The 128,233-nt window shown below is 51.4% G+C and overlaps 2 protein-coding genes and 1 non-coding gene across 6 annotated transcripts; 2 read left to right on the forward strand and 1 right to left on the reverse strand.

The window, feature by feature from the left end:
- The first annotated feature begins 42,646 nt into the window (after window positions 1-42,646).
- LOC112633046 (NADH-cytochrome b5 reductase 3) lies at window positions 42,647-74,441 on the forward strand. Of its 2 annotated transcripts, none has more exons than XM_025399407.1 (9): window positions 42,647-42,902; window positions 56,144-56,275; window positions 61,475-61,547; window positions 61,937-62,043; window positions 65,045-65,174; window positions 65,625-65,708; window positions 65,923-66,008; window positions 70,118-70,217; window positions 73,312-74,441. In XM_025399407.1, the coding sequence occupies exons 1-9, from the start codon at window positions 42,882-42,884 to the stop codon at window positions 73,482-73,484; spliced, it is 906 nt and encodes a 301-aa protein (XP_025255192.1). In that variant the 5' UTR covers window positions 42,647-42,881; the 3' UTR covers window positions 73,485-74,441. The 2 variants fall into 2 exon arrangements, with proteins under 2 accessions (XP_025255192.1, XP_025255193.1); XM_025399408.1 differs by lacking the exon at window positions 42,647-42,902 and adding an exon at window positions 45,226-45,556 and having other exon boundaries at window positions 73,312-74,408.
- Window positions 74,442-79,231: 4,790 nt separating this feature from the next.
- LOC112633925 lies at window positions 79,232-79,381 on the reverse strand. Its single transcript, XR_003121680.1, has one exon. It is a non-coding gene; the product is annotated as a U12 minor spliceosomal RNA (small nuclear RNA).
- A 290-nt stretch (window positions 79,382-79,671) lies between these two features.
- On the forward strand, window positions 79,672-109,958 carry POLDIP3 (DNA polymerase delta interacting protein 3). Of its 3 annotated transcripts, XM_025399404.1 has the most exons (9): window positions 79,672-79,837; window positions 91,449-91,839; window positions 92,542-92,628; window positions 95,120-95,215; window positions 98,188-98,367; window positions 98,935-99,012; window positions 102,832-102,961; window positions 107,224-107,290; window positions 107,705-109,958. In XM_025399404.1, the coding sequence occupies exons 1-9, from the start codon at window positions 79,779-79,781 to the stop codon at window positions 107,880-107,882; spliced, it is 1,266 nt and encodes a 421-aa protein (XP_025255189.1). In that variant the 5' UTR covers window positions 79,672-79,778; the 3' UTR covers window positions 107,883-109,958. The 3 variants fall into 3 exon arrangements, with proteins under 3 accessions (XP_025255189.1, XP_025255191.1, XP_025255190.1); XM_025399406.1 differs by lacking the exon at window positions 107,224-107,290; XM_025399405.1 differs by lacking the exon at window positions 92,542-92,628.
- Window positions 109,959-128,233: the final 18,275 nt, after the last annotated feature.

Consider the following 128,233-nt stretch of genomic DNA (forward strand, 5'->3'; position numbering starts at 1 on the left):
GTGTCGCCCAGGCTGGAGTGCAGTGGTGCGATCTCGGCTCACTGCAAGCTCCGCCTCCCGGGTTCACGCCATTCTCCCGCCTCAGCCTCCGAGTAGCTGGGACTACAGGCGCCCGCCACCACGCCCGGCTAGTTTTTTGTATTTTTAGTAGAGACGGGGTTTCACCATGTTAGCCAGGATGGTCTCGATCTCCTGACCTCGTGATCCACCCGCCTCGGCCTCCCAAAGTGCTGGGATTACAGGCTTGAGCCACCGCACCCGGCCAGAAACCCCAATTTTCTTGGACCCTCAGGTAACTCAGGCCTGTAGAGGACGTGGGCCCTCTCTAGGCCTGGGAGTGAATCTCCTTTGGTCTAAGCCAGTCCTAGTCATTCCAGTCCCTTCCTAGTAATTGGAGTGGAAATGGGCATGTAATGCTATTCTGGCCAATGAGAGGGCAAGTCAGCTGGAAAAGGGGGCTCTGAGACAATTTCCATAGGCAAGAAAGCAACATTTCTTTTCTGCGTTTGGCATAAGGGTGTAATGCTCCAAGCAATGGCAGCCATTTTGGGGCCATGAGGGGACAAGTCTGAGATCAAAAGTCACCACACTGCATCCTTGAAGACGTGAAGACCTCAAGGAGCTGCTGAGTTAACCAGCCTTGGAGGCGCCCTATCCTAACTCCTTGTCTCGTGTGTTAGATGCTATCTACTGTCCTCGAGAGTCTTTTCTTCCTGTGGTCCTTAGTAATAGAACACACTGAGTTCAAGGCAGACATATCACCTCCCCTTGGCAGCTGGCTGTGGCCACGTGACTAAGTCCAGGCCAATGGGATGTGAGCAGGAGTGATGCCTGCAACTCATGTATGATCTTAAAGACATCTGCTTTGGGCACTCTTCCCTGCTTCCCACTGGCTGGCGCGTGGCAGCAACTGGAGCAAAGGTTTTGCAGGGCACATTTTGGGGGTGGCAGAGTGGCCCCAGTGGCCTTGGAGCCCTCACCTTGGGATTGTAATGCGAGACAGAAACAATCTCTTTTTTTTTTTTTTTGAGGTGGAGTTTGACTCTTGTCGCCCAGGCTGGAGTGCAATGGCGTGATCTCGGCTCACCGAAACCTCTGCCTCCCGGGTTCAAGCGATTCTTCTGCCCCAGCCTCCCGAGTAGCTGGGATTACAGGTGTGTGTCACTACACCCAGCTAATTTTGTATTTTTAGTAGAGACAGGGTTTCTCCATGTTGGTCAGTCAGGCTGATCTCAAACTCCCGACCTCAGGTGATCTGCCCGCCTTGGCCTCCCATAGTTCTGGGATTATAGGCATGAGCCACTGCGCCTGATCTAATTTTTATATTTTTGTAGAGATGGGATTTCACCGTGTTGGCCAGGCTGGTCTTGAACTCCTGACCTCAGGTGATCTGCCTACCTTGGCCTCCCAAAGTGCTGGCATTATAGGCATGAGCCACTGCACCCCGCCTGGTCTCGCTTCTCTCCTTGGAAGTTGGTGGGGCCGGGGCCGGGTTCTGATTTTTGGCGGTGACTACAGCTGGGAGGAGTGTCTCCCTCCAAGCTCACGTCTCACCTCCCCCTGGTTTCCTGCTGCTGCTGCTGCTGCACCCACCCTGGAAGGGGATGCTTCTCCCCCCGACCCCACACCCCCCCACCGCAGCACAGATCACACCTGAGTCCAGGGCCTGTGGTCAGGGCCTGAAGCCTGGTCCCACCCTGACCCCCAAACTCACAGCGGGATTCCGAGCACGCCTTGCACTGGGCTGATCCAAGTCAGAACAAGCAGAGAATTAGGAACAAGTGAACCATGAAACCAGACTTCCAGGAACACAGGGCTCACTCATCCCCGATCTCTGTTAGGCGCTCAGATGGAGGACATTACAATTTAATATTTAAACAAGAAGTTGAATATTGATACGCCAGCCAGGCGGAATTATTTTCCTTCCCTAGAGCTGCTGGGGAAACGACTCCCTGCTTGCCTGTGCCTGGCCTGCTGGAAAGATTCGTAAATAACCGACAGGATGCCAGCCCCAGGCCATGCAGTGCCCCCCGCCCCCAGTAAAGGATGGGTCCACATCTTTCTCAGTCCTGGCCAAAAACGTCTGTGAACACACCCACTAGAAACAAACCAGGAACAAACCGCTGCTCTGAGGATCTGATTACATTTCCCCAGGGCAGGTTTCCGCCAGAGCGAGCGCCCCTCCCTCCTTTCCCAGAACTCAGTTGCCCAACAACTGTTCTGGCTCCTGCTCCTGAGGCGGGGGCAGCCTGAGGAACCAGGGCCTCAGGCGACAGCCAGCTCTGTTAGGCAGGGGCAGAGCGAAGTGCAAGGTCTCTCTGGAATCCCCCAAGGCAGAGGGCAGGAGCCAGACTCCTCTGGTAGCTGTAGGGGCTCGGAAGGGGACATTAGACTCTGGTCTGTGGCTGTTGGCACAGGGAGGTGAAGAATGGCAGCTGCCACTGGAGGCAGGCACTGGACCCTTTCCCGGCTCCCCAGCCAGCCTCCTTCCTACCGTGCGCACAGAACACGGGTCTGGGTTCAAATCCCAGCACCACCACCTACTTGCTGAGCCTCTGTTTCTGCGCGTGGAAAGTGGAGGTGTGATAATAACACCACTCTGTGTCGTAGAGAACGTGCTCTGTGCCAGGGGCTGGGCTGGGCTGGCTCATTTGATCATTACAACCATGCTGGGAGGGGGCACCACCCATCTCTTTGCAAAAGAGGAGACATACAACTCTGGCCAGGGGTCGGAGGCCAGGAGGGAGGGTCAGAGGATCTTCGGGACTTAGGCCTGTTGCTCCCAGCCCAGAGGTGCAAGAGCACAGCACCATGATGGGCAGAGGCTGGGGTCCTCACCTGGCTGGGTGGTGTGGTGGTAGTGGGCACCTTCTGGCCTTTCTCCTGTTACCTCTGCCCTGCCTGTGCCCGTCCTCACTGCCTCTGTGTTCTCTAGGATGCTACTCTTATTTCTGGCCAGCTGGATCCTGGCTCATTTACAGCAGTTGCATTAACAGGCTGGGCTGAAGCCAGGCGCGGTGGCTCACGCCTGTAATCCCAGCACTTTGGGAGGCCAAGGAGGGCAGATCACTTAAGGTCAGGAATTCAAGACCAACCTGGCAAACATGGTGAAACTCCATCTCTACTAAAAATACAAAAAGCAGCTGGGCGTGGTGGCGCGTGTCTGTAATTCCAGCTACTGGGGAGGCTGAGGCACAAGAATTGCTTGAACCCAGGAAGTGGAGGTAGCAGCAAGCCGAGATGGTGCCACTGCACCACCACCCAGGCTGGGGTGTGGTGGTGCAATCATGGCTCTCTGCAGCCTCAAATTCCTGGGCTCAAGAGATCCTCCCACCTCCGCCTCTCAAGTAGCTGGGACTACAGTCATGGACCACCACACCCGCCCAGCTAATTTTTAACTTTATTTGTAGAGTCGGGATTTCGCCATGTTGCCTGGGCTGGTCTCAAATTCCTGGCCTCAAGGGATCCACCTGCCTTGGCCTCCCGAAGTGCTAAGATTACAGGCATGCGCTACTACGCCTGGGCTGGTTATTGTTTCTTGATCTGGTGCTGGTTAAGTGGTGTGTAATTTGCTGAAAATTCACCGATTTTAGACTTAGGGTTTGTGGACTTCAAGAACATTTACATGAACAACAAGACAGAGGCCGTGAGGGTGAAGGAGGGGGCGGTTGGAGAGGTACTTGGGCCAGGGAACAGGGCTGGATGTTGGGGATCTAGGGTGCAGCCTGGCTTCTGGCCAAGTGGCTGGAGAGATGGGAGGATGAGCAGATGAGACACTCAGCTGAGTCTGAATGCGAGGGGCCCCCCCCCGAGATGTGGCTCCCGGGGACCCAGATTGAGGAGCTGACCTTAAGGCAATGGGAAGTGCTGCCATAGGAAGGAGGGCTTGTTCTGGGTGAGGGAGCTGAATAAGGGGCATGAGCCCCCCATTCTAGGGGCTGCCTCCCCCCCAGAGAGTGGGTCCTGGAGGAGGGCTAGGGGAGATGGGGAGAGGACGAGAGCCAGCAGTGTCCAAGGAGTGAGCAGGGTAGCAGGGAGAAGTTCTGGAGCTGCTGCTGACATGGGGCCTCAGGAAGGAGAACCAAAAGCTGGGGCCCTCAGAGCCCCCTATGTCAGCAGCGCCAGGCACCCTGGCCTGGGACAAAGGAAGCAAGTGGCCACACCCACCTGTTTATAGAAGGGTCTGGCAGGGATCAGGGAGGCCTTACAGGGGCCCTGGGGGAGCGGATGACGAAGGCTCTGCCGGGTCTCTGCCAGCCCCGTCCATACCCTCAGAGCAGAGACCAGGCCAGAGTTGAAGGAGATCTGGGACAGATGCGGGCCAACTGCACCGTGCAGGCACAGCCGGGCCTAGGAGCAGGGGCTTGGGTCTATCTGTGCTCTGTGGGCTGACGGAGCTTTTTCTTCTCTGGCCTTGCTGTCCTTTCCTGTGGTATAGGAGACCCCATTTGTCTCTGCCATGAGACCACGTACTCCTCCTGGAGCCCAGGGTGGGGTTCCCTCTTGGCCCCAACCCAGTCCAGGGTTGGATAGGACACGCCTGCTTACTGAGGGGTGAATAAATGAGAAACTCACGTCCCCAGAGGCTGAGGGACCTGCACAAACCCCAGGCCTTCTCCTGGCCACTCACACCCCTCTGATGTTGCCCTAAAGACCTCAGGGACTCCAGGTGCAGTGGCTCACACCTGTAGCCCCAGCACTTTGGGAGGCCAAGGCGGGTGGATTACTTGAGGCCAGGAGTTCAAGACCAGCCTGGCCAACATGGTGAAACTCTATCTCTCCTAGAAATACAAAAATTAGCCGGGCTTGGTGGTAGGTGCCTGTAATCCCAGCTACTCAGGAGGCCAAGGCAGGAGAATTGCTTGAACCCAGGAGGCAGAAGTTGCAGTAACTGAGATCACGCCACTGCACACACCAGCCTGGGCAACAGTGCGAGACTCCATCTCAAAAAAAAAAAAAAAGTCTCAGTGCCCCCAACAGCAGGGGCTGCCCAGCCTGGCCAACATGGTCAAACCCTGTCTCTACCAAAAATACAAAAATTAGCAGGGTGTGGTGGCGAGGCCTGTAATCCCAGCTACTCGGGAGGCTGAGGCAGAGACTTGCTTGAACCCAGGAGCGGAGGTTGCAGTGAGCTGAGACCACACCACTGCACTCCAGCCTGGGTGACAGAGCAAGATTCCACCTCAAAAAAAAAAAAAAAAAAAATTAGCTGGGCATGTTGGCAGGTGGCTGTAATCCCAGCTACTTGGGAGGCTGAGGCAGGAGAATCGCCTAAACCCAGGAGGCGGAGGTTGCAGTGATCCAATATCGTGACATTGCACTCCAGCCTGGGCAACAAGAGTGAAACTCCATCTCAGGAAAAAAAAGAAAGAAAAGAAAAGAAACTCAAGAGAGTTAATTGGCCTGGCGTGGTGGCTCACGCCTGTAATCCTCGCACTTTGGGAGGCCGAGGTGGGCGGATCACGAGGTCAGGAGATCGAGACTATCCTGGCTAACACGGTGAAACTCCGTCTCTACTAAAAAAAAATACAAAAAATTAGCTGGGCATGGTGGCAGGCGCCTTTAGTCCCAGCTACTCAGGAGGCTGAGGCAGGAGAATGGCATGAACCCGGGAGGCGGAGCTTGCAGTAAGCCGAGATCGCGCCACTGCACTCCAGTCTGGGAGACACAGTGAGACTCCATCTCAAAAAAAAAAAAAAAAAAAAAAAAGTTAATTGAGGATGTGCTAACCACACTTGAGATCCCTTGGAGGGCTGCCCTGCAGTGTCATGGACAGAATGTTTTTCTAGCAGCTGATAGAACAGGCCACAAACTCCCTGAGCAAGTTATATCTGAGCAAATTACATCTTCTTGGAGCCTCAGTTTCTTCATCTGCAAAGCTGGGCAGGGAACCAGGGAGCCTTTACCCAGTTTCTGGCCCTAAAATTCCTGTTTGGATAGAGATCTTCAGGGGTCTCGGGGTAAGAGCTGGAATGTGGCCATAGGCCCTTTGTGAGGCATGGGTGGGATCTGGGATCGGGGGTTTGGATGCCTGTGTCAGGGCTTGGGAGGAATGATCCAGATGCAGCCCACAGAGCCACGAGAGGGCATCTATGCCAGGAGGCCACATCCCAAAGTCCAGAGGCAGTGGAGGCCCATGTGATGTCCCTGGGCGGCAGCATGGTCCAGGGGAAAGTGCCTACCATGTGCTCCCTCACCCAGCCCTCTGACGTGGGTATCATGATTGTCATTTTGCCAAAGAGGAAATGGGTGCCCAGAGAGGGCAAGTGTATTTGCAGAGTCACACAGCTGCGTCTAGGGCATCTTCAGCTTCTGCCATCTGTAACAGCGGCAGCAGCTCAATCTTGAGCCAGAACATCTCCCACCTCCAGCCTGGCCCCATGGTCCTCTTGTGCCATCTGTCTATCCTGGACCCTCTGCATAGAGCGCCTCTGTCTCCCGGCAGGCTGTGAGCATCGCAAGGACAGGACCGGGTTGTAGGATAACCCCTTTCACCGGCTACAGGATTTTACCTTTCACAGAGCACTCTCCCTCCCTCTTCTGCACAGAACCCTGAAGGGCAGATATGAGCCCCGTGTGACCCAGGAGAACCCCGAGGCCCTGAGAAGTTGGAGGCCTTGCCCGAAGTTCACAGCTCCTAGGAGGCAGGGCCACAGTCCAGGTCTGTCTGACCCAAGCCTGGGCTTATGTTGTGCTCCACCCTCCCTCAGATAAACCCAAGAAGGGCCAACTTGCTAATGGGGAAATGCGGGGCCACAAGACCACCCCTCTTTCCACACAGTCACATGCAAGCCGCAGTCAGGTCCATTCCGTCAGGGAAAGTCCAGACTGTCAGAAGCCAAGAGACTGACTGTAATGTGGGCATCCAGGCAGAGTGAAGCCCTGGGGAGTAAGTTCCCCTAGCTTGCCCTCCTGCTGGCAACCATGCCCAGGGCCTGGCCCGGTCTCCCTGGCTGCTCTGAGAGGCCTGGCCCTGGCTCTGCAGATGCGGGAGCCAGCAGAGGCATCTGGATCCCATGAGCTGGTTTGAGCGGAATGGCCTCAACAGCCCCCAGAGAGCCCCCCTCGCCCCTGGCTGCGCTGGTGTAACTCCCATCTGTCCCCAGCCCAAGCAGCTCCCAAGGATGGAAAGTGTGAATCCTCAGGGAGGGTTGTCTAGAGGGCCTGGGCTGGACGTGCATCCCATGCTGACGGGTGGACACGGCCCCAAATCCCCCTGCACTGCACTTGCTGCTCTGTTTTGCCTGTAAGCGCCTCCCCCATCAGACGGTGAGCTCCTCCAGGATAAGAACTGTGTCTGATTTATCTGTGAGCTGCCAGCATCGCCCTGCCTGGGACCTGGCACAAAGGAAATGTCAGGCGACTGCTAAGTGAATGAGTGAAGGGATGAATGGATGAAGCATCATCTCCACAGATCGGCCAGAGTCCAGTTAGGAAAACAGGAACCTTGTGAGTTATTTTACCATAAAGTATTTAATGTGTAGGGAGTTAGCTAAAGAGGCATTGACCAAGCCATAAAGAGAACCCTGAAGGCATGAGAGAACGCCACCTCCAAGAAGCAGGTGCCACACCAGAGGGGGCGAGATGAAGAGATGGGAGCTACTAGAGCCTAGAAGCTTGGAGGGGGTGCCCGGGGCTAGAATTCACACTTCTAGGCAGGGCACAGTGGCTCACACCTGTAATTCCAGCATTTTGGGAGGCCAAAGCAGGTGGATCACTTGGGGCCAGGAGTTCAAGACCAGCCTGGCCAACATGGTGAAACCCCGTCTTTACTAAAATAAATACAAAAAATTAGCTGAGCATGGTGGTGGGTGCCTGTAGTCCCAGCTACTCGGGAGACTGAGGCAGGAGAATCGCTTGAACCTGGGAGACAGAGGTTGCAGTGAGCCGCGATAGCACCACTGCATTCCAGTCTGGGTGACAGAGTGAGACTCTGGCTCAAAAAGGAAGTCACACCTGGGAGGAGGAGAGGCTGCCCAGCCTCAGGATCTTGGAGAAGGGACCCCACCCTGAGGCAGCACTCAGGCCTCAAAGGAGGGAGTGCCAGAGTCTCTGAGCAGCTGGTTCTCAGAGCATGGAGAAAACTCTGAAACTGGAACTGTGTGCCGCTGCTGACTGAAGGGCCATCAGCTGGGTGATTTTGGCAGGACGCTGAGCAAATGAGGAATAAGTCCTTCCTCCCTCCCCCAGCCTTCCAGTCTCTCTCTAGTCCCTCCTGTTGGTAGAGCACAACAGGCTGCCAGATGGCAAAGGAGACACGCAGTGTGCAGAGGCTCCCACCCGAGCAGGGGGCCGGGAGCCCAGCCCCACGGCATGGGCGGCCCCACTAACACAGGTGCACCTCCATCAACAGTAACAAGCTTGTCATGCTTCTGCTTCCAGGGACAGACCTTCTCTTCCTAGAAAGATACTTTCACCCTCTTCCCCCAACAAAGACACAAAGTCCCAAGGGTCACTGTATCCATCTCTGGGAAAGGTTAATTACTCTCCAAGTCAACCTCACCTGTGTGTTCTGCAATCTAAAGAATACATTTTAGGCTGGGCACTGTGTGGCTCACACCTGTAATCCCAGCACTTTGGGGAGCCGAGGCAGGAAGATCCCTTGAGCCCAGGAGTTTGAGACCAGCCTGGGCAACATGGCAAAAGCCCATCTCGACAAAAAATACAAAAATTAGCCGGGCATGGCAGCGTATGCCTGTAATTCCAGCTATTCAGGTGGCGGAGGCATGAGAATTGCTTGAACCCAGAAGGCGGAGGTTGCAGTGAGCAGAGGTTGCAGTGAGCCGAGATCACATCACTGCATTCCAGTCTGGTTGACAGTTCCAGCCTGGGTGACAGAGTGAGACTCTGTCTCAAAAATAAAGAAGAAGGACGGGAGGGAGGGAGGGAGAGAAGAAGGAAAGAAAGAAAGGAAGAAAGGAAAGAAGGAAGGAAGGACGAAGGAAAGAAATAAAGGAAGAAAGGAAAGAAGGAAGGAAGAAGGAAAGAAAGAGAAAGAGAAAGAAAGAAAAAGAGAAGGAAGGAGAGAGAGAAGGAAGGAAGGAAGGAAGAAAGGAAGGAAAGAAAGAAAGAAGGAAGGGGCCGGGCACGGTGGCTTATGCCTGTAATCCCAGCAATTTGGGAGGCCGCGGCGGGTGGATCACGAGGTCAGTAGATCAAGACCATCCTGGCTAACACGGTGAAACCCTGTCTCTACTAAAAATTCAAAAAATTAGCTGGGCATGGTGGCAGGCACCTGTAGTCCCAGCTACTTGGGAGGCTGAGGCGGGAGAATGGTGTGAACCCGGGAGGCCGAGCTTGCAGTGAGCGGAGATCACACCACTGCACTCCAGCCTGGGTGACAGAGCGAGACTCTGAAAAAAAAAAAAGAGAGAGGGAGGGAGGAAGGAAGGAAGGAAACAAAGAAGAAAGAAAAGAAGAAGGAAGGAAGGAAGGCAGGAAGGAAGGAAGGAAGGAAGAAAGAAAGGAGAAAAGAAAGAAAGAAAGGAGAAAAGAAAGAAGAAAAGGAAAGAAAAGAAAAAAGGTACAGATGGGCCGGGCGCGGTGGCTCAAGCCTGTAATCCCAGCACTTTGGGAGGCCGAGACGGGCGGATCACGAGTTCAGGAGATCGAGACCATCCTGGCGAACACGGTGAAACCCCGTCTCTACTAAAAAATACAAAAAACTAGCCGGGCGCGGTGGCGGGCGCTTGTAGTCCCAGCTACTCGGGAAGGCTGAGGCAGGAGAATGGCGTAAACCCGGGAGGCGGAGCTTGCAGTGAGCTGAGATCCGGCCACTGCACTCCAGCCTGGGCTACAGAGCGAGACTCCGTCTCAAAAAAAAAAAAAAAAAAAAAAGGTACAGATGTATAGGCTGGGGATGGTGGCTCACACCTATAATCTTAGCACTTTGGGAGGCCAAAGCAGGTAGATTCCTTGAGCTCAGGAATTCGAGACCAGCCCTGGCAACATGGTAAAACCCTGTCTCTAAATAAATAAATACATAAAATAATTAATTAAATATATATAAAAATTATATAATACATTTTAAACTTAATCACCAACATCAATGCTGAAATAAATCAGGGGAAGGAGGAAGAGAGAAGATAATAGGAAGTTAGGAGGGGAGAAGAGTGAGGAGGAGGAAAAGAAGAAATGTATGTATGTATGTGTAAAATACATACATACACGTGTATGTGTGCGCGCATGCATTATTTTCTTTTCTGTGTGTGTGCATGCGTGTTTAGTTCAGTGGATAAGGAGCCTAACATGGCCAGGTGGCAATCTCAGCTTCCGACTAAGTGGAACCATTGTTGTCTGCTGGTAGAAACACCCCTCTGTTGGGGACCAAGACCTTTACCCAACAGAGCTCCAAGCTTCAGGAACCGGAAATGACAATTCTGTGGGTGATGACTCGGTGCAGTCATGATTCCTGGCTGTGTGTTCTGTCATGGAATGTGCGGGTCTCTGAGTCACCACACACTGTATCCTATGAGACAGAACCTCATCTTTTCAGTGTGTTGCCTCCCAACTGGGGTTGTACCTGAGCCTTCAGGAGGTCATGCCACCATCCTGCTGTACCAGCTGTTTCTGGGTAGAGGGGTATCTCAGAGACAATAAGAGCCTACTCTGCCCTGGAAGGTCCTCCACTAGGTCATGGATGAAGCCCACCCAGCAGTCCTCGCCTGTGCTGCTGAACCAGGCTGGGGGCTAAAGGCAAAGGGTGGGTGTTGGGTGGTGGAACATCACCTTTGACCCCAGCTTGGTCTAAAGTCCCCAAATGTGATCCCCTCCTGGCTAAAATATCGGGGGGAGTTCATTCTACTTGAGTCTGGGAGGAAACAACAGGGATTGATCACAGTGAAGGCTTAGTGAGAAACAAGAAATGTACACCTCCACAACCCTCCAGGGTAATATTCAAAATAAAGAGGATGACATCCCACGACAATGTGAATGCACTGAACACTCCTGAACTGTGCACTTACACTTGGCCAGAAGGATCGATTTTTATGTCGTGTGTATTTTATCACAATATTTTTGTGTTTTGAGACAGGGTCTTGCTCTGTCACCCAGGCTGGGGTGCAGTGGCTCAAAATGCCTCCCAGAGTGCTGAAATTACAGGCATGAGTCACTGCACCTGGTCTTATTATTTTTTTAGTAGAGACAGGGTCTTGCTATGTTGCTGAGACTGGTCTCTAACTCCTGGCCTCAACAAATCCTCCTGCATCAGCCTCTCAAAGTGTAGAAATTACAGAAGTGAGCCACTGCACCAGGCTTGTTTTACCATAATTAAATTAAAATAATAATATGAGATGGGAAGTGTGAGGTATTTTCACACTGCTATGAAGAAATACCCTAGACTGGGTAATTTATCAGATGAGATTGGGCATATTCCGGGTGGTACAGTCATCCACGTCACTGGGTAATTTATGAAGAAAAGAGGTTTAATTGACTCACACTTCTGCATGGCTAGGTAGGCCTCAGGAAACTTACAACCATGGCAGAAGGCACCCCTTCACAAGGCGGCAGGAGAGAGAATGAGCACTAGCAAGGGAAATGCCAGACACATAAAACCATCAGATCTCATAAGACACACTCATTATGAGAACAGCATGGGAGAAACTGCCCTCCATGATCCAGTTACTTCTACCTGGTCCTGCCCTTGACATGTGGGGATTATTACAATTCAAGGTGAGATTTGAGTGGGGATACAGAGCCAAACCATATCATTCTGCCTCTAGCTCCTCCCAAATCTCTTCTCCTCACATTTCAAGACACAGTCATGCCCTTCCAACAGTCCCCCAAAGTCTAAACAAAGTCCCCAAAGTCTACACCCAGTATTTTTTTTTTTTTTTTTTTTTTTTTTTTTTTTTTTTTTGAGACGGAGTCTGGCTCTGTCGCCCAGGCTGGAGTGCAGTGGCCGGATCTCAGCTCACTGCAAGCTCCGCCCCCCGGGTTCACGCCATTCTCCTGCCTCAGCCTCCCGAGTAGCTGGGACTACAGGCGCCCGCCGCCTCGCCCGGCTAGTTTTTTGTATTTTTTAGTAGAGACGGGGTTTCACCGTGTTCGCCAGGATGGTCTCGATCTCCTGACCTCGTGATCCGCCCGTCTCGGCCTCCCAAAGTGCTGGGATTACAGGCTTGAGCCACCGCGCCCGGCCTACACCCAGTATTAACCCAAAAGTCCAAGTCCAAAGCCTCATCTGAGACAAGGCAAGTCCCTTCTGCCTATGAGCCTATAAAATCAAAAATGGGTTAGTTATTTCCTTCCTAACACAATGCAGGTACAGGCATTGGGTAAATTCACCCATTCAAATGGGAGAAACTGGCCAAAATAAAGGGGCTATAGACCCCTTGGAAGTCTGAAATTCAATAGGGAAGTCATTGAACCTTTAACTTCCAAAATGATCTTCTTCAACTCCATGTCTTGCGTCCAGGTCATGTTGATGCAAGAGGTGGGCTCCCATGGCCTTGGACCACTCCATCCCTGTGTCTTTGCAGCGTATAGCTCCCCCTTCTGGCTGCTTTCACAGGTTAGTGTTGAGTGTTTGTGACTTTTTCAGGCACACAGTGCAAGCTGTTGGTGTATCTACCATTTTGGGGTCTGGAGGATGGTGGCCCTCTTCTCACAGCTGCTCTATGCAGTGCCCCAGTGGGGACTCTGTGTGGGGGCTCCAATCCTGCCTTTCCCTTCTGCACTGCCCTAGCAGAGGTTCTCCATGAGGGCTCTGACCCTGCAACAAACTTCTGCCTGGACATCCAGGCATTTCTATACATCCTCTGAAATCTAGGCAGAGGTTCTCCAACCTCAGTTCTTGACTTCTGTGTACCTGCAGGCCCAATACTTTGTGTAAGCCACCAAGCCTTAGGGCTTGCACCCTCTGAAGCAATGGCCTGACCTGACCTGACCTTGGCCCCTTTTAGCCATGGCAGGAGCTGAAACAGCTGGGACACAGGGCACTATGTCCCAAGGTGGCATAGAGCCTGGGACCCTGGGCCCAGCCCAGGAAACCATTTTTCTCTCCTAAGCCTCAGGTCATGTGATGAAAGGGGCAGCTGTGAAGGTCTCTGACATGCTCTGGAAACATTTTCCCCATTGTCTTGGTGGTTAATATTCAGCTCTTCATTAGGCAAATTTCTGCAGGCAGCTTGAATTTCTCCCCAGAAAATGGGTTTTTCTTTTCTATCACATTGTCAGGCTGCAAATTTCCCAAACTTTTATGCTCTACTTCCTCTTGAACACTTTGCCACTTAGAAACTTCTTCTGCCAGATGCCCCAAATCATCTTTCTCAAGTTCAGAGTTCCACAGATCTCTAGGCCAGGAACAAAATGCTGCCAATCTCTTTGCTAAAGCATAGCAAGAATGACCTTTACCCCAGTTCCCAACAAATTCTTCATCTCCATCTGAGATCACTTCAGCCTGGACTTCATTGTTCATGTCACAATCAGCATTTTGGGCAAAGGCATTCAAGAAGTCTCTAGGAAGTTCCAAACATTCCCACATCTTCCTGTCTTTTGAGCCCTCCAAGTCTCTAGGAAGTTCCAAACTTTTCCACATTTTCCTGTCTTCTTCTGAGCCCTCCAAACTGTTCCAACCTCTGCCTGTTACCCAGTTTCAAAGTTGCTTCCACATTTTCAGTTATGCTTATAGCAGCACCCAACTCCTGCTACCAATTTACTGTACTGGTCTGTTCTCACGTTGCTATGAAGAAATACCCAAGACACTGGGTTTTGTTTTGTTGTTGTTGTTGTTTTATTTTTAGTTTGTTTGTTTGTTTGCTTTTGAGAGGGAGTCTCGCTCTGTCACCCAGGCTGGAATGCAGTGGTGCCATCTTGCTTCACTGCAACCTCTACCTCTGGGTTTAAACAATTCTTCTGCCTCAGCCTCTCAAATAGCTGGAGTTACAGACACCTGTCACCATACCTGGCTAATTTTTGTATTTTAGTGGAGATGAGGTTTCACCATGTTGGCCAGGCTGGTCTCAAACTCCTGACTCAAGTGATCCACCTGCCCTGACCTCCCAAAGTGGTGGGCTTACAGGCATGAGCCACTGCACCTGGCCATGACTGGGTAGTTTATAAATAAGTTTAGTTGACTCACAGTTTCACACAGCTAGGGAGGCCTCAGGAAAAATTACAATTATAACAGAAGGCACCTATTCACAGGGTGGCAGGAGAGAGTATGAGTGCGAGCAGGGTAAATGTCAGATGCTTATAAAACAATCAGAGTTCGTGAGACTCACTCATTATCATGAAAACAGCATGGGATGCCGGGCGCGGTGGCTCAAGCCTGTAATCCCAGCACTTTGGGAGGCCGAGACGGGCGGATCACGAGGTCAGGAGATCGAGACCATCCTGGCTAACACAGTGAAACCCCGTCTCTACTAAAAAATACAAAAACTAGCCGGGCGAGGTGGCGGGCGCCTGTAGTCCCTGCTGCTCGGGAGGCTGAGGCAGGAGAATGGCGTAAACCCGGGAGGCGGAGCTTGCAGTGAGCTGAGATCCGGCCACTGCACTCCAGCCTGGGCAACAGAGCGAAACTCTGTCTCAAAAAAAAAAAAAAGAAAAAAAAGAAAACAGCATGGGGGAAGCCGGTCCCATAAACCAATTACTGCCACCTGGTTCCACCCTTGACATGTGGAGATTATCACAATTCAAGGTGAGATCTGGATGGGGATGTGGTGCCAAACCATATCAGCTAGGGACCACTATGACAAAATCCATGTCTGAACTTGAAACCCATCCAACAAATATGTGTCGACACTAATTGTGCTTAAAAAAACACAAATGCCAACCCTAAAGTTCCTCAAATTTCAGGAGAATTTCAGCACCTTCCTTCTTTGCCTTTAGCAATTCAATATTTTAATAGCAGTGTGAAACTTCCTCATGACAAAACGTTTCTTGGTCAAGAAAAACCAACTCCAGTGAATAGTTGCCTATAAGCACAGGCCACCATGCCTGGCTAAATTTTTTAATTTTTAGTATAGACGATCTCCCTGTGTTGCCCAGGCTGGTCTCAAACTCCTGGGCTCAAGCAATCTGCCCACTTTGGGCTCTCAAAGTGCCTGGGTTATAGGCGTGAGCCACCACACCCGGCCAACTCTAAAAGATCAAGGACCACCTTCCAAGTCAGGGTGATTCACTTGTGGTCAATGTCATTTTGATGTTGGCCTTTAACCAATTTTATCTTCTTCCAGATTTGGCCAGCCTGACTCTTCTGGGTGCTGTGTACTGGGACCCCCTGGACAGGAGCACCTCATCTGAGAGATGGCCTGGTCTTAGGAACCGTGGCCCTGGAACCAGCTACCTGTCTTCCCAGGATCAGATCTCTATTCTTGGCCAATATTGCTGGGTGCTGGGTCACCTCCTCCATTTCTCTTTTTTTTTTTTTTTTTGAGATGGAGTCTCACTCTGTCGCCCAGGCTGGAATGCAGTGATGGGATCTTGGCTCACTTCAACCCCTCCGCCTCCTGGGTTCAAGCAAGTCTCTGCCTCAGCCTCCCGAGTAGCTGGTATTATAGACACATGCCACCATGCCTGGTTAATTTTTGTATTTTTGGTAGAGATGGGATTTCACCATATTGGCCGGGTTGGTCTTGAACTCCTGACCTCAGGTGATCTGCCTGCCTCGTCCTCCCAAAGTGCTAGGATTACAGGCATGAGCCACTGTGCCCAGCCCATTTCTCTTCTTTTCTTTCTCTCTCTCTCTCTTTTTTTCTTTCTTCTGGGAGATTTGAGCAAGATTTTGAGGTCTTGCTCTGTCACCAGGCTGGAGTGCAGTGGCACAATCATGGCTCATTGCAACCGCGATCTCCCGGGTTCATGCCATCCTCCCACCTCAACCTCCCGAGTGGCTGGGACCAGGAATATGCCATCATGCCCAGTTAATTTTTGTATTTTTTAGTACAGACGGGATTTCACCATGTTGTCTAGACTGGTCTTAATTCCTGGGCTCAAGCAATCTGGCTGTCTCAGCCTCCCAAAGTGTTGTGGTTGCAGGCACGAGCTATCGTGCCTGGCCCCCTCCTCCATTTCTGCCCCTGCCTGGAGCTTCTGCAGAGTTTGGGCTTGAGCCCCACCCACTCCAGCCCCAGAAACCTCTCCCCACTTCAGTTCTACTTTTGTAAGCTCCAGCCTCTGTGCCCCCTCATCCTGTTCCCTGTCCCAGGGAAGTCCCCCACCTGCCTAACAGGCCTCAGAGCCAAATCAACCCAAATATTTCTTTAACAGGAAACAGCATCCCAGCCATGCTGGGAAAACAAGGCTTAAAAAAAATTAGAGGCAATAAAAATCCCCAAATGACTCTGCTGTATTCTGACAGAAGGGGAGGAAAAAACAGGATTTCACAAACTGGATTTTTGGCGTCGCAAAATGGTCATCGACTCTCCCAACTTCCCAGTGAGACTGAAAGGAAAATTCCCAAGGAGCTTCTTACTCTTTTCTGTAAGTGCAGTCCATCTTCTAGTTCAATTACAGAAGGTCAGAACTGCGGTTGAGGGAAAAGAGTTCACATGAAAAAAGGAAGTAGATAAAAGATCAGGCTGGGTGTGATGGTTCATGCCTGTAATCCCAACACTTCAGGAGGCCGAGGCGGGTGGATCAATTGAGTCCAAGAGTTAGAAACCAGCCTGGGCAATACGGCAAAACCCTGTCTCTACAAAAAATACAAAAGAATCAGCCAAGCACCTGTAATCCCAGCTACTCGGGAGGGTGAGGCAGGAAGATCACTTGAGGCCAGGAGTTTGAGACCAGCCTGGGCAACATAGAAAGATCTGTCTGTTCTTAAAAATCTATATATATTAGCTGGCATGGTGGCATGAGCCTGTAGTCCCAGCAACTCAGGAGGCTGAGGCGGGAGGATCACCTCAGCCCGGGAGATCAAGGCTGTGATGAGCAATGATGCCACTGCACTCCAGCATGAGCAATAGAGTAAGACCCTGTCTAAAAGAAAAGAAAAGAAAGGAAAACTCAGAATCCAGTCCAGAGCCTTGAAACTTTGGGGGTCCTCAGCCTAACCAAAACCTGTCCCATCCTATAACCGCAGAATTTCAAGACTGGGAGGGGCCGGGCTTGGTGGCTCACACCTGTAATCCCAGCACTTTGGGAGGCCAAGGTGGGTGGATCACTTGAGGTCAGGAGTTTGAGACCAGCCTGACCAACATGGTGAAACCCTGTCTCTCCTACAGATACAAAAATTAGCCAGACGTGGTGACAGGCACCTGTAATCCGAGCTGCTCGGGAGGCTGAAACAGGAGAATCGTTTGAACCCGGGAGGCAGAGGTTGCTGTGAGCCAAGATGGTGCCATTGCACTCCAGCCTGGGAGACAGAGTGAGACCCCGTCTCAAAAAATCAAAACAAAACAAAAAACTGTGAGGGACCATCGACCATAGAGATCTACTGGTTCAGCTGGCACATCCCTGGAGAAGCACACATTTCCCACCATAAGACAATCTGGGCCAGGTGCAGTGGCTCATGCCTGTAATCCCAGCACTTTGGGAGGCCGAGGCGGGCGGATCATGAGGTGAAGAGATTGAGACCATTCTGGCTAACACAGTGAAACCTCGTCTCTACTAAAAATACAAAAAAAATTAGCTGGGCGTGGTGGCGGCGCCTGTAGTCCCAGCTACTCGGGAAGCTGAGGCAGGAGAATTGCTTGAACCCGGGAGGCGGAGGTTGCAGTGAGCCGAGATCGCGCCGTTACACTCCAGCCTGGGGGAGAGAGCGAGATTCTGTCTCAAAAAAAAAAAAAAAAAGTAAGAAAAAAAAAAAGACAATCTGCAAGTTACTACACAGTACCATACAGAATACCCAGGAGACCCACACAGGGAGGAAAACACTCTCCATTAATAACGGCCTAAAGAAGGTGGAATTGTATTTCCATCTGAGGTAAGAGACCAGAGGTGGGCAGTCAGGGCCCAAAGATTGGCCATCTCCCCGAAGTCATCCAAACACCCCAGACTCCTGCAACCCTGCTCTGTTCCTTAACGCTCAGCTCTCATCTCATGGTCCAAAGCAGCTCCTCCAGTTCCTGCTGTTGCACCCACATTGAGCCAGCCTACTTGACCCAGAGATCATGATGTCACTTCTTTCTTCTCTTATCCCATTGGCCAGCCCTTATTTCCCTTCGTTGCAAGAAGAGCTGGGAAAAACAGTTGCTAGGTAGGGAGCCAGGTGCTGACCTAAAAATCCCATTGTGGTGTATGACAGTAGCGTGGGTGCTGCCGAGAACTAGCCGTGTCTGCTAGAGAGGTTTCCTCTGGGAAAATCCAAGTCTTTGTATGCCGTGATTTCCCAGAATGCACTATGCTGAAGCATGAAGAATGTCACATTTTGTTTTATTTGAACTTGCTAGCATCTTGGGCACAATTCCACTTTGTTGTTAATGCCAAATCCAGGTCCCAAGGCAAAAATGTAACCGTTTTTGGACTTTGCTCCTGGCGTAGAGTCAAACTGCTCAGGTTTGACTCTGCTGAGGAGTCAAACTCCTCCGCTGGGAGGCTGAGGTGGGTGGATCGCTTGAGGTCAGGAGATTGAGACCAGCCTGGCCAACATGGCAAAACCCTGTCTCTACTAAAAATACAAAAATTAGCCAGCCATGACGGGGTGCACCTGTAATCCTAGCTACTAGGGATGCTGAGGCAGGAGAATTGCTCTAACCCAGGAGGCAGAAGTCACAGTGAGCCAAGATCACCCCACTGCACTCCAGCCTGGGCAGCAGAGTGAGTCTCCATCTCAGGAAAACACACACACACACACACACACACACACACACACACACAAAATTGATGCTACCTCATATGATTTCATGTGGGTGGCCGGGTGCAGTGGCTCATGCCTGTAATTCCAGCACTTTGGGAGGCCAAGGCAGGCGGATCATCTGAGGACAGGAGTTCAAGACCTACCTGGCCAACATGGTGAAATCCCGACTCTACTAAAAATTAAAAAAAATTAGCTGGGCAAGGTGACGCACGCCTGTAATCCCAACTACTCGGGAGGCTGAGGCAGGAGAATTGCTTGAACCCGGGAGGTGGAGGTTGCAATGAGCCGAGATCGCACCACTGCACTCCAGCCTGGGTGACAGAGCAAGACTCCGTCTCAAAAGAAAAAAAGAGATTGCATCTAGGAGCACCCAGCACGGCATAAGCACATACAAATGGCTCAATGAACGCTGTCATTTCTATTATTCCTCTGTCCCCTGAGCCACTAGTCCCATCTCTGAATCTCGGCTTCTTCGTTTGTGTAATCAGGGGCGTGGTAGCTAATCTCCAAAGATGATTTCAAACAATTCTTTCCCTGTCTGCACACATATACCAGTCCTGTCAAGATGTATCTGGAGGCCAAAGCCACTCCGTCTTAGATGCTAATCTGCCATGTTGACTTCTGATTACCCTCAGTTCCAGGACTACTTTATCTACTGTTAAAAACACATACCTCCAGCCCTGGCAACCATAGTGAGACCCCATCTCTACAAAAAAAAAATAATAATAATAATTAAAAATTAGCTGGGCGTGGTGCATGTGCCTGTAGTCCCAAACTGTTCAGGAGACTGAGACGGGAGGATTGCCTGAGCCCAGGAGTTTGAGTCTGCAGTGATCTAGTATTCCATCATTGCCCTCCAGAGTGACAGCCTGTCTTTTTTTCTTTGAGATGGAGCTGAGCTCTGTTGCCCAGGCTAGTGTGCAGTGGCGTGATCTCAGCTCACTGCAACCTCCACCTCCTGGGTTCAAGCAATTCTCCTGCCTCAGCCTCCTGAGTAGCTGGGATTACAGGCATGTGCCACCACACCTAGCTATTTTTTTTGTATTTTTAGTAGAGACGGGGTTTCACCATGTTGGTCAGGCTGGTCTTGAACTCCTGACCTCATGATCCACCCACCTTGGCCTTCCAAAGTGCTGGGATAATAGGCATGAGTCACAGTGCCCAGCCCAGGAAATTACTATTGGATGCTGAAGAAAATAAGACCCAGTTATGTAACCCAGTGAGATAAACTGGAACACTTGTTTTAATCACCTCTCTTTACCTCATCGGTACAGGAGGGATTCCTGCCCTAGGATTATGGCGATGGCTGAACACAGGACACCCGAATCTGGACAGAAGGGATCCAGAGCAGTTTATGAGTCACATGTACTCACAGCTCAGGAGAGGAGGACACACTTTGCAGGGCCACACAGGGCTTGTGCCTGGTACCAGTGGATCACAAGAGGCTTTGTAGAATCAAGAGGGTAAGGTTGGCGTGGCACAGTGGCTCATGGCTGTAATACCAGCACTTTGGGAGGCCGAGGTGGGTGGATCATTTGAGATCAGGAGTTTGAGACCAGCCTTGCCAAACATGGTGAAACCCTATCTCTACTAAAATATAAAAATTAGCCGGGCGTGGTGGCGAGTGCCTGTAATCCCAGTTACTTGAGAGGCTGAGGTAGGAGAATCACTTGAAACATGAAAATGGAGGTTGCAGTGAGCCAAGATCGTGCCACTGCACTCCAGCCTAGGTGACACAGCAAGACTCATCTCGAAAAAAAAACCAAAAAAAAAACAAAACCAAAAAAACGGTGAGGTGCTCCCTGGTTTCATGGTGTATGAGATTGACTTGTTTGTATAATTCCATGGGTGGGCTGGGAACTGAAACCAGCTACTCAGGGGGAAGCAGGAATTGTACCCAGTCCACTTGATAAGGAGGATTGCTCGGCGCTTGGCTAGAGTACATTACGTTGAAATGTTGAAAATGCCTTTTTTTTTTTTTGAGACGAAGTCTCGCTCTTGTCCGTCAGACTGGAGTGCGATGGCGCGATCTCGGCTCACTGCAACCTCTGCCTCCCGGGTTCAAGCGATTCTCCTGCCTCAGCCTCCCGAGTAGGTGGGATTACAGGCACCTGAAACCACCGGCAAATTTTTGTATCTTTAGTAGAGACGGGGTTTCACCATGTTGGCCAGGCTGGTCTGGAACTCCTGACCTCAGCCTCCCAAAGTGCTGGGATTACAGGTGTAAGCCACTGCACCCGGCCAACCAGCTATTTTCTTTTAGCTGCTTATTATAAAATTCAAGATTATAATGAGTGAAAAAGGAAGGATTCAGGTCTCGGGTAGAATTAAAAGGGCATATAAAGGAGCCAGGATTTGCTGGTTTCAAACATATAAACTACCATGTAATTTCTTTCTCTGTTTCTTTCTTTCTCTCTCTCTCTTTTTTTTTTTTCTGAGACAGGTTCCAGCTCTGTCACCCAGGCTGGAGTGCAGTGGCACGATCTTGGCTTAGCGCAACCTCTGCCTCCCCAGCTCAAGCCATCCTCCCACCTCAGCCTCCTGAGTAGCTGGGACTACAGGTGCAAACTACCATGCCCGGCCAATTTTTGTATTTTTGGTAGAGACGGGGTTTTGCCCTGTTGTCCAGGCTGGAATCCAGCTCCTGGGTTCAAAGCGATCCTCCTGCCTCAGCCTTCTAAAATGCTAGGATTATAGGCGCGAGCCACTGCACCCAACCTAATTTCAGTTCTTGTTTGTTTTTTTCCTTTCCTTTTTTTTTTTTTGAGAAGAAATTTCCCTCTTGTCACCCAGGCTGGAGTATAATGGCATGATCTTGGCTCACTACAACCTCCGCCTCCTGGGTTCAAGCAATTCTCCTGTCTCAGCCTCCTGAGGAGCTGGGATTACAGGCACCCGTCCCCATGCCTAACTAATTTTTGTATTTTTAGTAGAGATGAGATTTCACCATGTTGGCTAGACTGGCCTCAAACTCCTGACCTCAAGTGATCCACCTGCCTCAGTCTCCCAAAGTGCTGGGATTATAGGCGTGAGCCACCGCACCCGGCCCTAATTTCATTTTTTAAACAATGAGATTAGTTTCTTTTATAATAAACTTAGCCTCGCAGTAAAAGATTTTAAAAAATATCTTGGCAGTCTTTGCACCTAGGACAGAACCTGGCATGGTGCTTATCCACATTGACATCTGAACAAATGCGGTCTGAGACTTGTTCAACCTCTATTTCTCAAGTTCCTGCCTGCAAACGGACAACAGTCTGTTACCTCAAAAAAAGCAAGAGCAGAACAAGTGACTCCAGCAAAAAGTAGGGCATCTGGGGAGCTGAGATGACTGAAAGCCACCAGGAAGGTACTTTCCAGGCAAAGTTAAATTTTTTTTTTCTGGTATCTCCCTCTTCCTCCATCAGCCACAGATTGCTCCCTGCAAGAGGTGACCTGTGATGCCAAGTCAGTGATGCTCAGGGCTGGGTGCTGTGATCTTCCTCCAGGTGTCAAGGAACTTGCAGGAAATGGTCAGACCAATTCGAGCTGCCACGACGAAGCAAGTGAGGCTCAGAAAAGTAGTCACCCAGCCAAGATTTGAACTGTGGTCTCTCTGAGGATAAACTCATGCTCTGTCAACTACATCAGGGGATTTCAAGCTTTCTCCCAAAGCCTTTGCCCTGTGAATACCCAGGAGACCCATAAAAGTCCCAGATCTCAGATGAGGATAAAAATACATGCCATCGTTTGCATGTTACAATGCAAAACCTGTGGTACTCACCTGCTTCAGCAAGCAGGATGGTGTGTGGATGCCCTCAGACTCCACTCTGACCTGGGTACATCAGAGCAGCTGTGCTGGGCCTCCACTCTAAGGGCACTTTTGCGGTGTCATTTATTCAACCATTATTTATTGAGGGCCACCATGCTCCAGGCCCTGGCACACAGTGGACTGTACCCAGGGAGACAGCCTGGGCATAGGGAGGCAGCCTAGGCACAGGGAGGCAGCCTGTGTACAGGGAGGTAGCCTGGGTAGAGGGAGGCAGCCAGTGAGGCCAGAGTGCCTGCATCTGCAGCACATTCAGCTATGTGATGCTGAGTATGTGAATTACTGGTCTGTTTTCTCTTCTGTGGGATGACAGTAATATAGACTTTCTCCTCCCAGGGTGGCCAGGAGAAATGGATGAGTTAAGGCATGTACACAGTACCAGGCATATAGCAAGCAGTCTCATATTTTTCTTTTCTTTTTGAGACAGGGTCTGGCTCTGTCACCTAGACTGGAGTACAGCGGTGCAATCTTGGCTCACTGAAACCTCCGCCTCCCAGGCTCAAGCCATTCTCCCACCTCAGGCTTCCCACGTAGCTGGGACTATAGGCATACACCACCATGCCCAGTTAGTTTTTGTATTTTTTTGTAGTGATGGGGTTTCACCATGTTACCCAGGCTGGTCTCGAGCTCCTGGGCTCAAGGGATCCATCTGCTTCAGCCTCCCAAAGTACTGGGATTACAGGCTTGAGCAACTGCACCCAGCCTCTCATTTCTTTATTACTATTATTTGATAACTGGATGGATGGATTTAATTACAAAATTGTAAGATACACAGGAAAGGCCATGGTTAAACCCATTTTACAGATGAGAAAATTGAGGCTTGGGGCCACTGAAAAAGGTTGCCAGGAATAGAGTAGGTAGAATTATTCCCATTTTATAGACAAGTAGACTGAGGCTCAGGGAGTTAAGTCACCAGCTCAAGGTCAGTATCAGTGTCAGAGCCAGGCCCAGGCCCCTCTGGCCCCCTCTTTGAACTCTGAACTTTGGGGCAGTGTTTCACAGAAGGCACAGATGGCCTCAGTGACAGGAAAGGCCCAGGAGGACAGGTGGCCTGAGATAGCTGATGTCCTGCAGCAGCGTGTACTCCTCCAGCTGAATCGGCCTGGGCCTCACCTCCTTGGTCCTCACCTGCTCAGACTCTGCAGGAAGCCCCCTGGGAAATGGCTCAACCCAGAGTTTGTGCTCTCCCACTGCCACTGGGCTCAGCACCTAACCCTGGCTCCATGGCTGATAGGGATTTATTTATTTATTTATTTAGAGACACAGTCTCACTCTGTCAGCTGGGCTGGAGTGCAGTGGCATGATCTCGGCTCACTGCAACCTCTGCCTCCTGGGCTCAAGCGATTATTCTGCCTCAGCCTCCTCAGTAGCTGGGGTTACAGGTGTGTGCCACCAAGCCCGGCTAATTTTTGTATTTTTAGTAGACTCCTGACCTCATGAAATAGAAATGATACCCCGAGGGAAAACTATCAAAAGTTTGTAATTGGCTGGGTGCGGTGGCTCACGCCTGTAATCCCTGAACTTTGGGAGGCCAAGGTGGGCTGATCGCCTGAGGTCAGGAGACCAAGACCAGCCTGACCAACATGGTGAAACCCTGTCTCTACTAAAAATACAAAAGTTAGCTGGGCATGGTGGCGGGCACCTGTAATCCCAGCTACTTGGGAGGCTGAGGCAGGAGAATCGCTTGAACCCGGGAGGCAGAGGTTGCAGTGATCCCAGATGGTGCCATTGCACTCCAGCCTGAACAACAGAGTGAGACTCTGTCTCAAAAAAAAAAAAAAAAAAAAGTTTGTAATTATAGAAGGGAAGGAGCTCCTGTCTTTATTTTCTCTTCTCCTTTTTTTTTTTTTTTTTTTTTTTTGAGACAGAGTCTCGTTCTGTCACCTGGCTGAAGTGCAGTGGCACAATCTTGGCCTACTGCAACCTCCGCTTCCCAGGTTCAAACGATTCTCCTGTCTCATCCTCCCAAGTAGCTGGGAGTACAGGTGTGTACCACCATGCTCAGTTAATATTTGTAGTTTTAGTAGAGACAGAGTTTCGCCATGTTGGCCAGAATGGTCTCGATCTCTTGACCTTGTGATCTGCCTGCCCCAGCCTCCCAAAGTGCTGGGATTACAGGTGTGAGCCATCCCACCGGCCACTCCTGTCTTTCTTGTTTTTGTTTGTTTGTTTGTTTGTTTTTGAGGTGGAGTCTCACTCTGTCACCCAGGCTGGAGTGCAGTGGTGTAATCTCAGCTCACTGCAACCTTCACCTCCTGGGTTCAAGCGATTCTGGTGACTCAGCCTCCCCAATAGCTGGGATTACAGGCACGTGGCACCACAGTCGGCTAATTTTATATTTTTAGTAGAGAAGGGATTTCACCATGTTGGCCAGGCTGGTCTCGAACTCCTGACCTCAAGTGTTCTGCCTGCCTCGGCCTCCCAAAGTGCTGGGATTACAGGCATGAGCCACAGTACCCAGCCTCTTTCTTGATTTTTAATAAAAGGATGCAGAGTCTGTTTGTTTGTTTGTTTTATTGTTGTTTTCTTTTTGAGACAGAATCTCACTTTGTTGTCAAGGCTGGAGTGCAGTGGTGCCATCTCGGCTCACTGCCCGCCTCAGCCTCCCAAAGTGTTCGGATTACATGCGTGAGCCCCCAAGCCCGGCCAAAAGGATGCAGAATCTGTTTTGAAGGAGGAGGTGGAAATGGATGGAAGAGACTTCCAGAGCATGCCGTCTTCTTTGTGACAGGCCCTGTCCTCGGCAGGGGCCGGCGTGACCTCTCTGAGCTCATGAGCGGGAACTGTTTTTGCCCTGGACGCCCTGTGATGGGCCCTCAAGGCGCTGGGCATCCCCTGCCGCGCTGCCCTCTCGGCTTCCATTCAGGAGCTTCATATCCCCCTCCCCTCACGATACCCCTGGGGCGCTGGAGTACTGGGGGACCAACTGGAAACTCCGCGGGCAGAAACCCCACGAGGGCAGGGGAGGGGAGGGCGCCGCCCAGCACCCCTTGGGGCTTCGGCCACTTGGAGGCAGCCCCGGATCCAGAGGGCGCTTGGACGAGGTAGGGCCCCCATCCCGCCCCTGGCTCTGCGTGCCCTCGCAAGAGTCACCCGTCTCCATCCGTCACCTCCTCTCGCTCCCGGGCCTCCCCGGCAGCCCCCACGACCGTCCACCCCGGCCCGGCCCGGCCGGCCCTGCCCGGGCTCCCGCTCTCTCGGCCGCTCCCCGCAGAGCCCCGCAGAGCCCCGCAGCCCGAGGGGGCAGCACCCACCCCGGGGACCGCTGCCTCTCTTCCCCACCGAGGCGTCTGCAGGAGTCCCCGTCGCGGCGCGGGACTCGGGGGCACTGACGCGAAGGAACCTGAACACCCCCAGAGCGCGGAGGTCGGGGGGGATGAGCCCAAAGAGGCGCACACCCCTCCCAGGCTGCCAGGACCTAAGGTGGGCACGGGCTGGGTCCGAGGAAGGGGTAGAGGAGGCAGGATTTGGGGCTCGGCTGGCGCAGAGCAGCGGCAGAACCCCTAGCGGAAGCCGGTGAGAGTGGAGATTTCGAACGGAGCCCGCTGGACCGGCGCCCCGGCGCCGGGAGCCTTGTCCTGGCTTGGGCGCGCCCCCTGGAGGCCTGAACCTGACATCAGGCGCGCCCAAATTGCTGAGATTGCAGACAGGGCCACCGCACCCAGCCTGTCCTCCTCAACTGCAAACGCCCCCTTTATACTTAGGTCTATTTCTGGACTCTCAAAGATCCATTGAGGCCTATTCTGCATTGGTTGGACAGAACCAATTTTCTTCGTCTACAAATAATAATAGAACTCCTCTTTTTTTTTTTTTTGACAGAGTCTGGCTCTGCCACCCAGGCTGGAATGCAGTGGCGTGATCTCCGCTCACTGCAGCCTCTACCTCCCGGGTTCAAGTGATCTGAGATTATAGGCATGCGCCACCATGCAGGCTAATTTTTGTATTTTTAGTAGAAATGGGGATTTCACCATATTGGCCAGGCTGGTCTCGAACTCCTGACCTCAGGTGATCCTCCCACCTCGGCCTCCCAAAGTGCTGGGATTACAGAGGTGAGCCACCACACCTAGCCAAGTTAATTCAATTTTTAAAAATAAATAATTTTTTTTTTTTTTTGAGACGGAGTATAGCTCTTGTTGCCCAGGCTGGAGTGCAATGGCCCGATCTCAGCTCACTACAACCTCTGCCTCCCGGGTTCAAGCAGTTCACCTGCCTCAGCCTCCTGAGTATCTGGGATTACAGGCATGCACCACCACATCTGGCTAATTTTGTATTTTTAGTAGAGATGGGGTTTCCCTATGTTGGTCAGGCTGATCTCAAACTCCTGACCTCAGGTGATACACCCGCCTCGGCCTCCCAAAGTGCTGGGATTACAGGTGTGTGCCACCGTACCCAGCCAAAAAAATAAATTTAAAAATATGTAAATCGATAATAATATATAATTAAATATAATAAATAAAAATATATAGAAATAAATAGATTGGGCGCAGTGGCTCACGCCTGTAATTCCAGCACTTTGGGAGGCCAAGGCGGGTGGATCACATGAGGTCAAGAGTTCAAGACCAGCCTGGCCAACATGATGAAACCCCCATCTCTACTAAAACTACAAAAATTAGCTGGGCGTGGTGGCGGGCACCTGTAATCCCAGCTACTCGGGAGGCTGAGGCAGGAGAATCGCTTGAACCCAGGAGGCAGAGGTTGCAGTGAGCCAAAATCATGCCATTGCACTCCAACCTGGGTGACAAGAGGAAGACTCCGTCTGAAAAAAAAAAAAAAAAAAAGCAAAGAAAAGAAAAAAAAGAAAGAAATAATGGACGGGGTTGGGAGAGCTTCTGGACAGCTGAACACTTGCTGGTGCCTATAGGGTGGTGTGCCTGGAGAGGGCATGGAGGCGCCACACATTTCCCCTTCCCTTGCCCTATGGATCTCTCCCACCTGGTTGTTCCTCTGTGTCCTTCTGAATATCATTTTATTTTATTTTATTCTATTTTATTTTATTTTTTTTGAGATGGAGTCTCAGTCTGTCGCCCAGGCTGGAGTGCAGTGGCACGATCTTGGCTCACTGCAACCTCCACCTCCCAGGCTCAAGTGGTCCTCCTGTCTCAGCCTCTCAAGTAGCTGGGACTACAGCTGGGACTACACTATGCCCAGCTAATTTTTTGTATTTTTGGTAGAGATGGGGTTTTGCCATGTTGCCCAGGCTGGTCTCAAACTCCTGAGCTCAAGCAATTCACCTGCCTCAGCCTCCCAGAGTGCTGGGATTACAGGTGTGAGCCATCACACCCGGTCCCTAAATATCCTTTATGATAAACCTGTAAATGTTAGTGTTTCTCTGAGTTCTGTGAGCCATGCTGCCAAATTAATCAAACTTAAATGGGGGGTCTTGGGAACTCCAACTTACAGCTGGACAGTCAGAAGTGTTACCAGCACACTGGGTTCTTGTAATCTTCCAGGATAGAAATCAAGAGAGATCACCAGACATAGCAGCAAAAAGAAAGTTTATTTTAGCTCGTGCACAAGGGAGCCAGCACTGAGACAGGAAAAGGAACGGGCTGCTCCCCAGGGGTAGTGTGTGGTTTAGTTTTATAGCAGAGGTCCCCAGGCTTTTTGGCACCAGGGACCAGTTTTATGGAAGACAATGTTTCCATGGATAGGGGGGCGGGTGAGGGGGTGGTTTCAGGATGATTCAAGCACATGACATTTATTTGCACTTTATTTCTATTATTATTACATTGTAATATATAATGAAATAATTATACAACTGGCCATCATGTAGAATCGGTGGGAACCTGAGCTTGTTTTCCTGCAACTAGACGGTCCCATTTGGGGGTGATGGAAAACAGTGACAGATCATCAGGCATTAGATTCTCATAAAGAGTGTGGAACCTAGATCTCTCACATGCACCATTCACAATAGGGTTCACGATAGGATTCTCCTACGAGAATCTAATGCTGCCACTGATCTGACAGGAGGCAAGCTCAGGCGGTACTGCAAGCGATGGGGAGTGGCTGTACATACAGATGAAGCTTTGCTCATTCTCCTGCCACTCACCTCTTGCTGTGTAGTCCAGTTCCTAAAGGCCATAAACCAGTATCAGTCCATGGCCTGGGGTTTGAGGACCCCTGTTTTATAGGGTTGTGAAAGGAGAATAGGGCCAGGCGTGGTGGCTCACGCCTGTAATTCCAGCACTTTGGGAAGCTGAGGCAGGCAGATCACCTGAGGTCAGGAGTTTGAGATCAGGTGGCCAACATGGTGAAACCCTGTCTCTGCTAAAAATACAAAAAATTAGCCAGGCATGGTGACGCACACCTGTAATCCCAGCTACTCAGGAGGCTGAGGCAGGTGAATCACTTGAACCCAGGAGGCAGCAGTTGCAGACAGCAGAGATCGCGCCATTGCACTCCAGCCTGGGTGACAGAACAAGACTCCATCACAAAAAAATAAAATAAAATAAAATAAGAAAGAAAGGATAATAAATCTCAGGACCCTTAAAATCACTAAGTCAAAGGGAAAAGCCAAGCTAGGAACAGCATCAGGCAAACCTGCCCCCATTTTATTCTGCTTGTTTTTGTGGTTTGCTTTTGTTTTATGAGATGGAATCTCTCTCTGTCGCCCAGGCTGGAGTGCAGTGGCGCGATCTAGGCTCACTGCAACCTCCACCTCCCGGTTTCAAGCAATTGTTTTGCCTCAGCCTCCGGAGTAGCTGGGACTACAGGCATGCCCCATCATGCCCGGCTAATTTTTGTATTTTTAGCAGAGACGGGGTTTCACCATATTGGCCAGGCTGGTCTCAAACTCCTGACCTCATGATCCTCCAGCCTCAGCCTCCAAGTGCTGGGATTACAGGCATAAGCCACCATGCCCTGCCCATTTTATTCTTAAATAAGATAACTACAGATATTTAAAAAAAAAAGAAAGAATCTACATACCTCCCTCACGATTTACCCACAAGGAAATTCCTTGCGGTCCCCAAGATCACCTTAAAATAATTCTATTGAATTCCACCCTGGTGATGTAAATTGATAGCTTGTCTTCCCAGGTGTGGGACAAAGGACAGAACTCAGTCACACCTCTGCTCACCTGAGACAAATGCATATCTGATTGACTCCTCTGCTCTATTGTTTATGCTATATTTAATGTAAAATGCAGATTCACTGAGCCAGACTAAGGCGTAAGTGACTACTCCTCTACCCCGCTCCCACATGGAAATTGTGTATTCAGTGAAAGGCTGATCAAAGACTCAAAAGGATGCAACTATTTGTTTCTTATCTACCCACACACTTCTAAAATGTCTTCCTCTTATGACCGGGCACGGTAGCTCATACCTGTAATCCCAGCACTTTGGGAGGCCGAGGCATGTGGATCACCTGAGGTCCGGAGTTCGAGACCAGCCTGACTACCATGGAGAAACCCTGTCTCTACTAAAAAAAAAAAATACAAAATTAGCTGGGCATGGTGGCGCAGGCCTGTAATCCCAGCTACTAGGGAGGCTGAGGCAGGAGAATCGCTTGAACCTGGGAGGCGGAGGTTGTGGTGAGCCGAGATTGCACCATTGCACTCCAGCCTGGGCAACGAGAGTGAAACTCTGTCTCAAAAATAAATAAAATAAAATAAAATAAAATAAAATAAAATAAAATAAAATGTCTTCCTCTTCCCCCAATCCACCCTTTCCCCTTTAAATACTGAAGCTCAGGCACGAGTCCTTAACCTTTGTAAAATAAACTTTCTAAATTGACTGAGACCTGTCTCAGATAGTTCTGGCTTATAGTGTCTTTCTATAGGAAGGATTATGTCAGGGCATGTATGGGAAGGGTTTGTCTAGCTCTTGCATGGTGGTTCAACATACTTCTTCATACATCATGTGTAGCATTAGCATTTTAAAACTCTACCCCTGGAAATGATTTTTAGCATTAAAATGAGGAAAGAGGGCCGGGTGTGGTGGCTCACTGTAATCCCAGCACTTTGGGAGGCCAAGCCAGGCAGATCACCTGAGGTCAGGAGTTCAAGACCAGCCTAGCCAACATGGCGAAACCCCGTCTATACTAAAAATACAAAAATTAGCCAGGTGTGGTGTGGTGGCACATGCCTGTAATTCCAGCTACTTGGAAGACTGAGGCAAGAGAATCGCTTGAGCCTGGGAGGCGGAGGTTGCAGTGAGCAGAGATCATGCCACCGCACTCCAGCCTGGGTGACCCCCGCCCCCAAAAAAAGAATTATGGCAGGGGCCTGACTTTTGCTAAGACATTTTCCTCTCTCTCCGACCTTTTCCTCCCCTTCACATGGTTGCATGCTGGCAGTCATTTCCATAAGCGGAAGTCACTAATAATTCATTGTCTTCCTGTCCTAACCACCTCCCCACAACCCTGGCAGGCTGCCTGCAAGATTAATAAACTTGTTTTTTATTTTAAAGAACAATGGCATGCCGGTAGAAAAAAAGAAAAATAAATAAAAATAAAGAACAATGATCTTTAGATCACACAGACCTCCTTGATGGCTTCTAGGAGTTGGGACTGGCTAAGGGGGCACTCAGGCAGCTTTGACCACGGGGGGTCTCACCTCCTGCGTTCTGCTGTGCTCTAGGCAGAGTTAAACGACAGCCCTGGCCGGGCGCGGTGGTTCACACCTGTAATCCCAGCACTTTGGGAGGCTGAGGGATCACTTGAGCCCTAGAGTTTGAGACCAGAGTGGGTAACGTGATGAGGCCATATGTCTACAAAAAATTTTAAAATTGGCTCAGAGTGGTGGCATGCACCTGTACTCCCCCTGCTCCTGAGGGGAGGCCCGCTTGAGCCTGCGAGGTCAAGGCTGCAGTGAGCCGTGATCACACCACTGCACTCCAGCTTGGACAACAGGGCAAGACCCTGCCTCAAAAAAACTAAAAATAAAAGAGACTGGGCGCCGTGGCTCACGCCTGTAATCCCAGCACTTTGGGAGACCGAGGCGGGTGGATCACGAGGTCAGGAGATCAAGACCATCCTGGCTAATGCAGTGAAACCCCGTCTCTACTAAAAATACAAGAAATTAGCCAGGCATGGTGGCGGGCACCTGTAGTCTCAGCTACTCGGGAGGTTGAGAAAGGAGAATGGCATGAACCTGGGAGACGGAGCTTGCGTGAGCCGAGATCACGCCACTGCACTCCAGCCTAGGCGACAGAGCAAGATTATGTCTAAAAAAAAAAGAAAGAAATATATTTTGGGGTAAACTATTTTTATTTCCTTCAAAGCCACACAGGAAATAGCTGGAGTGTTCACCAAATCGAGTTAAACAAGTGAGGCTCTAACTCTAATAGTAAAATGGGATGGGAGGTGGCTAAAAGAAGGACAGGGCGGTGACACGGTCTAGAGAGCCTGCCCAGTACAGGGACTGCCCAGGTGAGGGAGCGCAAGGGCTGAAGAAAGCAGAAGTAAGGAACGAAAAGCAGACTGGTCGTTTCCATCTGACCTTCCTTACAGGGTAAAACAGAGAGGACTTCCTCACAGGCAAACTGGGCCTGGCATGCTACGGTTCATGGGTGGAACACGCACCCCTGCAGAGGGGAGCAGAGGAGACTCGCTCCTCCCCTCATAATCTTTTTTGTTTCAATCAATTTCCTGAAGTACAAAGAACTTTTTCCCCCCGGGAATCATGTGAACTTAAGTTGCAACATCAACCCCAAACATTTCCTACAAAGATATTCTCCACAAAAGCACAATCAGGAGTTAATATTGACCCATCAATGACCGGTACGTCAAGTTCAATTGGCCATAATTTTTTTTTTTTTTTTTTTGAGATGGAGTCTCGATGTTTGGTTCAGGCTGGAGTGTAGTGGTGTGATCTTGGCTCACCGCAACCTCCGCCTCCTGGGTTCAGGCAATTCCCTTGCCTCAGCCTCCCGATTAGCTGGGACCACAGGCACCCACCACCATGCCCGGCTAATTTTTTGTGTTTTTAGTAGAAACCGGAGTTTCACCATTTTGGTCAGCTGGTCTCGAACTCATGACCTCAGGTTATCCACCTGCCTTAGCTTCCCAAAGTGCTGGGATTACAGGCATGAGCCACTGTGCCCAGCCCAAATTGGCCATTATTTTGGACAGAGCTCTTGCCCTAGGCCCCAACAGACCAGACCAAACTAGAATTGAATCACTCGTGCTAGGTGCCACATGATCAAGCCGAACTTTGAAATGGGCCAGTTGTCCAAAAAACAGAAGATTCACAGCAACCAACCAGAAGGGGCCCAGTTTACCTGAGCTCAGGAGTTCAGGGTTGTAGTGTGCTATGATCGTACCTATGAACAGCCACTGCACACCAGCCTGGGCAACATAGCAAGACCCCATCTCTCGCTCTCTTAAAAAAAAAAAGTCAATTAGCTCTTCAAACTAATTTTGTTGAAATTTTGTCTTTTGACATATTGACCCATTTGTGACTTATAAGTGCAGTTCAGACAGGACACAGCCAAGTTCATTTGTTTACATTTGGTCTATAGCTGTTTGGTTTTGTTTGGCAGAACCGAGTAGTTTCAACAGAAACCATATGGCTTGGCTGGGTGCAGCGGCTCATACCTGTAATCCCAGCACTTTGGGAGGCCAAGGCAAGAGGATTGCTTGAGGCCAGGAGTTCAAGACCAGCCTGGGCAACATAGCGAGACTGTCTCTACAAAAAATAAAAAAAGGCTGGACGAGGTGGCTCACACCTGTAATCCCAGCACTTTGGGAGGCCTAAGTGGGCGGATCACCTGAGGTCAGGAGTTCGAGACCAGCCTGGCCAACATGGTGAAACCCCATCTGTACTGAAAATACAAAAATTAGCTGGGCATGGTGGCACATGCCTGTAATCCCAGTTACTTGGGAGGCTGAGGCAGGAAAATCGCTTGAACCCAGGAGGTGGAGGTTGCAGTGAGCCGAGATTACATCATTTCGCTCCAGCCTGAGCAACAAGAGCAAAACCCCATCTCAAAAAAAAAAAAAAAAAAAAAAAAAGGAAAAGGAAAAAGAAAGAAAGAAAAGAAAATGAAACCCCTTTTGCAAAACCTGTAACAGTGAGAAAATTATAACAGAGAAAGAGATCTGACCTAACCGACTCCCTCTTGCCTCTAACCTCCAAGGTGTCATTGTTCATTCCTGGGTGTAGGCCAAACTAACTTTACAAGGAACTTAATTTATAGTTTAACTTTGTTTTGGGGTTTTGTTTTTTGTCTTTTTTGAAATAGGGTCTTACTGCATCACCCAGGCTGAGAACATTGGTGTAATCATGGCTCACTGCAGCCTCTGCCTTCTGGGCTCAAGGGATCCTCCTGCCTCAGTAGCTGGGACCAAAAGTGTGTGCCACCATGTCTGGCTACTTTTTTATGTTTAGACATGGGGTCTATATTGCCCAGTCTGGTCTCAAACTCCTGGGCTCAAGTGATCCTCCCACCTAGGCCTCCTAAAGCTGAGATTACAGGCGCGAGCCACTGCACCCAGCTTCTGAGATCATATAGGTCACTGTGTGGCTGTGTCATCCTGTCACCAGTTGGCCACGCCAATGAAAAACAAATGGTGTAGGGGATGGGGAGGCACCTACAATCATCTGTGGTCCTTCTAGGATTGAACCCCATTTTATTTTATTATTATTATTTTTCGAAACAGGGTCTTACACTGTTGCCCAGGCTGTGGTGCAGTGGTGAGATCATAGCTCCCTGAAGCCTCCAACTCCTGGGCTCAAGAGATCCTCTTGCCGCAGCCTCACAAGTAGCTGAGTACAGGCATGCGACATCACGCCTGTTTAATTTTTCTTGAATTTTTGTTGAGATGGGGTCTCGCTATGTTGCCCATGCTGGACTCGAACCCCTGAGCTCAAGCGATCCTCACACCTCGGCCTCCCAAATTGCTGCACCTGGCCTAAATCCCGAGGTCCTGGAGCAGGTAAGGGCTGGAGGCCAGGTTCCAGTGAAGTTGCCAGAGGCTGCTTGGCAAGGTGACTTCAGCTCCCCATCCGGGAAGTAGGAACTGCAGCTCTTCTCCTTTTTCAGTGTTTTCAGTCATTCTTAAATTAACCACTTGAGGGCGCTGGTGGCCTCTGGCCGCTCTTGAAGCAAGGCGATCGATCAGGGCTGCCACTGCCTAAGGAGGCTGTGGTCGGAGCTCTGCAGAGCAGCCTGGATGTCTTCTCTTAGGGCCCCACAGCCCCCTCCTGCCTCTCAGAGCCAAGCTCACAGCCTTCTCTACCTACACCTCCTCCACGCCCACCCAGGCCTGGGCAGACCACCACCTGGGTGCCATCTTTGGCTCGTCTCCCCCACCCATGCCGGCTCTAGCCCTGGACGGCCTAGCACCCCAACCTTGCAGGCGTCTCAGCCGGCAGGCCCCAGCCATGCCCTCCTCGCCTCTTCCATCTCCAGAACTCCTCCTTGGATGCCGTCTTCTCTCTGAACCTGGCCCAGTGGCCTCACGGGGTGCTCCCTTCTTGTTGCCCCTACTGCTCATCTATCCTCTCATCACTGCTTCTGGGCCTGAGTCCCAGGATCTTCAGCTCCCTGAGGGCAGGCCCTGAATGGTCTCCAGGGCAGTCTCTGTGCAGGGCGTGGTGAGTGAACAGCGAATGGCTTCTGCGAGGGCAGAGGGAGGGTGTTCAGACATGTCAGGGCTCTGGGGGACAGGGACGCTGTGATTGGGTCCTCTGTGCCAGCATTCTCAGCATTAGGTGGCCACAGGACTGGCTTTCTGCTAACCAGATTCCAAGAAACTGGCCAAGAACCCACAGTGACGAGGTCCTAATCTACCCAGATGGATGTACCTTGGGGGTGACCTGCCTGAGCTGCTGGGGGCCGAGGAGCCCTTAGGCTGCAAGCCCAGCAGCCCCTGCGTCAGGGACTTCCGGGTTCACCAAGCAAGGCTTTCCCATCCCCATGGTGTAGGCATGGCCTGGGGCTGGGCCTGGAAAATTCTTGCCTTTTCAAGTCTCTTTCCAGCCTTTAGACCCAGGGAAGAGAAGACCCAGGCTTAGGCCTCTGGCCAGCAACAGACTGGGATGTGGCTAGAATTGAATTACATTATTTCCATCGTGCTTATCTTTATGGTTCCTTTCTATTTCTGTCAAGTAATATTTGTTTTCCACTGTGAGGATGCCTTAACACAGCCCTGTGCAGTGTCCCCTCCATGGGGGAGGGAGCTGAGATCCAAAGGGATAGGTATCATTATCTCCACACTGCCGATGGGGAAAGAGACTCCAGCCATGTGATGTACTCAAGGCCACATAGTTAGAGGGTAGAAGGGCTGGGATTGGAACCCAGGCCTGTCTGACACCAGAGCCTGTTTCTTTCTTCCTTTCTTTCTTCTTTCTCTCTCTCTCTCTCTCTCTGTTCCTTCCTTCCTTCCTTCCTGCCTTCCTTCCTTCCTTTCTTTCTTTCCTTCTTTCCTTCTTTCTTTTTCTTGACGGAGTCACCCTCTGTCATCCAGGCTGGAGTGCAGTGGCTTGATCTCAGCTCATTACAACCTCCACCTCTGGGGTTCAAGTGATTCTCCTGCCTCAGCCTCCCAAAGTGCTAGGACTACCGGCATGAGCCACTGTACCTGACAATTTTTGTATTTTTAATAGAGAGGGAATTTCACCATGTTAGCCAGGCTGGTCTCGAACTCCTGACCACAGGTTATCTGCCCGCCTTGGCCTCCCAAAGTGCTGGGATTATAGCCACCGTACCCGACTGAGCCTGTGTTCTTTTTTTTTTTTTTTAAGACGGAGTCTTGCTCTTGTCACCCAGGCTGGAATACAATGGCACGATCTTGGCCCACTACAACCTCCGTCTCCAGGGATCAAGCAATTTTCCTGCCTCAGCCTCCCAAGTAGCTGGGATTACAGGCGCCCGCCACCATGCCCGGCTACTTTTTGTATTTTTTGTAAAAGCAAGATTTCACCATATTGGCCAGGCTGGTCTCGAACTCCTGACCTCAGGTGATCCGCCCACCTCGGCCCCTCAAAGTGCTGGGATTATAGGCATGAGCCACTGCACCTGGCCACCGCACCTGGCACCTGTGTTCTTTCATTTGCCCCAACTGCCAGCTGCACTGAGGACCTGCACCCAGAGGCTGATTCCTTGGGGACCTACCCTAGGGCTCTCTCTGCACTCATTTTGCTTGCCATGTTTATTCCCATGACGCTCTTTGTGAGGGCTAAAACTAGAACCATGGAAAAAGCCCGGCAAGTCCATTAACCACTCAGGCCCTTCTCTGAGCCTCACTCATAGCATCTGGGAGATGAGGCCGTTAACCCTGCCCTACATCCCGCTCAGGGCAAATGTGTGGGTTGAAGGAAGTGGTAGACGAGCCCTAGTCCCTACCTCGGCTTCCTCCTGTCCCTGATATTGGTTCTCTCATCCCTCCATCTCCCAGCATAGTACTGGTGCACAGAGGCTGCCATGTAGCGGAGCTCTTTTCTTTTTGTTTGATTTATGGGTTTTTTACTTTATTTTATTTTATTTTTTTGAGACGGAGTTTCACTCTTCTCCCCCAGGCTGGAGTGTAATGGCGCCATCTCGGCTCACTGCAACCTCTGCCTCCCAGGTTCAAGCAATTCTTCTGTCTCAGCCTCCCGAGCAGCTAGGATTACAGGTGCCCACCACCACACCCAGCTAATTTTTTGTATTTTTTAGTACAGACAGGGTTTCACCATGTTGACCAGGCTGATCTCAAACTCCTGACCTTAGGTGATCCACCCGCCTTGGGCCTCCCAAAGTGCTGGGATTACAGGCATGAGCCACTGTGCCCAGTCTGTTGTTTTTTTTTTTTCTTTTTGTGGAGACAGGGTTTTGCTCTGTCGCCCAGGCTCACAGCAGCCTTAACCTCCCAGGCTCAAGACATCATCCCACTTCAGCCTCCTGAGTAGCTGCAACTACAGGCATGTGCCACCGTGTGCAGCTAGCTTTCTTTTCTTTCTTTCTTTTTGAGACGGACTCTCGCTCTGTCACCCAGGCTGGAGTGCAGTGGTGCGATTTCAGCTCACTGCAAGCTCTGCCTCCCGGGTTCATGCTAGCATCTCCAGCAGCTGGGACTACAGGCGTTCACCACCATGCCCAGGTAATTTTTTGTATTTTTAGTAGAAACAGGGTTTCACCGTGTTAGCCAGGATGGTCTTGAACTCCTGACCTCGTGATCTATCTGCCTTGGCCTTCCAAAGTGCTGGAATTACAGGCATGAGCCACTGTGCCCAGCCAATTTTTGTATTTTTAGCAGGTGATCCACCCTCCTAAGCCTCCCAAAGTGCTGGGATTACAGGCGTGGGCCACTGCACCCAGCTTTTTTTTTTTTTTTAAACAGATGAAGTCTTACTATGTTGTCAGGGCTCATCTGGAGCTACTGGGCTCAAGTGATCCCCCTGCCTCAACCTCCCAAAGTGTTGGGATTACAGGCATGAGCTACTCTGCCCAGTCAGAGCTCTTTTGTTCTGCACAACTGACTTGTGGGTGTCATTTATTAGTTACCTGAGAGAACCATAGGTAATGAGTGATGCATGCCTCAAACAGTTTGCTTTCTTTCTTTTTTTTTTTGAGGCGGAGTCTTGCTCTGTAGCTGAGGCTAGAGTGCAGTGGCATGATTTTGGCTCACTGCAACCTCTGCCTCCTGGGTCCCGGTTAAGCAATTCTGCCTCAGCCTCCCAAGTAGCTGGGATTACAGGCATGCACCACCATGCCCATGCCCAGATAATTTTTGTATTTTTAGTAGAGATGGGGTTTCACCATGTTGCCCAGGCTGGTCTTGAACTCCTGACCTCAAAGTTCTTTACAACTTGTGAGGGATGATTAAAAGGAGAAAGCCAACTTAGTCACCTCCACATTTCACAAGGAAGCCAGATGTGGTGGCTCACACCTGTAATCCCAGCACTTTGGGAGGCTGAGGCAGGAGGATCATTCGCTCCCAGGAGTTCGAGACCAGCTTGGGCAACATGGCAAAACCCCATCTCTACAAAAATAAATAAATAAATAAATAAATAAAACAAAACTAGCTGGGCGTGGTGGTGCATGGTGATGCATGCCTGTAGTTCCAGCTACTTGGGAGGCTGAGGTAGGGAATCATCTGAGCCCTGGGAGATGGAGGCTGCAGTGAGCTGTGATGATGCCACTGCACTCCAGCCCGGGCAACAGAGCAAAACTCCATCTCAAAAAAAAAAAAAAAAAAAAAAAAAAAAAAAAAAAAAAAAAAAAAAAAGAAGAGAAAGAAAAAAAAAAAAGAAAAAAGAAAAAAAGGCTACTTGAAGTAAATTATTCTGAGTGGAGTTATCTTTTTTAGTTTTTGAAACAGAGTCTTGCTCTGTCGCCCAGACTGGAGTGCAGTGGTGAGATCTTGGCTCACTGCAACATCTGCCTCCCGGGTTCAAGCGATTCTCCTGTCTTAGCCTCCCCAGTAGCTGGGACTACAGGCGCCCGCCACCACACCTGGCTAATTTTTGTATTTTTAGTAGAGATGGGGTTTCACCATGCTGGCCATGTTGGCCAGGCTGGTCTCAGACTCCTGACCTTGTGATCTGCCCGCCTCAGCCTCCCAAAGTGCTGGGATTACAGGCGTGAGCCACGGCTCCCGGCCTTAAGAGGAGTTGTTAAGATGTCTTCCAGCTTCCTAGAGTCCAGGAGTAGCACTAGTATTGACTTGCCTGTATGTAGCAGGGCTCCCTTAATTGCATCTGATGATTTTAAAATTTTATTTTACTTTTAATCCTGTTAGCTTTGAATATATTGCCTAGAGACTCAGTTACTACCCAGTTTTTATTTTTGTTTTTTTTTTTTTGAGAGACAAATATGCAACTGGACAATTTATTAGCTTTGTTTTTCTTTCTTTTCTGTTTTTTTTTTGTTTTTTTTTGTTTTTTTTTTGTTTTTTTGAGTCTCCAACTCCTGACCTCAGATGATCCATTCACCTCGGCCTCCCAAAGTACTGGGATTACAGGCGTGAGCCACCGCGCCTGGCCTGTGTGTGTGTTTTTCTTTTCCTTTTTTGGTTAGTTTTTCAATTAAAAAAAGACACCTAACCCATGTAGTGTCATCTTTCTACAATCAGTGTTCCCATGGGGGTAAAACTATTCAGATTACTTGCATGCAAAAAATAATTTAACTTTTAACATGAAAATACGTGGCAAAACCCAGAAAGATCCGTCATGAATGCAGGATACTTTCCACAAAGTTATACAAAAAGAAATAAAATAAAATTGAAATAATGCTTGACTGATCCCAGGCCAAGATTCACTCTTGTATTCTACGGTAGTAGGTCCCTCCCTCCACACTGCCCCCAGAGTTCCCTCTTTAAAACCAGTAGGTCAGCTGGGCACGGTGGCTCACGCTTATAATCCTAGCACTTTGGGAAGCAGACGCAGGTGGATCATGAGGTCAAGAAATCGAGACCATCCTGGCCAACATGGTGAAACCCCGTCTCTACTAAAAACACAAAAATTAGTTGGGCGTGCCGGGCGTGGTGCCGAGGTGGGCGGATCACCTGAGGTCAGGAGTTCTAGAACAGCCTGACCAACATGGAGAAACCCTGTTTCTACTAATATACAAAATTAGCTGGGTGTGGTGACACATGCTTGTAATCCCAGCTACTCAGGAGGCTGAGGCAGGAGAATCGCTTGAACCTGGGAGGCGGAGGCTGCGGTGAGCTGAGATCACACCATTGCACTCCAGCCTGGGCAACAAGAGCGAAACTCCGTCTCAAAAAAATATATAATAATAATAAAATAATAATAATAATTAGCTGGGCATGGTGGTGCGCACCTGTAGTCCCAGCTACTTGGGAAGCTGAGGCAGGAAAATTGCTTGAACCCAGGAGGCGGAGGTTGCAGTGAGCCGCGATTGCACCACTGTACTCGAGCCTGGCAACAGAGCAAGACTCCGTCTCAAAAAAAACCACAAAACAAACAAACAGAAAAAAAACCAGTAGGTCAGGTGGGTGGGTAGGCGGGTGGACATGGTGGCTTATGCCTGTAATTCCAGTGCTCTGGGAGGCTGTGGTGGGAGGATGGCTTGAGCTGCAGTGAGCTGTGATTGCATCACTACACTCCAGCCTGGGCAACAGAGCGAGATCTCATCTCTAGGTAAACAAATAAACCCAGTAAGTCACTCCCTCACCTGCCTAGATCCTGCAGGGCTCCCCATTCTCCTTGACATTCCGGTTCTTTCCACCTGGGGCTCCACATTGCCTCCACAACGTCACATCGCACCACTGTGCCGCCGGCTCGGCTGTATCAGCCTCTCTAACCTTGCACATCAGGCCTCTGTTCACCTGTCTCCACCTCCAGGCCCTGCCAGCAAGGCGCTTCTGCCTTTCTCTGCCTGGTCTGTGCCACATTGCCTGAACACACGGCCCACCCCACCCCCTCAGAGCACCAGGAGCTCACATCTGGGTCCAAGACCCTACTAGGAGAGCAAGGCCAGAGAATGACCCCTAGGGCCCAGCATGAGCCTACACGGAAAAGGTGCCCACTGTCCGTTGAATTCACCCATTCAACAAGTATTTAGGCTGCTCATCGTGGCTCACGCCTGTAATCCCAGCACTTTGGGAGGCCAAGGTGGAAGGATGGCTTGAACCCAGGAGTTCCAGACCAGCCTAGGAAACATAGTGAAACCCATCTCTACAAAAAAATACACCATTCTGGCCAACACGGTGAAACCCCATCTCTACTAAAAAATACAAAATAGCCGGGCGTGGTGGCGGCGCCTGTAGTCCCAGCTACTTGGAAGGCTGAGGCCGGAGAAGGGCGTGAACCCGGGAGGCGGAGCTTGCGGTGAGCCAAGATCCGGCCACTGCACTCCAGCCTGGGCGACAGAGCGAGACTCCGTCTCAAAAAAAAAAAAAAAAAAAAAAAAAATACAAAAATGGCCGGGCGCGATGGCTCACGCCTGTAATCCCAGCACTTTGGGAGGCCGAGGTAGGCAGATCACCTGAGGTCGGAAGTTCGAGACTAGCCTGACCAACATTTTGGAACCCCGTCTCTACTAAAAATACAAAATTAGGCCAGGCGCGGTGGCTCACGCCTGTAATCCCAGCACTTTGGAAGGACGAGGAGGACAGATCACGAGGTCAGGAGATCGAGACCATCCTGGCTAACATGGTGAAACCCTGTCTCTACTAAGAATACAAAAAATTAGCCGGGCGTGGTGGTGGGCGCCTGTAGTCCCAGCTACTCGGGAGGCTGAGGCAGGAGGATGGCGTGAACCCAGGAGGCGGAGCTTGCAGTGAGCCGAGATAGTGCCAATGCATTCTAGCCTGGGCAACAGAGCAAGACTCCGTCTCAAAAAAAAAAAAAAAAAAAAAAAAAAAAAAAATTAGCCGGTTAGCCGGGCGTGGTGGCACATGCCTGTAATTTCGGGAGGCTGAGGCAGGAGAATCTGTTGAACCCTGGAGAAGGAGTTTGCGGCAAGCCGAGATCGCGTCATTGCATTCCAGCCTGGGCAACAAGAGCGAAACTCCATTTCAAAAAAAAAAAAAAAAATTAGCTGGACGTGGTGGCACATGCCCAGCTACTCAGGAGGCTGAGGCAGGAGGAACGCTTGAGCCTGGGAGATTGAGGCTAAAGGGAGCTGTAATCAGGCTCCTGCATTCCAGCCTGGGCAAGAGTAAGACCCTGCTTTAAAAAAAAAAAAAAAAAAAGGAAATAAAAGCATTTATTGAGCACCTACTATGTGGTAGGCTCTGTGCTAGGCTCCGGGGATGTAGGGGACTTCAAACCAGACAGGGCCTTGCACTCCGGGAGCCCACAGTCCACTGAGATAGGGTGGGAGTGGGGGAAACACGCAGGAGGCCTTCAGCTACGTGGGACAAAGACCACTCCACAGTGGGACAATGGGGTGGGGAGCGGAGGCGCCGCCGGGGAGGAGGCTCTGGGCGGGCCGTGCTGAGACCGCAGCATTTGACCTGGGACGTGAGCAATCAGAACGGCCCGGCCAGAGGCAGCTGGGAACAGTGCTGCCCAGGGAATTGCAAGTTCAAAGGCCTGGGGAAAGGCCGAGCTGAGCAGCTGCAGGCACAGGCCCAGGCCCAGCCCAGGCCAGGCAGGGCCGGCCCCTGCAGGCTCGGAGGCCCGGCGAAGATTCCGCTTCTTATTCTCGCTCCCGTTCGGGGGGCGCCATCTTGCTTCCTTTATGGCGGCGAACGAGGCCCAGAGAGGCCACCGTCCCGCGTGGGGCCGCACAGCGGCGGGAGAGCTTCCAGCGCAGAGGGGCGCATCCCCACTTCCCCGTCTCCAGTGCGCGGCAGAAGCGGGCGGAGCCACCCGGTACCCGCCCCCGCGCCCGCCCCGCGCGCCCGCCTGGCCCCTCGGCCCCGCCCCCGCTCCGGGGTGACGCGGGCTGGGGCGCGACGGTCTCGGCGGCGGCTGCAGAGGGAGAGCAGCGTAGGGCCACCATGGGGGCCCAGCTGAGCACGGTAGGCGGGGAGGGGGCGCCGGGGCCGCAGGGCGTCGCGAGGGACAGGGACCCATTGGCGAGGGGGCGGGCTGGCCTGCGGGAGGGGGCGCGGGACCCGGGCCGAACCCGGCCCCATCTCAACCGGCCGCACCCACTCCGCCCGCCCAGCCAGCCGCGCCCCACCCCACCGCACCCTAGCCCTGCCCGGGGGAGCAACGTGGTGACCGCGACTCACGCCCTGGTCGTCTGTACCGGGGAACCAGCCCTCCTGCCCGGGGTGCGCGGCAGAGCCCAGCAACGGGGAGCACCCGAGCCCTGCCCTGGCCGCCGTGGGGCCTTGGCTGCCGGAGGGACCCGTGGTTGTGAGTGTGTGTGCGTCTGAGTGTGAGTGTGTGAGCGAGCGTGCGAATGACTGTGGCTTGAGAGTGTGTGAGTGTGACGGTGGGTGTGAAGGGCGGGCATGGAAACGTGTGATGTGTGTGTCGGGAGTATATGAATGGGCGATGTGACTGTGACTGAACGTGTGTGTGCGCGATGTCACTGAGTCAGAGGGTTTTGCACGTTTTAGCAACAAGGAACAGAACCCTGATGACGCTGGGGCGTCCTCCCAGTGCGCAGTGGGCCAGGCTGCCAGCGAGGCCAGGCTCCCACTGACTCTGCAAGCTGTGCTGGGGACCTCACACTTTATGGTATAAGCGCCGTTTGCCCCATTTCACAGATGGGGAAATGCAAGCTAGTCTTGGCCACCGTCCCACAGCGCCGCCGCCCGAGGGAGCCTGCTCCATGGGGTTTCAAAGTCCACTCTGCTGCTGTCACTTCTGGGCTGGCCTAGAACCACCTTCCCTTCCCCCAAGGCCACCTCCTCTCTCCAGTTTCTCAAAAGTTGATCATGGTGGGGCTGGAGGCTTGAGTCTGTGTGGACATGTGAAGGCTGCAGCTGCAGAGGGCAGCTCCCCCGTCAACTGTGACCCGCTGTGTGTGGGGAGGCAGACACAGAAGGAATCAGCCCAGCACCCCTCCACCTCCACACCTGGCATCTGCCACTTGGAGGGCACCTGGGCCCTCCCTCTGGCGCTAGAGGCTCCTCCTTGGGGAACCAGGCAAAAGGCCTCTTGGCTTGGGCGGTTGCTCAGGAAAATGTGGCTTAACCCAGAACTTGGGGGTATTCAGACCCCAGGGTGAACCTGTGGGCATCACCCCAGCCTTCATGCAACACTCTCCCCATTCTTCCCGAGAAAGCACCTGCCTCCTTTATTGTTGAAATGTCCTGCCTGTGTCTCCAAAGCTTCCCCTGGGCTCCACTCAACCCTTCCCTGCTGTTTTTGGTGGTGCTCCTTACCATCCAGCTGGTGGTTGGATTTATGGCCACTTCCCCAGCACCTGGCTGCTCTACACATTTCTCGTTTTCTTTTTTGAGACAGGGTCTCACCCGGACTGTAGTGTAGTGTCGTGATCATAGCTCACTGCAGCCTGACCCTCTTGGGCACAAGTGATCCTTCTACCTCAGCATTCTGAGTACAGGCACGCGCCAACACGCCTGTCTGATTTTTTTTTTTTTTTTTTTTTTTGAGACGGAGTCTCTCTTTGTCACCCAGGTTGGAGTGCAGTGGCATGATCTCAGCTCACTGCAACCTCCATTTCCTGGGCTCGGGCAATTCTCCTGCCTCAGCCTCCCAAGTAGCTGGGATTATAGGCACTCGCCATCACACCTAGCTATTTTTTGTACTTTTAGTAGATACAGGGCTTCGCCATCTTGGCCAAGCTGATCCCGAACTCCTGACCTCAGATGATCCACCTGCCTCAGCCTTCCAAAGTGCTGGGATTACAGGAGTGAGCCCCTGTGCCTGGCCTAATTTTTTGTATTTTTAATGGAGACAACGTCTTGCTATGTTGCCCAGGCTGGTCACAAACTTCTGAGCTCAAGTGATCCTCCCGTCCCAGTTCCTCAAAGTGCTGGGATTACAGGTGTGAGCTGCCGTGCCTGGCCTCATTCCATTTATTTCTGTTGAATGACTGAGTAGTCTCCTGTGAGGGGCAGAGCCCTGCCTGGAAGTCGGGAGACCTTCACCAACCCCCTGAGCCCCATCTCTCCAAGGGTGGGTGGGGATTACCCTTTGTGGGTGCTGCTGGGGTCCCCGCTTGGCCCAGAATGTCTCCAGCATGTTCTGAGCTAGGCCTCCTGGCTTAAGGGCTCCCCACAGTCTGCAGGAGGCTGGCTGGGGGCCTGGTGCACTAGGTGTCTTATCTAGGACGTGCAGGCCCCGTGGGAGGCCTCTCCCAACATTTTGGGGGATCCAGGCCAGGGGTTGGCCCTGGAGTCTGCCAGCCACACTGGGAGAATGTTGGAGCTTGGCCTGCCGTCCTGAACTGTGGTTCCCCTGCTTCCCAGCCCGGCTGTGAGTGCTCAGCGACCCTGACAGGCTGACAGGTAGAGTCTGCCGGGCTTTCCTACTGTCCTTGGCAGCCCTATGCTTAGTCGGTGGCCCAGATCCCAGCTCTGTGTCCACCTGTTCCTCCTCCTGGGTTCCCTTCCCCCACAGTTCCCAGCCAAGCCAGAGCCCCCCACTGCAGAACTTCCTCCGCTCCCTCCCACTTCCTCCCTGTTAGAACAGTACCAGGAGGGAGGTGCCGCTCAGATTCTGGTGGGACTGCTGGCGGGCAGGCGGGCGACAGGTAAGCAAGTAACCCGACTGGCTTGTCCAAGCTCCAGGGCAGGGAACTGGCACCTGGGGATGACCGGGCCTGCCACGTAGGGGGCCCTGGCAGCTCTCTCTGCCCATCCCGAACCTGACCTGGGCAGAGTGGAGGCCAGGGTCCCCGTAGGGAATTCTAGGGGTGGGCAGCTGAGCAGGGCATTCTATGCGTGGGGAGCAGAGCTATGCAACCCCTCAGCTATGGTGTATTAGCTGGGGGCTCCCTGGGACTCTGGCACCCTGTGTCCCTCTTCCCCTCTGTGTTATTAGAGACAAGGAGAGGCGGGTGGTGGGTTCCCTGGTGGGGCAGAGCATGGCCTGTGGGCATTAGGTCAGGAACTGGGAGGCAGCTGTCCCCTGGGTCTGCAGGTGGCTGGGTTGAGGTGGTCTGTGTGTGTGAGTGTGTGTGTAAGTGCGCATGCAGCACAGCTGAGGAGGCACAGGGGTGGGACCTTGGCCTCAGCCATCTGCCTCCTGTTTACTTGGCCCACTGCTGGTGGGGGTGGGGGTGGTGCTGTGGTTGGGGACGGGGCAGACCTGTTCCAAGCCGTGCTGGTGGGAATAGAGTGTACTCCACCGTGTGAGTCTGGTAGGGCCTCTAGCTTTCTGGAGGTAAAACCTTCGCCCCTCCACTGCTCCTGGCTGTAGTGTACCCTCTCTGCCCATGTCTGTCACCCCCTTTGGCTTGAATTCAGGTGGGGCCTCCTGGCCTGTGTCCCCTGCATTGGGCATGGGACCTGCCACCTGAGTGCCCACTGGGGTTTGTGGACTAAATGACTGACAGATGGTGATGGTCTGCCCGTGGCTGCCTCCCCAGATAAGAACTTTTACCAATAAAAAGCCCACCCCTTCTCTTTAGTGGCCGGAAGGTTTCGCCAGGCTCAAGTCTGTCCCCTGAGGCTTGGTTTCCTCACCTGAAGTGGGAGGAGTCATGAACAGGCTTGAGGACTGAATGAGGTGGCGGGAGCAAAGGCTGCCCCCTCAAGCTCTGGGCAGCCCCCGTTGTTGGGAGCGGACACTGGAAGGAAGGCCCCTGACTCTCATCCGCTGCCCACGGCGAGCCCGGCTTTCTGAGCAGTGCCTGACTCCCAGCTCAGCCCTGGGAGCTGTGTGTATCCTCTCTGGGTGTGGAACAGGTGTGGGAACAGCCTGGAGCCGGATCCTAAGCCCACCTCTGATGCCTGTGCTCTTGGAGGACAAGCGGGCTTTTCTGACACATAGGACAGGCTGTGCCCCGCCCTCACCCAGGAGTCTGGGCTCTTGTCCTGGTTCTGGAAACTTCTAGGCAAAATAAGAAGACTGGGAGGGTGGGAGCCTATTGTCCCTTCACTAATTCATTCCACAAATATTTGTTGAGTGCTTTCTGTGTGGAGTATTGGGGATACAGTGGTGACGACAGACGCAGATCCCGGGATCTGCTCCAGGGCCACCTCTGGATACTTGTGGGGAGCCGGTGCCTGGGGTTGGAGGAAGGTCTGTGCAATGGCCGAGGCCAGCATTCAGGGACTTGCCATCGGGGCCACTGACACGTGGGTATCTTTTTCTTGGCCTGGCACCCACCCAGGCCCAGTCCGTGGATTTAGGGTTAGGGCAAGTGAGGGAAGTGGGAAAGCAACAGAAAATCAGAAACCAACACCCAGGCTCCACCCTGGGCCTCCTTGAGCTACATTTCTGCCCTCACTGTCACACATTTGTCCCTCATTGTCTCATGGGGAACATGGTTGTTCCCACCTTGCATCACTGTGGGAGGGCCAGGGAGGAAATGGGGGAAGGTGCCTCGCAGCCCTTGAAGCCAGCTGCCCGCAGAGGGGCCTTAAGCTGGGCTGTGCGCTGACACAGCTGTGCTGGAAAACAACTCTAGGAAGCAGCAAGCACAACTCCAGCTCCTCATGTCATTCAGGTTCATTGCCAGGGTCCCCAACAATGGTGATTTCCTGCGAAGGTAACTTCCGCCAACTTTTTCCCTAGACGCTATTCCCCATGGGTGTGGTTTCTGTAACTGAGGGAGAGGTCGATAGCAGAGGAATCATCGGAATTGTCCTCATCCCAGAGAGTTTCCAGAGGGGACCAGGGGCTGTGAAAAGTCTACCAAGGGCCTGGTTAGCTAGGGAAGGGCTCATCAGGGAAGATTTTGATGTTTGAGCTGGGCTCTGAGGGATGAATAGGAGTTTGCTGGTTGGATGCCTGCAGATGAAGGACATTTAGGGCAGAGAGGAGAGCATATGCAAACGCCTGAAGCAAGAAGGGCTTAATGTTGAGAGAGCAGAGAGCTGGGAGGTGAGTCCAGAGTTGGGGCCATAGAGTGTGTGCCTTCAGGTAGGCAGTGGGGAGCTATGGTGGGTATTTGAGGAGGGGGTGGAGCCGCCTGTTGGTTTGGGCCCCCGGGGCTGGGGGCAGGTGCTCAGGCCTCACTGTGTGAGGCAGGATATCAGATTTGGGCTCTGAGCTCTGTGACTGGGGCAGAGAGAGGGCACCTGTCTTGGGTGGTGACTCAGGAAGAGTGGCACTTTGGGCTGGACGTTGGGAGTCCAGTCCCGGCCCACCCCGCAGGGCTGCATGACCTTGGCAGATCACCTCATCTATCTGAGGGACAGATAACAGTGTCATGTGGTGAGCAGTGCTTGGAGGGCTGGCTTTGGTGTACTCGGGGAAGGTCACTCCCCTTTCCTGGCCTCGGTTTCCTCACGTGCTGGGATGATCACCACGCCCGCAGCCTAGGGTTGAGGTGGGGAATATCCCAGGAAACCCGTGGCCCCTACTCGGAACAGCGCCAGCTCAGGGGCGCTGACCGCTGGGTGCCTCCTTCCTCCCCACCCTCCCCATCCTCCAGGTAGGGCCCGGGGAGGTGAAGCGACTCTCCTGCTGTCCTAAGCTGGGACTCAAATCCTGGTCTCTCTGACCCAAGTCCACAGCTGCCAACTGGGGCCTTGAAGGATGCGTGAAACACCTGGGCCATGCTGATTAAATGGGTGGTGGCCAGAGACCCCAGCTGGGTGGCCCTGGGCATGGGTGAGGGGTGGGCTAGGCATCCACAGCCCTTCCTTTAGACCCGTGGGTCAAATACCAAGGGCCCCACGGAGCGAGGCCTCAGCTGCACCCATCACGGAGGCCCTGCCTGGGAGAAAGGTGTTTTGTTTTAAGTCCAACAAAGGGCCTGTAACTGTAGCCGGGCAGCTTGGAGCTGCTGGGCTGGTTTGGGGGTGGGGGCCAGGCTTGGTATGAGGTTGTAGCACCCTGCCCTTCCTTCACTTGGCTATTCCACTTCTCAGTTGGTAGTGGCCCCATGAGGGTGGCAGGAAAAGCTCCTGTATGTGAGCTGGCACTTCCCAAGTTATAGACCCCTACGTGACCTGGGCCCCCGCTCATCTCATCTCACATCTCTTCAAGGAGACAGGCCAGGCAGTGGCCCTTGCCTTCTAGGGACAGGACACGCGGCTCCGCCAGAGCACCCTCCTCAAATCGTTGCAGAGTAAGGACTCCTGGTGGGGTTTCCAGAAGGGGAGGGGCGATGGGGCTAGGCCTTGAGAGGTTAGCAGCGTCTTACCTGACCCTGCGTAGAGCGGAGGCACTTGTCTGTGTTCTGCAGGATACACTACCTCAAGGGGCCCGTAGCAGATCCCACAAAGGAAGTAGAGAGGCCTGCACGCATGCAAGGAACTTGTTTCTGAGCTTCCTGGCAGTCAAGGTGAAAAGGGAACTAGTAGGGTAATGATAAGAAGAGAACACACATGCACATTTGCTGAGAGAACTACAGTCAGGGAGGTATATGGGGAGGCTATATAAACAAGCTGTGAAACAGCTTTCTTGAGAGCCAGTGTTTTATATGAACTTTGACTTCTCAGTCTCTCTAATTGAACTACCAGTATGGGCTTCACACACTTTTTATTTTGAAATAATTTCAAAGTTACTGGCCGGGCGCGGTGGCTCACGCCTGTAATCCAGCAGTTTGGAAGGCTGAGGCGAGTGGATCACGAGGTCAGGAGATTGAGACCATCCTGGCTAACACAGTGAAACCCTGTCTCTACTAAAAAGTACAAAAAACTTAGGGATGTGGTGGCGGGTGCCTGTAGTCCCAGCTACTCGGGAGGCTGAGGCAGGAGAATGGCGTGAACCCGGGAGGCAGAGCTTGCAGTGAGCCGAGATCGCGCCACTGCGCTCCAGCCTAGGCGACAGAGCGAGACTCCATCTCAAAAAAAAAAAAAACCACATCAACACCTCAGTGGCCAGCAAACTACTCAGCACGGCTTCCTTAACCATGAGCTGTTTGAAGCTACCAGGCTGAGCACCACTGACTATTTTTTTCAGGCTCTGAATCGCTCCAGGGATCTCAGCAGAGGTGGGAGGAACCAGCTCAACTGTGGAATAGTACCAAAATGTGGCCAGTTGAGGCTTCAAATAAGTCACAGCAGTCTTCACCAGTGCTGGGGTCTTCTCCCCAAGGTTATGGACAAATTGAGCCAAGGTTCTAGGATGGAAAGTCCCATCATCCCAAATGGTCAGCTGAAGGTCATCCCCCCGGAAGGACCCTGTGTGGTTCACTTATTTATTTATTTATTTATTTATTTTGAGATGGAGTCTCACTCTGTCACCCAGGCTGGAGTGCAGTGGCGTGATCTCAGCTCACTGCAACCTCCCCCTCCCAGGTTCAAGTGATTTTCCTGCCTCAGCCTCCCGAGTAGCTGGGATTACAGGTGCACGCCACCACGTCTGGCTAATTTTTGTATTTTTAGTAGAGACAGGGTTTCACCATGTTGGCCAGGCTGGTCTCGAACTCCTGACCTTGTGATCTGCCCACCTCTGCCTCCCAAAGTGCTGGGATTACAGGTGTGAGCCACCGCGCCTGGCCAGGAAGCGTGGTTCACTTATACAAGGATCTTCCTCCCCCTCTGTCACCTGAGACTGCAAGACCACCCCCTGCCTCCTCCTCAGCCTTCTCAACCTGAGAACAAGGATGAAGACCTTTATGATGATCCACTTCCTCTTAATGAATAGTAAATATGTTTTCTCTTCCTTATGATTTATTTTCTCTTTATTTTTTGAGACGGAGTCTTGCTCTGTCACCCAGGATGGAGTACAGTGGCGTGGTCTCAGCTCACTGTAACCTCCACCTCCCGGGTTGAAGCAGTTCTCCTGTCTCAGCCTCCCGAGTAGCTGGGATTACAGGCACGTGCCACCACGCCCAGCTAGGTTTTGTATTTTTAGTAGAGATGGGGTTTCACCATGTTGGCCAGGCTGGTCTTGAACTCCTGACCTTATGATCCTCCTGTCTCGGCCTCCCAAAGTGCTGGGATTACAGATGTGAGCCACCGCGCCTGGCCCCTTATGAGAACAGTTTTCTCTAGCTTACTTTACTGTAAAAATATAGTATACAATACATAAAATATACAAATACGTTATTGGTAAGGCTTCTAGTCAATAGTATACTAGTACGAAAGTTTTGGGGAAACCAGAAGTTATACATGGATTTTTTTTTTTTTTTTTTTTTTTAAAGACAGGTCTGGCCCAGGCTGGAGTGCAATGGCGTGATCTTGGCTCACTGCAACCTCTGCCTTCTGGGCTCAAGCGATTCTCCTGCCTCAGCCTCCCAAGTGGCTGGGATTACAGGTGCCCACCACCACACCTGGTTAATTTTTGTATCACTAGTAGAGATGGGGTTTCACCATGTTGGCCAGGCTGGTCTTGAACTTCTGACCTCGGGTGATCTGCCTGCCTCGGCCTCCCACAGTGCTGGGATTACAGGTGTGAGCCACCGCACCTGGCCTATACATGGACTGTCAACTATACAGGTCAGCCCCTAACCCCCATGCCATTCAAGGGTCCACCGTGTATATATGCACACATGTAGTATCTAATATATTTAATATACATTGGATATATACTGTATAGAGAGAAATAAAGCAAATGTAGCAAATAATAACGTTAGGTACATCTGGGTGAAGAGTACATGAGAGCTCTGTTTTTTTTTTTTTTTGAGACAGGGTTTCACTTTATCACCCAGGCTGGAGTGCAGAGGCATGATCTCAGCTCACTGTAGCCTTGACCTCTTGTACCCAAGCAATCCTCCCACCTCAGTCCCCGAAGTAACTGGGGCTACAGGCACGTACCACCAGACCTTGGTAATTTTTTTGCAGAGACACAGTTTCACCATGTTGCCCAGGCTAATCTCAAACTTCTGAGCTCAAGCGATGGGCCAGCCTTAGCCTTCCAAGTGCTAGGATTGCAGGTGTAAGCCACCGCGTCCAGCCCATAAATGCTCTTTTACAGTAACTTTGAAATTATTTCTTTTTTTTTTTTTTTGAGATGGAGTCTTGCTCTGTCAAGCTCCGCTTCCCGGGTTCACGCCATTCTCCTGCCTCAGCCTCTGGAGTAGCTGGGACTACAGGCGCCCGCCACCTCGCCTGGCTAATTTTTTTTTTGTATTTTTTAGTAGAGACAGGGTTTCACCGTGTTAGCCAGGATGGTCTCGATCTCCTGACCTCGTGATCCGCCCGTCTTGGCCTCCCAAAGTGCTGGGATTACAGGCTTGAGCCGCCGCGCCCGGCCTGATGTGGTTTTATGTCGGAGAGATCATAGGCAAGCGTGGCATCATTGGCTAGAATGTTTGAAGACCAATCTTTAACATCTGATTATATTTGATTTATTATTTGAGTGTTGTTGGACCAGGTGTGATCAGACTGCTATCTGAATAAAACAAGATTTGTCAAAAATTCCAAAAAAAAAGTGAACCAAGCAGTTCCAACCCATGTTCAAGGGTCATCTGTGTCTATCTTTTGAACCATTTGAGAGTAAGTTTGCCCCTTTGCCCCTAAATATTTCGGTGTGTATCTCCTAAGAACAAGGACATTCTTTTGCATAACCACAGAATAATTACAGGAAAGTAACATTGGTACAACACTATTATCTAATCCACAAGCCTTATTCAAAATTTTTTTTTTTTTTTTGAGACGGAGTCTTGGCTCTTGTCATCCAGGCTGGAGTCCAGTGGCATGATCCTGGCTCACTGCAACCTCCGCCTCCTGTGTTCAAGCAGTTGTCCTGCCTCAGCCCCCAAAGTAGCTGGGATTACAGGCACCCGCCACCATGCACAGCTAATTTTTGTGGTTTTAGTAGAGATGGGGTTTCACCATGTTGGCCAGGCTGGCCAAATTTCATCAATTGTCTCAGTATTGGCCTTTATAACAATTCTTTCTTGGGCCAGTGCTAATCTAAAACCACATGCTGGAGTTCGTCCTGTCTCTTTGGCTTCTGTACTAGTTTACCAGGGCTGCCATAACAAATTTTCTGCAAACCAGGCAGCTGAAGACAACAGAACCTTATTCTCTTATAGTTCTGGAGGCCAGAAGTCTGAGATCCAGGTGTCAGGAGGGCAGGGCTGTGCTCTCTCTGAGGTTTAGGGGAGGATCCTTCAGCTCTTGGAGTCTGTCAGCAGTTTTTGGTTTTTAATTTTTTTGGGTTTTTTTGTTTGAGAGGGAGTCTTGCTCTGTCGCCCAGGCTGGAGTGAAGTGGCGCGATCTCAGCTCACTGCCACCTCCACCTTCTGGATTCAAGTGATTCTCATGCCTCAGCCTCCCGAGTAGCTGGGATTGCAGACGCCCACCACCACACCCAGCTAATTTTTGTATTTTTGGTAGAGACGCGGTTTTCCATGTTGGTCAGGCTGGTCTCCAACTCCTGATCTTGGGTGATCCACCCGCCTCGGCCTCCCAAACTGCTGGGATTACAGGCGTGAGCCACTGTGCCCAGCCCCCCACTTTTTTTTTTTTTTTTTTTTGTGACAGAGTCTCGCTCTATCGCCCAGGCTAGTGCAGTGGCACGATCTCAGCTCACTGCAACCTCCACCTCCTGGGTTCAGGCGATTCTCCTGCTCCAGCCGCCCAAGTAGCTGGGGTAGCCCACCACACCCAGCTAATTTTTGTATTTTTGGTAGAGATGAGGTTTCACCATGTTGGCCAGGCTGGTCTCGATCTTCTGACCTCAAGTGATCTGCCTGCCTTGGCCTCCTAAAGTGCTAGGATTACAAGTGTGAGCTACCGTGCCTGGCCTTTTTTTTTTTTTTTTTTTGAGATGGAGTTTCTCTCTCGTTGCCCAAGTGGTAGTACAATGGCGCAATCTCGGCTCACTGCAACCTCCACCTCCTGGGTTCAAGCATTTCTCCTGCCTCAGTTTCCCAAGTAGCTGGGATTACAGGCATGCGCCACCACACCCAGCTAATTTTTTGTATTTTTAGTAGAAACTGGATTTCACGATGTTGGCCAGGCTGGTCTCGAACTCCTGACCTTAGATGATCCACCTGCCTCAGCCTCCCTAAGTGCTGGGATTACAAGCATGAGCCACCGCGCCCAGCCTCTTTTTTTTTTTTTTTTTTTCCAATATGGAGTCTTGCTCTGTCTCCCAGGCTGGAGTGTGGTGGTACAATCTTGGCTCACTGCAACCTCCTCCTCCCACATTCAAGTGATTTTCCTGCCTCAGCCTCCTGAGTAGCTGGGATTACAGGTGTGTGCCCAGCCAGGGATTTGGGTTTTCTAACCAACTTTTAGGGCTTTTCTTTTTGAATAGAGACAGAGTTTTGCTATGTTGCCCAGGCTGGTCTCGAACTCCTGGACTCAAGCAATCTTTTTGCCTCTACCATCTGAGTAGCTGGGACCACGGGCATGTGACACCGCAACCAGCTAACTTTTTTTTTTTTTGAGATGGAGCCTCGCTCTTGTTGCCCAGGCGGGAGTGCAATGGCATGATCTTGGCTCATTGCAACCTCCACCTCCCAGGTTCAAGCGATTCTCCTGCCCCACCCTCCCAAGGATCTGGGATTACAGGCACCCGCCACCATGCCTGGCTAATTTTTGTATTTTTAGTAGAGACAGGATTTCGCCATGTTGGCCAGGCTGGTCTTGAACCCCTGACCTCAGGTGATCCACCCGCCTCGGCCTCCCAAAGTGCTGGGATTACAGGTGTAAGCTACTGTGCCCGGCCTACAACCAGCTAACTTTTTATGTTTTTTCTAGAGACAGAGTTTCACCTTGTTGCCCAGGCTGGTTTCAAACTCCTGGACTCAAACTGTTCCCCTGCCTCCGCCTCCCAGAGTGTTGGGATTACAGGCGTGAGCCACTATGCCTGGCCCCGTTTTAGGGCCTTCGTGAGGCTGAGATGTCGGGGGCAGGGGCTGGAAAGGAACATCCCCTCAGGGCTGTGTGGTGCGGTCCGCCTGAGCCTGAGGTTCCCAGTGTGGTATAAGGGATGAGTGGACTCTGGGTCAGCTCCGACCTGCCAGCTGTGTGACTGGGTGAGTCGCTTTGCCCTTCTGGGTTGTTTCCTCGTCTGCGAAATGGTGGCGGTGACAGTGCCTACCGCGTGGGGTTACTGCGAGGGCCGTGCCTGTGTGGTGCCCAGTGTGGCCCTGGGATCCCCGAGGCTGTTGACCTTGGTAATCTGAGCAGTAGAGTCGCAGCTCTGGGGGCCTTGCAGATCACCTGGTCCACTCCAGTTAAGAGGGGAAGGGACTTTCTTGGGGTCACACAGCCAGTGACCTTCCCAGTGCCTGGCTCGTTGCTTTGCTTCCCTTACACCTGATGGCAAAACCCCAGGGCTCAGGGACATTCATGGATGTCATTTGGGGAAGTGGCTCAGTTCACCCAGTTTCACTGACTTGTTCTAGCGTGCTCTGTGGGAGAGCAAAGAGGAGAGCATCAATCAGTGGCCCCAAGGGACCGGATTTAAAGGTGTCATAGAGCCATTTGGTCAGTGTAGGCCTTTCAGATAGATTCTGAGTTGGGGTTATTATTTGTCTGTTTGTCTAAATCAAGCTAGAACTTGACATCACTTAATAAGACCAGGGAAGTTGCCGGGTGTGGTGGCTCACACCTGTAATCCTAGCACTTTGGGAGGCCGAGGCAGGTGGATCACAAGGTCAGGAGTTCAAGACCAGCCTGGCCAACGTGGTGAAACCCTGTGTCTACTAAAAATACAAAAATTAGCCAGGCATGATGGTAGGTGCCTGTAATCCCAGGTACTCGGGAGGCTGAGGCAGAGAATTGCTTGAACCCAGGAGGCAGAGGTTGCAGTGAGCTGAGATCGGGCCACTGCACTCCAGCCTGGGTGGTGGGGTGACAGAGTGAGACTCTGTATTAAAAAACAAAACAAAACAAAAACCAGGGAAGTTGACTAAAGGAAGGAAGAGAAGGAGGGAGCACAAATATATTATGCTCAAGATTAATTTTGCTCTGAGCTTCCTAGTAGCCAAAGTGAAAAAGGATATGTGCTTAGAGACACAGCACTTTTTGGTCCTGGCTCCTCAGAGGAAATGAAGCTTTTTCTCATGGTACTGAGCCTAGAAGCCTGGGTAATGCTCAGTGACAAGTGTAATGAGCAACAGGTGTAATGCTCAGTCTGGTCTTTATAGCTTCTCCTAGTGGGCACCAAAATTGATGATGCTGTCTGGATGAGGGTGGTGGGGACAGGGTGCTCCCGGCAGAGGGGACAGCATGAGCAGAGGCCTGGGAGTGTGGACGAGCCGGTGTGTTTAGGGAAAGGCAGGCTTCTGTGCTGACCCCACGGGTCCCTGTCGTTTCAGTTGGGCCATGTGGTGCTCTCCCCAGTCTGGTTCCTATACAGTCTGCTCATGAAGCTGTTCCGGCGCTCCACGCCAGCCATCACCCTCGAGAGTCCGGACATCAAGTACTCGCTGCGGCTCATCGACCGGGAGGTGAGTGCCGGCCACTGCCGCTGCCTCGTCAGCATCACAGCATTGCCCAGGCACCTACAGGCATCTACTCTGTGCTCAGGGCATGGTCCCGCTCTGAAGTAGATACTGTTGTCCGCCCATTCTACAGATGGAGAGAGTGAGGTGATGTCCTTTGCTAAGGCCACCAGGAAGTGGCGGAGGGATTTAAACCCTGGTCTCTCTGTCTGCAGAGCCCATTCTTTGAACCACACTCACTGCCTCATGGAAGGTCAGAGTGGAAGGAACCCCTCAGAACTTTCAGGTCCATTTATGGGGTAGGAATGCAGGGGGTGAGAGGTTTGAAGATAAGCTCTCCTCCCTCCTCCCCCTCCCCCAGCCTCATTCCCCACAGCCTGGTACTGCTGGACCTGGACACCTTTCACATCTGTGCAGATTCCTTGGGTGCTCTGAGCTGTGTGGGCTCCCTCTGCCCTGTTTGATTCTTACTTTCTTTCATTAGTTAGTTCATACTTTTTTCTGAGACAGAGTCTTGCTCTGTGTCCCAGGCTGGAGTGCAGTGGTGCGATCTCGACTCACTGCAACCTCTGCCTCCCCAGGCTCAAGTGATTCTCCTACCTCAGCCCCTTGAGTAGCTGCAATTACAGGCGTGAGCCACTGCGCCCGGCCTAATTTTTGTATTTTTTGTAGAGATGGGGTTTCGTCCTGTTGCCCAGGCTGGTCTCAAACTCCTGGGCTCTAGTGATCCCCGCCCCTCCACCTCCCAAAGTGTTGGGATTACAGGCATGAGCCATGGTTCCTGACTTGACTCCTTTTTTTCAAAGCTCTGATTATGATTTAAAACCATCCTCTCCCTCTTTTGCCTTGCTGCCCAGTAAAGGCTGCTTCCTTCGGTCGCTTGCCCTCTTCGGAGCCCCTCCCTTGCTCTATTTCTGGCCACCCCCAGCAGGCACAGGAGGGGTGTGGCAGGGAAAACTGAGTCACAGCAGAGTATGTCGTCTGCCAGGGCCCAAGTCTCCACCCTGGGCTTGTGCCTGGTGCATCTGACTCAGGCTTCACAGGAATCTCAGGCTTCCATGGCATGGAGCTGGCCGCTTCCTGGAACTTTTGGAGCAAGTGTCTGTAATTGTCCCAGGAGCTCACAGAGACGTTGACATTCAGAAGCAAAAAAAAAAAATACAAAATGAAAAGTAAATTACCAGCCAGGCATGGTGACTCACGCCTGTAATTCCAGCACTTTGGGAGGTTGAGGCCGGTGGATCACCTGAGACCAGCCTGGCCAACATAGTGAAACCCCATCTCTACTAACAATACGAAAATTAGGCCAGGCACGGTGGCTCACACCTGTAATCCCAGCACTTTGGGAGGCCGAGGTGGGCGGATCACAAGGGCAGGAGATCAAGACCATCTTGGCTAACACAGTGAAACCCTGTCTCTACTAAAAATACAAAAAATTAGCTGGGCGTGGCAGCGTGCGCCTGTAGTCCCAGCTGCTGGGGAGGCTGAGGCAGGAGAATGGTGTGAACCCGGGAGGCGGAGCTTGCAGTGAGCCGAGATGGCACCACTGCCAGCCTGGGTGACAGAGCGAGACTCCATCTCCAGATAAATAAATAAATAAATAAATAAGCCAGGCATGGTGGCGGGCACCTGTAATCCCAGCTGCTCTAGAGGCTGAGGCAGGAGAATGGTGTGAACCTGGAAGGTGGAGCTTGCGGTGAGCCGAGATCGCGCCACTGCACTCCAGCCTGGGCTACAGAGCAAGACTCCATCTCAAAAGAATAAATAAATACGAAAATTAGCTGGGCGTGGTGGCAGGTGCATGTAATCCCAGCTACTCGGGAGGCTGAGGCAGGAGAATCGCTTGAAGCGGGAGACAGAGGTTGCAGTGAGCTGAGATCACACCATTGCACTCCAGTCTGGGTGATAAGAGCGAAACTCTGTTTCAAAAAAAAGTAAATCACCACCTTCCAGATGAGACCACACTTACCTTTGGGATATGATTTTTTTTTTTTTCCCAAGATGGAGTCTTGCTCTGTCACCTAGGCTGAGTGCAGTGGTGCAATCTCGGCTCACTGCAAACTCCACCTCCCTGGTTCATGCCATTCTCCTGCCTCAGCCTTCCAAGTAGCTGATATTACAGGTGCCTGCCACCATGCCCGGCTAATTTTTGTATTTTTAGTAGAGACGGTGTTTCACCATGTTAGCCAGGATGGTCTCGATCTCCTGACCTCGTGATCTGCCCGCCTCGGCCTCCCAAAGTGCTGAGATTACAGGTGTGAGCCACCGCACCCGGCTGTTTGTTTGTTTTTGAGATGGAGTTTCACTCTCGTTGCCCAGACTGTAGTGCAATGGCGTGATCTCAGCTCACTGCAACCTCTGCCTCCTAGGTTCAAGCGATTCTTCTGCCTCAGCCTCCCAAGTAGCTAGGATTACAGGTGCCCACCACCACACCCTGCTAATTTTTTTTGTATTTTTAGTAGAATTGGGGTTTCACCATGCTGGCCAGGCTGGTCTTGAACTCCTGACCTCAGGTGATCCACCTGACTTGGCCTCTCAAAGTGCTGGAATTACAGGCGTGAGCCACCGCACCCAGCCCTGTAGTATGTTTTATACTTACGTGAGCAGGCACACATGTTTTTTTCTTACCCAAATGAAATCATAACATTTTGAAACCTGTTAACATTCTTTTCCCTTGTTATTAGTGGGTTTTTTTTGTGTGTTTGTTTGTGTTTTTTTAGAACAAGGTCTCGCTCTGTCACCCAGGCTACTTACTGCAACCTCTCACTCTTGGGCACAAACCTTCTAAGTAGCTGGGACCATGTGCATGCACCATTATGCCTGGCTCTGTTACTGTTGTTCCTTTTTTTTTTTTTTTCTGAGACGGAGTTTCGCTCTTGTTGCCCAGGCTGGAGTGCAATGGCACAATCTCGACTCACCACAACCTCAGCCTCCCAGGTTCAAGCGATTCTCAGGCCTCAGCCTCCCAGGTGGCTGGGATTATAAGCATGCACCACCGGCTAATTTTGTATTTTTAGTAGAGATGGGGTTTCTCCATGTTGGTCAGGCTGGTCTCCAACTTCGACCTCAGGTGATCTGCCAGCCTCAGCCTCCCGAAGTGCTGGGATTACAGGCATGAGCCACCGCGTCTGGCCCTATTGTTTCTTAATTCCAGAAATAATGTATTATTTATATGTGCTCACAATAAAAATTCTGTGAAGGACGACCTCCATCCCTACCCCATTGCCGCATCCCAGGGCCCCATGCAGATGGCCCAGGTCACAGCTCAGTGTGAGCCTGCCAGACCCTATGTGGGTATCTCGTTCATACACGCGGGTGTGTGGAGGTGCGGGTGTGCACACGCAGTTTCTTGTTTTGATAACCTGGTTTTTTAGCCAGCCATACAACATGGATCCTTTTAGTATTTCATCATAGGGATGTTACACAAGGGAGTGTGTGGCAGATGTCCTAGGATTGCAGCTTTGCCCCCGCATTGTGCCCGCGGTGGCTTTGCGGGGTCTGCAGCGGGCCTGCTCTGGGTGCTCTGTGCTTTGCCCCACCTGGCTGCCTTACTAGAGGTTGGCCAGCACCATAATTATTCGTCTCTTGTCGTCATTTCTATTCCTTTTTTTTTTTTTTTTTTGAGATTGAGTTTCACTCTTGTTGCCCAGGCTAGAGTACAATGGCGCAATCTCGGCTCACTGCGACCTCTGCCTCCTGGATTCAAGTGATTCTTCTGCCTCAGACTCCTGAGTAGCTGGGATGACAGGCATGCACTACCATGCCCAGCTAATTTTGTAGTTTTAGTAGAGACGGGGTTTCTCCATGTTATTCAGGCTGGTCTCGAACTCCTGACCTCAGGTGATCTGCCCGCCTCGGCCTCCTAAAGTGCTGGGATTACAGGCCACCGTGCCCGGCCATCTCATTTCTGTTCTTCCTCCAAATGTTTTCTGGCGCATGGGTTTCTGACCTTGACTGTTGGGACCAATTGATAATCCTGGAATCCACTTCCGGAAGGCCTTGGGGCTGTGTTTGCCTATAGTGCAGAGGCTTCTGGTGGAGGCACCTTTGAGGCCTGGGCTGCCAGGCAGATGCTGGTGGGCCACCTGCACACCTGATCCTGAGCAGTGTCTGCATCATCTTTCCTACGATTTGCCTCTGCTCACACGTGCAGGGACGGGTCTCTCCTTGCGGCAGCTGCTCTGTGCTGCAACACTGCTGAGGTCAGAGAGTTCTTGTACTGAGCCTGGATGGGTCTCTGTGATGTCCTCCCCCGTTGGAGATGTCTGTTATCCCCCACTAAGTGATGACACCGTCCACCTGTGGACTTTGCCACGTTTGGATGTAAGCGCCTCTGCAGCACCCACCTTCCGCATGGCTCCTTCACACTCCCTCTCCTGGCCGTGCCGGGTACTGGGAACCCCACAGGGAGTGCACCCTCAGGGCGCTGGGTTTGGTTCCAGCTCTGACTGGAACGGGTTATGTGATTGGCCCTGGCCTCAGCATAAGACCCACTTAACAAGACCTCAGGGGTTTTAGTCTCAGCTCCGTCCCTGGCCCAGTCTGGCTCTTAGCCAGCCCCCCTCCTCCTCTGCCACTGTCCCAGCCACTGGCCGTGCCCTGGGTGCCCACCCCGTGCAGGGTAGAAGCCTGGCTTTGGGCTTTTGGAGTTCCTGGGCAGTGAAGGCTCCCACTTTTTGCCCTGTGAAGCCTACCTCAGTCCTGGCTGCCCCATTTCCCAAGGGGCTCTCAGGTGCAGTGGCCTCTGCAGCCCCTCTCTTGGGGTGCAGGCCTGGGCACATGCAGCCTTGTCTAGCTCTGCCCCAGTTTGCCCATCCAGTCTCCGAGTTCTTCCTGCTCCTTCAGACCACTGCTTGAACTGAAGGCAGAGGTAGATTCCTCCCTCCCTGTCCTGGAAGTTTTGGGGGCTGTCTGGCATCCTCCCTTTGGGACCCTGGGTTCATTCCCCGCTCTGGCCACCTTGTTTGTGGCCCCTCTGGGCCAGGACAGACACACCCAGTGTGCGCCTGACCTCAGCAACTCACACGCAGTGTGCAGGTGTGTGCATCCGCCCGTGGCATCGGCGTCACTTCTTACAAGGACACTTGGGCAATGGGGAAGGGTTGGGACACAAAGGAGGAATGGGATGGGGACTCTGAGGCCTGGGACCCCCCCTGGGAGGCCTCTGCCCTGGGGACCGTTCAGCAGCTCTGGGCCTCTCTCCAGATCATCAGCCATGACACCCGGCGCTTCCGCTTTGCCCTGCCGTCACCCCAGCATATCCTGGGCCTCCCTGTCGGTGAGTCACGCCCCTGCCAGGCCCATTTGGAGCCTGGCAGGCAGCTGGGGCACTAGATCAGAGAGATGGGAGCTTCATATTTCCACCAGAGAGAGCAGGGAAGGCTTCAGGAGGAGGTGACAGCTGCCCTGGGCCTTTGAGGGAGTCTGTTGGAATGAGAGTGGGAAGGCCCAGGGTCCCTGACAGTGGCACCAGGAGGAGTGAAGGTGTGGAGGCAGGAAGCTGGGACGTGAGGGGAATCCCTAGGAGGGGTGGGAGGGGGCCGTGGGAGCTGAGGCCAGGCCAAGCTTTGAATGCTGGGTGAGGGTGCAGGGTAGTGGCTTGACAAGACCCAGGGGTCACCTGTAGGGATGATCTCTGGCCCAGAGTGATCCCGTTCTGTCCTGCAGGCCAGCACATCTACCTCTCGGCTCGAATTGACGGAAACCTGGTCATCCGGCCCTATACACCTGTCTCCAGTGATGATGACAAGGGCTTCGTGGATCTAGTCATCAAGGTGAAGCCTCTGGGTCATGACTGTGGAGGAGGTGCGGGTGGGTGGCCATGGCAACAGCCCATGTGGACCCCCCCTGGACAGGGAAGGCTCCCGCTCCCGCTCCCGCCCTGTGCAGCCTAGCCTTGGTCATGGCTGCCCTGCTTCCCCAGGGGCTTGCAGATGCAGTGGCTTCTAGAGCCCCTCTCGAGTCCACGTCCCCCACAGCCTGGACTCTAAAGAGCCAATGCTCCCTTGTGCCTGGTTTCTGAGTAAATAGCACGTCATCGTTTACCAACAAAAGCCAAACAAGGGGGTCTTGGCAGAGATCAGGGGCCAGGGTTCAGGGCAAGCGCCCTTAAACCAGGACGGGTACCTGCAGCAGAGGCGCCAGGAAGGCTGGCCGGCGGTGCAGACGCCCCTGCTGTGAGGTGTGACGGCGCAGCCCCGGCCCTGCTCTCATGCCGGGAGATTCCTGGGAGCGGGGTCCCAAGTGTGTGGGTTGAGGCAGCCACTCCACCGTGGTCAGCGGCCGGGCCTCGGTGACACGCAGGCCCTGTTCTTACTCCTTTCTCTGAGAAATGTCCCTCAGGTCTGCTAGGGAAACGTGAGGGGCTCGTGCGGTGTGGTCTGGGAGCTGGGGTGATGGGCTTTCTGGGGTCTGTTGCGGAGTTCGAGGTGGAGGTTCACAGTAGAAGATGCAGCCGTTAGGGGCAGCAGACCACAGAGATCTGGGGCCGCAGCCCAGAGCCTGAAACATACGTGCCGAGTGGGGCCGCAGCCTGGAGCCTGAAACGTACGTGCCGAGTGGGAAGTAAGAGGCAGCACAGCGGCTCCTGCAGGGACATTCTTATGAAAATCAGAAATACAAGCTTTCAGCCGGGCACGGTGGCTCACACCTGTAAGCCGTTTTGGGAGGCCAAGGCGGGCGGATCACCTGAGGTCAGGAGTTCAAAACCAGCCTGGCCAACATGGAGAAACCCCGTCCCTACTAAAAATACAGAAAAATTAGCTGGGCATGGTGGCGTGCACCTGTAATCCCAGCTACTTGGGAGGCTGAGGCAGGAGAATGGCTTGAATCTGGGAGGCAGAGGTTGCAGTGAGACAAGATTGTGCCACTATATTCCAGCCTGGGCAATAGAACGAGAGTCAGTCAAAAAAAAAAAAAAAAAGGAAAAAAAAGAAATACAAGTTTTCCTGCAGAACAGAGGGTGAGAAGCAGCCTAGACCGGTAGGTGTATGGGGTGTTGGAGACCCTCCCCAGTCAAGGCAAAAGCCCTATAGCCTTCCCAGCCCAGTGCCCTCAGGTGCCCCTGGAGCCCTCTTACTGGGCCGCAGCTGAGGCCCTGGATCTCGCCAGGTCTTGGGGCAGGCACTGGATCTCAAGAGTGGGAGGGGCCCTGGCCTGGGCTCCTTCCTTGCTGGGGCACCCAGACCTGGCCTCAGGAACCTGTCTTTGGCTGGAGGACGGGCACTGGGCACATGGTCATGGGGAAGCCAGTGCTCCCTGCAGGGGACAGGTACCTGCAACCGAGCTTCCAGAAGGGCCACCAGGGATGGGTCGGGTTGGCTGGTGAGAGTGGCTCCCTAGTAGGCGACAGGGAAGGTGAGATCTGGGACTGAGTAGGCGCTGACCAGGTGAAGAAGGAAGAAAAGAAGCTTCAGGTGCAAAGGCCCTGAGGTCAGCAGCAGGCTCGAGGATTGAAGTGGCTGGAGGGTTGGGGCAAGGGGTGGGAGAGGTCAGTGGGGCCAGACAGGGCCTTGGAGGCCCCAGTAAGGTTTGGGGCTTTGTCCAGAAGCACAGAGGAGGTGGTGAGGGCTCAAGCATCTGTTCACATTGAAGTCTCTCTGGCCAGATGTGGAGAAGCTATTAGGAGGATTCAAGTTGGGGTTGAAAAACCCACAGGTGACCAGGCCTCTCCTGGCTTGGAGACCTCGCTGGCTCCCTTGGTCCTTGGTAAAGGTCAGAGTCCTGGCCTGGCACCCAGGGCCCAGGAAAGTGTGCTCTGCCTTTCCCTGGCTCTCCACTCCCCTCTGCCTCCACGCCCCGTAGCCACCCTCCGTGCTGAAGCCACAACAGGCTCCCCTCCCCGAGGCCCTGTATATGCACTGTCCCTCCCCCAGCCGCCTTCCCCTTCTCTATCCATCAGACTCCCCAGGCAGGGTGAGCCACTCCTCCTCTGTCTCCCCATCTCTTTGTAGGTGTCAGATCGAGGCCCTTCTCTTTCCCAAGACAGTAATCCCAGAGAGTGCAGAGCAGGAAGTAGTTCCAAGAGTGAGCGAGGTGGCCGGGCGCGGTGGCTCACGCCTGTAATCCCAGCACTTTGGGAGGCCGAGACGGGTGGATCACGAGGTCAGAAGATCGAGACCATCCTGGCGAACACGGTGAAACCCCGTCTCTACTAAAAAATACAAAAAACTAGCCGGGCGAGATGGCGGGCGCCTGTAGTCCCAGTTACTTGGGAGGCTGAGGCAGGAGAATGGCGTAAACCCGGGAGGCGGAGCTTGCAGTGAGCTGAGATCCGGCCACTGCACTCCAGCCCGGGCGACAGAGCGAGACTCCGTCTCAAAAAAAAAAAAAAAAAAAAAAAAAAAGAGTGAGCGAGGTTTTTATGACAGCACGAAACAGAAGGGACTGAGTGTCCACCAGGAGGAGTGTGGCTGAGTGGGCCTCCCAGAGCCTTGACTTTGCTGACGGGTGTCAGTGTCTCCCGTTGGGAGGGGCCCCGGAGACAGTTGGTGAAATGTGAGCGCATCCAGCCCTGGAGTTGGTTGGCCTTGTACACGCGGCTGGTGCTTTGCTTTCCCCGGGGATGTCGGCGGGAGGCCGACTCCTGGGAGGGTGGGGTGAAGGACAGGGTGCAGGACGGATACAGTTTGACGGCTGGGTGGATTGGGCTGCACAGGAGAAGGCCATGTGTGGGCCTCAGAAGAGCTGCGGAAGAGGCACTTGGCCCCGCTGTGGACAAGAGCTCACCCCTGAGGCCTGGAGCCGGTGACTGAGGGCTGCGGGGGTGTCTTGCAGGTTTACTTCAAGGATACCCATCCCAAGTTTCCCGCCGGAGGCAAGATGTCTCAGTACCTGGAAAGCATGCAGATTGGAGACACCATTGAGTTCCGGGGCCCCAACGGGCTGCTAGTCTACCAGGGCAAAGGTGACTTGGGTCGGAATCCCTTGATTACAGAGCAGGCTCAGAGAATTGGAGAGCTTCGGGGTGCTGGGTGCAGGGTGCAGGTGCCTGGCTCTCTGTGGATGGGTGACTCCCACTGGGCCAGCTGTCCCTTTCTGGGACCTGAGTCTCCTTGCCTGTAGAGGGGATAAGTTGCTGGCACAGGGGTTGCAGACAGGCCACTCCCGGGGGCCACATCTTACCCACTGCCAGCCTCCGTTTGGCTTTCTCAGCATCTGAAACAAGCAAGCAAGAGGACGGAGCTGAGCTTCCGGGTTCCCAGCCTCTCCACTGCTCCTGCACCTTCCTAATGGCTGGCGTAGAATGGCAGCCGCCTCCACCTCGGACCTCACAGTGGGGGCAGGTTCTCCACCCTCTCCAGCCCCCACACATGGCATGTTTGATGGCTGGGCCTCACGCTTTCTCTCTCCCCAGGGAAGTTCGCCATCCGGCCTGACAAAAAGTCCAACCCCGTCATCAAGACAGTGAAGTCCGTGGGCATGATCGCGGGAGGGACAGGTACGTGGAACCCCCACTGAGGCGTCCGGCGGCTGATGTTAAGGGAGGAGTTGAGGTGTGGGTGAGGCGCAGGTTCTGAGTGCCTGGGAGCTACCGGAGGTCAGGGGCCTGGGCCCAGTGGTCCTGGCCGCTCTCCCCCGGTATACCTGGGCGGGGCGGTGCCTGTGAGCAGGCCTCACTCAGCACATGGGGGGCCTGGCTGGCTATTTTGCAGGCATCACTCCGATGCTGCAGGTGATCCGCGCTATCATGAAGGACCCTGATGACCACACCGTGTGCCACCTGCTCTTTGCCAACCAGGTCAGTGGGTGTCCCCAGGATGGGCAAACTCAGCTTCTCCTGAGAGGGGACTTAGGGCCTGCTCAGGTGCTGTTGAGGGGTGTGCGCAGCTCTGCTAAGATTCTGGGGATGACCAGCATGGGGGCAGCTCTGAACGTTCTGTGCACTGGCAGCCTTGGCAGCGGCATGGCCGGCAGGCTTCGTGGTGCAGAGCCTGGATCTGGCTGAGGGGGCTGCCCTGCGGGGAGCTCCCTGAGCACCCCATCCCCTGGCTGCTTCCTCCAAAACTCAGAACTCCCCTCACCATGAGCACAGATTGGAACCCGCCGGTGGAGTGGGAGGAACAATGGCCTGGGCTGGCCTGGAGATGGAGGGGCTCATATGAAGCTTCGTTTGCACGAAGCCCCTGAGGTACAGGGTGTCAGGGCAGGATTTGAATGTTGGTCTCTCTGGCTTCTGATTCATATCCTTGTCCACGAGCCCACTGCCTGCCTGTTCTGGCCTGCTGTGTGGCCTTGGACGAGCTGCTTTCCCTCTCTGGGCTTCACTCCCTCATCTGTAGAATGAGCTGATGAAACTGGGTTGTTCCAAGGTCTTTCCAGGTTCAGTGTTTTGTGACTGATGACGTAGATTGGAGAAGAAGATACTTGCCTGAGGTCCTTGGATGTGGGTCCTTGCCCCACCCTGCCTCCCCACAGCTGCAGAAAACTGCCCTAAGGCAAACCGAGATGGCCTTGCTAGGCCCAGGGGAGAAAGGCAGAAATTCCAGGCTGGCTGGCGTGAAGGGAGGGAGGGCAGCAGTGAGACTTGGTGGTGCTGGGTCCGAGTCTGTGGAGGCCGCCAGACTGTCTGTCATCTGTACAGGCCATCTTTGTACCTGGTAGCGAGGACAGTGTGGTCACCTTATTTTGTACCTCCGGAGACAGACTTCGGGAGGGGCTTGACTGTGCAAGTCTCATGGGAAGTGCTCAAACCAGGACTCAAACCAGGGCATATTTTTATTTTTATTTTATTATTTATTTTTGAGATGAAGTCTTGCTCTTGTCCCCCAGGCTGGGGCGCAGTGGCGTGATCTCGGCTCACTGCAACCTCTGCCTCCTGGATTCAAGTGATTCTCCTGCTTCAGCCTCCCAAGTAGCTGGGATTACAGGTGCCTGCCACCATGCCTGGCTAGTTTTTGTATTTTTAGTAGAGACAGGGTTTCACTATGTTGGCCAGGCTGGTCTGAAACTCCTGACCTCAGGTGATCCGCCTGCCTCGGCCTCCCAAAGTGCTGGGATTACAGGCATGAGCCACTGCGCCCAGCCTATTTTTATTTTTAAAAAACTATACTTTAGAAAACATCATTTTGTTTTACATTTTTGCAAACCTCAGAATGTCTCGCTTCATAGGACAGCTGGATTCCAGCGTTTGTTTCTGCATCCCATCCGCGTGACGTTGCCAGTTACGCAGCCTCTGGACAGTGGCCCCATCTACTCCTGAGAGAGCAAGAGTGAAAAATACCAATAATGTCTCAGTATTGTATGAAAACCGTTGGGCCAGGCCGGGCGCGGTGGGTCAAGCCTGTAATCCCAGCAGTTTGGGAGGCCGAGATGGGCGGATCACGAGGTCAGGAGATCCAGACCATCCTGGCTAACACAGTGAAACCCCGTCTCTACTAAAAAATACAAAAAACTAGCCGGGCGCGGTGGCGGGCACCTGTAGTCCCAGCTACTCGGGAAGCTGAGGCAGGAGAATGGCGTAAACCCGGGAGGCGGAGCTTGCAGTGAGCTGAGATCCGGCCACTGCACTCCAGCCTGGGCAACAGAGCGAGACTCCGTCTCAAAAAAAAAAAAAGAAAACCGTTTGGCCTCAGGGATCCTCTTCAGGGTCCCAACCCCAGGGGTCCCCACGCTACACTCTGAGAACCGTGCCAGTCAGGTCATCACCGCTCCTTTCCTCTCCTTCCTTCCTCTGTGACCTCAGTGCCTGGTTTTGAGCTGGGAGCCCCCTACCCTCGAGTAGCAGACCCCCAAGGTTCTATCCCTCTGTTCATCTGTCAGGTGGGTCGAGGCGGTGGCCACCTCACAGGATGGTGGTGAGGATTAAAGCATGAGACACACTTTAGCTCGGATAGGAAGACACACTTTTTTTAAAAAATTGAGACGGAATTTCACTCTTGTTGCCCAGGCTGGCGTGCAATGACATGATCTCGGCCCACTGTAACCTCCACCTCCCAGGTTCAAGCAATTCTCCTGCCTCAGCTTCCTGAGTAGCGGGGATTATAGGCGCATGCCACCACACCGGCTAATTCTTTGTATTTTTAGTAGAGATGGAGTTTCACCATGTTGCCAGGCTGGTGTTGAACTCCTGACCTCAAGTGAGTACTGGGGTACTCCTCAGCCTCAGCCTCCCAGAGTACTGGGATTACAGGCATGAACCACCGTGCCTGGCCTAAAAAGAAAGTTACACATAGGTAATAGAAAACAAAGTCAAAAGATGCACACACAAATCCTAACAGTCATTATTTCTGAAGGGTTTCAGGTACTTTTTCTTCCATATTTTCTGCATTTTTTTCCTTGAGCTCGTCTAGCCCAAAGCCTGTCTCTGTCCCTGTCCTCACTCCGTTAGAGCAGAAAGGGCCCTCAGCCTCCTACCCTCAGAAACTGGAAAAACTGTTTAACACCCCGTCTTCCCTAGGATGTGTCGAGGCTCATGCCTCTCACGCAGCTCATCTCCTGGAGGGGAGCACCGAGGAGCTGGACCTGCAGTCCCCCACCCTGGCAATTCCCATATTCAGGCGCCTCGGGCTACACGGAGGCTGGGTGCTGTTCCCCACCCTGGGAACAGAGAAGTCACATCTGTGGCTGCCTCCTGGGGAGAGTCCACCCCACCCTTGCCCAGCCTGGGAACTCAGTAGCGATTTGTTAGTTGGCAGACCTTTCTGGGTGGCAGCGGTCTTTGGCCCCCAGTTTCTTTGAGTCCCATGGGGTCAGGGACACTGCACATTGGCCTGAGGAGCCCTCTCTGTCCTGTGTGACCTGCAAACACTGGGCAGCAGCCTGTGATGTGATCAGAAGTGGAACGGGGATGGCGGGGGGCGAGGGCGCGTGTGGCGAGGCAGGTGGGAGATTCAGGAAGAGATCCTTGATAGCCCCTGGAGGGTCCAGGAAGCTTTTCTGGAAGGGATGATGCTGGACTGAGTTCTGTAGGGCTCTGTGACTGCCAGGTAGGGGTGGGGGAGCTTCAGGCCAGCCAGGGGGATGGGTGTGGGCAAGGCCCAAGGGGGCAGGTGGAGTGGGGAGTGGTGTCTGTACTTCCTGGTTTCTGGAGGTACAACCTGAATGAGATCCCAGAACTCAAAAAGACTTGCTGGAAGGCTCAGGGTGGCAAACCCTGCGCCTTTTCTTTTTTTTTTTTTTTTTTTTTTTTTTTTTTTTCAGACGAAGTCTCGCTCTGTCGCCCAGGCTGGAGTGCAGTGGCCGGATCTCAGCTCACTGCAAACTCCGCCTCCCGGGTTCACGCCATTCTCCTGCCTCAGCCTCCCGAGTAGCTGGGACTACAGGCGCCCGCCACCTCGCCCAGCTAGTTTTTTGTATTTTTTTAGTAGAGACGGGGTTTCACCGTGTCAGCCAGGATGGTCTCGATCTCTTGACCTCGTGATCCGCCCGTCTCGGCCTCCCAAAGTGCTGGGATTACAGGCTTGAGCCACCGCGCCCGGCAGCCTGCGCCTTTTCACAGGACCATTGCTTATTGTATGTGTTATACCCACTGCCAGGCTGCCCGCCTGGAGGGTCTGGCGCATTTCCCGTCTCTTCCCTGTTACGTGTCACGCAGCTCGGCCGCCTTTAGTTTTTTCCATTCTCCCCCCTCTCAGGACATTGAGCCCATTTCCCCACAACAGCAGAAGCAGTTGACACACTGAGTTTCTAGCGAACACCTTCACCCCTTTGGCAGCAGCTTTGAGGGGCTCTGTAGGCTGGACAAGGACAGGGGGTGGTGGGGTGATCTCTGGCCAAGTCCCCTCCTGGAAGCTCCACAAGCCTGTGGCCCACGGGTGGGTGCGATGACCAGGTGCGTCTCTGTTGAGTGTCTCCAGGGGCAGTCTCCGCCACCCATCCCTCCTGACTACCTGGCCCTGTCCCTTGCAGACCGAGAAGGACATCCTGCTGCGACCTGAGCTGGAGGAACTCAGGAATGAGCATTCTGCGCGCTTCAAGCTCTGGTACACGCTGGACAGAGCCCCTGAAGGTGAGCAAGGGAGGCCCCGTGCTGGGTGGGTGGGAGGTGCCAGCCCGCAGTTCACCTTTGCCCAGCCCTTCGTGGCGTTGAGCCTTTGCACAATGTCTGGCAGTCACTATGGCCCTGTGGGAGGGAGGTGGTGTGGCCCCGTCTCACAGATGAGGAACGAGGGCTCACTGAAGCACACGGCTGGAAACCACCACAGCCTGGCCTGGAACCCAGGTCCTTGCTTCCAGAGGTGGAGTCCTTTCCCGGGTGCACTGCACTGCCCAGCTGGGCAGAGTAGGCCAGCGTCCCCTCCCTGGGCGGGGCTCACTTCAGGGCAAGTCTTGGGGCAGCAGTGGCGGCTGCCTCTTCCACATCCCAGCGTGCACGCTCTCAGAAGCTGCCGAGTACACCAAGGCCATCTCTCCCATCGTCAACCCTGGGGAGTGGGCTAGGCCGACATTGGGGTTACCCTTGTTCCACCTGTCCAGTGGCTAAGCTGCTTGCCAAGGGAGTTGTGAGAGAGCCAAGACCACGCTGGAGGCAGCGGTGAGGACCGCCACACCCACCACTTGCAGTGAGGTTGCCTCTGGGAGTTAAAGCGCCCTTCCCTTTTCGGCTTCAGATAGAGATGTAGGAGTAAGTAATATGTCAGTTTCTTTGCTGTAAGAAAAGCAAAGCTCAGGCTTCCCCAGGCCAGTTACTTAGCTTAGGATCATTCTGGTGATGTTTAGCTGCAGGGCTGAGAGACGGTAGGGACTGCGATAAATTGGAGTGCGTCTGCCTGGTCCGGAGGACAGTGCCACCCGCCGTGGGCAGTCCTGCTGTGGAGTACAGCCCTGTGTGGCCAGGGCCTCTGCTTTTCAAGAGAAGCTGGGGACCTGCATTTTCTGGGAAATTTCTAAGTGTTGGAAGCACCATTTTTGAACACCCGCGTGAGCGCCAGTTTGGGGTCTCGTCCTACCATCTGCCCCTGCTTTGCCTCCGGCACCTCCTACAGCCCCAGTTTCCCCAGGACTCATCCACCGTGTGGGGCGCACACCCTCTGCTGATGAGGGAGCTCTGTCCACACCACCCTCTGCTGCTCCTCCCAGCAAGGAGCATGTGGGCTCCGGGACTGGCACCATGTCTCTGTCAGCCAGTCTCAAAAAAAAAAAAAAAAAAAAGCATTTATCCTGTACCCATGTGTCAGTCCAAAGGGAGGAAGTGATAGGCGGCTTTGCTTCCTTCTGACTGCAGTTTCTAATAGCATGGGCGAGGCCAGCTCGCTGCGAGGCAGGGTTTAGCCCTATCGGGATTCCAGATGAGCGATCCGGGTCCGTGGTGCATGCTGGAGCCCCTGCCCTGTGGCCAGAGCAAGGCCTGGTCCCCCAGGGAGGGGCCAATGCTGACCCCTGGTGGCAACAGGCGGCAGCGCCTGCACCATCGCCTAGGGACAGCTACCTGCCGATGAGAGGACTAGTTGGGTGATCGCCCAGCATTTTTCATGTACATTTATCGCCACTGTGACCCCCAATTCAAGCCTAGTTGAGGTGCTGCTGTAGCATTAGATGTAAGGTGAAATCCCAGAGATTGAGAGAGAAAGTGGTAACGGGCCAGTCTGGCTGTACCGTAGCTAGGCGAAGGATGAGGAGAGCAGCAAGGCCTCCAGGCAGGGGCAGTGACTGTTTACCCCCCAGAGCCACTTTCAGGACAGGTACAGAGAAAAATACACTAAGCCGTGCACGGTGGCACACACCTGTAGTCCCAGCTACTCAAAGCTGAGGTAGGAGGATCACGTGAGCCCAGGAGCTCCAGGCTGGAGGGCATTATGATCGCACCTGTGAATAGCTACTGCGTGCCAGCCGGGGCAACATGGCCAATTCCCGTCTTAAAAAAAAAAAAAAAAACCACATACACACACTAAAAAGAAATCCCTGTGAAATTGAAAGGTGTCTTACATACCTGCACATTTTGTACACTAGCAAATACAGTTTATTCCCGTGCAGTTTTCACAAAGTACTTTCAGATCCATTTCAGATCCATTGCCCGGCTATAAAAATATTTTCTGTGCCTTGCCTTGTTCCAGAGGGATTTAGGAAGCTTACAAAGACTCATCCGGTGAGTCAGAGTGGCACAAATGGAAAACAAGTGCAGGGCCATAAAATGAATGGACTCAGGAATGGGGTTTGTACAAAAACGGACTATAATGCACGCTTGCCGTGAATGGGCCATGCGTATCACTCCAGGCTTCCCAGCAGCCAAAGTGAAAAGGGAAATGTGACCAGTTACTTAGCTCATGGTGTCCGTGAGATAAAGAGGACCCCCTTGCTCAGCACGGTAGACTCTTCCTGGTCCCAGGGCAAGCTGGGACTGCTTTGGCCCCTCCCCGTCAGGACCTCCACAGTGTGGACTGTATGCTGTAAACTTTGGCCATCTAGGCAAGGTGTCTGTGTCAGCCAGTGCCAGCCCTCCTGGCCTGAGGCTTCAGCAGCTTTTCTGTTGGTGTTGAGGGCTGCGGGTTGGCTGTTTCTGGTTGCTAAGGATAGAGACCAGCCATATCATCGTGGGTGCTCAGGGCTCGAGGGGGCAGGACACACAGCTGAGACTCGGCTCCGCATGGGCCAACATTCTTGTGGGGGAGTCACAGTGGGTTCATGGAGGTGGGGGCAGTTAGAGACTGTCACCCTGGCCAGCCTGGGGCAGAGCACCAGCCTGGGGACCTCTGGATCCTGGAAGGTACATCTCGGTCATGTATTGTGTGACCTTGAGCAACTCAACTCTGGGTCCTCTGGGCCTCAGTTGCCACATCTGTAAAATGGGATTCATATTCCCCGCCCTGTCCACCCACTGGGTTGTTCCAAGGGCCACATGGGAGGCCAAATGGAAGCAAAAGGCTTTGCAAACTATAAAGTGCAGTGAGGGGAAGCATGTTGGGCTTGCGTTCTGGTTTCAGGCTACAAGGCCTGAGGCCACAGGCTTGAGTCAGGGTTGGGGGCAGGGGGTCCTGGTGACAGTTTGCTGGGATCAGCCTCTCCATTCTTCAGCATTTAAGGAATTCACTGCCTAGGGTTGGTCGGTCAGTAGGTTGGTGACCTCACCAGCCACACATCAGCTTACCTGGTCTCTCACCCCACAGCCTGGGACTACAGCCAGGGCTTCGTGAATGAGGAGATGATCCGGGACCACCTTCCGCCCCCAGAGGAGGAGCCGCTGGTGCTGATGTGTGGCCCCCCACCCATGATCCAGTACGCCTGCCTGCCCAACCTGGACCGCGTGGGCCACCCCAAGGAGCGCTGCTTCGCCTTCTGAGGGCTGGGCATAGCCACACGGCCACCCACCCCGCACACCCCATGCCCTGTCCACACTCACCCAGTCACCTCCCCACATTGCACACTGGGGCCCCGGGTTCAGCCTGGCCTGCCCGTGCCCTGGTGAATCACCCAGCCGAGCAGGCCCCCTGGGGTGCCTTCGGGAGCAGGGCTGTGTCCCAGGTGGGTCACTGCTGAGCCTTCAGGGTAGGCCCTGCCTGGCACTTACTGGTCCTTACCAGAGACGCCCAGTCCCATCCCTGTCCTCATGACCCCTCGTCCACCCCACACACACACTACAAGGCTGAGGGCTGCCAGCAGCCGTCTGCCCACCCTTCCCGGCCGTGGACCACAGTCAGGATGTCAGCAGACACAGACGGGCAGCCCAGAGCTGCGGGAGCCAGGGCCCACCCCAGCCTCGCCTGGCACCCCCACTCCCGCCTCAGGGCCAGGCCCAGGCCTCACCACCTGACACTGTGTGAGACATTGACACCAGAAAGCCCTCTTGGGGCACTGCTCCTCGCCCCAGGGCCCTGGTCAGCTGGGAGTTTGGCTCTCCTCTGGCTAGAGTGGGAAGAGGGAGCTGGCCACGGGGCCCTCCCAGCACCTCAGCATTTCCTTCCAATCCATCCAAACACTGAGGCAGCCTTGGGGAACCCCGAGCTGTGGGGTCGGCAGCCCGCTGCACCATCTCAGGGTTTTGGGGTCCTGAGCTGGGGCCACCATCCCTGATGGCAGAAGTCCCACAACCACATGTATTTATTCCTCTGTCCTAAACCGTCCCCTCCTGCCCTCACCCCCAGCACAGGGGGATTCTGAGCAGTGCCTCTCGTCTGAGGGACATATTGGTGACCTCGACGTTGCCTTTAGACTACAGTTGCATTAGCCTCTGGCGTATCGGCTTTTTCAGAGTCATTTATGAGCAGAAAAAAAAAAAGTAAAACTTTGCTAATATTAACCCTTCTCTAGCTCCTCGAGGGTCTGTGACCTGCATCACAAGGGGTCGGGGGGTTAGGAAAGGGCTGGGGAAGACCTAGCATTTTGTTTTTCTTTCTCTTTTTTTTTGAGACGGTGTCTCCTTCTGTCACCCAGGCTGGAGTGCAGTGGCATGATCTCAGCTCACAGCAACCTCCGCCTCTCAAATTTAAGCGATTCTCCTGCCTCAGCCTCCCGGGTAGCTGGGACTAAAGGTGCCCGCCACCACACCCAGCTAGTTTTTGTATTTTTAGTAGAGACAGGGTTTTGCCATGTTAGCCAGGCTGGGCTCGAACTCCTGACCTCAAGTGATCCACTCACCTCAGCATCCCAAAGTGCTGGGATTACAGGTGTGAGCCACTGTGCCCAGCTCTGGCATTTATTTATTTAATTTTTTTTTTTTTGTTTTGTTTTTGTTTTTGAGACGGAGTCTCGGGCTGTGTCACCCAGGCTGGAGTGCAGTGGCGCGATCTCGGCTCACTGCAAGCTCCGCCTCCCAGGTTCACGCCATTCTCCTGCCTCAGCCTCCGAGTAGCTGGGACTACAGGCGCCCGCCACCACGCCCGGCTAGTTTTTTTTTTGTATTTTTAGTAGAGACGGGGTTTCACCATGTTAACCAGGATGGTCTCGATCTCCTGACCTCGTGATCCACCCGCCTCGGCCTCCCAAAGTGCTGGGATTACAGGCTTGAGCCACCGCGCCCGGCCTAATTTTTTTTTTTTTTTTTGAGACGGAGTCTCTTCGCTCTGTCGCCCAGGCTGGAGTGCGGTGGCGCGATCTCAGCTCACTGCAAGCTCCGCCTCCCGGGTTCAAGCCATTCTCCTGCCTCAGCCTCCCGAGTAGCTGGGACCATAGGTGCCTGCCACCACGCCCGGCTAATTTTTTGTATTTTTAGTAGAGACGGGTTTCACCGTGTTAGCCAGGATGGTCTCGATCTCTTGACCTCGTGATCCGCCTGCTTCGGCCTCCCAAAGTGCTGGGATTACAGGCATGAGCCACCGCGCCCGGCCAGGCATTTATTTTTGATGTATCTTTGTGATAGAAAATTTGGAAAGTGCAGAGAAATATACACAGGAAGAAAAATTCCCAATCCCCAGAACCAAACCAGCTGGAACCAAGCAACCCTAGTCACCCCAATCCACCACTAGGCTGCTGCCTCCCGTCAAGATCAGATGAGTCTCGAGGCTCAGGGAAGTCAGAGGATGCCATCTGCACGGTGGTAAATTACAGAAGTGATGAGGCAAAGTGGGTGTGGGGCTGTTCTTAAAATGGGGTAGCAGGAAGGCCCCAAGGAGATGGATTTGGGCTGGGATGGGAAGAGAGAGCTGGCCCTGCCGGGGTGGGTGGGTGTTCAAGTGGTGGAAACAGCAGGTGCAAAGGCCCTGCCATTGGAACCAGCTTGTGGAATAAACTTTCAGAAATAGATCAAAGAAGGTGGGTGGCTGGAGGAGGCAGTGATGACGAGGCTGGAGGGGGGGCGGGGCTAGGCTGGTGCTATGGAGACTTGCTGGGTGACCCCAGGAGCACAGCGAGGTCAGTGTGACTGGAGGGGAGTGGGGGAGAAGAGGGGACGGGGCAGGTTCACAGGAAGGAGGGCCCAAGACCAACCCCAGGGACTAGGAAAGCCCTGTCTCCTCTCACCTCTCATTTTCCATTCTGTCTCTGGCCACCTCACTACCTACAGGGGCAGGAAAAGGAATCTCAGACCCAAAATGGCCTTTTCCACACTGTGGCCAGGGACTGTGCTAGCAGTGGACACACATTAGGTCTCATCCTCATTTTTGTCCTTGTCTGAGGCTGAAAGGCACAGGATTTGAACACAGGCCTGCCTGAGCCCACAAGAGGCTACCTCCGGGACCTGGGAAAAGGGGATGAATTGGACCTGATTCCTACCCCCTGCAGGTCTATTTCCCCATTCAGAAAACGGGAGAGGGCTTTATGGCGGCTATTCTCCATTCGGACTCAACACCTTTATTTATTATTTTTGAGACGAAGTCTCGCTCTGTCTCCCAGGCTGGAGTGCAGTGACACAATCTCGGCTCCCTGCAACCTCTGCCTCCCGGGTTCAAGTGATTCTCTTGCCTCAGTCTCCGGAATACCTGGGATTACAGGTGTGCACCACTACACCGGCTAATTTTTTGTAGTTTTGGTAGAGACGGGGTTTCACCATGTTGGCCAGGCTGGTCTGAAACTCCTGACCTCAGGTGACCCACCTGCCTCGGCCTCACAAAGTGCTGGGATCACAGGCATGAGCCACTGCACCTGGACAACACCTTTAAAATAACAGTTGTAACGGGTCCTTTACACTCCAGAATTCACAGGCAGTGTCACTTACCTATGCAAAGAATTTAAAAATCAACACAGCTCCAAATGAGTTATAAAAGAGCAAGAAAGGAGACTGGGTGCGGTGGCTCACACCTGTAATCCCAGCACTTTGGGAGGCCGAAGCGGGTGGATCACCTGAGGTCAGGAGTTCGAGACCAGCATGGTGAAACCCCGTCTCTACTAAAAATACAAAAATTAGCAGGGCTTGATGACGTGTGCCTGTAATCCCAGCTACTGGGGGTGCTGAGGCAGGAGGATCGCTTGAACGTGGGAGACTAAGCTTGCAGTGAGCCAAGATCAAGCCACTGCACTCCAGCCTGGGCAACAGAGTGAGACACTGTCTCAAAAAAAAAAAAAAAAAAAAAGACTGGTGAAACAGACTATATTTTTGCACGCAAACGCTGAGCCGGTCCCGGGGATACATGGGGCAGGAGCAGAATCCCCGGAGTCGCGGCCGCAGACGCTGCCAGGCTCTACCGACTGGGGCGCGGCTTCCCGGGCGGGACCCGAATTCCTTCCGCTGCGGCGCAGCTGCTCTGCTAGAAACTCCGTTTGTTCTCACTGAGCAAAAAGTCCTGCGAGTCCACAAAAGACAGGGAGTGGGGCCCTGGCTGGGAGATCCGCAAGGGGCTTCACTCTGGGGATGCCCCGGGACGTTGGGAGGGCCAGAGCCCCACCAGTCCCCACCCCCACGTGCCCGCCATCCCTGTCTTTGGGACCAAACGTCCAAACAAAGCTCTGAAATGCCCCGGGGGAGGGGGCCATCCCAGACTTAGATTACATGTTTATGATCAGTTGTGCTGACTTTAAAAAAAAAAAAAAAAAGTCAGCCGGGCGCGGTGGCTCACGCCTGTTATCTTAGCACTTTGGGAGGCCGAGGCGGGCAGATCGCCTGAGGTCAGGAGTTTGAGACCAGCCTGGTCAACATGGTGAAACCCCCGTCTGCACTAAAAATACAAAAATTAGCCAGGCGTGGTGGCACGCGCCTGTAATCCCAGCTCCTCGGGAGGCTGAGATAGGAGAATTGCTTGAACCCGGGAGGCGGAGGCTGCAGTGAGCTGAGATCATGCCACTGCACTCTAGCCTGGGCGACAGAGCGGGACTCCATCTCAAAAATAAAAACAAAAATAAAATCGTCCTCCGCATCTGCTCTACACTGCCCAGCTGACCCCACTGGCCAGCCTGTCCTCCCGTCGCGCGTTCCTCCTGGCACGCCTGGAAGGGAGGAAAGGCTTAATGGTCCCGTTTTATGGGTGAGGAAAAGAGGCCTGGGAGGGAGCCCGGAGTGGTGGGGTGAGCCTGTAGTCCCAACTACTCGGGAGGCTGAGGCAGAAGGATTGTACGATCGCTCTTACCCTCTTTCTTTCTTTCTTTTTTTTTTTTTTTTGAAATGGAGTCTTGCTGTGTTGCCCAGGCTGGAGTGCAATGGCGCGATGTCGGCTCACTGCAACCTCCGCCTCCCGAGTTCCAGTGATTCTTCTGCCTTAGTCTCCTGAGTAGGTGGGATTTCAGGCCGTGCCACCACACCTGGCTTTTTTTTTTCCCATTTTTTCATTTTTTTTTTTTTTTTTTTAAATTTCAGTAGAGACGGAGTTTCTCCGTGTTGGCCAGGCTGGTCTCAACCTCCTGACCTCAGGTGATCCACCCGCTTCGGCCTCCCAAAGTGCTGGGATTACAGGCGTGAGCCACCGCCACTGGCCTCTTACCCAGTTTCTGTACGGAGCTCCTGATGCCTGATGGCCAAGAGGACTTAACCCCATCTGTTCTAAGGGCATGGAGTGTATTTTTAGAGTGATTGGACAAATATGTGCCGAACACCTACCTCATGCCTGGCGCATGCTGGAGGCTGGGGTTGTATCAATGCAAAAGTCATTCCCTGTATTTAACACTTAAATGAATTAGTCTCTTTAACTCTCCCAACGCCCTATAAATTATTTGCTCCATAATACATATTAGGAAGACAGAGGCAGAGAGATGAAGTGCTTTGCTCGTGACGGTCACGCCGCCACCGGTCACGCCGCCACCGGGACGCGAGCCAGGCAGTCGTCCGGCTCTCACCCCCAAGAGCACTACATTATAAAGTCGCAAAGTGAAGACACGCTGTCATTAACTGAGCTGCTGTGTGAGGCCGGGGCCGGACGTATCTTTCTGAAGCACAGAGAAGCGGTTATACAGGGAAGTTTGGGAGAACTGGGTTAAGTCCGCATGTTTGGAAATTGCCAGTTTCGTGGGTCACAACGTCAATATTGTGGGCAACCTTGGACTGACTCAATGCGCGGTTGGGGACAGCGATGAAGTGCAGAGCGTCCCCAGCCGGTAACTAGACTCCCTAGGAACCGGCGGCGTGGGCAGGAGGAGAAAACAGGAACGAGAACGCACCCACCGTGCACCGGAAAGAAACAAATTGCGCCACCCCGCGCCCAGTCTACTTTTCAGATATAAAGGGATCGGGCAGATCGCAACTCCCAGGCATCCCGCAAAGTAGGCGGGTCACCTTAGGGGCGACCTTTACCCGCTCAAAAATTCGTCTCACATTAGCAGTGAGGATTCGGGCGTCACCCCGAATCGTTATTTTCCTTACTCATAAGTTTAAGGCATAAAGAAATAGTAACTCTTATTTCCTAGGTAAGGAATCATATTCTCATTTGGCGTATGATGAGTATCATAGTTGACCGTTGAGGTAATGATCCACTTCCATTGAAGTTTGTCTTACTTGTTAATGAAATTATTTTGTTGCTTTTCATTTAATGTTTTTTCGTCGGGGAGAATAAATAATTCATAATATGTCGACCTTCTGTATGCAGATGAGCAGCCAGCTCCGCGAAGGCTCACGGGGAGCGTCCCCGCCCCTTCCGGTTCTTGCTTGCGTTTAGCTGGCTGTCGCGAGAGTTGGTCGGCGGACGTCGGAAGTAGTTCGTCGCTCTGTAGCGGCCGAAGGGGCGGGCTCGCGGGCTGGGGGTGTCTCGGCAGCTTTCGGCTCGCTCGGCGGAGCAAGATGGCGGACATCTCCCTGGACGAACTCATCAGGAAGCGCGGGGCGGTGGCGAAAGGACGGTGAGAGACCTTTCTTTTCTTCGGGGTTTCGGGTCCGCGGCATAGTGGAGCTCGAGGCGGGGGAGGGAGCGGCCCGGGCGCGACGCGGAGGACCGGGTGCGCCCGCCCCCAACAGCAGCCGCGCTCCTCATTGGCCGGGCCGCCGCCGTCGCCGCAGCGGCCCCGACCGCCCGCCCACTGGCCGAGGCGCAGTCCCTCCGGCGGGCCTGGGAGGCCGACGGGGCCGCGGCGGGACAGAGTGCCGCCTCGTGGACCTGAGGGGCTGCACCCTAGGGCCCCCGCGTTCCGGGGTCCGGGAGTCTTGGCGGTGCAGCCCCCTGGCCTGTCTGGACTAGCATTTGGGCCCCGCTCCGTGATCTCGGGGCTGCTTGGTCTCCACCTATCTTATAGTTGAGGCAACCGAAGTTTAGCAGCAGGGAAGTGACTTGCTCCGACGGCCGAAGCTGAGGCGCAAGCCCAAATCCCCGTCCACGCGGCCTCTGTTAACACTCGCCTCCCTTTGTGCGGCGTCTTAAGTTTTCTAAGCCTGTTCGTATAAACGATGCCTCGTTTGATATTTCACGGTCCTGTTGTCTGCTAGCAATTCATGTTACTCCACTTTTACTGATGGGGAACTTGAGGCTGGGAGTGGTAGAGTGACTTGCCCGAGACCTCGGAGAACTGAGCGGCGGGGCTGAGTGCGATTTAATTGCTGGCTGAGTTGGCCTCCTGCATGGGCTTGAAAAACAAGTGGGCTGGGCTGGAGATTGGTTATTTCCTTAGGGAGAAGAAAGTGCTTGAGCTGGTTGAGGAGCCATGGAGGTGATTTGCAGTCATGTCTCCCAAACTTCCCCATGGCAGTTAAATGTTATTAGTCATTTCAAGTCTTTGTGAGCTGAGTTCACCTGTATGAAGAAGTGAGAACTTTGCCCAATAGTTTCCCAACACGCATTAAGTTTAAGTGTCTTTGTAAATAGCCAGGATATAAATATGTTAGATACTGTTTTCTCAGACATATGTTTTCTCAGCAGATGTTTATTTTTATTTATTTTTTGAGACGGAGTGTTGCTCCGTCGCCCAGGCTGGAGTGCAGTGGTGCGGTCTCGGCTCACTGCAACCTCCGCCTCCCCGGTTCTAGCGATTCTCCTGCCTCAGCGTCCCGAGTAACTGGGACTACAGGTGTGCACCACCACGCCTGGCTAATTTTTGTATTTTGAGTAGAGACGGAGGTTTCACTATGTTGGTCATGCTGGTTTCGAACTCCTGACCTCATGTGATCTACCCGCCTCGGCCTCCTAAAGTGCTGGGATTACAGGCGTGAGCCACAGGCCCGGCCATTCAGCGGATGTTTATTCATATCACCCGTGTGCCTGTGGCTAGGTTTTTCTCTTGATGTCTGAAATGTATCCCTCACCTCCTTCCCCATCCTGGACACTTGTATCAACTACAACTGCCACCACCACCTGGTAATTCGCAGCTAGCACTTAGCGGGCTTCTGGTTCATAACGGGCATGCATTAGTATTTGTTTCCTCAGCTACTGACTGCGAAAGCTCTGTCACATCTCCGCCTAGTGTCTGATGTGAAGTTGGCGCTGGCTCCTCTGGCCACTTCTAAATCCATCCAGGTTTTGTAGGTTCCTTTGGAAACGACAGAATGATCGACACCAGGTTCTTCTCTCTCTGTGGTCACTCCCCCAGTTTCTGACTACAGGTGGACCGCACTGTAGTCTATTTGATCTGTACGGTTTTGGCTTTAGTGTGTGCAGAGTTTTGTGTTGGGCAGTAGGTGGGGCTGCAGGAATGGGGTGGGGGGTATGTGTGATCCACAGGAACAGGGGCCTTGCAGTTGGATACACCTGGCACGTGAAACAGTTGGGTTCTGTTTCCCTGGCCAGGGGACTTCTAAACTAGGCAGTTTCCTCATTTGTAATGGTGATTCCTGGTTGAAGGAATTAAATGTGAGAAAGATTTTTTTTGGTTTTTTGTTTGAGACGGAGTCTCGCTCTGTCCCCTGGGCTGGAGTGCAGTGGCCGGATCTCAGCTCACTGCAAGCTCCGCCTCCCGGGTTTACGCCATTCTCCTGCCTCAGCCTCCCCAATAACTGGGACTACAGGCACCCGCCACCTCGCCCGTCTAATTTTTTGTATTTTTTAGTAGAGATGGGGTTTCACCGTGTTAGCCAGGATGGTCCTGATCTCCTGACCTCGTGATCCGCCCGTCTCGGCCTCCCAAAGTGCTGGGATTACAGGCTTGAGCCTCTGCACCCGGCCGGGTTTTTTTTGTTTTTGTTTTGAGATGGAGTCTCACTGTATTGTCCAGGTTGGAGTGCAGTGGCACAGCCTTGGCACATTGCAACCTCTGCCTTCCGGGTTTAAGCGATTCTGCTGCCTCAGCCTCCCAAGTAGCTGGGATTACAGGTGCCTAACACCACACCTGTCTAATTTTTGTATTTTAAGTAGAGATGGGGTTTCACCATGTTGGCCAGGCTGGTCTGGAACTCCTCACCTCAGGTGATCCACCCCCCTCGGCCTCCGAAAGTCCTGGGATTACAGGCATGAGCCACCACGGCCCGCCAGAAGGTATGTTTTAAAGTTTGTGCCATGTGGCAAGTGTTCAGCAAAGGCTGGTAATTATCTTGAACCTTTCCTTAAAGGAATAGAAGCACACAGTGCCCCTGGAGCATAGGTGAGCACTGGGACTCTGGAGTCACCGTCAGGGTTCCAATCCCGGCTTCTCCCACTTTCCGTAGAACCCTCTGCAAGTTACTTAACCATGCCTTGCTCTCTTTACTTATCTATAAAACATGAGTAATGTCTACTTTATTAGGTTATTGTCAGGATCGAGTGAATTAATATACCTAAAATGCATTGAAAAGTTTCTGACAACGGGCACTTAAGTGCTTGATAGATGTTAGTATTCGTTATTGTCATTGAAGGCTTCTTAAGGAGTAACATGATTCAAGTTTTAGCACGAGAATATTGCTTTGTCATTATGTGAGGATTGGATTGGGCCAAAGAGTGCAGGCAGAGAGACTAGTGTGGGAGAACCTGGAGTGCATGCTGGGTTTGAGTTAAATCTTCTGGAAACTCCATTTTTATCTCACTTGCACAGCCAACAAAGAAAAACTAGATCCAGGGGTCCCTGTTAAGATAATGTGAAGGATCTGAACAAATTCAATGAACAGATGTCATTTCCTGCAGTAAGTTTATTTTTATTTTATGTCTTTGTATTTTTTGAGTTGGAGCCTCGCTCTGTTGCCCAGGCTGGAGTGCAGTGACATGATCTCAGCTCACTGCAACCTCTGGCTTCCGGGTTCAAGCGATTCTCCTGCCTCAGCCTCCCAAGTATCTGGGACCATAGGCATGCACCACCATGCCTGGTTAATTTTTTGTATTTTTAGTAGAGACGAGGTTTCACCATGTTGGTCACGCTGGTCTTGAATTCCTGATCTCAAATGATCCACCCCCGTCAGCCTCCCAAAGTGCTGGGATTACAGGTGTGAGCCAGTGCGCCCGGCCATATATTCTATTTTACATACTGCCTAGAAGAAATCTGCATACTTGGAACTGTGGTTTTAATGTTGCATGGATGTTCCAGGAAGAATTTTGTTGTTTAAGAAAGCTTTTTTCCTCTTGGTAGAAATAGCCAAAGATCCAGCTTGAGGAAGTGTAAATAACCTCTTTCCCCACCACTCTGCTCACTTTGTTTCCTGTGATCCCAAGGATCACATTTGTGGAATGTGCTTGTTCTCAAAAGCAGCCGTTCTGTTTTGTGTTCTTCACACCTTTTGAGTCAAGAAAAGGGTCATAGCTGGATGCAGTGGTGGCTCGTGCCTGTAACTGCCGCTGTGAGGGAGGCTAAGGCAGGAGCATTGCCTGAGCCCAGGAGTTCAAGGCTGCAGTGACCCATGCTTGCACCACTGCACCCCAGCCTGGTTGACAGAGCAAGACCTCATCTCTTTAAAAAGGAAAGAGAAGAGTCATTACCATTATTATTACCTAGGCCTCCAATTAATTATTAAAAGATTCCTTGACTAATGGGAAATGATTGAACCAGAAGGGGGTCGTTTTGAGTGATACCTTCTTCCATGGTGAGAGGCTGTCTTTCCTTACCACAGCACATCTCCAGTGACCTTAGTTGCGAAAGATCCGTAGAGAGTCTCCTCAGGATAGCATTAGGCACCAGGTGCAGTGCTGGCCTGCCCCTCATGTTGGTTTCTTCCTTTATTTATTTGAGACAGGGTCTTGCTCTGTTGTCCAGGCTGGAGTGCAGTGGCAAGATCACGGCTCACTGCAACCTCTGCCTCCTGGGCTTAAGCATTCTTCCTGCCTCAGCCTACCAAGTAACTGGGACCACAGGCATATGCTATCATGCCTGGCTAATTATTTTTGTATTTTCTGTAGAGACGAGGTCTCGCCATGTTGCCCGGGCTGGTTTCGAACTGCTGGACTCAAGCAGTCCTCCTGCCTCTACCTCACAGAGTGCTGGGATTACAGGCCTGAGCCACTGTGCCCAGCAGTTTCTTCCTTTAGATATGAGGGCATCCCCAGTTAAGTCAGTTGACATGTCCCCTCTTGTTAGTTTGATGAGTTTAACCCTCAGTGAATAGCTTGCTATCTGCTGCCTCCAAGCAGTTCAGTGTGGCAGCCTTGAGTGTGCTGGAGGCTAGAGTTAAGCAGCTCTCTGGGCCAGATGCCTCATCTGGGGAGTCCTTGGAGCTGGAAGTGGGAGGTTGTGGGGGGACAGGGTGGATTGTAAACTTTGCAGTTCAGCTCAGGACTCTGATCCTGGTGCTGACCGCTTGTTTCCTTGTTGAAATAAGATAAAGGAAATATAAACCTAAACACAAAAGGGAGGAAATGGGTTATTACATAACTCTAGGCAAAGAATTATGTTTTAAAATGAAACATCTGCACAAGACTCTTGGGTAAGGGGATAGTATTTTATTTTATTTTATTTATTTTTGAGACGGAGTTTTGCTCTTGCTGCCCAGGCTGGAGTACAATGGTGCAATCTCAGCTCACCGAAACCTCCGCCTCCTGGGTTCAAGCGATTCTCCTGCCTCATCCTCCTGAATAGCTGGGACTACAGGTGTGCGCCACTACGCCTGGCTAATTTTTTGTATTTTTAGTAGAGACAGGGTTTCATTGTGTTGGTCAGGCTGGTCTCAAACTCCTGACCTCAGGTGATGCGCCCGCCTTGGCCTCCCAAGGTACTGGGATTAAAGGCGTGAGCTAGTGCGCCCAGCAGGGGAAAGTATTTTAGTGTCTTGTTTTTCTTTGTGCTGCTTTTTTTTTTTTTGAAACGGAGTCTCTCTCTGTCCCCCAGGCTGGAGTGCAGTGGCACAATCTCCGCTCACTGCAAGCTCCGCCTCCCAGGTTCATGCCATTCTCCTGCCTCAGCCTCCCGAGTAGCTGGGACTACAGGCGCCCACCTCTACTCCCAGCTAATTTTTTTGTGTGTGTTTTTAGTAGAGACGGGTTTTCACCGTGTTAGCCAGGATGATCTCGATCTCCTGACCTCGTGATCCGCCCACCTCGGCTTCCCAAAGTGCTGGGATTACAGGCGTGAGGAGGCACTGTGTCCGGCCTTTTCTTTGTGTTTCTAAAACACCTAATTCAGAGTTGACCCTCAGTCATAGTTAGAATTAAGCTGTTTTCTCTCTATAAAAATGACCTAAACACATACATCCCCTAACCCAGAAGTTTTTTTTGTTTGTTTGTTTTTTTAAGACAGAGTCTTGCGCTGTGGCCTAGACTGGAGTGCATTGGTGTGATCTTGGCTCACAGCAACCTCCACCTCCCGTAACCCAGAGGATTTGAAACCCGTGGGTTAAAATCTACTTTATAATAATCCAGGGCCCCACTTCATGGGCCTGAATCCTTTGGACTGGACATCTGTCCTGAGCGGGCTGTAGCCCTGCCCTCCCCAGACAGAGCCAGGAGGGTGAGATATTCCTATAGCCGAGACAGACCCTCCCTGCTGGTCATCACATGTATGCCAGGTTCCCGTTGGGGATATAGGGGAGAGAATTTGGGGTCCAGGGAGTGTTTGCCTTCTCACCTGCCAGCAGCACTCTTGCCAGGACCTCGCGGAATACCTGCTGAAGGCCTGGAAGCAGTTGCAGAGCTGTAGTTTCAGTGCGATGGATATGGGGCGTTACGAGACTCACTCAAAACCTTCCTCCTTCCCCCTCCCAAACATTTACTGAGGATAAAAGTGCAGGATGTGTTTTGGGAACGTCAGTAGTCACTACCGTGGGGAGTGAGGCTGCAGCCATAAGCTGGAGCCAGACCCGAGGCTCCCCCCAGGGGTTGGGCTTTGTTAAGGAGCCCTCAGCAGTTCTAGAAGCGGAAGGGTAACATAATTGAGTCTATGTTTTAGAGACCTACCCCTAGCAGGAGTGTTGATTTGAAAAATTTCCGATGACTAATGCCTGTCTGAAACCAGTACGGCTGCCTGCTGGGATGAATAGCTGTCTTTTCATGCAGGAAGAGCAGCTGTGATTATAAAAAGCCTGAACACTGAAGCCCCCTCAAGCTGTTCACGAAAGAAGTTGAAAGCACTGGTGGAACCAGGGAACTGAGTGCATCAGATTGAGGGGAAATAGCTTACTCCTTCCCACCGTGAGGAGCTCCTACTACATCCTCAACTACGGTTACCTCCCACCCACAAATGTGCCTGTTAGGCTGTTCAAATAGATAAAAATGCCAGCACAAAGCATCTTGGTGGTCCTCCCTGCCAGGCAGGCTCTGTGCTGTGTGAGTTCTCAGTGCGTGCATTGCCCGCTTGCCTCGCTGCTTGTGCTCACCTTTTGGTCACTAGAGAGTGCTCTGTATCCCTGGGCATGACCGGAATCCTAATATTTCTTCAGCCTGGGGACAGTGTTCATCCTTCCTTTATATATGTGTAAATTTTTAAGGGTTTAACAACATATTGAAACTGAATTACCAGACACTAATAAGGAAGATTGTTTCTTTTTGTTTTGGTGGTGGGTTTTGGTTTTGTTTTTTGTTTTTGTTTGTTTTTGTTTGTTTTGTTTTGATTTTTGAGATAGGGTCTTGTTCTGTCACGCAGACTGGAGTCCAGTGGCGTGATCTTGGCTCACTGCAGCCTGGACCTCCTGGGCTTAGTTGATCCTCCTGCCTTGGCCTCCTGAGTAGCTGTGACTACAGGTGTGCATCAACACTTGCAGCTAATTTTTTTGTATCTTTTGTAGAGACAGGGTTTTGCCATGTTGCCCAGGCTGGTCTCGAACACCTGGGCTCAAGCAGTCTGTCTGCCTTGGCCTCCCAAAGTGTCAGGATTACAGGCATGAGCTACTGCTCCCAGCCTTTTTTATTTTTTAAAGTTTTTTCTTAACTCTTCCAGTTCTGATGTTTACTTTTAACCCATGCTTATTTAATTGATGCTTGAACCAGGCACAGTGAAGTTCAAACCCATTCCTCACCCGTTAGTAGCTCTTGGGATAGTTAATCTCCTTGGTTCTGAGTTTCCTCATGGATAGAATGTGAACAATAACCTGATTCACGGGGTTGTAACATTTAAAGGATGTCTAAAGCTGAGCATGGTGGTTCCAGACTTAGAAGGCTGAGGCAGGAGGTCAAGGCTGAAGTAAGCTGTGATCACTGCACTCCAGCCTGGGCAACCGAATGAGATTCTGTCCTTTCAATTTTTTTTTTTTTTTTTTTTTGGTGAGACAGAGTCTTGCTGTGTCGCCCAGGCTGGAGTACAGTGGTGCGATTTCGGTTCACTGCAAGTGCCGCCTCCTAGGTTCACACCGTTCTCCTGCCTCAGCCTCCCGAGTAGCTGGGACTACAGGCACCCGCCACCGCACCCGGCTAATTTTTTTTTTTTTTGTATTTTTAGTAGAGGCGGGGTTTCACCATGTTAGCCAGGATGGTCTCGATCTCCTGACCTCATGATCTGCCCGCCTCGGCCTCCCAAAGTGCTGGGATTACAGGCGTGAGCCACCGCACCCGGCCCTCTGCTTTCATTTTTATAGAGATGGAGTCTCACTTTGTTGCCCAGGCTGGTCCTGAACTCCTGGGCTCAAGCCGTCGTCCTGCCTCAGCCTTCCAAAGTGCTGAGATTACAGGTGTGAGCCACCATGCCCAGGGAGTCCGGCTATGTTGCCCATGCTATTCTTGATCTCCTGGGCTCAAGCCATCCTCCTACTTTGACCTCCCAAAGTGCTGAGATTACAGGCATGAGCCACTGTGCCCAGCCTTGTCTCTTAAAAAAAAAAAAAAAAAAGTCTGTGCCAAAAATTGTCAACCTGTAGTGAGTAATACTCAAAAGTTTTCATTGATCGTGTCCTTTATTTTTTTTGAAACAGTCTTGCTCTGTCGCCCAGGCTGGAGTGCAGTGGTGTAATCTTGACTTACTGTAACCTCCATCACCTGGGTTCAGGCGATTCTCCTGCCTCAGCCTTCCGAGTAGCTGGGATTACAGGTGCGTGCCACCACATCTGGCTGATTTTTGCATTTTTAGTAGAGACGGGGTTTCACCATGTTGGCCAGGTTGGTCTTGAACACCTGACCTCGAGTGATCCACCTGCCTTGGCCTCCCAAAGTGCTGGGATTACAGGTGTGAGTCACTGCACCTGGCCTAGCTGCAGGTTTCTGAGGTTACCCCAAAGGATAGCCCCAGTTTGTCCATGACTTTGCAGGCCATGGAACACAAAGCCTAGGATAGCCCAGTCCTAGGGAGGGTGGATGCCATCTACCACATACAACCATTTCTTTCTAATCATGCATGCCGGCCCCCTGAACACCCCCTTCCTTTGGCCCTGCTTTCTCTAGTGCCTCCATCTCCCAGAGTCCTCACATTAAAAAATAGGGCAGGGCCGGGCACAGTGGCTCACGCCTGTAATCCCAGCACTTTGGGAGGCCGAGGCGGGCGGATCACAAGGTCAGGAGATCGAGACCACGGTGAAACCCCGTCTCTACTAAAAATACAAAAAATTAGCCAGGCGCGGTGGCGGCCGCCTGTAGTCCCAGCTACTCAGGAGGCTGAGGCAGGAGGATGGCGTGAACCCGGGAGGCGGAGCTTGCAGTGAGCTGAGATCGCACCACTGCACTGCAGCTTGAGCGACAGCGCTAGACTCCGTCTCAAAAAATAAAATAAATAAATAAATAAAAAATAGGGCAGGGATGGGCAAGTAAACCTTAAGCCTTATCTGATTAACTGTATAAATGACCCTTCTACCCAGAACTCACCGGAAAATCTTTAAATCTTAATTTGCCACTTTCCAAAGAGAAAAATGATGGCATGCATCACTGCCTGTTTTAGTCCATTTAGGCTGCTATAAGAAAACACCATAAGCTGGGTAGCTTATAGAAAACAGAAACTGCCGGGCGCAGTGGCTCACTCCTGTAATCCTAGCACTTTGGGAGGCCAAGACGGGCAGATCATGAGATCAGGAGATCGAGACCATCCTGGCTAACACGATGAAACCCCGTCTCTACTAAAAATATGAAAAATTAGCCGGGCATGGTGGTGGGTGCCTGTAGTCCCAGCTACTCGGAAGGCTGAGGCAGGAGAATGGCGTGAACCCGGGAGGCGGAGCTTGCAGTGAGCCGAGATAGCGCCACTACACCCCAGCCTGGGCAACAGAGCAAGAGGAGTCTCAGAAAAAAACAACAACAACAACAAAAAAACACACACACACAGAAAAAACAGAAACTTCCTTCTCACAGAGAGTCTGGGACGTCTGGGATCAGGATGCTGGCGGATTCCATGTCTGATGAGGGCCTGCCTGCTTCCTGGTTCTAGATGGTCTTTTTGCTGAGTCCTCACATGGTGGAAGGGGCCAGGGAGCTATCTGGGGCTTCTTCCTTATAAAGGGCACTAATCCCATTCATGAAGTCTCTGTCCTCATGACTTAATCACTTCCCAAAGGCCCCCACCTCCTACCACCATCACATTGCAGATTAGGTTTCAACAGAGGAATTTTGGGGGGACACAGGTTCAGTCTGTATTGCCGCCGTAGGTCTGGTACTGGCGTATTGGAGGCAGTGGGTGTTTTTCCATTATTTGAGGTATAACAAGATGAAGGTCCAGGTTTGCTTTTATTGGTACCAGGTAGGCTCACCTTTGGCTATACTTCTGGTATTTATTAGCAAAGGAACTGACAGCCAGTCTTCACTCCAGCCACTTGAATGCAGCAGTGGGAGAGTGCCAGTGACTGGCCCAGTATGAGAGATGCCTCCTGGGAGGTCCAGGCAGTGAAGTGGGAGGCAGTATAGGAACTCGCTTATGCAGCAGTTTACCCTCTAACACCAGGTCAGAGATCCTCAACATGGCTCTTCTCCAGAATCACCCATGGAGTTAGAAATGCAGATGACCAGGCTTCCCCCCAGATTTTGGATTCAGTATCTAGGGTGGGATCTGGATAGCTCCGTATTTAAGAAGCGCCACCGGAGTTTCTGACACTCAGCCAGGGCTCAATGCTGCTTAGGAGGTGCTGGGCCCTGCAAAAGGAATGAACCCCATTCTCCCAGCCCCACCCAGGTAGGGAGAGAAAAAAGGAAACAAGCATGTGTAAAAATAGGCACAGAGAAGAGCTGGTCTGGAGAAATCGGGGAGGATTTTCCAAAGAGTACACTTTGACATAGGAGTCCCCAGGTGGAGCTTCTGCCACAGGAGTGGCCGTTGATGGTAGCTACTGTAGAGAGGCCTGAGAGTGGCAGGTGACAGAAGAAGCCCAAAGACCTTGGGGAGGATCTCCAGTGCTGTACTGGGGAGGGCCGTCTGTTCACTTTGAAGCCATTGTAGGCCAACAGAGGAACCCAAGAAAGAGACCAGGGCCTGTTTATGGAGTTTCATTCATTTCCAATTAAAAAAAATATATTTTATTTTAAATTCAGGAAGTGCACGTACATGTTTGTTCCATGGATTATATTGCATACTGGTGAGGATTAGGCTTCTAGTGTACCCATTACTCAAACAGTGAACCCTGAACCCATCATTTCCAATTTCAGTGGTTTCTGTATTTGATATTTTTGCTATTGCAACTTTATGTTTCTTTCCTACCAAGTCTTTGTGTTTTCTGTTTTCCTCTAGCTCTAAGCCAGACCCACATGTTTGCTCTCTTGGTCCTAGCCCAGTAAATGGTGTCTGCCTTCCTTAAAGACACTCTTTGTTAGTCATTGAGCCTCTCCAAACCTACTTCTCCCACTGTGAAGTGGGCATAGTAAGTACTTCTCAGGGTGCTGAGAGGGCTGAGTGAGAACATGGATGGGGATGGGCCTTGGAAACTAAAGTTACTCTTCAGATGAGTGGGATTATATTTGGTGGATGTTTATTTTATTTGACTGGCATTGTTGGGAAGTTATTGTCCATGTTGGTGTCTCAAGACAGGTGGTCTAGGAAGCGAAACAGTCTTAGCTAGTGATAAAACTTGCCAGCCCCTCCCTCTTAATTTTGCTTAAAATGGAAAGTTAAAAGCCATCATGAAACCAGAAAAGGAGTCATCATGTAAGCATAATTATTTACTCAGGCACAGGCAAGGAACTGCTTTCTGATTCTCCAGGACCTCCTCTGTCCCCAGTGTTACCACAGTTCCACTTTCATAGACTGCTGTTGATATCCAGATCCACTTAATATTGATTGCAATTTGTATTTACAGGCTTAATGCCAGACCGGGGGTTGGAGGTGTCCGATCTCGAGTTGGGATCCAGCAAGGCCTTCTCAGCCAGTCAACACGCACAGCCACCTTCCAGCAGAGATTTGATGCCCGGCAAAAGATTGGCCTCTCAGATGCCCGGCTCAAACTGGGAGTCAAGGATGCCCGGGAGAAGCTTTTGCAGAAAGATGCCCGATTTCGGATCAAAGGGAAAGTGCAGGATGCCAGAGAGATGTTGAACTCTCGCAAGCAGCAGACCACGGCGCCCCAGAAGCCCCGCCAGGTCGCTGATGCCCGGGAGAAGATTAGCTTGAAGAGGAGTTCCCCTGCTGCCTTCATAAACCCACCTGTTGGGACAGTGACCCCTGCTCTGAAACTCACCAAAACCATCCAGGTAAGTTGTGGCTTTTGTCATGAATTCCCAGAAAGCTAGTAACAAAGGTAGATTTAGAGGCAAGGTGCCAGGAGTGATTGGGCAAAACTACTATCCTCTCAAGTGTTGGTATAGCACTTTGCTCCTTACAGGGGCTTTAAGTACGTTATAGCCAAGGAACTATACAAGGAAGGAAGGGTATTATCTCAGTTCTGTACAAAAGAAAGAGGAGGCCCATAGAAATTTAGTGACTTTCCCAAGTGAGATACTGGTGGAAGAGAGAGGAAAGGACAAAAGATTTATTGAGCACATGCCATGTGGCAAGCACTTAACATACATGATCTTACAGTCCTCACTCCACCCCCAGGCCCAGTGGGATTTGCCCTGAGTCCAGGGCACTGGCCACCCTTCACAGCTGCCACCACAGAGGGAAAGGAAACAATGTCGTTTAACCTTCATAGCAGCTTTGGTAATAGGAACAGCAGCGGCCGCAGCAAACATTTACTGAGCCAAGTCCGTTAAGCCCTACATGTGCATTACCATGTGGTCTCTGGGTTGATGATGATTCTTTTACTTCCTACTGTGGGGGATAAGGCCCTCTGTAGTGCCTTTTACCAAAGACCAAAGCTGCATGCGCACCATGTATCAAGTTCAGTAACCCCCTCCTTCTAGAGAATGCATGTGGACCCTGTGGGGTGAATTCTGACCACTGAGTGTTTCCAGGTTCCACAGCAGAAAGCCATGGCACCACTTCATCCCCATCCTGCTGGAATGAGAATCAATGTTGTCAATAACCACCAGGCCAAACAGGTAGAGTGAGTGAGAGAGAGAGTGTGTGTGTACATAGTGAACATGTAGGCGTGCACATGTTTTTTTTTTTTTTTTTTTTTCAGACGGGGTCTCGCTTTGTCGCCCAGGCTGGAGTGCAGTGGCTGGATCTCAGCTCACTGCAAACTCCGCCTCCCGGGTTCACGCCATTCTCCTGCCTCAGCCTCCCGAGTAGCTGGGACTACAGGCGCCCGCCACCTCGCCCGGCTAGTTTTTTTTTTTTGTATTTTTTTAGTAGAGACGGGGTTTCACCGTGTCAGCCAGGATGGTCTCGATCTCCTGACCTCGTGATCCGCCCATCTCGGCCTCCCAAAATGCTGGGATTACAGGCGTGCACATGTTTTTTAATGAGGCCTACTTGGGTGCATGGACTGAGGCTTGCTCCCAAGGTTCCCAGTTGGTAGTACTGGAGGCAGGGTTACAGTGAACTTTTTGCAATTTAAAGAAGAAACTTCTTTTTTTTTTTTTGAGACGGAGTCTCGCTCTGTCGCCAGGCTGGAGTGCAGTGGCGTAATCTCGGCTCACTACAACCTCTGCCTCCCAGGTTCAATTGATCCTCCTGCCTCAGCCTCCTGAGTATCTGGGACTACAGGCGTGCACCACCACACCCCACTAATTTTTGTATTTTTAGTAGAGATGGGGTTTCACAGTGTTCGCCAGGCTGGTCTCAATCTCTTGACCTTGTGATCCGCCCACCTCAGCTTCCCAAAGTGCTGGGATTACAGGCATAAGCCACCGCACCCAGCCAAGAAGCGACTTCTTAATAGATTCTTAATAGAGGAAGGGAGGCCTAGGGGACAGAGAGGCTAATAAAATTTTTTTTGTTGTTAATTTTTTTTTAAATAAAAGTTCTATGTGCTTAATATAGAAAACTTGCCAAAAAGTCCCTCAAGTTCCTATTATCCAAAGCCAATCACTGTTGAAATTTTGCCATAGTTCCTTACATGTCCCCCCACCCCCTGCTTTTTTTTTTTTTTTTTTTTGGAGACAGGGTCTCACTCTGTCCCCCAGGGTGGAGTGCAGTGGTGCAGTCATGGCTCACTGCAGCCTTGACTTTCTGGGCTCAAATGATCCTCCCACCTCAGCCTCCTGAGTAGCTGGGATCACAGGTGCATACCACCACATCTGGCTAATTTTTGTAGAGATAGAGTCTTGCCATGTTGCCCAGGCTGGTCTCCAACTCCTGGGTTCAGTCGATCCTCCTGCCTCGGCCTCCCAAAGTGCTGGGGTTACAGGCACAGGTGTGAGCCACCATGCCCAACCTGTTTTTTTGTTTTTTGTTTTTTTGAGATGGAGTTTCGCTCTTGTTGCCCAGGCTGGAGTACAGTGGCGCAATCTCAGCTCACCACAACCTCCAGGCCTCCTGGGTTCGAGTGATCCTCCTGCCTCTGCCTCCCAAGTAGCTGGGATTCCAGGCATGCGCCACCACGCCTGGCTAATTTTGTATTTTTAGTAGAGATGGGGTTTCTCCATGTTGGTCAGGCTGGTCTCAAACTCCTGACCTCAGGTAATCTGCCTGCCTTGGCCTCCCAAAGTGCTGGGATTACAGGTGTGAGCCACCGTGCCCAGCCCCAGTCTGTTTTTTACTTAACTCATAGTTGTGGTTGTGGTTCTTTTCTTTTCTTTTTTTTTTTTGAGGCCGAGTCTCGCTCTGTCACCCAGGCTAGAGTGCAGTGGCGCCATCTCGGCTCACTGCAAGCTCCGCCTCACAGGTTCACACCATTCTCCTGCCTCAGCCTCCTGAGTAGCTGGGACTGCAGGTGCCCACCACCGCGCCTGGCTAATTTTTTTTTTTTTATTTTTAGTAGAGACGGGGTTTCACCGTGTTAGCCAGGATGGTCTCGATCTGCTGACCTCGTGATCCGCTCTCCTCGGCCTCCCAAAGTGCTGGGATTACAGGCGTGAGCCACTGCGCCCAGCCATGGTTATATTCTTATCCAATTTTCTATCATTCTTTTTTCACTTTGTAACTCAAGCATTTTTCTGCGACATTTCACATTTACTGTAAACGTTTTAGTAATTACAAAATCCATATAGTTGGCATTCCAGTTTTATTTAAACCATTTTCCTGTCATTTTCACTGTTAGAAATCCTTCTGCTATGAACATCTTTGTAGATAAAGTTCTTACTAGGGTTTGGATTTATTTCTGTAGGTCGTATTAACAAGGATGGACTTTCCAAGCCAAAGGATATAAAGGAACATTTTAGGAACTCTTCGTAGATACTGCCCACTGGGAAAAAGGGACTTCTGATGTATCTGGAAGTTGTAGGACTTTCACTGGGCCCTTGTTGACAGGGAGTTCGCCTGTCAGGACTTGTGCCCCAGTCTTTCCAGGCACCATCACCCCTGTGCCCACTTCTACTTTGGTCCCTTTCTCTCTCCAGCAGCCATTTCCTTGCCATACCTGTTCTAGATGTCTGTTGAGGGCACACATGCCACATTTGCTTATATTTCTTTATGTTATATTCTCAGAATTTATATGACCTGGATGAAGATGATGATGGTATAGCTTCCGTTCCTACTAAACAGATGAAGTTTGCAGCCTCTGGCGGCTTTCTTCACCACATGGTATGGCATCTCATGTTTTCTTACGCTGCATGTCTGATCAGACAGGTGGGAGAGGTTGTGGTGAATAGAGCCTGTTTTTTTTTTTTGTTTTTTTGAGACGAAGTCTTGCTCTTGTCCCCAAGGCTGCTGGAGGGCAGTGGCACAATCTCAGCTCACTGCAACCTCCGCCTCCCGGGTTCAAGCTATTCTCCTGCCTCAGCCTCCCTAGTAGCTGGGATTACAAGCGCCTGCCACCACGCCCAGCTAATTTTTGTATTTTTAGTAGAGATGAGGTTTCACCATGTTGGCCAGGCTGGTCTGGAACTCCTGACCTCAAGTGATCTGCCTGCATCAGCCTCCCAAAGTACTGGGATTACAGGGTGAGCCACTGCGCCCCGTGTGAATAGAGCCTTTCAATGCAGAAATATTTCTTCCTTTGGGCCGTAAGATTTTCAGAGCTGGAGTTAGTCCAACCCCTTAGTTTTACAAATGCTGAGACACTGGGGTGCCTCCTGATTTGTTCAAGGTCCCACAGCAAGTGAAGTGCAGGACTGCAGCTCCCAGGTGCTATGTTTGAGACACTATAGGGAAAATGTGAGTGATCCCACAGTGGGGAGTCTGTGTTCTTTCCTTGGTGGCTGGTCATTCTGCATGCTCTGTGACCCTCTATGGTCAGCAGCTCGGGCGCTGCTCTTGGAGTCTGGATTCCCTTGGTTGACATTAGCAGGAATACATCGCACCTGATCTGTGGGCTCTGCCAGGTGCAGCCTGCATGCAGGGAAAGCTTGCTGGGCTAGAGTGTTGATCAGACATCATGCAGAGAAGGAAAGAAAACAGCATCTGGGAGCATCAGGGAGGTCCATGCTGCTCAGCTCAGTAGTGCAGCCAAGTGTCAGACAGGGAGGCCAGTGGGCTGCCCAGGTGGGTCCTTAGGGCAGACACCTCTTTTGTTTTTCCTTCAGAAGCTCAAAGACTCAGTTTTGGTTACTGTCTCGAGTATGTGGACCAGACTCCTGGTTAGTAATTAAGAGAAACATGGGCCGAGCGCAGTGGCTCACGCATGTAATCCCAGCACTTTGGGAGGCAGAGGTGGGCAGATCACAAGGTCAGGAGACCAAGACCATCCTGGCTAACACGATGAAACCCCGTCTCTACTAAAAAACACAAAAAAATTATCCGGGCATGGTGGTGGGCACCTGTAGTCCCAGCTACTCGGAAGGCTGAGGCAGGAGAATGGCGTGAACCTGGGAGGCAGAGCTTGCAGTGAGCCGATATCACGCCACAGCACTCCAGCCTGGGTGGCAGAGCGAGACTCCATCTGGAAAAAAAAAAAAAGAGAGAAACATGAAGCTGGCTGTGCGCGGTGGCTCACGCCTGTAATCCGAGCACTTTGGGAGGCCGAGGTGGGCAGATTACCCGAGGTCAGGAGTTCGAGACCAGCCTGGCAACATGGTGAAACGCTGTCTCTACTAAAAATACAAAAATTAGCTGGACATGGTGCCGCGTGCCTGTAATCCCAGCTACTTGGGAGGCTGAGGCAGGAGAATTGTTTGAACCCTGAGATGGAGGTTGCAGTGAGCCAAGATTGCACCACTGCACTCCAGCCTGGGTGACAGGGTGAGACTCCGTGTCAAAAAAAAAAAGAGAGATACGTCGTGAAGCTGAATGATGCCAGTTTGTTTCTTTACAAAGGGACCAGGCCTTTCCAGTAATTAGACTGCTCAAGTCTGCTATCAAGGGAACTATCACCTTGCTCAGTGAGTCTCTATCCCTATTTGATACCCTAATTGAATAAATGCCATCTTTATACTAATGCGTTTTGTACCCTGTGAGATGGGTACTGTTGATTACCCTCGTTTATGGATGAGGAAGCAGGCATGGAGAGATAAAATAAGCCTGAGCAGTCTGGTTCTCAGGGCCCTGTGTGTAGTCACTGTGCTGTCCTGGCTCTGGAGACTCAGAAAGCCGCCTGAGGAATGTGGAATCCAGCCTAGGGTGACGCTGCTTCTCCCAGACTTGGAGAAGCGTGGTGAATTGCCCCTGCCCATTCTCTGATCTGCCTTTCTGGCTGCTGCGTTCCTCCCTTCTCCCTGGGTCAGTGCCTTTAAACACTGCCCTAAATCAGCAGGACTCCCGTCACTTCTGCTTTATGCGCCTTTTTCCTCAGACACAATACAGGGGAGTTTTGTTTCCAAGGGACCATATCGAGATGGGAGGGGCTGTTTTTGGTGATCTGCGCTGCCGAATGCCCGTGTGTCCCTGACTGTCCAGGAGCTGATGAGGCCAAGGCTGTGTGTGGTTCCTCTGGATGGCCAGAAGAGGAACCAAAAAGCTGAGTTCTGGGCCTTCTTAAGTGTGGTGATCAGCACACTGTGATAGAAGCATATCTGGGAATGAACTTGGCCTCAACCTTTTGGCCTTTTAATTTTTCAGCTTTATTAAGAAAACAAAGGAATAAAATCATGGCTACTCCATAGGCATAGCGGCTCTTTTACATTTTTTGTATAGATGAGGTTTCACTGTGTTGCCCAGGTTGGTCTTGAACTTCTGGCCTCAAGCAGTCCTCTCACCTCAGCCTCCCAAAGTGCTGGGATGACAGGTGTGATCCACTATGCCTGGCCAAGCGTTTGGCCTTCTGACCAGCCTCATTATTGTAGAATTTTTAGAAAGTCTAAGTGGTATGGGTGAGTCTGTGGCTCTTAGGTAATTTTCCAGGTCAGGGCTGTATGGAAGCTTCCTGCCAAGAGCTTCTAGCACTGTGGAGAGTGGCTTCTGTGAGTGCGCGCTCAGGCTGTGTGTTTTTTTCTCCCCCTGCCCCTTCACTACGGGATGTCACTGGCAGCCGGCAGCTTTTTTGGCTCCAGACCTCTAATAGAATTGGAGAGCTGGGAGGCGTAGAGGGTTCATGCTCTCAGCAAGTTGTCAGCCCCTTGGGGCTTCTTCAGAACATTCCAGGTCTGGCTTCTCAGATTCTTTTCTGTCTCTTTGTTTAGGCTGGGCTAAGTAGTTCCAAGCTTTCCATGTCCAAGGCCCTCCCTCTTACCAAAGTGGTTCAGAATGACGCATACACAGCTCCTGCTCTCCCTTCCTCTGTTCGAACAAAAGCCTTGACCAACATGTCCCGGACACTGGTGAACAAGGAAGAACCCCCCAAAGAGCTGCCACCTGCTGAGGTGAGGTGACGGTGGTGACCACAGCAGTTGGGGTCAGGAGGGCTGTATGCTTATATGTATCTCATTGTGTCCCCACAACACCTTTGTGAGGTGGGCATTGCCACCCCCATTCTACAGATGAGCAAACCAAGACCTAGGGACTCTTACTCTCGAAGACCTTGCAGGCCGCTGGGGACAGCAGACCTGCTGAGAGGTTACGGTATCTGGTGATATGTTAGACTCTCCCAGAAGAAAGCTGTTAGGAGTGCTGAGGACAGAGCATCTCATTCCAGTTGGGAAATCTGGGAAAAAGGGCTCTTTTAGCTGAGTGGGTCTGGAAGCATGAGCAGCCTTCAGGTAGAGGCTCAGGGCCTGAGAGGCTTGCGTATTTGGGAGATGGAAAAGGGTCCATGCTTTTAGCATAGAGTGGTGGGGGGTGTAGTGGACACTGAAGTTCAGGGGGCCCAGTTGTGGTAACTCTCCATGGAGCTTTCCTCTGAGCCTTCCTAGTCACGTGCCTGGAGGAATTTCTGTTGTGGGAATGCTTATCAGCTATCCAGCTTCTGGTAACGCTCTTGTCTGTGACAGCCTGTTCTCAGTCCATTGGAAGGCACCAAGATGACTGTGAATAATCTGCACCCTCGGGTCACGGAGGAGGACATTGTTGTAAGTACTGTGACCTACCAAACATTTAAATCTCAAACCGCCTCTGTGGCAAATGTCTCTTAAGACCCACCCTCAGGTTTGATGACTGCTAGGACTCACCAGACTCAGCATATAGTCACACTCAGGGCTGAGACTAATGACAGCAAAAGGATGCAGAGCAAATGGTTCATGGGGTGAAGCTGGGGGGAAACCAGGCACAAGCCTCCAGAGGCCACTCCCAGCAGAGTTGCACAGGATGCTGGGTGCAACTCGCAGCAAGTTGTGACAACACATGTGACACCAGGGAAATTCATTAAAGACTCGGTGCCCAAAGGTTTTATTGGGGACTGGTCACTTCGGCATTCTTTGTGTAGCACGTACCAAAATTCCAGACTCCCAGAAGAAAAGCAGCTGTTGAGTAGAAACCATGTTGTTTGCACAGTCCAGGCACAGTGAACTGTGGGGTGGCAGGAGCCCTTCTGAGATCCGAGTTCCCAGATGCCAGCCAAGGGCCACCCCTGGAATCGGGCCTTTCAAACAGTAGCAGTCAGCCCAGCTGCTTCACTCTTCTGCGCAGCTTCTAACCAAGGCCAGGTGCCTGGCCTGAATGTCAGAGTCAGGGGATATCTGTGATGTAATGGGTCCTAAATGGGATCCTTTAGTCCCACTGGGCAATATCCAGTAGTTGTGTTTTCCTATGAGTCTTTGGAACGTTCTGTGTCCTTTGGAGGTTTTACAAGATGATTCCAAAGTGAAAGAGGAGAGATGGACTGGTGGTATCCACCTTCCTGGTCCAGCCTGTCCCACCCATGGCAGTCATGGGCAAAACCTGTCAAGTGCCTGTGAGTGGGGTTCTGGATGCAGCTAGGACTTTTTTCAACATCATTTTCATTCAGGCTCTTTTCTAAACTAAAAGAGCCATTAGTTTAGAAATCCAGGCATCCTTTGAACTGTCAGATCACAAAATGAATACAGTTGGAGAATCCAGCCTCTCCCTGCAGTTGAGTCCCAGACTAACAGACTGCACTGGTCACTACATTTGTTAAAATCTTTTTGTTTTGTTTTGTTTTGTTTTGTTTTTGAGATAGAGTCTCACTGTCACCTAAGCTAGAGTGTAATGGTGCGATCTCGGCTCACTGCAACCTCTGCCTCCCAGGCTCAAGCAATTTTCCTGCCTCAGCCTCCCGAGTAACTGGGATTAGAGGCACCTGCCACTACACCTGGCTAATTTTTGTATTTTTAGTAGAGACAGGGTTTCACCATGTTGGCCAGGGTGGTCTCGAACTCCTGACCTCAAATGATCTGCCCGCCTTGGGTTTTTTTTGTTTTGTTTTGTTTTTTTGTTTGTTTTTTAAGACGAGTCTTGCTCTGTGGCACAGGCTGGAGTGCAGTGGTGCAATCTTGGCTCACTGCAACTTCCGCCTCCTGGGTTCAAGCAGTTCTCATGCCTCAGCCTCCCTGGTAGCTGGGATTACAGGCACGTGCCACCACACCCAGCTAATTTTTGTATTTTTCAGTAGAGACGGGGTTTCACCATGTTTGCTATGCTGGTCTTGAACTCCTGACCTTATGATCTGCCTGCCTTGGCCTCCCAAAGTGCTGGTATTAAAGGTGTGAGCCACTGTGCCCAGCCCAGCTGAGGTTAAACCTTTTTTTTTTTTTTTTTGGAGACAGAGTCTCGCTTTGTCGCCCAGGCTGGAGTGCAGTGGCAGGATCTCAGCTCACTGCAAGCTCCGCCTCCTGGGTTCCCGCCATTCTCCTGCCTCAGCCTCCCGAGTAGCTGGGACTACAGGCGCCCGCCACCTCGCCCGGCTAGTTTTTTGTATTTTTTTAGTAGAGACGGGGTTTCACCATGTTAGCCAGGATGGTCTCGATCTCCTGACCTCGTGATCTGCCCGTCTCAGCCTCCCAAAGTGCTGGGATTACAGGCTTGAGCCACCGCACCCGGCCTAGGTTAAATCTTAATTATGAAACACACACATGCTGTGAAATGGGTCCCTCGTACGCCCTTCTCCTTTACAGGGACAGTGCAGTGAATGGTGCATATGAGGATGGAAATTGTAGCTTGTTTTGTGTAATACTTGACAAGTCATTAAGAATTAAAGCTGATTGCTGGGTGCAGTGGCTCACGTCTGTAATCCCAGCACTTTGTGAGGCCGAGGCTGGTGGATCACCTGAGGTCAGGAGTTCGAGACCAGCTTGGCCAACATGGCGAAACCCCATCTCTACTAAAAATAGAAAAATTAGCCAGGCGTGGTGGTGCGTGCCCGTAGTCCCAGCTACTCGGGAGGCTGAGGCAGGAGAATCACTTAGAACCCAGGAGGTGGAGGTTGCAGTGAGCCGAGATCACACCATTGCTCTCCCGCCTAGGTGACAGAGTGAGACTCTATCTCAAAAAAAGGAAAGAATTAAAACTGTTTATAAGCGTAATAACGACTGCCATTTATTGAGTACTTGCTATGTGCCAGTCACTTTAGGCAGACTCCTGGGAGATATATAATGGTGGAAAACTGAACACCAGTCATGATCAGCGCTCAGGGGAGATTGCCAGTAATAATCATCCTCTCTCCTCTTCTACCCAAATAGGCAATGTTAAAAGGACAATGGAAATAAAATTGGAATTACACCTACTATTTATAGTTGGCCCTTCATATCTGTCGGTTCTACATCTGCAGATTTAGCCAACCACTGAATGAAAATATTCAAATTTTTTAAAATAACAGTATAATGAGAAATAATACAAATTTTAGAAATACAGTATAACAACTATTTATATAGCATTTACATTGGTATTGTAAGTAATCTAGAGATGATTTAAAGTATAGTGGACAATGTGCATAGGTTATACGTAAATACTACAGCATTTTATAGCAGGGACTTGAGCATCCACAGATTTTAGTATCTGTGAGTGGTTCTGGAACCAGTCTCCCACAGGTGCAGAGGGACATCTTGTTGTGATATTTACCATTAAAAACAAATCATGTCAAGGACCTTTTCATAAACCTTCTTTTGGCCCTCACAGCAACCTTGTGAAGGCAGTTGCAGGTGAAGAAATGGCGTGAGTGCTAGTCAGGCTCTGTCTGTCTTCACATTCTGCTCCCTCTCTGGCCTTAATTGTCTTGTCTGTAAAACGGGGTGGAGATTGGAGTCAATGATGTGTGCAAAGCACTGCTTAAAAATGATCTCTGTTGAGCTTTCCAGTAACCCTCGAAAGTAAGCTAGTTCTTTTTATTTTCAGAAGAGGAAACAGGCTTAGAGAAGTTAAGTAACTTGCTAGATGTCCCATAGCAGATAGGAAGCAAAGCCTGGGGGATCAAACTCAGGTCTGACTTAGAGTGACCAACTGTCCCAGTTTTGCTAGGGACTCTCCTGGTTTTATCACTCAAAGTCTTATGTCTAGGGAAACCCTTCAATCCAGCCAAACCAGGACTCTGGGTAGAACTTCAGAATTTGTATTTCTAACAGATTCTCAGGTGACATGTTAGCAGCTGTCTTTCTTTGTATACATGTATTCTCATGACAGGGCTCTCTGAGAAAATTTTCATAACTATTTTATCCCTGTTGAGGTGGGCACTGAAGACTTTGGTGGTGGCTTGCTGGGAGATCCCAGGTGATCCAAGTCTTGTAAACCCAGCCCCTTTCCCACTGCTGACTTCATCTGGTGCTGTGTTGAGGCCTGTGGATGTCTCAAGAGCACCACCTAACGTGGAACCTCCCTGCAGTCTCAGGCACAGGGGCATATTTAGCTGCAGTGGAGCCACCACACCCCAGGGCCTTCAGAGTGTGTGAGTGGCAGGCGGTGAGAAATCCTTCCCTAATCCCAACCCCTCTTGTGTGCAGGAACTTTTCTGTGTGTGTGGGGCCCTCAAGCGAGCTCGACTGGTCCATCCTGGGGTAGCAGAGGTGGTGTTTGTGAAAAAGGACGATGCCATCACCGCATATAAGAAGTACAACAACCGGTGTCTGGACGGTAAGTTAGGGAGAAGGCAGTCCTGTGACCCTCCCACTCCTCTCTACTTGCTGTCAGGTAGCAGGCTTTCCAGAGGAAGTCTCTCTGAGATGGGTGGAACCCATCTCCGGGGCCTCGTCTGCACCAGGAACTGCTGTGCAGTCTCTGAGTAGTCCTGAGCTGTGGGTTACACAGGGCCCTGGATTTTCACCCAGCCCTTAAGCTTTTGAGCCCAGCAAAAAGGAAAACAGCGTTTCTCTGTGGATGGTTCTCTTAAGCGATTTTGCCAGGGAGGCCAAGAGGCACAGCCGTTCCCTCCAGATGTTGATCTGCTTAGTGCTAGGGCAGACGTTCCTCAAAGCCCTGGAGTCTTGTCTGAATGTTGGCTCCTGGGTGGGAGCTGCTCCTAGTGGGTAAACAACAGACTTTATTGACTTGAGGTTCGTATTTTTCATCTCCAGAGAGCCTGTAGAGAAGAATTCTGTCTGCCATGTTCCTTTTCCACTCATTTGTTCTTTCAGTATGTATTGAGTGCCTACTGTGGACCAAGGCCCTGTGCTAGAAGTGGAGAAGCAGAGACTAATGAAACAATACAACAGTAAAAAAATTACAAATAAAAGACCTAGAGCTTTGGCTAAATCTTGGCACCTGGGTGAACTCCCCTGGGTGAGTCAGTGGAGTTCCGATTTGCATTTCCCCGTGGCTAATGATGTTGAGCACCTTTTCATGTGCTTATTGGCCATTTGTATGTCATTAAAAAAATTATTTTTAATTTTGTTTTAAATTTTAAATTTCTCTTGTTTTTTCTTATTTTGTCATATTGGATGTGGAAAGATACTTTTCTTTTTTTTTTTTTTTTTTTGAGTTTCTCTCTGTAGCTGGGGTGCAGTGGCATGATCTTGGCTCACAGGAATCTCTGCCTTCCATGTTCAAGCGATTTTCCTGCCTCAGCCTTCCAAGTAGCTGGGACTACAGGCACGCGCCACCACGCCCAGCTAATTTTTTTGTATTTTTAGTAGAGATGGGGTTTCACCATGTTGGCCAGGCTGGTCTCAAACTCCTGACCTCAGGTGATCCGCCCACCTCAGCCTCCCAAAGTGCTAGGATTACAGGCGTGAGCCACCGTGCCTGGCTATCTTCTTTGGAGAAATGCCAGTACAGAATCTTTGTCTGCCTTTTAGGTTCTTTTTTATTATTGAGTTGTAAAAGTACTTTACATATTCTTAAGTCCTTTATCAGATAAGTGATTTACTAATATTTTCTCCCATTCTGTAGGTTTTTTTTTACTTCTGCTTGTTAATGTATTCATACGCTGTATAAGGACTTTTTGGTTAACAACAGACCACATATATGACAGTGGGCCCATAACATTATAATACCATATTTTTACTATATTTTCTCTATGTTTAGATGTACAAATACAGTTGCCTACTCAGTAGAGTAACATGCTGTACAGCCAGGTGTGGTGGCTCAAGCCTGTAATTCCAGCACTTTGGGAGACTGAGGCAGGAGGATCACTTGAGCCTAGAAACTTGAGACCAACCTGTGCAATGTGGCAAGACCCTGTCTCAAAAAATAAATTAGCTGGGCATGGTGGCGTGTGCCTGTAGTCCCAGATGCTGGGGAGGCTGAGGTGGGAGGATCACCTGAGCCTGGAAAGTTGAGGCTATAGTGAGCTATGATCATGCCACTGCACTCTGGAATGTATTCCCATGGTTAAATGATACATGACTATATGTGCATTTACAGCTATATATTCTAAGCATTGCTTTAACTGCATTCCATATCATGCCTTCATTTTCATTCATCTTGAATTATTTTCTAATTTCCCTTGTGATTTCTCCTGTGACCCACTGGTTATTTAGGATTGTTTCAATTTCCATATATTCATGAATTTTCCAGATTTTCTTTTCTTCTTTGAGTGTTTAAGGAGAATATGTATTTTCTTGTTGTGGGTGGAGTGTTCTGTACATGTCTATTATGTCTAGTTGCTTTGTCATGTTGTTCAAGTGTTGTTTCATTGTTGATCTGCCTGGTTCTATCTAGTATTGAAAGTGAAATATGGAGTGTTTTGTTTTGTTTTTTTGAGACGGAGTCTCCCTCTGTCGCCCAGGCTGGAGTGCAGTGGCATGATCTTGACTCACAGCAACCTCTCCCTTCTGGGTTCAAGCAGTTCTCCTGTCTCAGCCTCCCAAGTAGCTGGGATTACAGGTGCACGCTGTCACGCCCAGCTAATTTTTGTATTTTTAGTAGAGATGGGGTTTTTACCATGTTGGCCAGGCTAGTTTCAAAGTCCTGACCTCAAGTGATCCGTCTGCCTAGGCCTTCCAAAGTGCTGGGATTAGAGGCATGAGCCACTGCGCCCGGTAAGATCTTTATTACTGTTTGTCTGTTCTTTTCACTTCTGTGTATTTTTATTTCATATATTTGAGGCTCTGTTGTTACTTGCATATATGTTTGATTATATTCTTCCTGATGAATTGACCCTTTAATTAAATTTAAATCCCTCTTTACCTCTAGTAACTTTTTTATTGTTGTTTTAAAGTCTATTTCATTTTATATTACTAATAGCTAATAAGTAAAAGACCAGCTTTCCTAGGGTTGCTGTTTGGGTAATATATCTTTGTTCACGCTTTTTTTTTTTTTTTTTTTTTTGAGATGGAGTCTCGCTCTGTCACCCAGGCTGGAATGCGGGGGCATGATCTTGGCTCACTGCAACGTCTGCCTCCCAGGTTCAAGTGATTCTCGTGCCTTAGCCTCCTGAGTGGCTGAGACTACAGGCGCGCACTACCACACCTGGCTAATTTTTAGTATTTTTAGCAGAAATGGGGTTTCTGCCATGCGGGCCAGGCTGCTCTCAATCAGCTGGCTTCAAGTGATCTGCCCATCTCAGCCTTGCCAAGTGCTGGGATTACAGGCATGAGCCACCATGCCTGGCCCACTCTTACTTTCAATCTTTTTCTCTCATCGACTGTAAAAATGTGTTTCCTAGGCTGGGCGTAGTGTCTCACGCCTGTAATCCCAGCACTTTGGGAGGCTGAGCCAGGAGAATCACCTGATTGGGAGTTCAAGACTAGCTTGACCAATATGAGGAAACTCCATCTCTACTTTACAAAATTAGCCAGGCATGGTGGTACATGCCTGTAATCCCAGCTAAACGGGAGGCTGAGGCAGGAGAATCACTTGCACCTGGGAGGCAGAGGTTGCCGTGAGCTGAGATCGTGCCACTGCTCTCCAGCCTGGGCAATAAGAGTGAAACTCCATTTCAAAAAAAAAGAAAGAAAAATGTGTCTTTTTAAAATTTTAATTCAATCTGACAATCTGTCTTTGGATTGGATTATTTAAGCCATTCATATTTAATATTGATAATTAGGTTTGTTTCTTCCATTTTACTTTGTTTGTTTGAGACGGAGTCTCGCTCTGTTGCCCAGGCTGGAGTGCAGTGGCGCGCGGTCTCTGCTCACTGCAGCTCCGCCTCCGAGGTTCACACCATTCTCCTGCCTCAGCCTCCCGAGTAGCCGGGACTACAGGTGCCCACCACCATGCTTGGCGAATTTTTTGTATTTTTAGTAGAGACGGGGTTTCACCGTGTTAGCCCGGATGGTCTTGATCTCCTGATCTTGTGATCCGCCCGCCTTGGCCTCCCAAAGTGCTGGGATTACAGTCGTGAGCCACCGCGCCTGACCGCATTTTACTTTTTTGTTCCTCTTCAGTGGCTTTTCTTTCCCATTTTTTTCCTAATATTTTAATTCCTTTCATGATGTATTCACTAACTTAACTCGAGTAAGACATGGAAATGTTACTCCCAGATGGCCTTGTTTCTTCTTCCTCTTTTTTGTGCTATTGCCATTACACACGCTGTGCTTTGTATGCAGTGGGAGTGTGGTCTTCCTAGTGCTTCATCCTGTGTAGATAGAGTAGAAGCCTGTGCGAATGCTTTTCATCATCTTTTCACTGAATTTGAGAGCATAAACCTTTTCCCTTACTACTTGGATGGCTTCACATTGAGTCTCATTTCTCCTTCACTTTCACTCATCTCCTCCTGTATGAAGCAAGGTTTGTGGCCACTTTGCCTCTTGGTGCGCCATTGCTGAGGTTTCCTCACGCTTTGGATTTTCTTAGTGTCTGGCTTGATTGGAACCTAGCAGCCAGGTCTCCATCTGCGGAGCCAGAACCGCCGTGGTGGGTGTGTTGACCGTTGATAATGGAGGTACAGCCCTTGTCCTCTTGTGTGAGGAGCTGAGGTCTCAGAGCAGAGCCTTTTTCTTTCTCTGGTTTTTCAGGGCAGCCGATGAAGTGCAACCTTCACATGAATGGGAACGTTATCACCTCAGACCAGCCCATCCTGCTGTGAGTTCCAAAGGCGGGGTGCTGGGGAGAGGGAACTCCGTCCATCTCTTTTTATTCTAATGGGTAAACTGCCTGCATCACAGCTCCCCTTCATCCCCCCATCCCGTTTCCTTTGTTCTAATGGCAGCTGGTTGTTTCAAATGCTTAAACTCAACCAAAATGGTTTGCTTTGTCATTTCCCCAGGGGTTGACCCTACAGGGGCTAGCATTATGATCTCGTTCTCAGCCTTCTGATTTAGAAATATCTGAGTGGAAGGTGGCTGCTTGGGTCTCCCAGCTGTGTGCATTATCATCATCCTAGGAACACAGAACTCCACCTCATGATTGGCTCTGATGGAGACAGAGCCAGATGCTACCCCTCTTTTTGTTCCCCAATTAGGTTTTTTTTTTTTTACCCTTCTCTGCTCTCCACAGGCGGCTGAGTGACAGCCCATCGGTGAAAAAGGAGAGTGAGCTGCCTCGCAGGGTGAACTCTGCCTCCTCCTCCAACCCCCCTGCCGAAGTGGACCCTGACACCATCCTGAAGGCACTCTTCAAGTCCTCAGGGGCCTCTGTGACCACGCAGCCCACAGAATTCAAAATCAAGCTTTGAGCAGGGGAATGAGGCAGCTGGAAGTGGGGGCAGAGGAGGGTGGCTCTGTTTCCCCAAGGCAAAGCTTATGACCAACGGGCCATCGGACTGGAGACCCCTGATTGTGGGAAGGGTCACCATGGGTAAAGAGCTTCCTCACTGGATGGGACCCGCATTTCTGTGTTGTGTTCTGCCATGTGCTTTCTCTGTACGTTAACGTTTCCTGTAGTATGTTTCTTCTCCATCTCATCACCAAGTTAGGCTTGTGTTTTTCAGTGTGCCTCCGCCAGCCTCAGCCCCAAGCTGATTTCTTATCTGGAAATGGTACACTGAATTCTCTGGGTGGCTTTCTTGTGGCCCCATGGGATGCAGGGCGGGGGCTGTCTGAAGGACCCTGCTTTTTCCAGGGGCCGATGGGCTGCCTGTCCTTTGTGTGTATTAAGCTTTTCAGACAACGGAGGGGATGGAAAACCCTGATATCCTGATGGGAGCCAGGTCGGCCTGAGAGCTGTGCCGCTCCTCTGCCTGGTCATTGGAGGTGCCTGGGTGGGGAGCAGGTCTCAGGCCTCTTGTCCTCTCCCCAGTGGCTCCAGGCCTCACTAATGGCAAGGGCAGGATGAGGCTCACCGCTGGGAAGAGTGTCCAAGCTCTTGGCTTGGAGGCCCGTGCTGTCTCCGCCCAGAGGAAATGCTCCAGAGTTCACCTTTCCCTTTTCCTTGAGTTGTGCTGAATGCCCTACCCTAGCTCTCTTTCCCTTCTGGATGTCTCTGCTAGGAGGGGGTTGTGCTGTGAGCCCTCCTGGTTCTCACCTCGCCTGGCACTCATCACACCCTGGTTTTGTGCAGCTGCCAGCTCTCCTCTGGTTGGGCCTTTCAAAGGTTCAGCCTCCCATTCTGCAATGCTGTGGGTTTGGAGCTTATTTGAATGGAAGAGGTCGGTTTGCTCCTGGCTCTCCATTTCTGGCCTAAGTTGTCTACAGGACAGTGGTCAGGAGTGCCTGGAGGCATATATCCAGCTGCCACCAAGGGGCACTGTTTGTTCCCACTTACGTGAGTGACCCATCCATCCATGACCAGAGGGTTATTTTCCTGCCTTGGCAGAGGAGGAGTCAAGGGAGCAGGGCAGCTCTACCAGGCAAGCTGTTTCCCCAGTATAGGCACAGGCAGTTGGGACAAAACTACAGAGCCCAGGGGCAGTCCCTGAATGACCAGGCCAGTGTTGTCCCTGGTGTCACTGAGTGGTCCCCTGCTGGTTTGCTGGGAATGAAGGGAATCCAGGCTGGCAGAGCTGGAACCAGTTGGGGAGCACAGTTCTGGGAGCTCTGCAAAATCAGTAGCAAGTGCTGGGAAAGGCGCATGCCAGAGATACTCAAGAGTTCCCGAGACTTGCTTGAGGCTGACCCAGTGAAGAAAAACTCAGAGACTCATGTTTCCAGAGGTCAGTCTGTCAGGCAGGAAGGACCCAGGGTTTGAACTCAGCTTCAGTCTGCAGACTCTGAGGCTGTCCAGGCCGGGAAAGTCCAAGGAAGGGGCCTGGTGGTGCTCCACTTCCAGTTCTTTAAAGAATGCTGCTTTTTATTCTCTTAACCCCTTCAAGTGGGTGCAGACTTCTCGTTAGCAGCTGGAAGACATTCCTCCCACACTTTACCCTTCCTGGCCCAAGAGAGCATCCAGAAGGCAGTAGGACCTGGTTTTTCAGGTACTGGGAACAGGGGACTCAGTGCTTGGACTCTGCTTAGGGTGGGGACGGTAAATATCCTGCCTGCATGGCTTTACCCTCCCTCTGATCCCAAAGCGGGGATCTTCTGGTTGTCACAGAGTTTGATTGAGTCCAGCTGCAGCCACGTGGCCATCTGGAGCTGGTGCTGTAGGTGACCATCTGGTACATTGAGGGGACCTGTTTGCTGCCTCTACTCTATAAGCAGTAATCTTGGGAGACCGGGAAGAGAAGGTGGTGGGCTAGTCCTGTGTCCTCCTTCACTTCCCATGCCCCTGTGTTACCCGTCTGTGTCTCCCGTGCAGAAGGAGAGGAAGAGGCATTAAGGGATGAAGGGTGATTATGTATTATCCATTTCTGAATAAACATTTGGTATTCCTACCTTTGAGTTATCTTTTTTTTTTTGAGACAAAGTCTCACTTTATTGCCCAGATTGAAGTGTAGGGGCACTATCTTGGCTCACTGCAACCTCCGCAGCCAGACTCAAATAATCCTCCTACCTCAGCCTCCCAATTAGCTGGGACTACAGGCGTGCATCACCATGCCTGGCTAATTTTTGTAGAGATGGGGTTTCACCATGTTGCACAGGCTGGTCTTGAACTCCTGACCTCAGGTGGTCTGCCTTCCTCAGCCTCCCAAAGTTGGAATTACAGGCATGAGCCACCACACCCAGCCAAGGGTTTTGATCTTCAGGGATTTCAACATTTGGAGTGCAACTTAATTATTTAAAAAATAGGTTCTTGATATGATACCCAGGATGGTCTTTAACTCCTGGGCCCAAGTGATCCTCCTGCTTCGGCCTCTCAAAGTGTTGGGGTTACAGGCATGAGCCACTGCTCCCCTCCAGGGATGCAAATTATTTGATACTCCTTTCTTCAGAAGATGGGGTCCCATGCCCATCCTGAACCCAAGTGTGCTCTGTTACTACTTTGACCAGATGTGACTTTGCCATTTCTGGGCCTAGGCTTTCAAAGACTGTCACTTCCCCATTTTCTGTGTGTGGAACATTCTCTGGGAGTCTTGACACACCACATTAAAAGTTGCCTGTTGGGGCCAGCACGTTCACTCACTCCTGTAATCCCAGCAGTTTGCAAGGCCGAGGCAGGCAGATCACATGAGGTCAGGAGTTTGAGACCAGCCTGACGAACATGGTAAAACCCCGTCTCTACCAAAAATTACAAAAATTAGAGGGGCGTGGTGGTGGGCACCTGTAATCCCAGCTACTTGGGGGCTGAGGCAGGAGAATCACTTGAATCCGGGAGGTGGAGGTTGCAGTGAGGTGAAATCACGCCACTGCACTCCAGCCTGGGCAACAGAGTGAGACTCTCAAAAGAAAAAAAAAAAGTTGACTATCTGCTGGGCATGGTGGCTTATGCCTGTAGTCCCAGCAGTTTGGGATGCTGGGGCAGGAAGATTACTTGAGCGTAAGGAGTTCGAGACCAGCTTGGGCAATAGAGTGAGGCCCTATCTCTACAAAAACAAAAACGAAAAATGACCTCAGCTACTCAGGAGGCTAAAGTGGAGGATCATTTGCACCCAGGAGACAGAGGTAGCAGTGAGCTGTGATCATGCCACTGTACTCCAGCCTGGGCAACAGAGTGAGACTGCAGGAAAACAAAAGTTGACTACTGAGTCTCATGTGGAACTGCCCACCTGACATCTCCCCTGAGAGGCCTAATGGGCGTCTCACCATGGCCCACAGAGAACTGATCCACTTGATTTTCCCCAAGCTGGCCCCTCTCCTGCGGTCTCCCCATCTCAGTCAATGGCAACACCATCCTCTTAGTTGCCCCGACTGAAAACCTAGCAGCCATCCTGGATTTCTCTCACAGTGCCTATTCAAGGTGTGAATGCATGAGTGGAAAGCTGAGTTCGCACTCGTGACTGGCCGGGGTCAACGCTGACGTTCCCTCCCACTTGGCGCGCTGATTTGACTCAGCTGATGAAGGTTGGGCCCTGGCGGGCGGGGCCGGAGAGGCGGGCCTGGAGCCAGGGGGCGGGACAGACGCCACGGAAACGCGCTCGCGCCGGCGCCGAACCACAACTTCTGGCGGACCCCGCGTTTCCGGGCGCCAAGATGGTGGCGCGCAGGAGGAAGCGGCCGGCGCGGGAACGGGACGACCGTATCCCGAGCCCCCCGGGTTACGCAGGTGAGGGGCTCCGGGAGGCGAGACCGGGGGCGGTCAGGCATCGCCAGGAGGTGTTTGGGGGTTGGCGGCGGCCGAGGGTCCCCAGGAGCGGCCGCACGGTTAGGTGTGAGCCCCGGTGGCCCCTGGTCCCAGGCTCGGGAGGTCGTGAGGCTCCGAGGACGCAGGAGGCGCTCTTCTGTCTTCCCACTCTACCGGGGCGAGCCTGTCTTCGTCCACGCTTCCCGTGGGTGAGCCCACCTCTGTCCACCCCTCACCCAAGGCAAACCCATTTCCGTCCACACTCGCTCATCCAGGTGAGCCCATCCCCTTCTCATCGTCTCTGCTCCTAGTTCAGCCCCCAGCAGCTCTTACCTGGGCTGTTATGGGCTCTCCTGTTTGGTTGCCCTCCTTCTCATCTTGCCGCTGCTTCTGTTCTCCACCCATGTGGTAGAATGTTCTTTTTAAGTCCGTTTAAAATTTAGATCATGTCTCACACGCCCACGATAGCCCCCACATCCACTGCATTCCCTCCAGTGGCTTTATCAGGTAGCTTCTAAAACAAAAAGCAGACTTCTTAACCTGTGTGGGCCACGTGGTCTGGCTGGTGCTGACCTAAAGCTCTTTCTGTTTCTCTGAGGCAAGGTGCTTTTTCCCCCCTGGGTTTTTGCACGTGCTGTGCCAATTTGTTGCTTATTGGCGTTTTTGGTCTGAGCTTTAATGTTGCTTCCTCAAAGAGGCCATCCCTGAGAGCCTATGGAAAGAAGACCTCTGCCACCCCATGACCCTGTAATGTTTCTTTCATAATTGATACAAGCTTGCTGTATGCTTACTTGGTAATTGTCTTCTCCGTTATTGCAACTGAACTTCCTGAGTTCAGGGACCGCAGCTCTATGCCAACCGGTAGTCTGACGGAGGTGTGAGAAAAATAGAAGCAGTTCCTAGCTTTATGAGATTACAGTCATGGGTGTGCCAGCGATTAACCAAAGAATCTCATCAGTATAGCCTACAGACTGTTAAGAGAAGCTGTGAAGGCACAGGCAGTGGGATCTGACCTGGCAGGAAGGGCTGGGGGTGACGCTGAGGCTCTCCTGAGGAAGCGAGGTTTGAGCTAAACCTGAAGGTTAGCGGGAAGGAAGAGGGTGACGCGCCAGGTAAGAGAGGCCAGTGTGTGTGAGGCCCTGGTGTACCCAGGGGAACAGGGAGAATCCAAGGTGGTGGGGGAAGATGGTACGAGAAGAGGCCACAGTGGCAGGCAGGGTCTCTCGGAGCTTCCAGCCACGGTTAAGATTTTGGTGTTCACTCCAAGAGCTGCAGGGTTTGAGCTTCCCTTTCATTGCGCCCCCATCTGTAATCATTGCCCATTTATCTTCTCTTTCCCTGCACCACCTTGGGAGGCCCTCCTGGGCAGACTCTTAGAGCCCGCACAGGCTTTGCCAAAGGGTAGGGTCGGGGGGTTGGTGAAGGGATGGATGGATTGATGAGCAGATAGGACTAGACAGGGATGTGGAGAAAGGAAGTTGTGTGAATGTCTTGCTGACCTCAGCTCAGAGTAGCCTGGCCATCCCTCCCCTCCCATTTCCTTTCCAGCTATTCCAATCAAGTTCTCTGAAAAGCAGCAGGCTTCTCACTACCTCTATGTGAGAGCACTTGGCATTTGACAAGGCACCAAGTCCACCTGGCCTCAGAAGAGGACTCTTTTTGTCCTCAATGTGCCCCCATACTGCACAGAAGTGAGCTAGTGTCTGGGAGGGGACCTGTGGGCTCTAGGTGGGGGCTCCCTTGGCCTCCACCAAGTCCTTGGTGGTGAGACGGACACAGCTAATGGGAGCCCCAGAGGAGAGTGTCCAGAGGGCTACCTTGATCTCCAGTCAGGAAACGGGTTTTTCAAAGATGTCTTTAAAAGTATAATCCTGCCAGGCATGGTGGCTCATGCCTGTAATCCCAGCACTTTGGGAGGCTGAAGGGGGCAGATCACCCGAAGTCAGGAGTTCAAGACCAGCCTGGCCAGCATGGTGAAACCCCGTCTCTACTAAAAAACACAAAAAATTAGCCAGGCGTGATGGCGTGCGCCAGTAGTCCTGACTACTCAGGAAGCTGAAGCATGAGAATCCCTTGAATCTGGAAGGCGGAGGTTGCAGTGAGCCGAGATTGCGCCTCTACACTCCAGTCTGGGTGACAGAGTGAGACTCCATCTCAAAAGAACCCAAAAACCCCCAAAATTAGCTGGATATGGTGGCACACGCCTGTAATCCCAACTACTTGGGGGACTGAGGCACAAGAACTGCTTGAACCTGAGAGGCGGAGGGTTGCAGTGATCCAAGGTCCGCCACTGCACTCCAGCCTGGCAATAGTGTGAGACTCTGTCTCAAAAAAAAGAAAAAGTATAATCCTAAGTAGCCCAAGGCTNAAAAAAAAAAAAAAAAAAAAAAAAAAAAAAAAGGATGCTGGGTGAGGAACTGCAGTTGTTAGATAGTGGGGGTCAGGGAAGGTCTCACCAACTGGATGACATTCACATGTGATAAAAGACAAGAGGGACTGGGCATGCTGGTTCATGCCTATAATCTCAGCGCTTTGGGAGGCCTAAACAGGACGGTTGCTTGAGGCCAGGAGTTTGAGACCAGTCTAGGCAACACAGTGAGACCACATCTCTACAAAAAATTTAAAAATGAGCGGGCATGCTGATGTGTGCTTGTAGTCCTAGCATACTGTATTCAGGGGGCTGAGTCAGGAGGATTACATGTACCCAGAAGTTTGAGGCTGTGGTGAGCTATGATCACACCACTGCACCAGCTGTTTGACAGAGCAAGGCGCCATCGCCCCTACCGCACCCCCCCAACACACGAACAAAAAGGGCTGGGCGTGGTGGCTCACGCCTGTAATCCCAGCACTTTGGGAGGCCGAGGCAGGTGGATCATCTGAGGTTAGGGATTTGAGACCAGGCTGGACAACATAGTGAAACCCCTTCTCTACTAAAAATATAAAATTTAGCTGGGTGTGGTGGTATGTGCCTATAATCCCAGCTACTCAGGGGGCTGATGCAGGAGAATCGCTTGAACCCGGGTGGCTGAGGTTGCAGTGAGCTGAGTTTGCACCACTGCACTCCAGCCTGGGTGACAGAGCAAGTCTGCATCTCAAAAAGGAAAAAAAAAAGGAAAGAAATCTGCAGACAGGATGTTCCAGGCCAAGGGAGTAGCAAGTGCTAAAGCCCCAGGGGAAGGTGCCTGGTGTGCCCAAAACACACGTAGACGCTAGGGTTCTGGGGCAGAGCCAGCCATGGGAGGTCTGGGAGATGGTCAGGGCCGCTATGCCAAATCAGGCACAGGCCACAAAGAGACTTGGAGGCCATCAGGACATGACCTTCACCCTGTGTGAGGTGGAAGCCATTGGCTGGGTTTGAGCAGAAAAATGGTGTGAACATTGTTCTAACTGGATCCCCCTGGCTATCAGGAGGAAAGTGGGCTGAGGGGAATCAGAGCAGGGAGGCCCGGCTAGGGGTGTCACTTCGACCGGTGTAGTAGGAGTGGAGGTGCCAAGGGTGGCCAGGTTCAGGATCTTTTTTTTTTTTTTTTTTTTTTTTTTTTTTTTTTTTGAGAAAGAGTCTTCCTCTGTTGCCAAGGCTGGAGTGCAGTGGCATGACCTTGGCTCACTGCAACCTCCGCCTCCCGGATTCGAGCCTCAGCCTCTCGAGCAGCTGGGATTACAGGTGCATGCCACCAAGCCTGGCTAATTTTTTTGTATTTTTAGTAGAGACGGGCTTTCATCATGTTGGCCAGCCTGGTTTCAAACTCCTGACCTCAAGTGATCCACCTCAACTGATCCACCCTCAAAGTACTCAAAGTCCTGGGATTACAGGGGTGAACCACAGCGCCGGGCCCAGAATCCGTTTTGAAGTGGAGCCAACAGGATTTGCTGCTGGGTGTTGTGAGGGTGGGAGGAGTCAGGGGTGACCCACAGATGTTGGCCCGAGCAGCTGGAGGAAGTGACTTGCCATGAGCTATGGGCACAGCCAGAGCTGGCTTTGTTGACTGTTTTATCTAATGCTGACCAGCCACTGACCTACTCTTCCTACAGATACATTGAGACTATCACAGTGAGGACCCACCGGCTTCACTGGTCTGAGACCAAGTGCCCTTTCTCTTGAAGTGTTTGCATAATGTCTGCTTCAATGCATTGTAGCTGGTGTTCACTGTAGAGTTTCACTCTCAGGAGGAATCTTATTCCACAGCTGTAGCTGCACATGTCTACCCAAAGATGTTCACTTGCTGTGTTACCAACTCCTAGGATTCCTTACGACTGTATGGCTTTGAACTTCATCTGAGGCTTCTATACTCTGTGACTTTGACTTGGCCCTCCTTCTCTCTGCTACCTTTGGTGACTCTTAGGGGCTGGTACTTTTTTTTTTTTTGAGATGGAGTCTTGTTGCTCTGTTGCCTAGGCTGGAGTGCAATGGCGCATGACCTTGGCTCAATGCAACCTCTGCTTCTCGGGTTCAAGCGACTCTCATGCCTCAGCCTCCCGAGTAGCTGGGATTACAGGCGCCCACCACCACCCCTGGCTAATTTTTGTATTTTTAGTAGAGATGGGGTTTCACCATGTTGGCCAGGCGGGTCTCGAACTCCTGACCTTGCGATCCACCCGCCACGGCCTCCCAAAGTGCTAGGATTACAGGTGTGAGCCACTGCACTCGGCTGGTACAATTCTTTACCTCTTTCTTCATAACCCCCCGTTTTTGTTGAGACAGAGTCTTGCTCTTGTATCCAGGCTGGAGTGCGGTGGCGCAGTCTCAGCTCCCTGTGGCCTCTGTCTCCTGGTCTCAGATCAGCAAAGCCCATGAGCCCTTGGTATGATAGTTCCCAGGTTCAAACGAGTCTCCTGCCTCATCCTCTCAAGTTGCTGGGATTACAGGCGTGTGCCACTACGCCTGGCTAATTTTTTTTTTGTATTTTTTGTAGAGGTGGGTTTTTGCCATGTTGGCTAGGCTGGCCTCAAACTCCTGGCCTCAAGTGATCTGCCTGCCTTGGTCTCCCAAAGTGCTGGGATTACAGGCGTGAGCCCCCATGTCTGGCCCATACCCTGTTTTATCACACAAGCATTCCCGTGCATGCGCGTCCACACACACACACACACACACACACACACACACACACACAGCAGGTCACCAGAGTCCTCTGTCCTCCAAAGTCTGGCTCCTGGCCCCATCAATCTGTTAATACACTCCTATTAATACCACCTGTCCTGGCAAATGCCCTCTGCAAACTTACAGCTGCAATAATGGCGGGGGCCAGATTCTTCCTAGAAAGTCTCAGTTTCTAATATTCTGCAGCAGCTCTGTTCAACAGAAATACAATATAAGCCACAAATGCAATTAAAAATTTTCTAGGACCCTCATTTAAAAACATAAAAAGAAACAGGTGAAAGTAATTTTAATAATGTATGTATTTTATTTTACCCAACCTACCCAAAACTTTTTTTTTTTTTTTTTGAGACAGAGTCTCTCTCAGCCACCCAGGCTGGAGTGCAGTAGCACGATCTCCACTCACTGCAACCACCGTCTCCCAGGTTCAAGTGATTCTCCCATCTCAGCCTCCTGAGTAGCTGTAATTACAGGCACCTGCCATCATGTCTGGCTAATTTTTGTATGTTAGTAGAGACGGGGTTTCGCCATGTTGGCCAGGTTACTGTTGAACTCCTGACCTCAGGTGATCCGACCGCCTCAAAAACATTATCTTTTTTTTTCCTTTTTTTCAGACGGAGTCTCACTCTGTTGCCAGTCTGGAATGCAGTGGCAGGATCTCAGCTCACTATAACCTCTGCCTCCTGGGTTCAAGTGATTCTCCTGCCTCAGCCTCCCAAGTAACTGGGACCACAGGTGCAAGCCACCACACCTAGCTAAGTTTTGTATTTTTAGGAGAGACGGGGTTTCACCATGTTGGCCAGGATGGTCTCATTCTCTTGACCTCGTGATCCACCCACGTTGGCCTCCCAAAGTGCTAGGATTACAGATACGAGCCACTGCACCCAGCAAAAAACATTATCTTTTAAACATGCAATCAATATAAAAAGTATTGGAATGCTTTACATCGTTTTTTTCCCCCTTCATGTCAAGTCTTTGAAATCTGGTATTTTACACTTACAGCACATCTCCATTCAGACCAAACACATTTCACAGCTTAATGGCCACACGTGGCTAACTGCCACTGTTTTGCACAGTGCAGTTCCAGGTACTTAACTATCCCCACAGTGGTCAGGCAGGATCAGCATCCGTCTCAGCTGGAAGCTTGTTTGTAATGCAGAATCCCAGACCCACTCAGTGCAATCTGCCTTTTAACGAGATGCTCAAGTAATTTACACAGACATTCCAATGTGAGACGCATGGGTGGATGGCCATTGTTTTGGTTTGTTCTGGAAAGTATACTTGCATTTTTCAGACTACATGTCTTAATTTGGCTCTGAAAGCACAATCACTTCACCTATGATGGCATCTGTATTAGGGTCCTCCAGAGAAACAGAACCAATAGAATATATAGAGAGAGATACAGACAGAGATTTATTTATTTATTGAGACATGGTCTTGCTCTGTTGCCCAGGCTGGAGTGCAGTGGGGCTATCATGGCTCACTCCAGCCTCGACATCCCAGGCTCAGGCAATTCTCCTGCCTCAGCCTCATGAGTAGCTGGGACCACAGCGTGTGCCACCATGCCCAGCCAATTTAAAAAAATTATTTGTGGAAACAGGGTTTTCTTATGTTACCCAGGCTGGTCCAAACTCCTGAGCTCAAGCGATCCTCCTGCCTTGGCCTCCTGGGATTATAGGCATGAGCCACCGGCCCGGTCACCTAAATGATATGCAAATAAAGTTTAAAGACAAGGCAAAGAACTCCCCAGAATATGCACCCTATGTTCCAAAAACAACTCCCAAAAGTTTGGTCAGTGGCATTGCCGCTGACATCACCGCAAAGCCTCCTGGGACTACTTGGAAGGACCAGGCCTGTGCGGATGTGCACGCCGGCACCTCTTGGTAGGTGGCCCACGGCCTGTGGTGTCCACTGTTCTGCGAGCCTGGGAGAGTTGTGGTGCCCTCGGTCTTGAGCACAGATACACCTGTGTTTAGGGCCGCTTCGTCCTTCGACAAATGGTGATGAGAGATGCTCAGGGGAGGTGGGTTGGGGGTGAGCATGAGTCCCATCGCACCCCCGCGCCTTCACCCAGCTTCCCACACACTGGGACTCCTACTGTGGCCAATGCCACTGCCACCACCACTGCCCATTAGCTCGAGTGTGTGGCGCCGTCACCCCTTCTCTGATTTCCTTCATCTGCTTCCGGCTGGAGAGCTTTCTTGGACTCCATGGGGAGGTTTCCGGAAAGGATTGCAAAAGCAACAGACCAGCTCTGTCCACTGAGATGGCAGCATGGGTGAGCACCAGGCCTGCCACGGCCAGAGCTTCAGGAGGACAAGAGGCAGGATGGGCTGGGGCATTTCGGCTGTGTGGGAGAAAGAGACTTGCTGACACCAGGACTGGTGCCCATCTGGGACACTGGCTGCCAGCCAGGGAATGGGCAGTGCTGAGATGTGAGTCTTCGTGTCAGCAATCAATTGCAAGGCGGTAGCATCCTACCTAAGTGCCACTTCTAGAACACCTGGACCAACCTTGCTGTTGGTTATTTTTATTTATTTATTTATTTTTGTAGAGATGGTATCTTGCTGTGTTGCCCAGGCTGGTCTTGAACTCCTGGCCTCAAGCAATCCTCTCACCTTGGCCTCCCAAAGTGCCAGGATTACTGACATGAGTCACCACACCTGGGCTGTTATTGTTGTTATTTATTATTTTATTTTATTTTACTTTTTTGAAATGGAGTCTCACTCTGTCACCCAGGCTGGCATGCAGTGGTGTGATCTCAGCTCACAACAACCTCCGCCTCCCAGGTTCAAGCGATCCTCCTGCCTCAGTAACTGCCCCAGTTACTCCTCCTGAATAACTGGGATCATAGGCATGTGCCACCACATCCAGCTAATTTTTGTATTTTTAGTAGAGACAGGGTTTTGCCATGTTGGCCAGGCTGGTCTCGAACTCCTGACCACGGGTGATCTTCCCGCCTCGGCCTCCCAAAGTGGTGGGATTAAGGGCATGAGCCACCACGCCCGGCCTGTTATTGCAATTTTTTAAAGTGGTGGTTGTCCATATAAAGTTTTTTTTTTTTTTTTGAGATGGAGTTTTGCTCTGTCGTCCAGGCTAGAATGCAGTGGCGTGATCTCGGCTCACTGCAACCTCCACCTCCCGGATTCATGCCATTCTCCTGCCTCAGCTTCCCAGTAGCTGGGACTACAGGCTCCCGCCACTATGCCCAGCTAATTTTTTGTATTTTTAGTAGAGACAGGGTTTCACAGTGTTAGCCAGGATGGTCTCGATCTCCTGACCTCGTGATCTGCCCAGCTCGGCCTCCCAAAGTGTTGGGATTACAGGCGTGAGCCACCATGCCCAGCCCATATGAAGTTTTAGAAGGAAGGTTGATAGCATCTGTTTGAGCCTAAATAGATCATCCTGCTCCCCTACTGCTGTCCCTGTGGAGGGTTTGTGACTCTGCTTTCAACATAATTAATTCCTTTCCCGCTTTACAGCTTTTGAACGGGCACAGTGGAGGCTGCTAGTATGTTCTTCTCCTAAAAGACACCTACAAACTCAGAAGCAGACCAGAAACAATGGGGAGGGAACTTTTATTTAAGGCTTGCTCAGTGGTTGGCATACCTCCTTTTCCTATTAAGGACAGCTCCTCATGTGCCTCCCTTAGGCAGCCAGTGCAAGTGCTGACTTTACAATCCCTGTGGCCAGCCAAGGTTGGACCCAGGGTGCTGGTTTCACAACAAGCCTAGGTAGAGGCACGTACATAGATAGCAGGATGGGCTTTTTCCTGTCTCCTTTGCTCCTAGAAAACTCTGCCTCAGCTCCAAATAGGATATTACAAACTATGTTAATGAGTAAATAAAAGATAGGAAAGCTGAGTGCGGTGGCTCACGCCTGTAATCCCAGCACTTTGAGAGGCTGAGGCAGGTGGATCACTTCAGGTCAGGAATTTGCGACCAGCCTGGCCAATGTAGTGAAACGCTGTGTCTACTGAAAATACAAAAATTAGCTAGACATGGTGGTGGGCACCTGTAACTCCACCTACTCGTGAGGCTGAGGCAGGAGAATCGCTTGAACCTGGGAGGTGGAGGTTGCAGTGAGCTAAGATCACGCCACTGTACTCCTGCCTGGGCGACAGAGCGAGACTCTGTCTCAAAAAAAATAAAAATAAAAATAAGGAAAGATGAACCACTGTCAACATGTGACAAACGTTCTTTTTAATAGCGGAGCCGGCCAGGCGCAGTGGTTCACAGCCGTCATCTAGCGCTTTGGGAGACTGAGGGGGAAGATCGCTTGAGCCCAGGATTTTGAGGCTGCAGTGAGCCATGATTGCACCACTGTACTCCAGTCTGGGTGACAAAACCAGACCCTATCTCTAAAAAAGAAAGAAAGAAAGAACAGGTAGATGCCTATTCAGGATGATGCCTGTTGATGGCACCTGCCCAGGAGGCCTGTGGCATAAGACCGAGTCTAAACAGAAAAGGAGAGTAATTTCATGGACTTTTATGAAGTGAGGCCCAAGGTTTGAACAGAATGCCCTGGTGAAAGGTTAGATCATAGACCCTGGTGTGAGTTGAACTCTTAACCTTGTGGAGCAATAATTGAAGGCCTCCAGATATGAAATGATTTGCTTGGTGTCTCCTGCCTGCGACCTGTACATTCTTCTTCTAGACCATGCCTATTGTAGTCTTGATTTTTTAAAAAAGACTATTTTGGGGAAACAGTTTTAGGTTCACAGCATAATTGAGAGGAAGGTACATTTATATGATTTTTCAACCTTGGAGGAAGAGGAAATTTTTTTTTTTTTTTTTTTTTTAAAGAGAGTCTCACTCTGTCACACAGGCTGGAGTGCACTGGCACAATCCCAGCTTACTGCAACCTCTGCCTCCCAGGCTCCAGTGATTCTCCTGCCTTAGCCTCCCAAGTAGCTGGGACTGCAGGTGCACACCACCACACCTGGCTAATTTTTGTATTTTTAGTAGAGACAGGGTTTCACCATGTTGGCCACACTGGTCTCAAACTCCTAACCTCAAGTGATCCTCCCGCCTCAACCTCCCAAAGTTCTGGGATTACAGGCGTGAGTGCGGACTAAATTTTTTGTATTTTTAGTAGAGATGGGGTTTCACCATGTTGGCCAGGCTGGTCTCAAACTCCTGACCTCAAGTGATCCACCCACCTTGACCTCCCAAAGTGCTGGGATTACAGACATGAGCCACCGTGCCAGGCCTCAAAGGTAATAATTTTATTTATTTATTTATTTATTTACTTACTTACTTACTTACTTTGGGACAGAGTCTCGCTCTGTCACCCAGGCTGGAGTGCGATGGCACCATCTCGGCTCACTGCAACCTCCGCCTCCCAGGTTCAAGCGATTGTCCTGCCTCAGCTTCCCAAGTAGCTGAGATTACAGGCGCGTGCCACTATGCCTGGCTAATTTTCGTGTTTTTAGTAGAGACGGGGTTTCACCATGTTGGTCAGGCTGGTCTTGAGCTCCTGACTTCGTGATCCACCCACCTCGGCTTCCCAAAGTGCTAGGATTACAGGCGTGAGCCACCACGCCCGGCCAAAGGTAATAATTTTAAATTATTACCAGTTGCCCCACATTTTCTGTAATTACAGTTATTAGGCACAAGGATTCTTTATTAGGCACAAAGATTTTGCATCTGAACATTAAAAAGAAACCACATATGCCTTGTATAGGTTGTCTACTGTGCATGACATCAGTGGGCTTAATGGTTTTCTCTCAAAGGTACTTAGCAAATATTTCACAACTCATAGTGGGAAGCTCGGCCTTGGTGAGGGTCCTGGTCTTAATTCAGGCCTGACTCCACCCTGACAAACCTGCAGAACTCTGAATCATACAAGTTAGGTCCAGATTTAAACAATCTCAGAAAGTTGTAGCTGCAAAGGGGATTAGGAAGACATGATTACGGTGATTTTTCTGGAGTTAGGAACCTTATATTCTGGTTTTGGAAGGACACTTCTAAATAGTTTTCTTTACCACTGGACATCTTTTCGTAGATCTTACTATTTTAAAAGTTTAGTTAATAGAAGAAAAGCTTTTCTTTTTCCTTCTTCTTCTTTTTTTTTTTTTTTTTCTTTTGTGAGACGGAGTCTGGCTCTATCTCCCAGGCTAGAGTGCAATGGCATGACCTCAGCTGACTGCAACCTTCGCCTCCCAGGTTCAAGCGACTCTCCTGACAGCCTCCTGAGTAGTTGGGATTACAGATGCCTACCACCACGCCCGGCTAATGTTTGTATTTTCAGTAGAGACAGGATTTCGCCATATTGGCCAGGCTGGTCTTGAACTCCTGACCTCAGGTGATCCACCTTGGCCTCCCAAAGTGCTGGGATTACAGGTGTGAGCCACCATGCCCAGCCTCGCTTTCTTTTTTTTTTTTTTTTGAGACGGAGTCTCGCTCTGTCACCCAGGCTGGAGTGCAGTGGCCGGATCTCAGCTCACTGCAAGCTCTGTCTCCCGGGTTAACGCCATTCTCCTGCCTCAGCCTCCCGAGTAGCTGGGACTACAGGCGCCCGCCACCTCGCCTGGCTAGTTTTTTGTATTTTTTAGTAGAGACGGGGTTTCATCGTGTTAGCCAGGATGGTCTCGATCTCCTGACCTCATGATCCACCCGCCTCGGCCTCCCAAAGTGCTGGGATTACAGGCTTGAGCCACCGCGCCCGGCCTTTTTTTTTTTTTTTCCTTTTTTTTGAGACGGAGTTTCACTCTTGTTACCCACACTGGTGTGCAATGATGCGATCTCGGCTCACTGCAACCTCCGCCTCCCAGGTTTGAGCAATTCTCCTGCCTCAGCCTCCCATCCTGCCTCAGCCTCCCAAGTAGCTGGGATTACAGGCATGTGCCACCACGCCCAGCTAATTTTGTATTTTTAGTAGAGACAGGGTTTCACTATGTTGGTCAGGCTGGTCTCAAACTGCTGACCTCAGGTGATCCACCCACCTCAGCCTCCCAAAGTGCTGGGATTACTGGTGTGAGCCACCGTGCCCGGCCACATTTTTTTTTGAGACACCGTCTTGGTTTGTTGCCTAGGCTGAAGTGCAATGGTGTGATCACAGCTCACTGCTGCCTCTACCTCTTGGGCTCAAGTGATCCTCCTGCCTCAGCCTCCTGAGTAGCTAATTCTACAGGCACTGCCACCACACTAGGCTAATTTTTCAAATTTTTAAAAATCAATACAATATTTTTACATAGAGACATAGTCTCATTATGTTGCCCAGGCTGTTCTTGAACTCCTGGGCTCAATCAATCCACCTGCCTTAGCCTCCCAAAGTGCTAGGATTACAGGTGTGAGTCACTGCACCCGGCCTTTTTTTTTTTTTTTTAAACAGTGTCTCACCTTGTCACTCAGGCTGGAATGCAGTGCTGTGATCACAGTTCACTGCAGCCTCGACTGCCCAGGCTCCCATCTCAGTCTCCCAAGCAGCTGTGACTATAGGCACATACCACCATGCCTGGCTAATTTTTTGTGTTTTTTGTAGAGACGGGTTCTTGACATGTTGCCCAGGCTGGTCTTTAACTCCTGGACTCACGTGATCCACCCACCTCGGACTCCCAAAGTGCTGGGATTATAAGCATGAGCTATCGTGCCCGGCCAAAAAGTTTTTCTTCACTTGAGTGTCTGATAATAAATACTTCATCTTTATTCCTCCTGGGTAGTGATAGAAGTAGAAATTATTAGCCGGGCGCGGTGGCTCAAGCCTGTAATCCCAGCACTTTGGGAGGCCGAGGCGGGTGGATCATGAGGTCAGGAGATCGAGACCATCCTGGCTAACACGATGAAACCCCGTCTCTACTAAAAAATACAAAAAACTAGCCGGGCGAGGTGGCGGGCGCCTGTAGTCCCAGCTACTCGGGAGGCTGAGGCAGGAGAATGGCGTAAACCCGGGAGGCAGAGCTTGCAGTGAGCTGAGATCCAGCCACTGCAGTCCAACCTGGGCAACAGCGCGAGACTCTGTCTCAAAAAAAAAAAAAAAGAAATTCTTGGGCCAGACGTGATGGCTCACGCCTGTAATCCCAGCACTTTGGGAGGCCAAGGTGGGTGGATCACGAGGTCAGGGGTTTGAGACCAGCCTGACCAACATGGTGAAACCCCGTCTCTACTAAAAATACAAAAATTAGCTGGGTGTGGTGGTGGGTGCCTGTAATCCCAGCTACTCAGGAGGCTGAGGCAGGAGAATTGCTTGAACCCGGGAGGTGGAGGTTGCAGTGAGCCGAGATTGCGCCACTGCACTCCAGCCTGGGCTGAGACAGAGTGAGACTCCGTCTCAAAAAAAAAAAAAAATTTATTTACTTTGGTCTCCAATTATATACATATATATGTGTGTGTGTGTGTGTGTGTGTGTGTGTGTGTGTATATATATTTTTATTTTTTATTTTTTATTTTTTTTGAGACGGAGTCTCGCTCTGTCACCCAGGCTGGAGTGCAGTGGCGAGATCTCGGCTCACTGCAAGCTCCACCTCCCAGGTTCACACCATTCTCCTGCCTCAGCCTCTTGAGTAGCTGGGACTACAGGTGAGTGCCACCATGCCCAACTAACTTTTGCATTTTTAGTATAGACGGGGTTCACCGTGTTAGACAGGATGGTCTCGCTCTCCTGACCTCGTGATCTGCCCGCCTCGGCCTCCCAAAGTGCTGGGATTACAGGCGTGAGCCACCACGCCCAGCCAGTCTCCAATTATATTTATAGTAAAAGTCAAAAAAACATTTCATTCAAATCTGGTAGACAAGGACCTGCCCCAATTTTTTTTTTTTTTTTTTTTTGAGACGGGGTCTTGCATCTTTGCCCTGGCAGGAGGGCAATGGCACGATCTCAGTTCACTGCCACCTCTGCCTCTCAGGTTCAAGCAATTCTCCTGCCTCAGCCTCCCAAATAGCTGGGATGACAGGCACGTGCTAGCACACCTGGCTAATTTTTGTATTTTTGGTAGAGACAGGGTTTCACCATGTTGGCCAGGCTGGTCTTGAACTTCTGACCTCAAGTGATCCTCCTGCCTTGACTTCCCAAAGTGCTGGGATTACAGGTGTGAGTCATCGCGCCTGGCCCCAAATTTATCTTAAGAAAAACTTTTCTTTATAGTATGCAGTAGTTTAAAAGAACATTGTAAAAATATTTTGAAGTTATATTTTATTACAGTTTCTTTAATTCAGGCTTGTCACTGACTCAGTCTAGCTTCCTGCCAAATGGGCCGAATTGACCCAATTTTCTGTCACTGTTGTCACCTGCCCGGTGCACTAGGCCAGGCATTGACTCCTGATCCAGTTGGGTTGCAGATCAGTGATCCGAATGACCCTGCTGGCTTAGCAAGAAGTTCAGAGCAAGTAATTCAAGCTCTCCACCTCTGTAATCTCTGCTGATTGGACCCTTTGGTGACTTCTGTTCCCTTGGGAACTTCATGCTGGAGACAGTGTAGGTATCCACCCCTCAAGCACTGGTGGGGGTTGCCAATGCTGTGCCCTAAAGGTACGACAGAGCCTTAAGGACCAACCCAGTGAGGACAAAAGAGGAGTGAGGGACAGAGCTCTCAGAGCTTTGTAATCGTGTCCATCCTCTCTGCAAAGGGCAGGTTCAATGGGAATAAATAGAGGCGCCTTTAAAAGAGAAAGGGAGGCCAGGCATGGTGGCACATGCCTGTAATCCCAGCACCTTGGGAAGCTGAGGCAGGGGGATCACCCCGAGGTCAGGCATTCGAGACCAGCCCGGGCAACATGGCAAAACCCCATCTCTACTAAAAATACATAACTTACCCAATGCGGTGGTCACCTGTAATCCCAGCTACTCGGGAGGCTGAGGCATGAGAATTGCTTGAACCTGGGAGACGGAGGTTGCAATGAGACTAAATTGTGCCATTGCACTCCAGCCTGGGCTATGGAGCAAGACCCTGTCTCCAAAAACAAACAAACAAACAAACAAAAAAAACAAAACAAAAAAAAACACAAAAAAACAAAAACAAAAAAGGCAAACCCAGAAAGGGAAATGAGCTATTGCAGAGAACAACTGTGTTTTGTGAGCAGGTCCCAACAATGCCATCACTGGGAACAGGTGCCACCCGCTCGGTCCCTGCAGAGCTGGGGAGCTCAGATGAAGGGGTGCACGTGGTAGGGAGGGACAGCCTGCAGACGTGGGGCCTCATTTTCTTTCCTTGTAAAGTGAATTCCCCAAAGGGTTCTGATGCTTTTGCTTGTCAGAGCAAGGGATAATAAGACATTTTAAATGGATTCCATTGTCTTTCCTGGTGACAGAGCAGCCTCCCCAGCGTGTTTCTGTGTCTCTGTAGCCCTGTGAGAGCAGTTGCTCCTTCTCCTCTGAAAACGCTGCAATAATGAGTAGGGAGAAAAAGTGCTTGTTGCCAAAGGCTGATTATTATAGGTCTCCGAGCATTCTGCATCCACCTGCTGAGGAAATCATGGCTTTTAGTGTGCAGAGATTTATTGCCATGCAAGTTCATTTGCAAGTTTAGAAGATAGGAACAGACTAATACTGAACGACAGAGGCAAAGATGCTAGAGTGTTTGAAGGGGTGCAACATAATTTTAAGATCCAGCCAATTCTTCCCCTCATCTCTGCTTCCCATCCCAAGGGCAATAACATCCCACATGCCTCTGGCCACGCCCTGCATAGCTCTATGTAGCTGGCACGTTTCCTAGGACTTGAGCTAACTGGAGCCTGGGGTCCTTGGCTATGACAAGCATGATATGCAGGGCAGCTCTCATCTCACAAGACCAGCTGGTAGGAAGCCCTTCCAAGACGTGGGTGGCCCCGAGCTTGAGCTTAGCTCAGGCGAAGTGGTAGATTGGAAAGAGAAGTGGAGGCAGGCTGGCCATCTTCCTTTTCTCACATACCTGCTGTGGCCTTGAGGAAGTCCTGTAAACTTTCAGGGTCCCAGCTACCTCCTTTTCCAAATGTGCCCCTAGTGGCCTCCTTGGGCTCTTTGAATAGGGCCACAGGCCACAGCAACGAGGGTCCTCTGGGGAGGATGAAGTTTTAGGGAGCCCCAGGCAAAGCAGCACACAGTGTGAAATACCATTTCATAGCATGAGCTTGTATGTGGGTCAGTTGGTTGGTATAAAGATCAAGGCCAGGCATGGTGGCTCATGCCTTAATCCCAGCACTTTGGGAGTCTGAGGAGGGGTGGATCTCTTGAGCCCAAACTTGGCCAACATGGTGAAACACCGTCTCTACAAAAAGAGAAAAAAAAAATTAGCTGAGCATGGTGGTGCATGCCTGTAGCCCCAGCTATTTAGGAGGCTGAGGCGGGAGGATCAGTTGAGTCAAGGAGGTCAAGGCTGTAGTGAGCCATGATCACACCACTGCACTCCAGCCTGGGTATCAGAGTGAGACTCTGTGTCAAAAAAAAAAAAAAAAAAAAAAAAAACAAAAATTTAACCA

Source organism: Theropithecus gelada, chromosome 10 (genome assembly GCF_003255815.1).
Source record: "Theropithecus gelada isolate Dixy chromosome 10, Tgel_1.0, whole genome shotgun sequence".
NCBI classification, from domain to species: Eukaryota; Metazoa; Chordata; class Mammalia; order Primates; family Cercopithecidae; genus Theropithecus; species Theropithecus gelada.

Coding starts and splice junctions, on each gene's coding strand:
- LOC112633046 (XM_025399407.1), top strand. CDS start 42,882: ATGGGGGCCCAGCTGAGCACG. Junction 56,276..61,474: donor TGCGGCTCATCGACCGGGAG/GTGAGTGCCGGC, acceptor GCCTCTCTCCAG/ATCATCAGCCATGACACCCG. Junction 62,044..65,044: donor TCGTGGATCTAGTCATCAAG/GTGAAGCCTCTG, acceptor GGTGTCTTGCAG/GTTTACTTCAAGGATACCCA.
- POLDIP3 (XM_025399404.1), top strand. CDS start 79,779: ATGGCGGACATCTCCCTGGACGAACTCATCAGGAAGCGCGGGGCGGTG. Junction 91,840..92,541: donor AACTCACCAAAACCATCCAG/GTAAGTTGTGGC, acceptor GAGTGTTTCCAG/GTTCCACAGCAGAAAGCCAT. Junction 95,216..98,187: donor GCGGCTTTCTTCACCACATG/GTATGGCATCTC, acceptor CTCTTTGTTTAG/GCTGGGCTAAGTAGTTCCAA.